The 144,179-nt window shown below is 38.5% G+C and overlaps 6 protein-coding genes and 2 pseudogenes across 6 annotated transcripts; 3 read left to right on the top strand and 5 right to left on the bottom strand.

The window, feature by feature from the left end:
• Window positions 1-30,657: 30,657 nt before the first annotated feature.
• LOC129411383 (5S ribosomal RNA) lies at window positions 30,658-30,775 on the bottom strand (annotated as a pseudogene).
• A 29,594-nt stretch (window positions 30,776-60,369) lies between these two features.
• Window positions 60,370-76,244, top strand: smarcad1a (SWI/SNF-related, matrix-associated actin-dependent regulator of chromatin, subfamily a, containing DEAD/H box 1 a). The gene is made up of 23 exons (XM_020917345.2): window positions 60,370-60,816; window positions 62,423-62,558; window positions 62,880-62,997; window positions 63,361-63,427; window positions 63,506-63,591; window positions 63,915-63,992; window positions 64,529-64,607; window positions 64,687-65,384; window positions 66,409-66,602; window positions 68,263-68,353; window positions 68,445-68,544; window positions 68,635-68,694; window positions 69,570-69,645; window positions 69,957-70,092; window positions 70,249-70,380; window positions 71,102-71,197; window positions 71,287-71,404; window positions 71,492-71,607; window positions 72,112-72,300; window positions 72,541-72,659; window positions 73,245-73,427; window positions 74,386-74,495; window positions 75,101-76,244. Exons 1-23 carry the CDS (start codon window positions 60,699-60,701, stop codon window positions 75,160-75,162), a joined length of 3,162 nt encoding a protein of 1,053 aa, XP_020773004.2. The 5' UTR covers window positions 60,370-60,698; the 3' UTR covers window positions 75,163-76,244.
• A 144-nt stretch (window positions 76,245-76,388) lies between these two features.
• prf1.5 (perforin 1.5) lies at window positions 76,389-83,817 on the bottom strand. Its single transcript, XM_020917344.2, has 5 exons — window positions 83,542-83,817; window positions 82,224-82,499; window positions 80,855-81,126; window positions 79,419-79,560; window positions 76,389-78,338 (listed from the first exon to the last, which is right to left on the bottom strand). The coding sequence occupies exons 2-5, from the start codon at window positions 82,491-82,493 to the stop codon at window positions 77,451-77,453; spliced, it is 1,572 nt and encodes a 523-aa protein (XP_020773003.2). The 5' UTR covers window positions 82,494-82,499; window positions 83,542-83,817; the 3' UTR covers window positions 76,389-77,450.
• A 2,044-nt stretch (window positions 83,818-85,861) lies between these two features.
• On the bottom strand, window positions 85,862-89,154 carry LOC110153444 (macrophage-expressed gene 1 protein-like). The gene is made up of 2 exons (XM_020917343.2): window positions 88,675-89,154; window positions 85,862-88,370 (listed from the first exon to the last, which is right to left on the bottom strand). The coding sequence occupies exons 1-2, from the start codon at window positions 89,122-89,124 to the stop codon at window positions 86,703-86,705; spliced, it is 2,118 nt and encodes a 705-aa protein (XP_020773002.2). The 5' UTR covers window positions 89,125-89,154; the 3' UTR covers window positions 85,862-86,702.
• A 931-nt stretch (window positions 89,155-90,085) lies between these two features.
• On the bottom strand, window positions 90,086-94,599 carry LOC110153451 (macrophage-expressed gene 1 protein-like). Its single transcript, XM_020917350.2, has 2 exons — window positions 94,046-94,599; window positions 90,086-92,311 (listed from the first exon to the last, which is right to left on the bottom strand). The coding sequence occupies exons 1-2, from the start codon at window positions 94,484-94,486 to the stop codon at window positions 90,647-90,649; spliced, it is 2,106 nt and encodes a 701-aa protein (XP_020773009.2). The 5' UTR covers window positions 94,487-94,599; the 3' UTR covers window positions 90,086-90,646.
• Window positions 94,600-95,733: 1,134 nt separating this feature from the next.
• LOC110153448 (protamine-like protein) lies at window positions 95,734-96,520 on the bottom strand. The gene has a single exon (XM_020917346.2). It carries the CDS (start codon window positions 96,464-96,466, stop codon window positions 95,969-95,971), a length of 498 nt encoding a protein of 165 aa, XP_020773005.1. The 5' UTR covers window positions 96,467-96,520; the 3' UTR covers window positions 95,734-95,968.
• A 5,082-nt stretch (window positions 96,521-101,602) lies between these two features.
• tspan36 (tetraspanin 36) lies at window positions 101,603-118,080 on the top strand. The gene is made up of 7 exons (XM_020917342.2): window positions 101,603-101,800; window positions 109,973-110,164; window positions 110,568-110,642; window positions 113,403-113,498; window positions 115,429-115,575; window positions 116,111-116,194; window positions 117,467-118,080. The coding sequence occupies exons 1-7, from the start codon at window positions 101,741-101,743 to the stop codon at window positions 117,545-117,547; spliced, it is 735 nt and encodes a 244-aa protein (XP_020773001.1). The 5' UTR covers window positions 101,603-101,740; the 3' UTR covers window positions 117,548-118,080.
• A 1,948-nt stretch (window positions 118,081-120,028) lies between these two features.
• Window positions 120,029-130,582, top strand: LOC110153442 (up-regulator of cell proliferation-like; annotated as a pseudogene).
• Window positions 130,583-144,179: the final 13,597 nt, after the last annotated feature.

The following is a 144,179-nucleotide window of genomic DNA, read 5'->3' as shown; positions in this document are numbered from 1 at the left end:
CCTGAGATGCAACGACGCACGAGCACACGACTGCTGTCGAAGAACCTCTATCAATGGCACTGATGTTACATTATGTTTACTCGAGTAACTTTTTGAAGAAATTGTACTTTTCAGAGTAGTTTTCTCACACAATATTCTATTTGAGTATTTCATTTGAAGTAACAATTGTCATACTTAAGTAAAAGTCATAAATCACATTTTATAAATACATTTTACATCCAAGCAATGCTCAAGTACTCTCTCCAAATACTTTTTAGACGTACTTGAGTCATTATTTAGCACATTATGTGAGTTAAACACTCGGTGATGAATCCATCCATCTCTGATCAGTTTCTTTTGTTTGATGGGTAGTTTTAAATTTTCATCAGATTTTTACAAGTTCTGTTAAACAAAGAATATAATGCATTCATTTTGTATCATATCTGTACAGTAACAGGCCTGGTCCTAATCAAATAAATGAATGAATATATATTTTAATTAAACTAAAGTAAGCAAAATGACTACAGAATATTGAAGTGCCCAAACATGACAACAAGTTTCAGTGACCAAGCTTCCATTGGTCTGCTGTTTATCTTATTTGGTATTTGGTATCTTTTGTTCCAGATGACATTTGATCCTTGAGTATATTTTTAGTGCATCTTTATACATCATATTAAACTCCTTGTGTTGTTATTAAATACATTTGTTGATTTTAACATTTTTACAGTAACTACAGTTTGTGCATCTAAGTAAACCGGCTCCTTCAGATAATTTTTTTCATGCATCTGAATGAATCCCACAGGCCTGTAGGTGATCTAATCCTCCAGCACCCATCCTTTTCTTTGGACTCTGTGTATTCAAAATAGTACATGCATTCCTGCGCTTCTTTCTTGTTAATGAAAAGAAAAGCCACTTGCATTTTGTATGAGATATGTGGAGCCGGCCTGTGCTCCTGCCCAAAAGCCACTGCTCTCTGGGGACCCGAACAAAAGGCAGAACTGGGCCATGGTCTCCATCTGCTGTCCCACAGAGACACACCAGCGCAGGGGGACGGGGAGGGCAGGGGGGCTCTGGAGGTGCACGGCCTTCTAGTACAAACTGTGTACTGAAGTCATGGATACTTTTACTATGTATATGTGATCTTAACTTTACAACAAATACAAGTGTAAAAATAAAGCATGTAACTTTTTTTTTCTGCCAAAAAATATACTAAAATACTAAATAATAATAATAATAATAGTAATGATGATAATAAGAATAAGAATAATATATTTATTTATTTGTAAATTTCTTTAGTGGATGTTTTTATAGCACTGAAAAATTGAAAAAAAAACATGTTTTCTGACTTGCATCTCCATAAACCTGACTCTTATTTGGCCTGGAGGTTGCCCTATTGTTTGTTTCCAAATGTTGTTTGTGTGGCTATAATATTTCACAGTATGGCATAAATCATGTCTATTTCCATGGAGCATGTTCTGAAATACAGTTTTAACTTTTTTTACATGGAATCATGCAGTCGACTTTCCGGACCCAGAATCACTTTAAAACCCTCACGCTCTCCTCGGGGTCACATTGACCTGAAGAATTTTTTTTTTTTCCTTCCTGCTCTCTTGGGGTGGGTCAATCAGACCCAAAAATTTATTTTCAAATAAATTCTCGCCAGGCAAGAAAATACATTTTTGGGTCTGATTGACCCGCCCCAAGAGAGTGGGAAGGAAAAAAAAAATATTATTCGGGTCAATGTGACCCCGAGGAGAGTGAAACTCTTCCACATTTGGGTAAAAGTTGTTGAGAGTTGCAAGTTTTAAGTCTGTAAGATATATTTTAAAGTGTGGTCAGCAGTATTCATTATGAAAATATAGCAAAATGATCCACAATAAATTTATGATAAACAAAATTTCTATAGATCATGTTGATTTTTCACTGAGCTGAAATGTACATCTCTTCTATCGGACAAATGTGAGTCCAGTTTGCCATTGATCACTGCTTTTATGTTATGTTTTGAATAGTTTTAGACTATTACTAGTTTTTAACAGAATTAAAATGTTCTAAGTTAATGAAATTCGTATACAGACTTTAGGGTAATAGCTGTTTAGTGTTGCAAGTTTAGGTCTGTATCTTGTCAGCTTTGGGCACAATATAGCATAATTATCCACAATAAATTAAAGGTAATCAAAATTTCTAACTTTAGTCATGTTTTTGTCTCCTCTATGATTGGGGGGTTGCAGTTATCCTTTGACAGCTACTTTAAAATGATGTTTTCAATTATGTTTTGTTAACCTGAGTGCCTGACCTCCAGTGTTACATCACTCATTAAAGATTGAGTAGGGGCTTGGTTGACCAGCAGCTTTGTTTTTGTTTGTAACATTACCAGAATATTACGTCTTCCCTTAATTGGGAACCCTGACCGTGAAATATTAATCGGATTTGTAATGATCCTGGACACAGATGACTCAGTGTTTATGATGTCATTGTTTGGGGGACAACAAAACACCTGTGAGTCACTTTGGACCAAAAGACCTCATGGGACATTTCTCCTCTTTATCTGGATTAAAAAGAGTTGTTTATGAGGCAGGAATAAGGAAGTTAGATATCAAACATTGCAAATTTGGAAAAAAAACAGGGATGTATTTGGTGATGGGAAACCATACATAGAACTTTGTTAGGAAATAGTTCCCTGTGTAGCAGTGTTTTGCTTCATTCACTAACTGTAGTGTTTAGTGGCAAAATTAGTCTAGTGCAAATGATCATTTAATTAACATTTCTTTCATACTTTACTTTGCATTCTACATACTGGACAGACTGCACCAAAACAGAAGCCTGATTCATGAACCGGTTTCACTTCACGTCTGACCTTGCAGCATTAGGATTCGTTCACTCGTCGGTAGGCGGGTACTTTTATAATTTAACCAATCGCTGCTATTTGGTTGTGACATATATAATGCACCAGAACTCTCCAAGTAATTGCCGGTACAACAGCAAATAAAGCTGAGAGTGAACATGTCTGTCAGTGATCATTATCGTTTCTGCGAGGTGAACTTGGAAATTAAACGTCCAGTAAAAAATGCAAAGTTTGTATCGTCTACATCCATCTCAACCATTTTGTTTACTGTTGTGCTGCACCACAAAAAGGACCCAGACAGGTGCTTGAGTTTGACGTCATGGCTTCTCAACTCTTCGCTGATTGGCCGGTGCGCGGTCTACAACTTCCGTGGTCCTTGCAAACTGTCTAGTGTATTCTGATTCCTGACCTAGTCACTTGAGAGAAATTAAATTGAGCGGAGGCACTAGGTGGCACCTGCCTGGCTAACAAAACAGCATAACCATAACAATTTTGCAAATACATTTAAACTTTATTTTATACAAAACCACAAAACCTAGAAAGTGAATGTTTATATCTGTACCAGGCAGTGTGGGAGGCTTTTCAAAACAAACTACTGCCCTATAGGGTATACGGTCCATATTTCCCAATCTTACATTTATTTAATTACAGGAGATTATTTTGCGAAGAAACAGGTTACTGAGTTCACTGCACCAAGCTTGATTCTAAAAAGAACAAATGCAATGCCATACTGTGGGACATTCTATGCAAAGCAAAACATATCTCCATGGAGACAAAAAGGTGACAGAACCTTCATTTGAAAACCTACATTGTGCATCTTTTATTTTCATCTACATCAGGTTACACACACATAAACATGATATCAGAGTTGGAGGAAGTGACTGTGAGTGTGTGTGGTTTGTCCCTGGAAGGCTCCCGTAGGTGAAGCGGGGTCTGCAGGTCTTTGTTGTGGGCAGGGCTGGGCTCTTTGTGTGCAGCACCTTCAAAGCACATGGACATGCTCAGGAACATGAGGAGTCTTGGGTGACGGCCATTGAGGATGTGACAATAGTGCAGCGATTATCCCTGTGGCTCAGTTACACTGTGTCTGTCTGATACATGCATGTCTGAGGACTGCAGCTTCTGCTCCTGTGGGTGTCACGACCAGTCAGGAGTACAGGACCCAACAGTGTGGGGAGTACACAGAGAGAGGGGGTCTGGGGGTTGTTCTCCAGACATTTTACAATACAATCTATAAATAATAAAAACAAAAAAGGATCACATTTGAATATATAATTGTTTAGACTAGTTGGAGTGTAGACACCCTACTCTGTGTATCCCTTGCCCTGCACACAGACACTCTTTTGTAAACAAACCCATCCATCCTCTTTGAGCAGAAAAGAGAAATGCATTTCATTTTAAAATCAGAATCCTCCATGATGAACAACACCGATGCTTCAGCCGTGCAGATTACAGCTGAATGTTGAAAATGTTTTCTTCCATAAATTTAGAGAACAATATTCATTTTCTTTATCACAGCAGCATGTCTTCTCCTCTGATCTTCCTGCACATTTCAGAAAGTGGTGCCATTATTCAAACCCACAGATGTGACTGTTGTCGGCTGAAAGGATTTTCAGCAATGAGATTATAAATGGAGTTTGTGGAGCCGTCATTTAACAAACAAGATAAGGTAAAATATTTGTGAAGCATACATTTTTATATTTTTCATTCAAAAACAGTCACTCAGTATTCATGTGTTTCAGCAGATTGTTTATAGGTGACATTTGATGACTTTTAACCATTCAGAATATATAATATATTATTTTTTAATTGATAATTGCTATAGCAGCCATGTTGTATTTGAGGGCCTGTTGACATGAGAACGCTTGCAGGTAAAAGCAACAAAATATTTTATCAGAAGTGTCTTTCGTTTAGATGGTGATGGCGTTTTTGGGGTTTAAAAACACAAAAATCTGAAACCACCCTCCAGAATAGAAAAGTTGCTCCGCCATAGCGTTTCCGTCTACACTGCCCAAGACACAAAACTCTGGTCAGATCTGCCCAAGTTGCGCACACATTTACGTCACATACATCACCACCGAGTCGCCTGGCATGCATACACAATCAAATTCCACACACTTTTATGTCACCGTATGCACACAAATTTCCTCCCAAAAACGCTCGTCTAAACGCAAAATAAAAAGTGAAGACGTGACACCACTTTTGCATCTTTTGTTCAGACCATCACCATATAAATGTAACCTAAAACTCACGTGTTTTCCCTGACCTCCCTCTGAAACTGTGACATTGTAAGATAACATAACACAGTAAGATTACATGCAACATCTTGGAAGCATTACTAAACCAATAAAGTGATAAACTACAATGCAAATAATTATGGAAATAAAGAAGAAAAATTTTGACTTTTGACTAGTATAGTGCATTTTGTATTAAAGAGTTTTTATATGGCTGAAAAGTAAATATCTTTGCATGTAGATTATCTTAAATGAAACCCAGGATGAGGCAGGATCCTATTAATAAACAAAACACTAGTAGTAATCATATGTTGCTGCTGCTGAAATTGAATCTATCTGTCTATAATCTGTGTATCATCTGTTCATTCGTTTTTCAAAATAAAACCAAAAAATAAGAAAACAAAAAAACAACAGTTTTCTTCATTATTTGTCTACAGATAACATTTTATTTATTTATTTTTTTTCCAGTTTTCAATTTTGTGTTTAAATGAATAATGAAAAACAAAAAAAACAAAAAAACAAAAAAACAGATAACGACCATTTCTCGTTTCTGTGACTTAAACTGTGATACCGGACTTTTGTGTCGCATACGGACTGAACCAGGACTTGAACCAGGATTGAACCAGGTCCGGGACCAGACCAGGACTGAGGCCAGGACTTAAACTGGGACCGGGACCAGGACCAGGACTGAGATGAGGACTGAGACCTTATTGAGACTGGGAACTGAACCAGGACTGAGATCTTGATTGAGACCGGGACTGAGACCGGGACTAAGACCGGGACTAAGATCGGGACTAAGATCGGGACTAAGATCAGGACCCAACTGGGACCAGACAGGGATTGAGACTGGGACTGAGACCGGGACCAGACCGGGACTGAGACCAAGGACTGAGACCAGGACTGAGATTGGGACCAGACTGAGACCAGAACTGAAAACAGTTCAGTCCAGTTTTAATTGTGGTTCAGTTTTCAAAAATCCGGTATCACAGTTTAAAGGTTGTATAGAGGATTTTCCAAGGAACGAGAAATCCAGCGACTGTTTGTCCTTTTTCAAATGTTGCGCATGCGTGAAACCACCCCCCCTCCCCTACAGCTCCTACGTAGAAACGCCTCCTCCCTCCTCCTCTTTACGCCAGAAACAGGTTTGTTTACAGCCGGTGCACTGCACATGACTTGTAAACAACTAACTACAGTGTTGGTTAGGCAAGACGGAGAAGTGAGGAGCGGGGGGAGCGGGTGTGCGGACATTTCGTTCGCGGACGAGAAGTGAGGAGCAGGGAGAGAGGAGAGAGGAGGAGAGGAGAGGGGAGAGGAGAGGGGAGGTGCGCGGAGATTCCGTGCCCGGAGAAGTGAGGAGCAGGGGGAAGAGCGGAACGGGCAGCGGGGACAGGAGCAGGAAAGGGGTGCAGAGAAGGTTGCGCGGAGATTCCGTGCGAATGAACTAGCTACAACACGCAGCAGCAAGCGGACTCTTTCTTTGCACTGAAAATTACGTTTTCAGACATAGGATATCGCTTTCGTGTGTCCTGAAAAACGTTTGACTAGCTCTTGGAAATAAAGTACGTTTTCATAATAAGCAGAAGTGACCTGTCCAGGAGTAATTTGGCGACCAGTGCGTCAGTCTTTAGACCCTGCGTCTGCTTCAGTCGCGCCATCGCTGGAATGAATCTATAAGAATCACCTTAGTTTGGGCTTTCGCTGCTTTTCCCCTTGTCTTCTTCTTTCAGCGACCTCAAAAACGGACTTTCTTTTGCGGCGAACTGCTCCTGGATTCTTGTCGCCATTGCAACAAACTTTGTGCGAACTGCGAGGAAGATATAGGTCAAAAAAAGCCGCTAAGAACTGTTGCGTTGGTGGAGTAAACAGCGTCTGTGCGTCTTGCGTCTGTGGACTGCGTGACAGGCGTACGTAAACCACGTACCGGCAGCGCGCAGGCAAGTCAGTTACGCTAGAAACGTAGGGAGATTGATTGACAGCCTGTCAGCTCACAGATAACAAGGCAGTGTCGTTATCTATTGGCAAATGTTTAGCCCCACCACGTCCAGAGTTGATGAATTTTTATTCTCTTTTTTTTGGTCATCATAATTACAAGGCTACTGCACCTCTATAATGCTATCATTGACAATTTGAAACAAAAAAAAAAACAAAAAAAATCCTCCATACAACCTTTAAGTCACTGAAATCTATCTATCTATCTATCTATCTCTCATATTAAAATGTGATATGATAAAAATTCTTAAACTTAGACAAACTTTATTGATGCACAAGGGAAATTATTTGGATGCAGTAGCTCACGCATCATAATAACAAAAATCAACAATATAAGTGGTAATAATAATTCAAACTAAGTAGCAAAAATAACAAGAGTTGGTGTAAAATAAGTCATAATTATGCAAATGTATATGTACAAGTAAAAGTAAAATATTCCTCTTCCTCTGTTTAGCCGGAACTAACTGCCTTGCTCGAGTATTTTGGTGTGTGTGTCCTGGAGAGAGGAGGTCCTGCAGAGTGAAAGATCTCGCTTCTGTGATTTCAAAGTGAGAATGTCTTTCAGAGTGTTGGGTGTGTGCTCGGGAGCATTGTGCACAGCTATACTTCCCAATAGGAAACACCTTAACTGCGAGGCTATTCACTCCCTTTGACACCCAATGACTGAGGACGGCTCGAGTTTCCGGAGCGTGCGGACCTCTTCTCTCCCTCTTTCTATTCTCTCGCTCCTCTTTCTCTTCTCCACTCTCTCCTGTCTCTCTCCTTCTCCTCATTCTCGCCTCTTTCTATGCCTGTTGCACTTTTACTTCCTTTTTGCTTTCCTCCCCTACTTCGTCTCGCTTTCTCTCCCCCGTCACCATTTCTTTTTTTTTAAACTCTTTCTCTTCCTTCTCTGTCTCTCTGTCTTTCCTATCTTTCTCCATCTCGCTCTCGTCTACCCTCTACTTCACTTTTTTCTCTCCTCCCTCTCCCTTTCTCTCCTTTGCGCCTGTCTTCCTTTTTTCCTTCTCTCATCTCTCAATCCCTCCTGTCTTCTCTCTCACCCCTCCTGTTTCCCCCCGTGCTCTCTCCATCTCCTCTCTCTCTCCTGCCCTTTCCTCTCTCTCTCTCTCACTTCCATATCCTCTTCCCTTCTGTCTGTCCTTCCCCCTCGTTCCTCTCCCTCCCATCTTTCACCCTCCCATTCTTTCTCACTGTCCCCCTCCCTCCCTCTTCTCTCCCCTCTTCCTGTCCTCCTCGCTCCTCTCTCTTTCTCCTTCCCTTCCTATCAATCTATCACTTTCTCTTCCTTCCTTGCTCTCCTCCACTTCCTTTGTCTCTCTTTCTCTCTCCCTACCTACCTCTACCCCATCTCTTCTTCCTTCTCTCCATCTCTTCCCTCCCTCTCCTCTCCCTTGCTGCTGCCTCTGCCTTCCTTTCCTTCTTTTCTCTCTCACCGTCTCCCACTTTTCTTCCAACTCTTCTCCTGTCTTCTCTCTCCCCTGTGCTCTCTCCATCTCTTCTCTCTCTCCTGCCCTTTCCTCTCTCTCTCTCTTTTTCTCTTCCTTCCCTGTCTCTTCACTTCCATATCCTCTCCTTTTCTGTCTGTCCTTCCCCCTTGTTCCTCTCCCTCCCATCTCTCATTCTTTATCGCTGTCCCCCTCCCTCTCTCTTTCTGCCCCCTCTTTTCCTGCCCCTCTTCTCTCCCCTCTTCCTCTCCTCTCTCTTTCTCCATCCCTCCCTCCCTATCCATTTATCGCTTTCTCTTCCTTCTTGCTCTCCTCCCCTAATTTGTCTCTCTTTCTCTCCCCCTACCCCATCTTTTTTTTCTACTCTTTCTCTCTGTCTTTCTCCATCTCGCTCTCGTCTACTCCCTACTTCGCTTTTTTCTCCCTTCCCTTCTTTTCTCTCTGCCATTGTCACCCACCACACTCTCTCCATCTCTTCCCTTCCCTTCCTCTCCTCTCCCATTCTCTCCCTTGCTCGTGTCTCCCCCTTTCCTTCCTTCTCTTCTCTCTCACCCTTCCTCTTTCACTTTCTCACCCTTTTCTTCCATCTCTCTCACCACTTCTCCTGTCTTCTCTCCATCTCGTGCCCTTTCCTTTCTCTTTCTCTCTCTCTTTCCCTTCCTTCCTTGTCTCTTCACTTCCATATCCTCTTCTCTTCTGTATGTCCTTCTCCCTCGTTTCTCTCCCTGCCATTTCTCCCTTCCCTCCCTCTCTCTTCTCTCCCTTCTTCCTGTTTCCTCTCTCTTTATCTCTCCCTGTCAATCTATCTCTTTCTCTCAACCCCCAGTCTCTTCATCTCCATATCCTCGTCCCTCTTTCACAAATCTACTTCCGTCTTTCTTTCTCTTTCTTTTCACTTCCAAATCCTCTCCCCTCTCTCATGTATCTACTACTGTCTCTCCTCTTTTCTGCCCCACTTGTCCTTCTTTCTCTCCCATCTCTCATTCTTTCTCTCCCTCTCTTCCCCTCCCCCTCTCTTCTGTATTGACTGACTACTGCCAACATGAAACGTTGGGAAGTGATTTGACCTGCGGGTGCGTTCAGCCTTGTTCACACCTAGAACATGAGAGCGCTGACAGAGGTGGGACAGGGGTTATGTCTATACAAAAGTCTGCCACACATCGGAGCGGCGGTTTCTGCGGCCCACCTAAACCTCACCCACGGGTGCACTCACCTGACACCCGACTGTTTCCGGGCTCACCTCAGTTCACACACAGATGAGTTTGTGGAAGCTATCGATCACTCGCCTCCAAACCAGGAAGTCTGGAGACAGGTGTAATTTTTGTCCCATTCATTCTCAAAAGGTCCTATTTAAATATAAAGCAGTGTTTTCCAAACTTTTTTCTCTGGGGACCCATATTTTCAAAGTCACAAACCTTCATAACCCAAGTTATTAGGTTCTTTTTTTCAATAGAGTGTTGTTTCATATCTGACAGTTTCGTAAGCGTCTTCCTCAGAGTCACGTGATGTTGCTGTGACGTGTCCAGTCAGCTGATTTAAACAGGTTTTGGCTGTCTTCCTACCGGTGGAGGCAGGACGACAGCGCCATCTGCAGTCCGATTCCTCGAAGGCGAAGGCGTGCACACGAGCAACAAAACACAAAGCAGAACAGGAACAACTCAAATCGGCCATTTCTGACCATTGCAAAAGAGAGAACCACGTTATGATTGGGAGGAGCAAACATATTGGGACAGAGGAAACAAACATCGCCGCTGGATTAAAGAAGCAATCGAAATGGAAACGTGCCCACAGGACTGAAACCGGGACGAGGGGGCTTTTTTACTCTCACACACCTGGGATGTGTCCTGAGGAAGTGGGACTGCAGGTGGCGCTGTCATCCTGCCTCCACCGGTAAAGACAGCGCCATTAAATCAGTACTGGACACGTACAGCAACATCACGTGACTCTGAGGAAGACGCTAGTGAGCAGTCGAAACTGTCAGGTATGAAACAACACTCTAGGTCTGAAAAAAAAAAACAATAACATAGAATATTGGAAGACAAATGAATCTCATTGGACTTCATAACCAAGTCAATAGACATTATTCGTAAATCACAAAATAAAGGTGGATTTGATCATTATTGAACATTAATGAGGATATGTTATTGTTGACTGAGTGATTGTGTCTCTCTAAACAATTAGTATTACTCAAGTTTTAAACAATGAAAAACAGTCAAACATTTATTTTTCTTTTCAACATTCAGTTGAACCTAGTGAGGCTGGTGCCACCTAGTGCCTTCGCTCAATTTCGTTTCGGTCAGGAATCAGAATACACTAAACGGTTTGCAAGAACCACAGAAGTTGTAGACTGCACACCAGCCAATCAGCAAAGAGCTGTGAAGCCATGACGTCAAACACAAGCGCCTGTCTGAGTGTCTTTTGTGGTACAGCACAACAGTAAACAAAGTGGTCGAGATGGATGCAGACGAAGACAGACATTCTGTGTTGGCAACGATTCCCGAGATCAAGGATGTAAAGTGAATGTTGTGGTGAATTTTATCAAGAGGAAAGACGTTATTGCCCTTCTTTCTCTGGTGCAGTACATACATCACGATCAAATAGCAGTGAGCTGGTTTCCACAAATTGAAACCAGCTGATGAACCAAGTTGAATCAGCACTACTGGAACAAAATGTCAATAAAATGATGACAAAAAGATTTGAAATTATACAAAACATGTCTTAACATATTAGTGTCAGAACTGTATATTGCAGACCTACATGGAGATCGTGACAAAGTGAGCCAAAATAAATCTCTTGTGACCCACCTGAAGGTCATGACCCAGCCTTTGGGAAACAATGATCTATTGTGTACAGATTTGTCAGCAGTACAAAGTACAAATATACCTTCTTTAAAGTGGGAAAAGACTTACAAATAAGTATACATTTCATTATTTTATGTTGATTCAAAGCAAATAATTACTATTTTAAGATTATGTATTAAAAATATGTACATGCATTTATTGGCTTAAAATATCAAATTGGAAAAAAGTAATAAAAGAGTTTAAGGGGGTTTCAGTCCAATCATGGAGGTCATTTCTGAAATTTAAAGTGAAAGTAAATGTATTATGTATAATGTATATAAAGTATTTAACTATTCTGATATCTGCTACTCGTATTACTCCTGCATTACTGTCACTTTACTCTACTGTGCATGTCTCCTGCAGAAAGACACTGTCCTGTCTGGGATCATGTCAGTCGATCGCACCATTACTTCTGTACCACTAAAAAAAAATTATTTAAGAGACTTCAGTGACAACCAAAACTATCCTGTCAGGATTCAGAATAATTCTAACTTTAACTGATGCTAAGTCTGGAGCTCCTTTTACCTCCAGAGGTTGTGGAGTTGCTCAGAAGAGACACCGAGCATGAAGAATTCAGTGGTGATTTGGAGTGAGATGGAGAGTTTGGTAAATTTGTTCTGTTGTTTATATTATATTCATCTGAAGAACTGTTCATATGTGACGTTAACAGCCTGTTGTTTTCTATTCTATTGTTATTACTATAATTTGCCTTTCAAGATGAAATGTTGGATCTTGGTCTCCGATTTGACCAAATTCATTTCCCCTTATTGTCCGGTGCGACGTATGTTTCTTCTCCGTTATGCATTTTTTGGCTGGTGCGACTTGCGGTATCGTCTGAAAAATATGGAACTTGCACTTTTTCTTGAGTAAGATTATTTTGAAGTAACAATGCTCTTACTTGAGAACAATTTACTGCAGCACGCTCTGCATTTGCAACTCCAGTCCTGTTTTTTTTCTGCACAAACAACATTAAAAGTTGCCTACACACTCCTGATATCAGTGCTTTAAGTCCTGTTCCTGTCCTCTCCTCTTGGTCCATTGTACAGTGCCCCTCAGATCCCCTTACAGCCGGCTGCCCTACTCACATACACTGCATACTGTAGACTCAGGGAGATTGGACCTGGATTCGATTCCTCTCTTTTCTCTGCGTTTGAAAGCCCCCACCTCCGCCCCTCCGCCCGCTCCCCCCGTCCCGTCCTGTCCTCTTCCCAGGGGACCCCCACTCTTTCGCGGGCCGGCCTGGGTGGAGCGGGCTGGTACCGGGGCAATAGGAACACACAAGGGTATCCGTTACAGCCACTGCAGCACTCAGTCCTCCCTCCCTCCTCCTCTCCCTCCCTTCCTCCTCTCTCCTTCCCTTTCTCTGCATCTCTCTTCCTCTCTGCCCTCTCCCTGGTCTTCTCACACATGGGGCTTAAGGCGAACTAAAGGATCATTAGGTTGGTTAAGCCGCTCATGGAGTTGTCAGTTTATCTCTGTTACATGCACCAGAGGAGGACAGGAGAGCACCACTGGACTCCACCAAGATTTTATATTTATGTTCACTGTCATTAGAAAACTAGAAAATTTAGTTTAGAGCTGGTATCTCCAACCGTTTTCCTCTGATGAGCTCCCTTTATAAAACGAAAATGCCAGAGAGCTACTCATTTTAGCAGCCGTAAGAAATTGAATAAATATCAGAGCCTTAGACGGGATACAGTCTATAAAATGTCTATAAAACATTTACACAACTATTATCCATTTATCAGTGCACAAAGACAGGCAATGATATGTTTACAATGGTAATAGGTGTTTAATCAAATCAAATTTTAGATATTCAGCACAATACAAAAAGTCGGCAAGGTTGTCTACAGATCTGACCTGTAACTGAGCTGGAATAATTTGATAGACAAGTTTAATTCTATAATAATTTAGATTGTGGTAAAAATCTTGGCCATTAGTAGATTGTGATTGTGTTATTGTTGGTGAATAAAATGTCACGAAATAGAGGAAATGTCAAGTTACCAACATGGTTTTATTCACGGGTTTCAGTTTCCTGCTAGAGGACTTTGACCTTTCAAACAATATAATATAAAGTTTAGAATTATCAGGGACATTGTGGCAATGATCTCAATATTTCATCTTTTATCCTTTACAGATGCACTGAGCTGGGAGTAATTTAAGCGCTAAACAGACAGGGTGGATTTCCACGGACACTCTGATATGTTTTTTGGTTCAGCTTGTAGATATATATATTTTTTTAATTTCCTTTTTTTAAATTATTGCCTTTATTGAATTTTTCAATAAATCAAGTGTATATATAGATTATACAATATAGCATAGACTATAAAATACAACAAATCCAAACCAGATGAAATCAAATTATGAAATAAATTAATGAAATCAATTTTAGATATTCAGCACAATACAAATGATTCAGAAATCCCTTGGTGAGCTGCCTGGAAGGGGATGGAGAGGTACTGCGAGCTCCCAAACTACAGGTTGGAGAACCCAGGTTTAGAGTGTTAAACGCTATAGAAAGATGCAAGACACCTGCTTGTCTCAGTGGAGTTTAGTTATTGTTTATTTATCAGGGATGGGACAAGATCTCTGTGGACAAGTGCTGGCGAGTTACATCTCTCGAGACGCTTTAGATCAGAGCTGGGCATTGGTTGACTCTCACCCGCCCATTTAAGATAATTTGGAATTGCAAAAAAAACATATTTTATTGACTAAAGCTGCATTGTTTTTATTTTAGAGATAGGGTGAGGAGCTCAGTCACACAGAGTAGAGCCGCTGCTCCTCCACGTCGAGAGGAGCCAGTTGAGGTGACCCGGGTATCTGTTCCAGATGCCTCCTGGACGCCTTCCTCGGGAGGTGTTCCGGGCATGTCCCACCGGGAGGAGGCCCTGGGGGAAGACCCAGGACAGGCTGGAGGGACTATGTCTCTCGGCTGGTGAAGGAAGTCTGGGAGTCCCTGCTTAGACTGCTGCCCCTGCAACCCGACCCCGGACAAGCGGAAGAAAATGGATGGGTGGATGTCTTAACATTTGAACATTTCTAATGAGATAGGTGGGCCTGTCTGTGTTTTAATAGCATGTTCCAGTCTGATGTGCAGAAGGAGAGAGCAACGTGCAGATCAATATCAGAACTGTATATTGCAGACCTACATGCAGATCGTGACAAGGCGACCCAAAAAAAAATCTTCTTACGACCCACCTGAGGGTCATGACCCAGTCTTTGGGAAACAATGGTCTAGAAGGAGGATCTAAGGACAGGGTGCGCTCTGGGACAGTTATACATTTGTTTGTTTCCTGCGAATGCTGCTTAATCTGCTTGGCTTTGCGATGACTGCTGTTGTAATTTAGGGCTATACAAAAATACACTGAATTAAACTGTGGAGTGGCGTTCTCTTTCCACAGATCTGACCTGTAAATGCCTGGTGGTGAGCTGAGTTTAATGCCATAGTGTGAAACCTTCTAGGCAAAGCAATAATATCTCCATGAAGATAAAACCCTGAGTAACACATATAAAAAGGCAATATAAATCACAAACTCTCTTCATTCTGGTGCAGTGCTTTACCACAGGGACCAGTGACCCTAAACAGCGTCAGCCTTAAGTGTTTGTTTGTGTGCACTGCTAAAACAAGCCCCAAAACACCGTCCCATTCACGGCTCACTTCCTCCACTTAACACCACTGCTGTAACTCTTCTAGTGGAGAGCTCATTTGAACACCGTAGCCCTGGGATGAAAGTGAAGAGAGGAGAAACAAGACCCCCTCCCGATCTCAGCATCAACGCCCCACGGCATGCTGGGAGGAAACCGCGACTTCCACAAAATCCACACATGCTTTTACTGTTCTTTTCTTTCTAGTAATGGAAGTAGCAAACTAAAGGTAGCCTACTGTGTTGTTTTAATTAAAGAGCGTGTATGCAACTTCTGAGCACTTGTTTCCATGGAGATGCTGTTACTTTGCATGAAATGTTACACAATAGGACTTTAAACCTATTTTACATTTGTTTAAGTGATTTTATTGCTTAAAAATATTGTGTAAAACCTGCATTCTTCCTCTGAGCGAGTCCCCTCTCCACAGACGTGACCTGTAACTTGGCCTGGTAGCATCATTTTGTCTCCATGAAGATAGAGAGAGAAGTTTAATGAGCGACAATCGTTGGAAATAATACCCAGAAATAAGGCTATGCAATTAAGTGAATTTAAATCGCAATTTCGATTTGTGTGTCAAATAATCTCCAAACTCATATAATCCAGTTGAAACGATAAAGTTTAACAGTTCATTTTGGGATTTTTTTTTTTTTTTTTTTATATAAGTAAGTATATTTATTTTATTTTTAAATATAGAGATTGCAGAACAGCTGGATATATTAGTTTATTTTGGATACATGTATGTTTTTCTATGCCTTATTTCATGTTCAAAGTGTATGTTATTAATTTTATGTTTTATACATCACAAAACTAGCCTGATTCATCATCTGGTTTCACTTCATAGAAACCGTCTGACCTCACAGCATTAGGATTCGTTCACTTGATTGGTAGGTGGGTACTTTTTTATTTAACCAATCGCTGCAATTTGGTCGTGACGTATGTAATGCACTAAATCCCGTAGGAAGAAGGGCAATAACGTCTTTCCCCCTGATAAAAATCACCAAGCATTTTCTTTGTTCCAGCTTTAAATCCTCGATCTCAGGAATCGTTGCCAACACAGAATGTATGGCTTCGTCTACATCCATCTCAACCACTTTGTTTACTGTTGTGCTGAACCACAAAAGGGACCCAGACAGACGCTTGAGTTTGACGTCATAGCTTCCCAGCTCTTTGCTGATTGTTTGGTACGTGGTCTACAACTTCTGGGTTCTTACAAACCGTCTAGTGTATTTTGATTCCTGACCTAATCGCTGGAGAGAAATGAAACTGAGCGGAGGCACTAGGTGACACCAGCCTGGCTATCACAAAACTGCTCTAAGGCACAGATTTGTAGCCTGTATTTATTTTCAATTTGAAAGTTTTTCCTAAATTATCAATAACAAAGTGTTTTTATTTTATTTTTTGAGAGAGAGAAATGCTGCATAAATGCATCATGTAACAAAAAATATATATATAATTTGAATAATCATGACTTCAATATTGACAATATATTATATTATATTCAAAAATATTCAAAATATAATTATTTTGCTTCAGGTGTTTTGTGGAGTGGGTAAGACTGTTTTTAGTGGCAGGATAACTATGACCATTGACATGCACTAGTCTAGCACCAGCGACCTCTGCAAATACAAGGACTGGATGGAATATTTTTAAAAAGTGTCTCCACACGTCTCCAACACTCTGGCTCACTAGGAAATGAGGTCCAATGTCCAAAATGGGGGGCTATAGTTGCCAGAAAAGTTAAAAGTTAGTCCCTGTCTCTTGAGTACAATTTTGTCTCCTCTGTCTCCTCTGTGCTCTCTGGGTGTATCTGTATCTGTATGTGTATGTGTGTGTGTATGTGTGTGTTTGTTTTCGTTGATGTCTGCAGATGTCTCCTCATAGGCAAGAGGAGGAGGAGGAGGAGGACAGAGTAATAAAGCTGTACATTTCCTGCTGTTGTAATGGATTAACCTTTTCTACAGAGACACAACACAAACACATCACTCTGCACCTGTTACTCCCACTGACCACTCACCACTCACTCTGCAGGAACAGTTTTCTTACACAAAGTGGAGTTGCTATCTTTTCTAGATGTAGATCTTTGATGATTGCTTGGAATGTTCAGCAATGTGGCATTAAACTAATCAATTTTGCGTGCATTCTATTACATGTGTTTGAGGCTCAGAAATACACTGAGGAACAAACATGCTGTCATCGGGATCACTTCTCCAGTGATCTGACCTGTACCCTGGCCTGATGGTGTCACCTGCTTGTCTCCATGGAGATAGATAAGTTAAATGTTGAAAAGTTGATTAATCATCTCTTCTAAGGCTGTGTTCAGACTGCAGCCTGAAGTGACCCCAATCAAATTTTTTCGCCCCAATGTGACCTGTATCTGATCTTTTAATAACACTGAATGACACAGATCCGATTTTTTCAAATGTGAGCCAGGCCACTTGGATATTTGCTCCTAAAACTGATACATATCCGATCTTTTGACATGCGACTTCAGTCTGAAGGGCCAGATCACATTCATCCCACCTACACTTCAGGCTCGGAGTTTAGTCAATGGAGGGAAAGCGAGGTTAGCGAGTTCATTAATATTTGGGGGGTCGCTGTATTTAGGCCAAATTGGAGGGCTCTTATTGGAACCGGGCGTTTTTTCTAATGATTGCCAAAGAAATGGCCGAGCTCAGCTACAGGCAGTCCTGACTCCAGTGGCAACAAAAAATAAAGAGCCTTGTGAGCGAAATACAAGGAGTCTAAAGACTCAAACAAACAAAGAGGCCGAGGACATATAACCTGTCCATTTTATGAAGAACTGGACCGTATTTTTGGAAACAAGCTCAGTGTTTAGGCGACTTCTGTAAACACTGAGCATGCTTGCTGCGTGTGACGTTGTTGTATCCTCCAATGCACATTCGGGACACTTTTGGGGTGTTTAAAGTTCACACCTGAGATCACATACAAGTTGCATTTAATTGGAAATGTGAACGACCTTGCAAAAAAATCCTAATTGAGCATCAAGCCCTGCAGTCTGAACATAGCCTAAGTCTGTTTATAAGAGAGCATGTAACTGCTATTGTGAATTTCTCCACTCTGAGATCAGTTAAGTTCAGTCTTATCTTTTATCTTATCTATGTCTGTGTTTATAGTACGTTGGTCAAAGAAGTCTGAAGTGTTTTTAAGCAGAGCAGTGGCTGTGATTACATGCACACTCAAAATCAGATTATCGATCAAATGTTTGGAGTTATAAGATTTATAAAATTGCATCTAAACCACAAAGTCAGCTGATTTCTTTCTGCGTTTGCATGTCATTTAAATAATCTTTAAGCTCCAGAAATCAGAAAATAATTAGATTTTGTGTACATGTGAACAAAGCCAGTGTGTTTCTGATGAATGGAACCATTTTAAAACATGGGGAAAGCTCAGAAAAACTAAAATAAAAGAAGAAATTGACTTGCTAAGGTGTTGTTTACATTTTTACACTGCTATGAATACGTCTAATGAATACTTTTAACTGGATGAGATAAGAGAGTCCCTGTTTTGAACTCTTTAAGCCGCCACGTTGAAAATCCTGTCACACTTTAAGGTTAACTTTTTTTTTTTTTTTAATCTAATGCGAAAAATTTCTAAGCTCTTGACTGAGTTTGTTTATTGTTTGTTTTGGGGTCTTTATCTTCCTCGCAGATTAGTAATGCTTTCACACTATTAGGGCCAATCCACATCCTCTCCGTGTGCACGCGTGTGTGTGTCTGTGTGAAATCTGTGTTTCATTCACTTCATGGGGTTAGGTTCACATGAGGTAAAGTTTTAAGTTAATATAGGGGTTTATTTAGGTTACAGTTAAGTGTTGGAGGGTGTGGTGGAGGGTCTGTCATCTAGCCAGGCGGTCGCCACCTAGTGCCACCGTTCAATTTCATTCTCTCCAGTGACTCGGAATCCAGGAATAGGAATACACTAGATGATTTGCAAGAACCCAGGAAGTTGTAGACGGCGCACTGGCCAATCAGTGAAGAGCTGTGAAGCTGTGACGTCAAACTCAAGCGCCTGTCTGTGTCCTTTTTGTGGCACAACAGTAAACAAAGTGCTCAAGATGGATAAAGACAAAGCCATACATTCTGTGTTGGCAACGATTCCCGAGATCAAGGATTTAAAGCCGGAATAAAGAGAATGTTTGATGAATTTTATCAGGGGGAAAAACGTTATTGCCCTTCTTCCTACTTGATTTGGCGCATTACATACATTACGATTAAATAGCAGTGATTGGTTAAATAAAAAAAGTACCCGCCTAACAAATCCTAATGCTGTGAGGTCAGACGGTTTCCACAAAATGAAACCAGCTGATGAATCAGGCTCTCTGTCACCTGCTTGTCTCTGTGGATTTGTTATAGTTATCTTGAATGTTCCACAGTATGGCATTAAGAAGTGGATAACACTAACAGGCCAAGTTCAGTCCAGGTCAGATCTGTAAAGAGGCGAGCCCACTCACAATTGCAGTGCTGTATCTGTTATCTGTAACTGAATTAATAAATGCAGTACAAGAGTAATGATGTATTGTGAAACATTCCAGGCTAAGCAAAAACATCTTCATGGAGACCAGCAGGTGGCAGTCCCTCCACCAGAAAACATTATGTAATGCATCTTTAAGGTTAGGCAAGAATAAATTATGGTTAACATTAAGAATCAGTCTCCAGGATATGAATATAAGTCAATGTAATGTCAACCTAGGCAGGAAATCTAACTTGTGAAGGAGGGGAAGGAGAGGAGTATAAAGGGGAAGGAGGGGAGCTCCTGGGGAGATCAGTGACGCCTCAGTGACCACATCAATCAATCATCCTCCAGGTCCCGCCTCTTTTGTGTCTCCGTACGAATGCATGTCTACATTTCATCCTCTTTCCCACACAGGACAGGAGCAGCGGCCATGTCCACATCATGCATAAGCTAGTTTTTAAGAGGTAATATAAGGTCAGATAGAATTGCGTTGGTCTCACAGTGGATAAATACTTTCCCCGTGACTGCTCACTTAATGCACAATTAAAGTGATGAATGTAATACAAGCTTTATAGGACCAAAGAGTAAACCAAAAAAACACTTTGCATTAATTTTTATTATTATACTATGTCAGGATAAGGTGTTGATTACAATTTAGAAACTATTTTGTATCAGTAAAAGCCGGATGTATTAATAAAAAAATATTACATTACGTTGCATTACATTAGATTCATACCATTCTGCATACAAATGTACAACAACTCACCTTTATGCAACAGATAATACTCCCTACAACTGCACAACAACTCACCTTTATGTAACAGATAATACTCCCTACAACTGTACAACAACTCACCTTTATGTAACAGATAATACTCCCTACAACTGTACAACAACTCACCTTTATCTAATAGATAATACTCCCTACAACTGTACAACAACTCACCTTTATCTAATAGACAATACTCCCAACAATTGTACAACAACTCACCTTTATGTAACAGATAATACTCCCTACAACTGTACAACAACTCAGCTTTGTCTAATAGATAATACTCCCTACAACTGTACAACAACCTTTATGTAACAGATAATACTCCCTACAACTGTACAACAACTCAGCTTTATCTAATAGATAATACTCCCTACAACTGTACAACAACCTTTATGTAACAGATAATACTCCCTACAACTGTACAACAACTCACCCTTATGTAATAGATAATACTCCCTACAACTGTACAACAACTCATCATTATGTAACAGATAATACTCCCTACAACTGTACAACAACTCACCTTTATGTAACAGATAATACTCCCTACAACTGTACAACAACTCACCTTTATGTAACAGATAATACTCCCTACAACTGCACAACAACTCACCCTTATGTAACAGATAATACTCCCTACAACTGCACAACAACTCACCCGTATGTAACTGATAATACTCCCTACAACTGTACAACAACTCACCTTTATGCAATATAATACTCCCGACAACTGTACAGCAACTCACCTTTATGCAATATACACTCCCGACAACTGTACAGCAACTCGCCTTTATGTAACAGATAATACTCCCTACAACTGTACAACAACTCACCCTTATGTAACAGATAATACTCCCTACAACTGTACAACAACTCTTTATGTAACAGATAATACTCCCTACAACTGTACAACAACTCACCTTTATGTAACAGATAATACTCCCTACAACTGTACATTAACTCACCTTTATGTAACAGATAATACTCCCTACAACTGCACAACAACTCACCCTTATGTAACAGATAATACTCCCTACAACTGCACAACAACTCACCCGTATGTAACTGATAATACTCCCTACAACTGTACAACAACTCACCTTTATGCAATATAATACTCCCGACAACTGTACAACAACTCACCTTTATGTAACAGATAATACTGCCAACAACTGTACAACAACTCAGCTTTGTCTAATAGATAATACTCCCTACAACTGTACAACAACTCACCCTTATGTAACAGATAATACTCCCTACAACTGTACAGCAACTCACCCTTATGTAACAGATAATACTCCCTACAACTGTACAACAACTCAGCTTTGTCTAATAGATAATACTCCCTACAACTGTACAACAACTCACCCTTATGTAACAGATAATACTCCCTACAACTGTACAACAACTTACCCTTCTGTAATGGATAACCCTATGTCCTGTCAATCATCATATCATTGTTGCACTTCCTATGAACTTTTGTATATAGCTAAGATTTTATATTTTATTTATTACTTCTATTTTCTATTTTATTTTCACTTGTACATTTACATTTATATAATTATGCCTTATTTGACTCCTTGATATCTTTTTTGCTACTTATTTTGAATGTATTATATTTTTTATACTCTTTGTTATTATATTATATTGTGATGTGTGAGCTACTGTGTCCAAATAATTTCCCTTGTGGATCAATAAAGGCTAAAAGAGACTCTCGAAGAGCTCCAGATCTTTCTGTGTGGAGTTTGGATGTTTTCCTGCATCTGAATCAACCTACATGTACAGAAATTATCCAGCTATTGATGCTTCTGACCAAGATCCTGGTACGGACTGGACACTGCTCTTTGGTCATCTACACGCTTGAGTTCCTTCGACTTCCTGTTTATCCACGGTTGTCAGAATGGTGAAAAATGACAGCTGCTGCCATAGCAATTAACAATTTAAAACAATATATCTTCCTGAGACCCAGCCCATTCATTTGTGTCCTTTATAGTGGACATTGAGTTATCCAGTTTATCTTTTAAGTGTTCTGAGATAGACTCTTAATGGGTGGACTAGGTTCCACTGCCTAAATGGGGCAAAGTGATTATAGTGTACTATCATGTCCGGCTGACCTGAGAACGTGTTGGGGTCCCCTCAGAGGAGCTGGAGGAAGTGTCCGGGGTGAGGGAAGTCTGGGAGTCCCTGCTTAGACCGCTGCCCCCACAACCTGGCCCCGGATAAGCGGAAGAAAATGGATGGATGGATCATGTCCACGATTTAAAAAAAAAAAAAAAAACTACATAAGAAATTAAAAGGGAGTCTAAAATGTTTTGAGGTGACTGTAGAAGCTTGTCAGAGATGTTTGTCATCAAAAAAGTAGTTTTGTTAGGTTGAAGTTGACACCAAAAAGTCCCTGACGTCCATTAGTGAGGATATGTTACAAAATCATAAATAAAAATAAAATGAACAAAATCTAAATGCTAAGGTGTTCATTTACCTCTAAATAGATAGAAAAATCACAAAAAGTATATATTGCAATACACTTTTTTTTCTTTGGGTCCCAGGAGGATCTTCTGAATGGTCAACCTTCCTCAAAATGGTACCATATAACAGGAAACTAAAACCTGCAATGGCAACAACAGTGTTAATACTTCATCACTCTGAAACCTGCGCACTGAATATAATAGATAAGACATTAGATGATGAGTTGGTAAAAGCACTGGCCTCCTCCTTTTCAACATCAAATCCATGTTCAGAGCAAAACAAGTGACAAACCTGCTAACGCTCTGATCTGCATACTCCACAGCAGGTCTGGCTCTGTCTGCTGCGGTCTGCTGGTTCGGGCAGTGAACTGTGGAGCCGGAGCAGGGGCTGTGTTTTCACCGGCGTAGATCTGTCGTTGGTTTGTTAGTGAGATACTCTGATAGTGATGGTTATGTGCTGGAAAGATTAGTATCACTTGTTGAAAGGTAATTTTATCGTTCTGAACAAGTACATAAAAAAAAAAGGGGGGGGACAACATGGAAACTACACAAAGATGGACAAAATGGACACGCTTTTGGTAAGAGAGCTAACAGTGGCATTCTGAGCTTCAGTTATGTCTCTTTTTCCTGCATGGGTGCCATTTTGAGGACTTTTGAGGACATGTGATGTAATGTTTTGAATTGTTTATTGTCATAGCAACAGTTCTTATTTTATTGTATCGCTTGAAATTCAAGAATACAAGAAGTTGAGACAGGTTATGTGTGTCAGGAAATGTTTTATCTCCTAAATAAATACAGTTAAAGGAACAGGTCTGAATTTTGGACATAGGACCTCATTTCTTAGTGAGCCAGAGTGTTGAAGACGTGTGGAGACAGTTTTTTAAATATTCCATTAAGTCCTTGTATTTGCAGAGGTCGCTGATGCTAGGCTAGTGCGTGTCAATGGTCATAGTTATCCTGCCACTAAAAACAGTCTTACCCACTCCACAAAACACCCAAAGCAAATCTATTATTACACCAGACTGTCGATGTGAATGTCTGTGTTGATAGAATAATTGTAAAAGTAAAACCAACCTTATATTTGAAGGATTTATGTCTGAGCAGCAGCAGTGAGTTGTACTTCCTGATAGAAAGCTTGGGAGCGGCGGACTGATATATGAGAAAATAGTCCCTCAACATGCGACGATTCATGTGATGCAAGGTTAGATTTATTTCAAATATTATTCTATCAACACAGACATTTACATCTACAGTCTGGCGTAATAATGGATTATCTTTGGGTGTTTTGTGGAGTGGGTAAGACTGTTTTTAGTGGCAGGATATTTATGGCCATTAACATGCACTAGTCTAGCACCAGTGACCTCTGCAAATACAAGGACTGGATGGAATATTTTAAAAAGTGTCTTCACACGTCTCCAACACTCTGGCTCACTAGGAAATGAGGCCCTATGTCCAAAAATCTGAATTTTCCCTTTAAATGTGTTGATTGATATCTCGCTAAAGGTTTGGACAAGAAGTATCCATTATTTTTCTCAAATAAAGTGCACTATGTAACTTTTCTGGTAAGTGGTCCACATTCTGCTTTTTGCTATACGAAGTTATGTTATTGTTTTGCGTTGAATGTGCCAGAGTATGGCATTACGTGTATATTAAACTTGCATTTGTTCAATTACATTAATTGCTTAATTGTTCCTTATTGTGAACAGGATCAGGATCGCCGCTCCACAGATCAGACCTGTAACTTTGGCTGGTAACATCTCCATGAAGATGTGTATTTAATGCCATACTGTGGAAAGTCTGTGCAATACCACAATTGTCCAGGTAAGACAATTTTATTCTGTTTCATCACTCATCAACACATTCCAGAACATTCCAGACAAAGCAGTATTTTGTATTTCTTATTTATTTATTTGTAAAGGGACAGCATCTCCATGGAGACAAATGGAAAAGTTACATTACGCATCTTTACAGTCTCTCCAAAGACTCTCATTTAAATGTCTCAACAAAAGACAATTGCTTTGAAACAGTATGGACGTCCCAAAATTATAATCGTAAAATTAATATTAGTATTTTTAAATCCATTTCTGTGCGGTGCCACGTGTCAGTTCAAAGCGTGCACACACCTGGAGGATACACCTGTAGCCTGCGTCCATATTAGCATACACTTGTCACCATAATGGGGTCAAATGCACTCCGTCTGTATAGAACCAAGGCTACAATAGATCCCCAAAGAGCAGAGGTCTTTTGTTGGTGCTCTGGCCTCATGGGAGGTCATGTACTGTCTGTCCTGTACACTGACACAGGGATACGGCTCGGGGCTGTTCCTCTGCAATCTTAGACCCTCCTGCCCAAGACCCTCACACAAAGCATCATAGAAACATGCGAGAGATGACTTATGACTGCTGACAGTGGGACAAGACACGCCAAGCCCGTACTGATCGATATCTGCACCACGCTTGTATGCAAATGGTACAACAAAGAGAGGAGGAAGGTGAGGTGTTAATGCTACTTCGTGAAACACAATATGTCAGGCTTTATTTAGGCTTTTTAGGAACCTTTGGAAACCGATCATTTTCACATTTGTAACTTTAAAAAAGTGTTATTTTTCAACGCCTGCAGTCTAAAGTTTGGAGTCCACTGCATAAGTTTTTTCACCATCTATGATTACTGGATGTCACACCCAAAGTGAGGAGTGCATGCACACAATGGTGCTCACGGTCAGTTGTGGCTATGACAAAAGTTTGTTTTAGTGAATATCAGGCTCTTGGCTCTGAATGGCAAAGACACTGGAGTTGTTTTGGTTCTAAATTCTAAGTCTCACTGTGAGACTGTATAAATGAGTGGACATGGCTAACACACTAGCCGCCGCATGCCAAATAGGAAGTTTGCAGGAGGCTCTTCCGGCTCCTTCTGACCCTGGCTCCAATTGACTTCCATTGGGATCTTGTCGTCCCTCTTTCTGTAACTGCTGCAGTGAGCCTTGTCATTTTGGTCTTAAAATGTTTGCATTAACCCTCACTATATGGTCCTGAATTTTTTTATTTTATTTTTTTTCGCTATTTTGTCCATCAAAAAAATCCATTATAAAATCCATAACATAGAGCCTGGCTCCAGATTCACTCCTGTAACCGAGCATCACGAGCTTCATTTGAGTGGCTCTGAACGCTATGGGTGACGTCACACTCGCTTAATCCATTTCTTTTATACAGTCTATGGTCTCACTGTGAGACCTACAACCCACAAACCTCAACTCACGGTTTTCCTATGACCAGAAATCTTTCACTGTTGCTAGTCAAAATCATGCAGTGGACGTCAGTTTTAGAGAGACCACTTGGGTTAGATGTCTGATGCCCTCCACTAGTGAAACAGGATCTTCACCCACTAACTTCACAAACCTTTACAGAGAAATTAATTCTTGTGATACTTGTGAGTTCACAAGCTCACGAGAATCCATTTGGTCAAGCTTCCACTGTTGTGATTTGGACCAGCCCACCATTGATTCAGACCAATCACAGAGCATCATTAAGGCTTGGGTGGGGCCAAAGGTGAAGCGCCCGAGCCAAAACAAATGTGACTTTGCTGATGGACATACAGACAGAGAAAAACCTGCAGAGGGAGCCTGTTTTAGTGCTTTTCTCTCAACTTGAATTGAAGTATTCGTCATGATACTCCACCTTCTCCCGATTGTGTAGAGCTCAGTTCAGAGTGCTACAAAGTTCAGTCTGGGGTTCGAAAGGTCAAAAATTGCACATTCACTGTTGTTTTTATGACACTTCCCCCACTTTATACTTGAACTAAAATTAGACTCAAAATTCTATGCAGGTGTCAAACCACACTTTCACTGTCTATTATCTGTCCACTATCGACATTCTGTTATAATCATGAAATCAAACAAGCTCATATTTTACACGCAGTTATGATGCCAGCTGTAATCTAAACTTGGTGGCACGTTTCGCCCATTCTTCCACTTCATCAAATCATAGAGAGAATCTGCGTGTGCGTAAGTGGAGCTGTGTCCTCGTGCTTATTCTTATTTGTGTTTTATCTGCTCTCCTTTCCGCAGATCTGTCTCCTGTCCCCCTGCTCCTGTCTGCCCCCCTCAGCCTGTGTGTCTGCCAACTGCAAAGGTCACAACTAAATGGGTCCAGGCTAAACAATGGCCCCGAGACGTCTCACTCCACTATCACCTATTCATTTCAACCAGGAAGCACTTTTAAAGAGGTAGGCTCATGGAAAATACGCTTTTTGGAGCTTTTAAAGAGTCTATATTCTGATCTATGTTATAATGTTATTTCCTCATAAAAAACATACCTGGGTTTTGTTTTATTCACACATGTTTAACGCACAAACCTGGAATCATTTGGATGATATCAGCCCTGGAGTGGCCAATCTCTACTGAACTAAAGGTAAAAGGAGCAGTGAACTTGAAAACGGACTAAATAATATAACTAAATAACTAATAGACTAAATCAAAATGAACAAATATGAGGTATGATAAGTCGGTTAATCACTTATTATGCTCCAGTACGGAAAACCAAAAGGTTTTCTAATTCTTTCGTGCCCAGTGCTATTAAATTATTAAATTCTAAGGGTACAGTTTTATGATAGTTTTATGAAAGTTTTACACTGCAATTTGTTTTTTATTTTGAGTTCCACTGGTGGACGACAATTGGACTGACACACTGTGTGTTTGTTTGTGTTTGTGTTTGCTCGGAGATGCTGCAAATGAATTGCCTTATGGGATCAATAAAGTTTTCTGAATCTGAATCTGAATCTATTTTCAAGATTATCTTCCATTTAAATCAAATTTGGGACTGAAGAAAGTAGATCCTATATCACTGTAAACCCAAATAAGTTACCTGAACTCAAAAGAATTTAGGCAATCAGTTCCTTAAATGATTTTAAGTTGATGAACTTAAAAGGCACAGTCTTCTGGAACTTAAAAGGTTGGATGGTTTGCTATTTGTACCTTTTGATAACAGCTGAATTACAAGTGCTCAATTAGCTCAACTCAAATATTGTCATTTATTATGACTTAAATTTGGGAGTTTGGAATAAGTTCAGTTATTTGTTGAAGAACTTTGAAATTGTATTGCATTTTAGCATGTACTATGTAAATGAAGTTTATTTTTGCATCATCCCTTTTTGAAACAATAGAAATAAACGGACATTATCATTTTCATTGTTTAATTACTTAAATCTACTAAGTTGTATCTCATCTATGTTTTTAAGGTTACATTTACACTGAAAAGAATCAATGTATCACTGTATCACAAACGATTTGCTTCCAAACATGTCGTTTCTGTGTTTGCAGTCAAAGCCTTCCTTATCCACACAGTAATGCAAAACCGCCAGAAACACTAGTCACATGACTAGGCTGGCGTCACAACATCATGGGCGGTAAAAACAAAGAAGTGGAGTGCCATGTCTGGAGTTGCAGCAGCAACTGTCTTTTCATTCACCAACGATGAGGTTCAGTTTGTCTAAACTGTTTTCCGCAGTAGCGTCACAAGACATGTCACGAATCCAGTGAATCAGGAAACGTTTTCAGGCGTCCACACGATGTCGGATCAGATCCGAACTCAAATGAATTCGAGGGAGCTGGTGGCACCAGATTCCGCCTCTGGAGCCGTTTCCATCGGATTAGTGTGGACAAATACTGCATCCGCAACGAAAACGATTTGAATATATACTAGTGTGGATGGGGCCTAAGTTACACTCATTTATACTCACAACCATACCTTTAATCAAAAATATTTGTTAAAATTACTCAAAAAGAAGAACATGTTACAGCAACTTGACATAATTAAGTTAGTATGACTATTTCTAAAACTCTGAGTATACACAATTACTTTAAATGTTCAGGTTTACAGTGTATAGTTCAGAGAAGGTTGGACAAAAGTAAAGGAAAGGAGAGGAGAGATGGTGCAATTATATGAATACTTGAATGGCAAATAAAAATTTCACTTTCTGTGACTGACAATTACAATCTATGGTTTTCTAAGTGATGAAAAATTCAAACCATTATTATAGCAACTAACAGTAAGTATTTTAGTATTTGAATGGTCAAAAAGTCCTCAAAATGGCTCCTATAAACTGGTATTTTAGTGTCAGCCTCTTGTTAAATGCAACATTTTGAGTATTTTTTCCCTGTATTCTGGTTTAAACTGCTACTTGCTCTGGTAACAGTCCTAATTTTTCATCACACAGGAACCCACGGACACTTCGTTTGACATTATTTTTACACACCTCTTTCTTTATTGTGTCTCCATGGGTGTCCATCGTTTTCCCTGCCCTCCTCTCTTCTCCTCCCCTCCAGTCCCCCATCAGAAGCAAGGAACCTAATAGGAAATCAAAGTTTGTGCCTGAAGAATGGGGTCGGGCTTTGCGTTACCGTCCCTGGGGTCCGGCGGGCTGAAAGAGGAGTGCAGAAAGGCCTTGGCACTGTGGAGGGTAGCTTAATGCAGGAGATACTCTTTCCCTATTCATCCCTCTCCTCCTCCGCACACACCGTCTTTCACTCTGTCACTTCTCAGTCGCGTTTTATCTCCTTTCCCCGAGCTTTCATCCCTTCTTCCACACACACTTTACCTCTTGTTTTGTTTCGTTGCTTTATTTTTTTTTCTTCACGGTGAACTCAGGTGGCCCTAAAGTTGCGTGGTTGGGTCTAGTGCGCCCCCCATCCTAAGGGAGGCGGTGTGCATTGCCAGGAGAGGATTGTGGGTAGTTTTGCACGCACCCCTGCCCTTCAAAGCGCTGTGTAGCAATTGACTCGGTGGCCCCCGGCTATGCTCAGGTAATGTGGGCCGGTCAAGCACGGACACACCGGAGACGTGCTCCCTTTGAGAGCTGCTTAAATGCACTCACTTAGGACACTTATAATTACTGCAGCTCAAGCCTATGCAAGTCTGTCAATATCCAGGACTTTCTCTTAAGGTTAAAAAGACACGTTTTGCAGAATAGAGCATTAAAAATATGCAGTTTCTTTATAAAAACACAAATTTTACTTCAACGTTTTAATATGTCATTTTCTGAAGGTGGCACATCCCCTGTTTTACTCCATGGAAATAGAAAGTTAAAACCATGATTTGGAACATTCTTCATGGAGATAGATGAGTTGTGGATGAGTTGAGTTGGAATATTATAGCTAAAGGAAAATTTCTGTAGATACAAGCAGAAAGCGGCCCTCCACGACCAAATAAGAGTCAGGTTTGTGGAGGTGCAAGCCCACTCACAATAAGGAAGCAAATTCTTCAGTGCAGTAAACCCAAACGAAATGAAAATAAAAAGCTATACATTTAGATTCTTTGACTTTATGTAGTATTTTGTTTCATTCACATATGATCCCATTTGTTGAGGTTGTCTATGTATTGACCAACTGAAACCCAGTGCTTAGGCATCACCAAACTCGTTTTGGTCATCTCAGTAAATTGCTTTTCCTACAAAAGAATGACAATAATGCTAGCAAGTCGCAAGTACACTTTTCTTTTTACAGTCATTAAAAAAATAAAATAATAAACCCTTAAAATTAACAAGTTTATCATATCACAGTTGCTGTTTCTTTTCCAATGAGGTTCATTTAGTCTTTCAATAATTTATGTTATTAGGTTCTTTTTTCAGACCAAGAGTTTGTTTTCATTGTTTTGGTCACGTGGTGTTGCTTTGACGTAAGTAAGTAAGTAAGTCTTTATTTTATATAGCGCTTTCCACAGACATATGTCACAAAGACACTTTACAGAGCATTTATAGATTCATTATTCTTTTTACTCCACACCCAGTGATGGTAAGCTACTATTGTAGCCACAGCTGCCCTGGGGCATACTGATGGAAGTACGGCTGCCATGCCAATCAGCACCATTGGTCCCTCCGACCACCACCATCACTCACGCACACACCACTTTCATACTAGGAAATGTGGGCGAAGTGTCTTGCCTAAGGACACAACGACAGTTTTTGCGCCTGTTGCCCCCCTGTGGCACCTGATTTTCCCAGTGGTCTCCCATCCAAGTACTAACCAGGCCCAGCCTTGCTTAGCTTCTGAGATCTGACGGAATCAGGCTTTGACAAACCGGTATGGCCACGGTATGGGGACGTGTCCGCTCAGCTGATTTATACAGATTTTGGCACTGTCTTCCTACCATTGGAGGCAGGATGACAGCGCCAGCTTCCTCAGGACAGTATCTCAGGTGTGTGAGAGTAAAAAAGCCCCCTCATCCCGGTTTATAGTCCTGTGAGCACGTTTCCGTATTTCAATTGCCTCTTTAATCCAGCGATGATATTTATTGTCCTCTGTCCCAGTGATGTTCGCTCCGTCCCAGTCCATAAAGTGGTTCTCTCTTTTACAGTTGTCAGAAATGGCCAATTTGAGTTGTTCCTGTTCTGCTTTGTGCTTTGTTGCTCGTGTGCACGCCTTTGCTGTTTCCTTCTCGCATTTTGTTCTGTGTTCTTTTTTCGTGTACTGAACGCCCTCCCTGTTTCTCCAATGTGTGTTTTATAGCCGGACATGCAGGGTATTTCGTATATGACATTATATTTATCCTCTGGTTCTATTTTGTCTTTGGGCGGGTGAGTAATTTTCTGTACGGTTTCACTGGTGTGTTCATATTGTGTTTTCTCATTGCCCTCTGCACTTGTTCTGTTATGCCCCTGATGCACAGTAGGAAGACAACACTAAAACCTGTAAAAATCAGCTTATCGGACATGCACAGCAACATCATGTGACCACTCTGAGGAAGAGCGCTAGTGAGCAGTCGAAACTGTCAGGTATGAAAACAAACTCTTGGTCTGAAAAAAGAACCTAATAACATATGTTTTGTTTAGTTTTTTTCTTTAAAGCTGTTCAAATAATTTTGTATAAATGCCTAAATATAGTTAGTCTGGTAGATTAGTCCATGGACCATTTTCCCAAGCCAAGCATGTAAACCTAACTAATGCTTCACAATTACAGCTCTAACAGCTCTATACTAATGTGTATATACTGTATTTATCACTCATTATTTAAGGAATCTTTTGAATACAGCCACATTCATGACAAACTTTTCAGATTTTCTGTGTGCAACATCAATAAAACCTACAAGGACTAAGGAGATCAGCAATTTAATGAAACCTAATGCAACATATTTTATTGTTTTTTTGTGAATTTGGATAATACATTTATTTTTAAACATTTCCTATTTTATTTTCTTTGTTATAGGTGATAAAGTCCCATTGAAAGTGCGAGCTAAGCTAACAGCATTAACCGTGTGTGATCAGTGTGTGTGTGTGTGGGCAGAGCCGTGTTAATCTGCTTAAACCTGTGGAGCGGCGCTGTGTAAAACGCCTGCAGACGTGAAGGTGCACAAGGGAGCGCCGGAGAGCCAGGCAGGGGTCCGACAGCTCCTCCGAGGGGGGCTAAGCTAAACACTAACGTTCGCACAAGCCCCAGGGTGAGCTCTAAAGACGGAGAAGTGTGGATAATTTCAATTTCCTGAAGATTCTTCGTCTACAGGCTGCGCGTCCTGGCTCTCCGGTCGCCCCCGCGCCTCCTACCTGCTCCGTCAACCCCCCAGCAAACCCCTGTCCTTATCCTTCTCTTACTCCTCTCCTCCTACTGCACCCTCTCTTGCTCTCTTCGTCATCCCATGCTCCTCTCTCATGCTCCTTCTCCCTTCCCCTTCCCTCCACCCTTACTCTCGCTTCCTCCAGCTTCCTCTCTATTTCCCTCTATCCTCTGTTTCTCTGCTTCGTTTCCTGCCCATCTTCGTGCTTTGTTTTCCTTACCCTCATTTTCCCTCCTCTCATCTTCCCCATTCCCTTCTCCATCCTTCTTTCTGTCGCTCCGTACCTCTCTCTGTGCCTTTCCTTATTTTTTTCACCCTTTTCCCCATACTCATCTCCTGCTTCCCCCTTGCTCCTTACCTTTCTCCTTCCTCTTACTCCTCTCCATCTCTCCATTTCACCCCATCCCTTCTTCTCTCCTCTCTCTTCTAACTTTTCTATCTCTCCATCCCTCTTTCACCACATCCCTGCTTCTCTCTTCCCTCTCTCTCTCCCTCTCTCCTTCTCCCTATCCCTTGCTCCTCTCCTTTCTCCCTTCCCCTTTTGCTACCCCCTTCTTCTCTATATCTATATCTCTCCTTCCCTCTCTCCCTCTCTCTTTTACTCTATCCATACTCGTCTCCTCCCTCTGTACTATCCTCTCTTCCTCCCTCTCTCCTCCCTCCATCTCCTGTTTCTTACTCTTCTCCCTCCCTCCTACCCCAACCTTGCTCCTTACCTCTCTCCTCTCTCCTTCCTCCCATCCTCTGCTCCTCCTCTCCTTTTTCCATTTACTATCCTCTTCTCCTCTCTCTCCCTCCCTCTCTCTCTCTTTCACCCCATCTCTGCTTCTCTCCTCCGTTTTCTACCTTCCTACTGTCCTCCTTCTCTCTCCCTCCCTCTCTCCTTCCTTATCCTCTTTAATATCCCCTTCTCCTCTCTATCTCTCCATCCCTCCCTCCCTCTCTCTTTTACCCTATCCATACTCCTCTCCTTCCTCTTCTCTCTCTGAACTATCCTCTCTTCCTTCCTCTGTCCTCCCTCCATCTCCTGTTTCTTACTCTTCTCCTTCCCTCCTACCTCAGCCTCACTCCTTACCTCTCTCCTTCTTTCTCCTTCTTCCTTTTTCCATTCGCTATCCTCTTCTCCTCTCCATCTCTCCCTCCCTCTCTCTTTTACCCCATCCCTGCTTCTCTCCTCCCTCTTCTCACATTGTACTATCCTCCTTCTCTCTCTCTCTCCCTCTCTCCTTTCCCATCCCCTGCTCCTCTCCTTCCTTTCTTATCTCTCCACCCTTCCCTTCCTCTCTCTTTCACCCTATCCATTCTCCTCTCCTCCCTCTTCTCTCTCTATACTATTCTCTCTCCTCCCTCCATCTCTTGTTTCTTACTCCTTCCTCCTATTCTCTGCTCCTCCTCTCTTTTTTCCATTTGCTGTCCTCTTCACCTCTCCCTCCCTCTTTCAACTCATCCCTGCTCCTCTCTTCCCTTTTCTCCCTTTGTACTATCCTCTCTTTCTCTCCCTCCCTTCTTTCCCCATCTCCTTCTCCTCCCCTCCCTGGTCCAATATATTATCCTCTCTCCTTCTTTCCCTATCTCCTACTCCTCGCCTCCTTTCTCTCCTCTTCTCCATCTTCTCTTTCACTCCATCCCTCCTCCTTTTTTCCCTTTTCTCTGTACTATCCTCTCTAGCTCTCCTTCCCTTCTTCCCTTAATCTCCTGCTCCTCTCCTCTCTTGTCCAATACGCTATCCTCTCCTCCTCTCCATCTCTCCCTCCCTCTCTCTTTCACTCCATCCCTGCTCCTCTCCACCTGAGTTCGGATTCTTGGAAGGTGTTGGGTGTCTACAGTGTCACAACTAAACAAAACAATTTGAAAACAAAGTGGGCCGGTGAATGTCCCGCCGTAACCCGATCTCGCCCTTTTGTGGAGCGCAGAAAGAGCTCCCTCTCAGAGCCAAGGAGAGGGGGCGGGGCCGGGGAGGCGCACATTTCAATCCACAGGTCGGACCCCTCCTCTCCTCCTCCTCCTCCCATCCCTCCATCTCTGCTTTTACGACTCCCGTTGGTCCCACACGCCCCCGTAGACTTCTAAATGCACTCTTCAAAGGTGAACATGCGATCTGCGCAGGGCTATCCATGTTACGGGCTTCAAACGTCCCTGTAATCTCGCAATCGTATCTCTCTGTTTTGTTTTGTTTTTTTGTTCTGAAAGTCAAATATAGAACACACAAGTTTTTAATGTGTCAAGCTGAAATTTTGTGTGTGTGTCATCGTTTGTCCACTCATCCTTTCGACATAAACATCATTGGTTGAGCAGTCAAAATTTGGAATTTGAATCTTTCTATTTACGTATTTTCTGTCTATTATTTAGTGTGTTTAAGATCATACGTATTGCAGAAAATCCTGGATATGTCTGGATTTTTGTTTACAACTTTTCACAGTCAAAAGGAAATTTCAGCATTTCTTGAATTCAAAACATCTCGTTGTATTTGTGGTTTGAGAACTTGCAACAAAATCAGAATTTCTATTAACTAAAAATAAAATAAACTTGGATTATATTATCATTTCTTGCCATATTATCTGACACACAATAACGATTATTGGGAAATCGTTGAGTAGTCAGACTGGCGCCACCTAGTGTCTCCGCTCAATTTCATTTCTCTCCAGCGACTAGGTCACGAATTGGAATACACTAGACGGTCTGCAGGAACCATGGAATTTGTAAACCGCGCACCGACCAATCAGAGAAGAGTTGAACCAACCCGAGTTGCGATAGCAGACTGCATATGCTATCCTCCTTTGGACTTCCTTTGTCAAATACAAACTTCAAATTTTTTATAGCATCTTTAATTTGCAAGTTCATCTCACAGAAACGTCAGTGATCGTTGACAGATATGTTCACTCTCTGCTTTGTTTGTTGTTGTGCTGGCAATTACTTGGACACCACTGAGCGTTCTAGACATACATATAGCAACGATTGGTTAAATTTAAAAAGGACCTCTGCAAATACAAGGACTGGATGGAATATTTTAAAAAGTGTCTCCACACGTCTCCAACACTCTGGCTCACTAGGAAATGAGGTACTATGTCCAAAATTCCGGACTGTCTCTTTAAATATACCTGCCGTCATGGAGACAAGCATGTCAGGAAACTTAAATCTGCTGACACTACAAATGCATATGTTTCAATAATGAATACAATACAAACAATAGTAAGAATTCATTTTATTGCATTAATGTCAGATTTAATTTTTCATTTCTATAACCTATACATTTTTCTCAATAATTACTTGATTCTTGTGAGCTTTATGCCATGTGATAATACTGTTACCTCTTCAGAAACATACCTGGAGTTGGGTTTTGTTTCATTCACAGCTAATCCTGAATTATTAAACTTTCTGCAACTCTAGAGCTCATAATGCTCTCTTTCATCATGTGATGTCATGTAGCGGTAGTTTTCAAGTTAACAGCCACCTTTTAGTTCAGTAGAGACTGGAAACTCCAGGGCTGAAATTATCCAAATGATTCTAGTGAAAATGCATGTCGTTTAAAAACACAGTGGAGCTCTTCCTGTATTACCACACGGCATCACAAGGTGCAACACAGTGTTTTCAGTTTGAGAGAAGAACAGTCTAAATATGCAGGATCTGTGTGTTAAACATGAATTAAACAGAACACAACTCCAGGTCTGTGTCCTGTTCTACCATTATGCCCTGACAAAGATTAACCTGATTCATCATCTGGTATCACTTCGTGGAAACCGTCTGACCTTGCAGCATTAGGAGTTCGTTCGCTCGATGGTAGGCAGATACTTTTTTTTTATTTAACCAATCGCTGCTATTTGGTTGTGATGTATGTAATGTGCCAAATCCCGTAGGAAGAAGGGCAATAACCTCTTTCTGCTTGATAAAATTCACCAAACATTCTCTTTGTTCCGGCTTTAAATTCTCGATCTTGGAAATCGTTGCCAACACAGAATGTATGACTTCGTCTACATCCATCTCAACCTCTTTGTTTACTGTTGTGCTGCACCACAAAAAGGACCCAGACAGGCGCTTGAGTTTGACGTCATGGCTTCACAGCTCTTCACTGATTGGCCAGTGCGCGGTCTACAACTTCCGGGGTTCTTACAAACCGTCTAGTGTATTCCGATTTCTGATCTAGTCGCTGGAGAGAAATTGAAATTGAGCGGACACACTAGGTGGTGCCAGCCTGACTAGACAAAGACCATCTTGCTGATTGAAACGAGTTGGCGTCACTTCATGTAATAAAGGACTTTTAAAGGTTGTATAGAGGATTTTCCAAGGAACGAGAAATCCAGCGACTGTTTGTCCTTTTTCAAATGTTGCGCATGCGTGAAACCACCCCCCCTCCCCTACAGCTCCCTACGTAGAAACGCCTTCTCCCGCCTCCTCACTACGCCAGAAAACAGGTTTGTTTACAGCCGGTGAGCTGCACATGACTTGTAAACAACTAACTACAGTGTTGGTTAGGCAAGGCGGAGAAGTGAGGAGCGGGGGGAGCGGGTGTGCGGACATTTCGTTCGCGGACGAGAAGTGAGGAGCAGGGAGAAGAGCGGAGCAGGGAGAGAGGAGAGAGGAGAGAGGAGAGGGGAGCGGTGCGCGGAGATTCCGTGCCCGTAGAAGTGAGGAGAAGGGGGAAGAGCGGAACGGGCAGCGGGGACAGGAGTAGGAAAGGGGAGCAGAGAAGGTTGCGCGGAGATTCAGTGCGAAATGAACTAGCTACAACACGCAGCAGCAAGCGGACTCTTTCTTTGCCTTGAAAATTACGTTTTCAGACATAGGATATCGCTTTCGTGTCCTGAAAAACGTTTGACTAGCTCTTGGAAATAAAGTACGTTTTCATAATAAGCAGAAGTTACCTGTCCAGGAGTAATTTGGCGACCAATGCGTCAGTCTTTAGACCCTGCGTCTGCTTCAGTCGCGCCATCGCTGGAATGAATCTACAAGAATCACCTTAGTTTGGCTTCGCTGCTTTTCCCCTTGTCTTCTTCTTTCAGCGACCTCAAAAACGGGACTTTCTTTTGCGGCTAACTGCTCCTGGATTCTTGTCTGCCATTGCAACAAACTTTGTGCTAACTGCGAGGAAGATATAGGTCAAAAAAAGCCGCTAAGAACTGTTGCGTTGGTGGAGTAAACAGCGTCTGTGCGTCTTGCGTCTGTGGACTGCGTGACAGGCGTACGTAAACCACGTACCGGCGGCGCGCAGGCAGGTCAGTTACGCTAGAAACGTAGGGAGTTTGATTGATAGCCTGTCAGCTAACAGATAACGAGGCCGTGTCGTTATCTATTGGCAAATGTTTAGCCCCACCACGTCCAGAGTTGATGAATTTTTATTCTCTTTTTTTTGGTCATCATAATTACAAGGCTACTGCACCTCTATAATGCTATCATTGACAACTTGAAACAAAAAAAACAAAAAAAAAAATCCTCCATACAACCTTTAATATATTCACCTTGCCCACTTTTACATGTTTCAGTAAGGGTAATTTTTTTGTTAAGATAACTAGTTTAACCCTCGAAGAGCACCTGTGCTGCTATTTTTAACTTTTTTATGACCCAGCTCTACTTCTTTTCTTCATCTGACAACTCCAAGTGTATTTGTTACTCGTAAACACTACAACAGACTAGAAAATAGTGTGTTATGGGCCCTTTAAAAACCTCTCTTTTCATGTATGTTGTGTGCAGCCGTGTTGACAGATAGTGAGTCAGGGTAAGATGATATAGTGCAGATATGAATAAGTCTCCTTTGGTTTGGAGCGGTGCGCGATGATGGATGTGTGAGTCACCCACACAAAAAACATGGGAGGGCTGAAGGAAAGGTCGAACTCAAGTGATTACTCAGACTCTAAACAATGCAATAGTGTGTGGGTGTGTAAATATATACAGCATTTTTCATATAGGACAACAACATGGCAGCTCAGGCATGTGTGTTTTTGTAATCGTCCTGGGAATATTTGAGGTATTTTAAATGACTTGGAAATGCATTAGTCTTATTCTAGTCAAGAGCGGCGTCAGCTTTAGGGTGGCACAAGTTACATGACATTGGACCAGAGGTGGATGAAGTACTCCGAAGTATTTTGTTACTTAGTAAAAGTACAGATACAAAGGTAAAAAGTTACTTGAGTAAAAGTAAAGGTATCACATGCAAAAAATCCACTTAAGTAAAAGTATTTTGCTGAGATTTTTAGAACATTCAAAGGATGAAATGTAGAGATTTTGAAAACTAATTGAGCTAATTTTAAGTGATTCAATTGATTTCTTAATTTTTCTAGCTGCGTTTGTGTTTTTGTGTATTTGGTTTGCTCAAAGTTGGGACGTTATCTCAAATTAAATGTGCTAAAAAAAAAATCTCAGTCATTTCAGCCGGTCTCATAGCATAAAGAAAAGTGCTTTTAACTTGTCAGTCCAGATCTAAAATGTAGTGAAGTAAAAGTAAAAAGTATTCACTGTGAAATGTATTTGTAATGTAGTAGTAGTATTGTACATTTACTTTTGTATTTCATTACCTTCCACCTTATTGTTTTAGAATAAACTGTAATAGTCCAAGAATTGAAGATGGCGCTAGAATCCTACTGCAGAGGAAGTTTATTTACCATCAGTACTGGACCCAGGTAGCCAGAGACATGAGCCCTCAAGATATGATAGTGTCTATTCCAGTCTAGTGCAGTCCAGTCTGGCTATGCCTGTGTTGTAGGGAGTATTATACCTCTGATGACGTAGGGCAAGATAACAAGGACTGAGACGCTGGAGTTCTGCTGTAGGGGACGTTTATTTACTGTCAGTAACAGGTAGCCAGGCTGGCGCCACCTTGTGCCTCCACTGAATTTCATTCCTCTCCAGCGACCTAGTCAGGAATCTAAATACGCTAGACGGTTTGCAAGAACCCTGAAAGTTGTAGACCGCACACAGAGCTGTGAAGCCATATCTACCAATGTAACAAGACTTTTTGTATTTAAAATATCAAAATATATCTTGCCACATGTAAGATAAGAAAAACAACAACTTTTTGCACTTAAAATGAGAAACAAAATCTAATATTGCTTGAATTAAGAAAAGCACACTTGAGTGGTAGATAATTTTAGTTGTCAAGTTGAATCTACTCAAACAAACTGAAGTATTCTTAATTGAAGTCATTTAAAGTTGCCTAGATGTTGTTTTTGCAGCATATTTAATCTTTTTTATGGATCACAACTGAGTAAACAGAAATAAACACTCAGTAATTAATGTATTTTTCATAAACTGGTAAAAATACTGGCAAGTTCCATATATCTTTTTGCAAATGCATACTAACAATAAAACCAGTGAACGTACAGGGTATTAATGCAGTATAAATCCGTACCTGCCTGTGAGTCTGGTGTTTGCGTGATTCTGCTGATGGGAAAACGCTGCCCTTCGTTTGTGTGTGTGCTTCTGACAGCCTGATGAACTGTCTGTCAATCACACTCACTCTTAATTATGTGCTCTCCCGCTGGGTGTGAGCGTGTGTCCTGACCCCTGACCTTCGGCTGGGCCCCCAGGTCACCCCCCCGCCCCACCTCCTCCCAAACACCGTATCCCCTCCTCACCCTCCTTCAGGCAGGACAGGGCAGGAGTGTCCAGACTGCACCATGTACCACCTGACTCTGCTGACCGCTGCTGACCGCTGCTGACCGCTGCTGACTGCGGTAATCACTGGGCACTTTTCGGCATCTCGGATTTGCACGGGCAGATTCTTTGTGTTCATTCTGTCAGCTTTTTTCAGACTGCAGCCTGAATTGACCCAAATCCTTTTCTTCACACCTATGTGACCTGTATCTGTTCTTTTAACTGATTTTTTTTTCAAATGCGACCGAGGCCACTTGGATATGTTCTCCTAAAACCGATACTTCAGTCTGAACGGCCAGGTCGCATTCATCCAACCTACACGTCAGGCTCGAAGTCTAGTCAATCGAGGGAAAGCGAGGTTAGCGAGTTAATTTGTATTTGGGGGAATCGCTGTATTCAGGCCAAAATGGAGGGGTCTTGGAGGGAACCGGGCTGTTTTTTTAATGATTGCCAAAGAAATGGTCGAGAGCGGTACAGTCGGTCCTGGCTCCAGTGTCAACGAAAAATAAAGAGCCTGTGACCCAAATACAAAGAGGCTAAAGACTCAAACAAGCGAATCGCCCGTGGATGTGTAACCTGTCCATTTTATGAAGAACTGGACTGTATTTTGGGAGACAAGCCCAGCGTTTAGGCGACTTCCTTAAACACTGAGCACACTCTCTTGCATTTGACGTCGTTGTGTCCTCCATTGCGCATGTGGGACACTTTTGGGGTGTTTAAAGTTCACACTGGAGATCACATACAAGTCGCATTTAATTGGAAATGTGAGCGATCTTGCAAAAAAATCCGATTTCACAAAAAATCCGAATTGAGCATTAAGCCCTGCAGTCTGAGTCTGAATGTAACTCCTTAGTTACAGACTAATACAGCTCTTTGTTTTTTTTTTTTTATACAGACTCATATCAGTTCAGTCCTCACTCCCACTGTCACGTCCCGAGCCAGAACCAAACACAACCGTGCAATCAAATATGTTTATTCATTTAAATGAAGCAGTTCATTGGTCACATATCATTAACAAACAAAGTCCAACTCCAGTTTCTCTCGCACCAGAGTAACAGTTTAGTGCTCATTGCTCTTTGATTCTTATTTTCTGTTTTCTGAATATTTACTGAATATTTTTCCTTTCTTTTTCCTTGTAACGAGCCATATTTGTTTTGATACAGACGGACCATGTGAGCCCCTGATTGGCTAATCCACCTGTCAATCACGCCTGTCTGCACTTGGGGGGATTCAACAGTGAAGGACAGAGTGCAGTGGTAAATTGAAAGAGAGAGAGAGTGATAGACCCAGAGAAAAAGGAGAGAGAGAGGACAGAGCAGTGCAGAGGTGGAGAGAGGGAGAGACAGTAGTGCAATGGTGTGTGTCCTGGAGCAGGACCCTGGGGAGCTGCCCTCAGAACAAAGCGTGGCCCCTGGAGCCTGAGTGAGACGGGGGACCTGCAGACGCCTGGGGCCCGTGTCCTGGAGCTGCTGAAGCCGTTTGTGAGTTTGTCCTTTGTGTCTCTGTGTGTCACTGTCCCATAAGACCGATGATCTCAGACAAACAAAGCTCAGCAAAAGACTCAAAACTGTGTCACAGAGCTGGTTAAGTCACGCACTTAAAGACACACTATGTAACCTTTCTAGTGAGGATCTGTCAGCTGCTTTGCCAAAATGTTACAAAGTATGGCATTATCCCTTTCTTTTGTAGAATTACAGGTGTTTGTTCACCTTGACTCTTAACAGTTTTGACCTGTAATATTATGAAACTGGTTGGTTGCTTTTCTCTAGTTGCTTTTTAGTTTTTTGTTTGTTTTTTTGTTTTTTTTGTTTTTGTTTTTGTTTAGTTTTTAGTTTATTTATTTATTTATTCATTTATTTTTATTTATTTATTTTTGAATAATTTTGTCTTTTTTTTTTTTTTTTTTTTTTTTTTGAGGGGAATGGATACCCGGCACATTAATAACAAAAGAGACATAACAAAATATAAGACTAACACACATACAAAAATAAACAAAACAAAACAAGAAAAGAATAATAAGAAAATAAGTAAATAAAAAGAAGAGAAGAAGAAAAGAAGGGGCATGGGGGAGTTGTGTGTAGTACGGAGTTTCTTAATGCAGTGTTTTCCAGGTGTGTATTTACATTTTAGGGCTGTCAAATTTGCATTTACCTCTATTCTGTCCCCTTTTTAAAATAATTTCATACATATTACATGATGCCGTGTGGTAATTACATCCTCCATGTTAATGCAGGTGGAAGACTTTCCACCAGAAAAGTTACATTATACACCTTTAAATTAATTATGGCATTTAATTTTTGCCTGTAATTCAAAGGGTGTAGACACACTTGTGATTTATGCACAGTTCAAGGCATCTCCAGATAGTACTCAAAAAACTGGTTATAGGGGAACACACACATCTGAAAACACACCATTGTATCAGGATGAGGAGATCAGTGTAGAGTCCCTGCTCCTCCACATCAACAGAGGTGCCAGATGAGGTTGTTCTTTATGAAGCCAGTGTCAAAACATGTGGCATTATACACTTATATGATTATTGCATGTTATACAAAAATACAGACCAGAAATTAGGACTGCAGGATTAAAGAATTATCAGAATTATCAAATTGCTATCGGATGTAAGGCTATATGTATGTATTTATTTATATACACTACCGGTCAAAAGTTTTAGAACACACTTTTGAAAATTATTCAGTTTATTGTGTCATTGTGTCACTCTGAAATCAAAGTCTAGAACAAATAAGCAATTTGAGTTGAAAAGTACACATGGAATCAATTTGTAGACCAAAATGTATTCTACACTTTTGATTCATGAAAGTGTCCACCTTTGACAGATTTAACAGCTGAACACACTCATGACTTGTTCTTTTTACATTAGAAATCAAATATTGTTATCTGTTGCAAAAGTTCCCATAAATGTGTGGCACTTGTAGGTTGCTTGACTTTCACTCTTCTGTCCATTTCATCCCAAACCTACGGAAGCTAAGAGGGTCACAACAAACGCAAATGCCGCAACAAATACAAATGTGACAACACAACAAAAAGCCACAACAAACCAAAAAAAGCCACAACACACCAAAAAAAGCCACAACGGAAATGACTGCGGGACTCTATTTTAATGCAAACGCCGCAACAAATACAAACACCACAACACAAATACAAAAGCCGCAACACATCAAAAAGCCACAACGGAAGTGACCGCGGGACTCTATTTTCTGATGGAACAATAAAGCGGCAAGTGAAGAAGAAGAACTACAACGTGAAACGAATAATGATAAAACAATAAATTACTTTTACTTACGTTTCCAACTTCTCCGCTCCTTTACTTTTCACGTTGTAGTTCTTCTTCTTCACTTGCCACTTAATCGGTCCGTCGGAAAATAGAGTCCCGTGATCACTTCTGTTGTGGCTTTTTGATGTGTTGTGGCTTTTTGTTGTGTTTTAGCATTTGTATTTGTTGCGATGTTTGCGTTTGTTGTGACCCCTCTCGGCTTCCGTACAAACCAGCTCGATGGGGTTTAAGTCCTGGAGACTGTGCTGGACACTCCATGTTTTCAAACTCACCATCTTCATTTTTTTTTTCCTGAGGTCATTTTGGGAGAGCTTGAACTTTGTTTTGGGTCATTATGGGGTTTTTTTTTAACCCCTGGCTGTTCAGTTCTTACCTTTGTACCATTTCAAGCTCTTCATTGGACTTGCACGACTTGAATTGCCATAAATAACTGGAAAAATTAGGGTGTTCTGAAACGTTTGACCATTAGTGTATTTTAAACATACTGTCCTCACACAAAATTTTAGATCTCCAGGACCTCTATAAACATGATCCCAAATGCAGTTGAAATTCATGAATCACAAGTTAAATTTTTATTTCTCCACTCGAGAAATCCTTGAAAACCAACACAAATATCTGACACCTCCATAGCATGAACCGTGTGATCCGAACTGCTCTTTTCTCCGGATATTCCTCTGTTTGATCAGTATTCGTGGTCTGACTTCTTCCCACTCTAATCCAATCCCCTCCTCCTCTGCACTCTCTCCACTCAGCTCCAATAGTCCGCTCTGGCCCCTAATCGAAACATTATTGCCCACAATCGTATTTACAGCACCGGGGCTAATCTACACAGATGCAATTGTAGCCCACGTTAATCCGATAACTCTCGTCCTCGTCTCTCTCTTCGCTGGTATTTTTCATCTCCAAAAACAAGGTGACAGTCTTTTAATTCTCATTGCTGGGTTACTCCGGATCAATTTGTGCGAAAGTGTTTCGGTGCAGTTATAAAAGCAGACACATGTAGGCGCCGAATTTGTCTCCCAGTGGGACGGTGACGAGCTGGGGTCTTATAACATTCAAGTAAGATTTTTCTGTTATTGTTTATTCACACTTCTTCTATTGAATCAGGCGGGGAGCTGCAGTTTTATAGCATTTCTTCCCTCTATGATTTGTGGTGGTCATCTGGGTTGAAGTAAGTGTTTTTAAAAGTCAAGGCTGATTCGATAAAATCAAAACTCTAGGGAGAAGTACTGCAGGAAATAGCACACGGTGTGAAAAATGTAGCAGGTTTTCACACCAGGCAAAAGAGACGAGGGTATGCTGTAAAAAAAGAAAAGAAAACCTCCACAGAAGTTAAAAATAGGGAGTACTTGACTATTTACTATCTTTGTGTCAAGGTATTAATTAACTTAAAGGTGCATTATGTAACTTTTCTGGTGGAGGGAGTGACTATCTTCATGGAGACCAAACCAGAAAAAGTTACAGGTCAAGATCCGGGGAGAGTGTTGAAAACTGCAAAACCTTTGTATCTGTACTTTACTTAAGTAAATTTTACAGTCAATACTTTTAACTTTTACTTCACTGCATTTGAGAACATGTATCTGTACTTTCTACTCCACTGCAATTTAGATCTGGACTGAAAATGAAAAAGTACTTCTTTACGGTTTGAGATCTGCTGAAATGACAGAGACTTTATTTTTTTTTAGATTTTTGAGTTCCAACTGAGCAAAGCAAATACACAAAAGCAGCTAGAAAAATGAGAAAAGAAATCAAATGAATCACTTAAAATCTGTTAAATTCATGTTTAAAATCATTACATTTCATCCTTTGTTCTAAAAATCTCTGCAAAATACTTTTTCTTAAGTAGATTTTTCACATCATACTTTTACTTTTACTTGAGTAACTTTTTGCCTTTATGTCTGTACTTTTACTTAAATAACAAAATTGAGTCTTTCATCCACCACTGGTCCTGACCAAGACGAGCTCAAAATCTGGAGATCTTGCACACTTGTTCTTGTTCTCTACCCGTGACAGATTAAAGCCCCGTTTACACTTACACGGGTATTATTAAAAACAGAGACATTTCCCTTTGTTTGTACAGATCTTTTACACACAAACAGCAAATTTGCCTCTGAAAACAAATCTTTCTAAAAAACTAAAAAAGCCAGAGTGGAGATTCTGGAAAACTCTGGTTTACGTGTAAAGTGAGATAAATGGAGTTTTAGGAGCTGACGCGCCAAAAGTGTGACCAATGTTTTCCTTTTGCTCTGATGATGATCATGAAGCATTCAGAGCAGCAGTTGCATTTCTTCTGGTGCAAACACTTTTCATGTGTTTGTATTTGCACACACAGCTGATGAATCATGACGAGAGATCAATGAGGCTCAGAGGTCAGCAATTTTGCCACTTCTTTAACAGATCTGTGGAGAGGCGAGCCCATTCAGTAATGCACGTTTTTCAAGGTATTTTTGAGTAACACTTACAACTGTAATTAAATAAATGCTACAGGTTTGAATCTAATCCAGGTGCCGCCCAGAGGCTTGGTGTAGCTATGATGGCGCTCAATGCCGTATTTATGTGGGCTGATGTGAACTAAAACTTAAAAAAAAAGATGCTGTGTGCACGATGTTATTTTGGAAAATGGAGGGAAGGAAATATTTGTTTGTTTTTTTCAGCATACCCGACTATTTGTAAACGTAGTCTGAACCAGCATTATTGAAGGAAGGGCCAAATGCAGAAGAATACCTTAACCTTAAGTTGAAATCGACTATACGTACAATTATCAATGAGTGTGGACAAAATTGGTTATGGGAACGTCATGGCACTTTGAAAAAAAAAACTACATAAATACAAAAGCAGTTTGCATTGAACTCCATGACCCAACCAGCATAGATCAGTTTGGTGGGGCCTGTTTGAGCTTTTTTTTTTTTCTCTCTCTCTAGAGATAAAGCGCTTTACAACATCTTATCCGATAAACACTGTGTCCAACATTTCCCCCATCAAAACATGCACCCTGCCTGGGCCTCTTTATACTTTATACCCCCCTTTTCCCCCTATTCTCCCTCAGTCTCCCCCAGTCCACAGCTCTCTGATTTCCACCGGACAAATTGTCTTATCAGCGCTGCAGCGATCGGCCGAGTGAAAACATGACCTCTGCAGACAGGGGCAGGCTCAGAGCTGGCTACACTGATGCTCACTGATAACGGCCAGGGCAGAGGATAGAGCACGGACACACTACAGTGATCAGGGCTGATACAGAGCGGGCAGAGGAGAAGGAGTGCACTGGAGTGGCAAACTAGCTCCATTAGATGTATTCTATTCATACGCAGGGAGCCGGCCTGTTAAGTGGATAACAAGACCCATTAGGAGCATTCAAAGGCTCAAAGTATAAGGCTTGGCTGGTTCTATGAGTGACAGCAGAGGACAGGAGTGGTCAACAAAGAGACACCAAGTACCGAAGACTTAACATGATCCAAGTTAGTGGACCAAGCCTTGGAAACAGCATTAGAAAAGACTTAAAGGTGCTCAATAGTATGGCATAGAACTGGCACCTCCTAGAGATTTTATTTATTTATTCATTTATTTGTTCATTTCATTCATAAAGTATAAAAAGACATGAACAGTTTCACATCAAACATGCAAGAAATGAATAAAGGAGCAGAAAAAAGTCATCTTATGTTGTCTGCCCACTTTTCCTTTTTCCAGACAATTCATCAACACTGATGGTTACTTTAAAACATTTCAAATCAATACATTTCAGTTCAGACACACTTAATCAATTGCAAACAGAAATCTTCACTAATATGCACAACAAATTAGTTTCCTTTTTCATACATAAACATTGCACTGGATTTTATGTGTTCTTTAAATGCCATTATTGTTTTTTGATTCTTTTATATCTTTGTCAAGACTATTCCATAAATTAACTCCTTTCACCGTGATGCTTCACTCCATAACTTTGGTTCTGGGTTTTTTAAACAGGTAGATTTCTCTTTCCCAAAGGTGTCATTTTCCTTGTTTTACTTTTGATCAGTGGTTCTATTACTATTTAACTATTTCACCCTTGCCTGGCAAATCCAGAATGATGTCTCTGCAATTTTTTTTATACTGGGGGGATAGCCGGTCCCTCACCCTCCATCGCCGCTTGTGCCAGAACCAAACATGATCGTGAAGTTTGATTTTCGTTGTTTGTTGTTGTTTTTTCCAATGATCCTTGTGAAACAAAGGAGCTCACTGATCACCCATCATTTAGGAAAAAAATCAAGTTATTCTCACCTCCTCTTAACAGAGTTTAGTGATTTACTCGTTCATTCTGCATAAGTATTAGGGCTGGGTATCATTAAGAAGTTGCCGATATGATCCTGACCTTGATACACTAGGCCATGATATGCTACACATCTGGATACAGTGAGCTTTTGATTTGATACGATATATTTCAAATCGATTCAATATAGTTATTTATTTATTTATTTTTAATGGCTAAATCGTGGCTGTGATAGTAAAAGTCTTCTTGGGGAAAGTTCATATGAAACACAAACATTTTAACCATCAAAACAGTGAAAATGTCAAATTTGTTGCATAAATGAGTTTTCTTAGTCTAAATAAGCAAAAAAAAAAAAAAAAAAAACTGTAGCTCTGTAACAAAATAATTGAGTAAAATATACCAAAAAATCCTCTTGGTGATAAATCGATACAGCAGCCCACGATATTAATACTGTATCATCATATTAAACGATGCACACCCCTAATAAATATGCATGTTTTGTGATATTTTTTATTCGTTTTTTCCTCGTAATTAGACATATTTGTTTGATACAGATGGACCATACGTGTCCCTGATGGGATAATCCACCAATCAGTCACATCTGAACTCATTCACCAGTGATCAGACTCACTCTTCATAAAGTATTCTGGATCAAAGACAAATTTAAGACTCCAAATGATCAACCGTTGTTACTCGGATCTTGGATAAATTTCCCCCATATCGTCTGGGGACCCCTGAAGTTGTTTCATGACCTCCCGGTTGAGAAGCACTGGTCTAGTGAACCTCAACTGAACCTTAGACTATAGTGATCTAACCAAAACCCTCAGTACTAGACTCCAAGAGGTCAAATGAGTCCTGGCCACTCTAAACCTTTGAGCAGCGCAACTGGTCCTCAGCAATAATGCAGACGGAGCAATGGCTGAGTGCACAGAGCAGGTAAAGAGATGCACATGAAGAGAAGGGAAGACAGAAGAAAGGAGATAAAGATAGAAACAGGGAGAGACGGTGAAAGAAAAGGAGAGAAACATATAGGAAGATAGAGGGAACAGGAAAGGAGAGGGGCTGTGAGAAGAGGCGAGAACGTGCAGAAATAAAGGATAAGAGGATGAGAGCTGGGGTGGAGAGAGCGATGGAGAAAGCAGGAGAAGAGCAGAAGAGAGTAGGAAGGAAGGAGGAGAAAATAATACAAACAAGGAGAGAGGGGAGTAGAGAGAGAAAGAGGAGAAGGGTGGAGGGGTAAGGTAGGGCAGTTGGGGGCACTCAGAGACCCCGTCCTGCTCACGCCTCACTGCTCCTGGGCCTGAGCAGCAGAAGAATAACAGGTCGCTCAGACAGAGGGGGCTTTGTGGCACTTATCAGGGACCACTGCCCTGGCATCAGACGCACGGGGGACACTGCAGAGAGGGAAGTTTGTGTTTATGGACAGAGGATAGAGATACAGAGAGGTGGGAAGAGATGGTTTAGAGAAAACCTTTACTATTTTGAAGGTATTAACAGCACGACTTATAGGTTGTATAGAGGATTTTTTAAGGGAAGAGAAATACAGCGATAGTCCTTTTTCAAATGTTGTGCATGCGTGACACCACCTTCCTCCTCCACAGCTCCCTCAGTAGAAACACTTCCTCCCACCTCCTTATTCGAGAAATCACACCTGTTTACAGCCAGTGTGTGTTCAGAATTACTGTTGAAGTGAATAGAAAGAATAGAAATAATTTAGCGACCGACACGTCAGTTTTTAGATCCTTTGTCTGCTTCATTCGCACAATCGCTGGAAGGAATCTCCAAGAATCACCTCAGTTTGGCTTCGCTCCTTTTCCCCTTCTCTTCTTCTTTCACCGACCTCAAAGACTGACTTTCTTTTGCGCCGAACTGGTCGTGGATTCTCGCCCATCATCGCAACAAACTTTGTGTGAACTGCGAGGAACCTAAAAAAGCCTCTAAGAACCACTGCATAAACCACGTAATCCCCACGCGCCGGCGAGTCAGTTACACTAGAAACGTAGGGAGTTTGATTGACAACCTAACAGCCAATAGAAAATGAGGTAGCCTTGTTTACTATTGGCTGATGTTTATCTGGTCTCACAACATCCATTTTCATTCTTTTTTTTTTTTTTTTTTTAACATCATAATTACAAGACTGCTGCATCTCTGTAATGGTATTTTAAACTTTCACTGACAATTTGAAACTAAAAAAATATCCTCCATACAACCTTTAAAGCTGTGCTACATTAAACTTTTTTGGTGGACGGTATCACCTGTTATTGCTGTATGGTTCCATAGTGTGGGATTATTATATGTCGTTATGGAAACAAGGAGGGCAGGATATACTTTATTTATTAGACTTTATTGATCCCTCATGAGGAAAAGTCATTCTGTGGATTCTGCTTGGATAGTACAGCTCACGGGACACTTCTCGATCTTGAACTAGGCTTGGTCAGGATTATTAGCTGAAAGATCAGGTCAAATCTGTGGAGAGGAGAGCAAGCCTTTCCTCTTAGCAATAAATGAATTAAATGCTTGATAGATAAACGTAATAAAATATTTGGGAACATTCATAGCAGGTTTAATTTTTATGACAACCTTAGATTGTGGGGATGCAGACAAATAGACAGACCTCATAGCACTTTGAGCTGAGAGCACCTTAAGGAGACGCAGGGGGAGGAGGAGGAGGAGGGGGGGCACGGGTCCATCACAAAGAGTGAGAAGGTCAGACAGAGGGATCTGATCTGCACAGGCCAGAGCGCAGCAGCAGGTAGAGTTACACCAGGAGAGGTGTCCTTAAGTCTGGAGGAGAGGGGCTTCGGCTGAGTTAACACTGCGGGAAAACCTCGAGTCATTAGACAGATCTGTTAAAAGAAAACTAAATAATATAATAATATAGGCAAAATTGTAATTGTCTGTGCTTTTATTAACGTGTTTTAGCATACTTTTCTGCAATTGCTGTGATTGAGAATTGCTTAATTACAGTCACACTGCTGAGTTTGATAGATTTGCATTATTATACAGTTAATTTGATTGCTTTTTTTAATAGAAACAATGCAGGTGGGAGTGTACAGTATGCACTTTTATTTGAGTAAATTACATCTTTTAGAAGAAGTTTGTTTACCATTAGTACAGGACCCAGCTAACCAGCCTGGCGCCACCTAGTGCCTCCACTCAGTTTCATTTCTCTCCAGTCACTAGGTCAGGAATCGGAATACACTAGACGGTTTGCAAGAACCTCGGAAGTGCGAGTTCGAGCACCAGCCCATCAGCGAAGAGCCATACATTCTGTGTTGGATCAGGGATTTAAAGCCACAACAAGAGAATGTTTGGTGAATTTTATCAAGGGGAAAGACATTATTGCTTTTCTTCCAACGGGATTTGGGAAAAGCTTAATATACCAGTTAGCCCTGTTAGCAGTGCATTACATACGTCACAACCAAATAGCAGCGATTGGTTAAATAAAAAAAAGTACCCGCCTACCGACAAGCGAATGAAATCTAATGGTGCGAGGTTTCAGACGGTTTCCACGAAGTGAAACCAGCTGATGAATCAGGCTAGGACCCAGTGCCCTGAAACATAAACCCTCAAGACACTGATAGTGTTGTCCTTTCCAGTCTAGTGCAATCAAGTCTGACTTTGCTTCCATTGTAGGGAGTATTATACCTCTGATGACATAGGCCAAGATAGCAAGGACTGAGCTGACAGAGTGCTCCCGGTACTGCAAACAATTTGAATTTCTCTGACACTGAACCAAAAAGCCAAAAAGATCACAGCTAGTTAAATGTTGTGTAAAGCAGTAAAGAGGTGTGAAAGTTTTTATACTTTACATGCCATTAATGGGTCTATTAATTTGAAACTTCTCTAAAAAAGGCTGAAAAAGTATCATCTCTTTTGTGACATGAAAAGTGCCTCCCAGGAGCAAGCCCCCCAAAGATTTGCAAGCAACCTTCCAAAATAAGAATCCCAAACTTATTAAGGAGACTTGGACACTCTGGTCTGGCCTTGTCTGCGTGTAACTTCCTCGCTGTTTTTCTCCCTGTGTCTCTCAAACAGTGGGTCAGAGCAGGCACCAGCTCCCACTGAGCGCCTGCAGAGAGGGTCGTGTCAGACATCAGCCCCCGCCGCGCCTCCCACTCCTCACCACAGAGGGGGCTGTAGGCTCCGGCTCCCTCCCCCACAGGACCAACACTGCATAGACATATACTTGTATACATGTTGGGTTTCCATGCTTTTAAGGACATTACATTGACTGCACACACACACACACACTGATGCTGCAATTGTGATTTTAATTGTGAGTTGTGATTCTAATTTTTGTAAAATAAATTGAAGAGTTGGAAGACGAGACATGAGGCTGAAGTCCTAACAGAGAAGGAGTTACCATCAGTAAAGGACTTGGAGACCTTAAAAGTCAAACTCTTGTGATAGTGTTGTCTATTCTACAAAAGAAAGATTTTTTTGCTCAACAACACTAATTAATAAGTAGTCAGACTGTTCACCGAGGTCCAAACTAAACCAGACAGGCTTAAAGGTCTATATTTTGAACAAAAAAAATACAGTTTTTGGTTGCTGCTTGTATAAATCTTCACTAAAACAAAACACTTTTCAGATCTGCTGATTGACTGTAGGTGGCGATATGGAGTAGACAAGTCAGTCGTCCAATCACAGAATGAGTGACGGTGCAGCTTCATCATGGCATCCATCAAAACGACTGATCCGCATTCCTCGGCATTGTTCTGCGCTGAGTAAACTCCAGCTTCTCTCCCGTCAAGTGAGTACAATGACGCAAGCTCAAATATGCCGAATGCAATACAACATGAGCATTTTAATTCATTTTAATTTGTGTTTATTGCACTTAAAAACATACAAAACTCTACCTACTGAGCTTGCATTTCCACAAACCTGACACTTATGTTTTTGCTTGGGGAAGGGCTTTCTCCTGCTTGTTCCCGTGGAAAAGCTGCTCATTTGGCTATAATATTCCACAGTATGGTGTAAAGCATATCTATCTCTATGGCGAATGCTCAGAAGTATAATTTTAACTTTCTGTTTTAATGGAATCAGGCAGGTGACGTGTGCCGAGGTCAGCCCTATGTTCCCTTATTTCTGAGATTTTTCTTATTTCTGAGAATTTTCTTAGGTCATATTTATTTTTATTCTGCATTTAAAGGGATGATTCATAGTAATTTCAACCTAGGATCCTTTGCACCATGACCTCTACATTACATCTGTAGTCAACTGCTACTGGATAAAAGGTCGGGTGTAATTGACAACCAGATTGGGAGAAATGGGGATAAAATTTGATGCAAATTGATGAAGATGAGAAAATGTGGGAATATAGGGCCTCAGTTTGGAAAGAAAAAAAAAAGACCTTAGAAATGAGGAAACATAGGGTTGAGGAAACATTGGCACACACCCGATGTGCCACCTCCACAAAGTTCCACATTGTTGCTTTAAGAATAGGATAAATGTTGTTGCCTGAGCAGCCATTCCCTTCTACCTTCTGTTTGAATCCAGAAGGGAATGAAACTGGACAATAATTGTATCACGTGTCTCTCAAATGTGGGAGACATGCTTGTTTTTGACTCGAAACGGACCATGTGTCTCTCTGATTGGTTATTCCGCCTGTCAATCACGCCTTCTGAAAAAAGGGAGACAGGATACGGCTACAGATCCACCCATCTTTGTAGTTTTGTGATTAGGGATGTCAAGAATAATCCATTTTTAAAGTCACAATCCCTTGATCGCACTGGTAGATCAATGCCTGGTCGTGCACATGAGCAGAAATCACATTATAGTTAAATTTTTTTTAAATCTGACTTCTCCCCTCTCTGTCTGATGCAGTGTTGGACCGGGGCGCCTCGTTACCGCAGTGTAATAATTAACACAGAGTTGACAGAGAGTGACAGAGGCCCCAGGAGCCCCTCCCCTCCTGTGTCTGCTCTGCGGGTCTTTACATTGTTCCTCCTGCTCTCATTGTATTAGCCCAATGATGCCGCTGATGTGCGTGTCATTTTGACGTTTAATCATCTCCACCATGATTAATTAACTTTAGCTATGTAAATATATTTTCACAACGTCAAGGAGGTGGTGCCATCTTAAAAAATTATCCGCTAAGCACAATGAGAGAGACGATATGATAAATTATATTGTTTTTGCTTTAGTCATAACAAAGTATTTTTATAGCATCGGTTACTCTAACGCAGACTAATGGAGATTTTATTGTTTTGTTTTGTTTTTTTCCCTCATTTTCCATTTGATTTATGATCTGAAAAGCTACACTACAAGACTCTTAACTTGGAATTAAAGGTGCACGATGTAACTTTTCTAGGGGAAAGTATTTATTTTGCATTTTGTTTGTTACAGTTGTGTTTTGGATAAACACAAAAGCAAAACAAAACCTTAGAAAACACATAGGCTCTCCTCTCCCCAGATCTCAGCTGTAACTCAGCTTGGTGGTGGCACTTTTTCTGCTTTTCTCCATAGCGATAGAAACATTTAAAGCCTTACTGTGGAACATTACAGGTGACACAATACCACCTATATAGAGACAAGCAGGTTGACCCTCCACCAGAAAAAGAAGCTTTTAAAATCCACTGTGGTGATGTGAGAGTGTAAGATCATTGGCCTTTTCACTTTTTTTTGTTTTGTTTTTAATACTGAGATATTTTTGCAAATTCTTAAAAATATTGATAATTGATTCACTAACTCGTAAAAGCTGAAATCCCCGGAGAACAGATACTCTTTTAACTTTAACAAGCCTGGACACTTTTTTGAAAACTTTGCAAATACTGACCTTAGAAGCCCCTCTTTTCCTCAAAGAGTTGTAGAGTTTTCTGAGAGCAAAGGAGACAAGGATGGAAAAGGGGAGAGGAAACTCGTTAGCTCTGCAGTGGAGAGTTGTCAGGCATTTAAGACGACCGCAACAGAGGAGTACATGTCCCCAGGCTGCTGTGAGCTGGCCTGGGGAGGTGACTGTGGACTGCCCCCCGCTGTGGCTCTCTGCGGGGGTCCGACTCCTGGAGGCAACATGCAGTCAAAAAATATGTGTGAGAAGGAGAAGAGGGTGTGCTTTTTGGGAGATGGGTCGCAAGGATGTGCATCAAACTGGCATTTTCTGTAATTTATTTAGATTAAAAAGTCAGTTCTTTAAAGAGCCCACATTACACAGTTTATGGTCTGTGATATAATGTTGTTTCCTCATCAAAAACAGACCTGAAACTGTGTTTTGCTTTGTTCACACATGTTTAACTCAGAAACCCTGCATATTTAGGCTCAAATTTTTCCTCTCAAACATACACTCTGTTCCACCTTGTGATGTCATGTGGTACGCAAAGTGCTCCACTGTTTTGTTTAAAGGGACAGTTCGGAATTTTGGACATAGGGCCTCATTTCCTAGTGAGCCAGAGTGTTGGAAACATGTGGAGACACTTTTTAAAATATTCCATCCAGTCCTTGTATTTGCAGAGGTCGCTGGTGCTAGGCTAGTGCATGTCAATGGCCATAGTTATCCTGCCACTAAAAACAGTCTTACCCACTCCACTAAACACCTGAAGCAAAACAATTATTATGCCAGACTGTCGATGTAAATGTCTGTGTCGATAGAATCATTTTAGAAGTAAAACCAACGTTGCATTTGTACTTCCTGAATGAAAGCTTGGCAGCGGCGGACTGATATGTGAGAAAATAGTCCCTCAACATGTGACGATTCATGCAATGCTAGGTTAGTTTTATTTCAAAGATTATTCTATCAAACTTGAAACTTGAAACTTGAAACTACTTGGCAGTTTTTGTTTCGTTTTGTTTTGTTTAATTGTTTCTTTTCATTTCATTCTCTCATTGTTTCGTTATTTTCATTGGAGGTAAGGTGGGTGAAGGACAGAATTTTGGTGACATATAGTGACAAAACTTTTCAAATTTGGTTTAGTCATTCTGAAAAGGAAGTCGTTTTAACAATTCTACAGGGCTATTTCATTTTTGCTGTGTGATTTGTCCGACTATGAGATAAATACACTACTGGTCAAAAATTTTAGAACACCACATTTTTTCCAGTTTTTTACTGTTTATTGTTGACCAAAACGCATTCTAAACTTTCGAGTCATGAAAGTATCCACCTTTGGCAAATCTAACAGCTGAACACACTCGTGGCTCATTCTTTTTACAATAGAAGTCAAATATTCTTCAGAAAGTTCTTCCCAAGTCTGTTGCAGAAGTTCCCATAAATGTGTCACACTTGGCTTTCAGTCTTCTGTCCAGTTCATCCCAAACCAGCTCGAGTTTAAGGGTTTAAGTCTGGAGACTGTGCTGGACACTCCATGTTTTCTAGCTCTCCATATTGTTCTTTTTTCCTGAGACAGTTTTGGCAGAGCTTGGACTTGTGTTTTGTTACCTTAGGCCGTTCAGTACTTACCTTTGCACCATTTCAAGCTCTTCATTGGACTTGCATGACTTGAACTGCAATAAATAACTGGAAAAATTAGGGTGCTCTAAAACTTTTGACTTGTAAGAGTATAGTATAATAAAAGTACAATAAGACCAGCTACAAAAACTGATTTAATGTATGTGATTACCCACCTCTGTTCAGGCTAACATGTAAAATGACTTCTCACATGGGCCTATAGGCAACGTGCGGAGGGAGGGGCTGACATCCCAGACAGGTTTCCACGGCAACAAGGTGCTCCTGCCGCCGTCGGGTCTCGGCCAAGTTGGGCGCCATGGCAACGGTGCGGGGACAAACTGTGGGACTTTCTCCTGCGAGGGACAAACTCACCACAACTTTAATGATGTGCTTTAAATTACACCCGCCTCAATTTGATCTTTAAAGTCGTTTATGGGTCGTTATGGCTCGACTAAACGCAATTTAACGTCGGCTCTGGCAAACGGGAAGTCCATTATTTACATTTTAAAATACTGGATGTCTTAGTGTTTTTGTGAATTGAAACCTTATTTAAAGTTATACACTGCAAAAAACAAAATCTAGCCAAGTTAAGATGACTTGAATTAAGAAAGTTTTATCATGATTTGAGTAAATTTCACCTGACGAATAAAATGATCTGCAAGTTGAATAAGACTTTTTGTACTTAAAATATGAAAATACATCTTGCTACACACAGCAATAACTTTTTGTGCTTAAAAATAAGAAACAAAATCAAATCTTGCTTGAATTAAGAAAAACACACTTATTCCATTGGTCGATCATTTTACTTGTCAAGTTGAATCTACTCAAATCAAGTAAAATGTTCTTAATTTAAGTCATTTTAACTTACCTAGATATTGTTTGTTTTTCTTCCAGTGTAGGTTATGATCATAATACAGGTGACCTATCTGTGTCCCTACATATGAGGTAGACATGTTTAAATCAAATATAACTTTTACTGTGATGGTAAAGTGGTTGATGTTTTCATTTGGCGATTTAGTTTTTGAAATGTTTATCCAATCAGAAAGCAGAAAGAGTCTCACATGATTATCTCATTTGGGTTGCCATTTTGAATGCTTAAATTCATTTGGCTTGAATCTAAAGGGGCTTTCTTTGATCGGAATAGTCTATCTGAACCCGAGCGCCATGCAGCCAGTGATTGATCGATGATAATGCAGCCTCCACAGCTCTTAAGGTTCTGCTTTCATGAGGCATCATTTTCAACAATGATCAAAACATGTGTCTTAGTGAGAACATTAGAGGGAACATTAGAGGGAACTCAGACTCAGTTGTGATTGTTTATTAATCCAGGAATAGTGCAGGTATACCGTAATTTAACATAGCAAAACGCCATTGTGGAAAAGTCCCCCTTGATGCCTTCTGCTGGTGCACTGTGACCTGAAGCCAGGAGTTCGTTACCTGTCATTAGCAAAGTACACAAGCTCTAAGGAAACAGCTTTTGGGTAATTCATGTCTCTTCACTTTAGTCATATTACTTCACTTAGACAATAGTAATTTGACATGGATGTATCTGATGACTTTGACACTTCATGAGAATAATCTTATTCTTATTCAGTCACCTCACATTAATGGTCCGATATTACAGAAAATGTATTTTTGTAAGCTCTATGCCATTTTGTAGAGTTGTCACCTCATCAAAAACAAACCAGGAGTTGTTGTTGTTGTTGTTGTTGTTGTTGTTGTTGTTGGTTGTTGGTGGTGGTGGTGGTGGTGGTGTTTTTTTCTGGATTATTAAGAGGTCTGCATCACCAAAGATCAAAATGACGTGCTCCACCTTGTGATGTCATGCAGCAGTAGTTTTCAAGTTAACACTTTCTGTTTACCTTTAGCTCAGTAAAGATAGGCAGTTCCAGAGCAGAAATTACCCAAATGATTCTAGTGAATGAAACAAAACAAAACTCCAACTTTTGATGAGGAAACAACATTATAACATAGATTAGTAAATAGTGTAATATGCAATCTTTAAGCGTGCATTTCACTGAACATAAGCAGTGCTGTTTTAAGAGTTCAAAAATCAAGTTTACCTCCAGAGACTTTGGTGACATGTAAACTGCAGAGGACAGGAGAGACAGGAGCCAGAGTCGGGGCGTCCTGCAGAGAGAGGTCACGACCCCTATCAGACTGTGTGTCAGTCTGACTATTGTGTCCCCGTACACACACACGCGCGCACACACGCACGCACGCACACACACTTACACACACATACACACAGAGCTGTAACTTACACCGCCGTCTCCACAGCAACAGGGCAGACCACTTTTTCACTCTCAAATCAAACTGCACTGTAAATACAGGGACAATTTGTATAAATGTATTGTTCTATATTTGGTACAGCAGACCTAATAAATAAATATAGCCTACTCAAAAATCGAGTTTTCTGTTTCTTAGGGAATTACTCACACTAAAACGATTTGATGTAAAGTAAGGACATTTTGTGTCAATATAAGCCTGCTAAAAAGGGTAAAACATTATAGCAGTAAGATAATGGCTGTAGACTCACCCTCACCTGTGCTTGCATTTTCCTCACTGCAGAAGTCTCATAAGCTATGGCGTGTGAAAGGGGTGATCTGAAGAATTTGGTGTAGAAAACAATCCATTAGAATTAATTAACCAACTTGGAGGGAGAAATGAGTCAAGAGGAACAAGCAAAACTAGTAGCTGGGCAAGGTTAGTATCTGCTGCCATCGTGTGGTCAGTCTGGAAATAACCAGTCACAGTTTGATTTGCTTAAACTTTCATTCACAGCTTTATTTGGAAATTACTTGTATCTCATCTAACAGTCTTTTTTAGTTAAAGGGAAATATTTCATGTGTACCATCTATTAATGAATATAGACAACGTGTGTTGTATTCAGAAAGTTTAAATGTTTTAGCCTGTTTTAGTGCAAACTAAGAGCGTGTGAACCATTAAAACAGTGTTTCCCAAACGGTTTTTCTGGGGACCCATATTTAAAAAGTCACAAACCTTCGCGATCCAAGTCAATAGACATTATTCATAAATCACAAAATAAAGGTGGATTTGACCAATATTGAACATTAATGAGGATATTTTATTGTTGACTGAGTGATCGTGTCTCTCTGAACAATTAGTATTACTCAAGGTTTAAACAATGAAAAACAGTCATTGAACCAGCAAAAAACTGATCCATATGTCGCCTATTTGGACATTAAATTTAGTCCATTTGTTTTTTCTTTTCAACATTCAATTGAACCAGCAATATTGGAACAAAACAGTCAATAAAATAATTACAAAAACATTAGAAATTATACAAAATATGTCTTAACATTTCAATATTTTTAATGAGATAGCTGGGCCTGTCTGCATTTTTGTAGTGTGTTCCAGTTTGGGGTGCAGAAGGAGAGCACAACACACAGATAAGGCGTGGCATTCAGTCTGTTTCTGTGCTTTGACTTCGTTTTGGTGAGCACAGATGTCTCATGTGTCAGAACTATATATTTCAGACCTACATGCAGAGCGTGACAAGGCGACCCAAAAATAATTTGTTGCGACCCTCCTGAGGGCCACGACCCAGTCTTTGGGAAACAGTGAGTTAAAGAATGTGTGTCTGCTGCCACCATGTGGTCATTAGACAAACTTCCAAAGTAACTTGCACATTATTTTGTGATTTATTTGATTAAGCGATTGACATTATTTGAGAGTGCAACGAGATTGTCTTTGGGCTATAGGGAGTAATAATGGATCCATGATAACTAATGCAGGTTAAGATCTAGATTCATGGCTTTAGCATCTGTTAGGACAGGGGTGTCAAACTCATTTTGGTCCGGGGGCCGTATCCAACCTACTTTGATCCCAAAGGGGCCGGATCAGAAAACTCATGACATATAAAGTTCAAATATTTGTGCTGAGAAACGCAAATCTATTACAGAAATCTGTTTTAAATATTATAATAATAATAATAATAATATAATACTTTTTACAAAATATTATAATATTATGAAAAACCTGAAACTTTAAGAAAAATACAATTTCAACACAATGTTTTAACATGAACTTGTATGGAAACAGGAATAAGTCCAATTTTTCTTGGAAAATCCTGCACTCGGCTCCACTTTTGTCATGTTGGACATTTTTCTGATAAGGGTGTTTAAGAGCGTTTGGAAAGAGACAAATCTTCATTTGTGCTGCTCTGGTGGGAGGGGCCACGTACAGAGGTGCTGGAGACGCTGCTTTGATAAACACCACAGAAAATTGCCAAGATTTTAATAGGAAATATGATTTAAATATTTTAGTAGAAAATCAGCCGAGGGCCAGATTAAAGGTCTTGGAGGGCCGGATCTGGCCCCCGGGCCGTATGTTTGACACCTGTTTGTTAGGAGCTTGCAAAGTTTATAAAGTATTTTTTCATGTTGAGAAGAATCTTCCAAGTAAAGAGATGTCTTTTTTTTCTGAACTTGATTTGATAATAGCTAAAGTGTTTGCCAAATAACAGTCCTAGATTACAGTAGATAGTATTGTCATGCAGTAAAGAAGAAGCTGTAATAGATCTATGATTATTTAATTCTTTTCTGTTGCGGCGGAAGCGGCGGAAGTGTCCCCCCGGTGCCCGCCCTCGTGGTCCGCCCCCGGAGCTCCTCTGGCCCAATGAGCGGCGCTCTGCGCATCGGTGCGGGCCCAGTGTTCGCGGGAAACAGAGGATCTTCGGGCTTCTATCGACACAAGGCTTGATTTTACACTAAAATATACTTGCTAAACGATATATCAGGAAAACCAGGTGTATTTTACATTGAACAAACCCGCTGCCACTCGATAAATCTCTGTTATTTCTTTAATACCGCCAGAGACGCTAACAATGCTAGTTAGCTAACCGTGCGGGGCTGGACGTTGAACGGTGATGCTACTTGACAAAAAAAAGCCTCAAGAGGAACACGAAGCTTTGACTTTCTGCTGAAAATACACGTACAGACAAAATGAGCATGTTCAATTTAGATCGTTTTCGGTTTGACAAGAATGAAAAGGCCCCCAAGAAAGAAGCTGAGACTAAAGAAGAGCCCAAAAGCCCCGATTCTGAGAAGGAAAACAAGCCAGGTAAAGCACAAGGCTAATGCTGCTAAACGTGTGGCTACTGGCAAGTGATTATGTCACGTTTGGAGCATTATTAAATATGGTCTGATCAACATTTACAATTGACTAATGGTGTTTTAACATTTCTTCTGAACGAATTGAAAACATAACCTGCTTGCCACCAATTCAATGTAAAGGAATCCATGTTAATTAATACGATATATTATGAATTCTAGACCAGAATACACACTTTTGTTTATTTTAATTAATATATAACACTATTTTCTGATCTGATATAATATTGTTTCTTCATCACAAACATACCTGGACTTGTGTTTTGTTTCATTCACACACAAACCCTGCACATTTAGGCTGAGTTTTTCTCCCAGACGAAAAGAAAACGCTCAGTTCCACCTTGTGATGTCATGTGGTAATACATGAAGTGCTCCTCTGTGTTTTTAAACTCAATACACTTTCACTAGACTCATTAGCAGTTGCTGGGATGAAATTATCCACCTCTCTGTTGAACAAAAGGTAAAATTGGCTTTTAACTTGAAAACTAGGGGTGTGCAAAACTATCATATATTGATATAAATATTGATTTTATGTGATGATACAGTATCGATATCATGGGCTGCTGTATCGATATATCACCAAAAGTATTCTTTGGTGTATTTTAGTCAATTATTTAGTTACGTCGCTATAGTTTTGTTGCTTGTTTAGAGGAAGGAAACACATTTATGCAACACATTTGACAAGTTAATTGTTTTGATGATTAAAATGTTTGTGTTTCATATGAACTTTGCACAAGAAATGGTTTAACAAAGACTTTTAGTGTCACAGCCATGATTTAGGCAGTTTTATTGAACTGTATCGAATAGATTTGAAATGTATTGTATCAAATCTGAATTGCACTGTATGTAGATATGTATCATACTGGCAACTTCTTATACCAACCCTTATTCATGAGATCACAAGGTGGAATAGAGCATTTTGAGCTTTGGAGATGTAGACAGAGGATTACTGTATGAATGAAACAAAAAACAACTCCAGGTATGTTTTTAATGTGGTAATAATGTTATAACATGGCTTAAAGATCATGAAAGTACATGTTGTGTAATATAGGACCTTTAAAGATAGGAAGTCAAGAGATATAGTGATCTTGTTCTTCATAACTGTCAACAAAGTACCATATCTGCTATTGTCTTTAATAAGAACTAACATTTTGTAGGGCAGTAATATTTGACGCATGTTCTAACACGTGAGTTCTTGTAATAGAAATGATCAGGTTCAACATTTGTGAATTTCCGCTTTGGGTAAGTGCAATGTAATGTGTGACCATGACTCACCCCCCCCCCACACACACACTTTTTCCACCTTCAAGGGGTGTAAAGTGTCCTGCCCAAGAATACTTTTTTATGCTTAAGATTATATAATGATCTGAATAATTTCAAATAATGTAAATAATCTTGATATCCCGAGTTTAGGTCTGTGCTTTGAGAAACTTGTCAAACTTTTCAAATACATTCTATGCATAAAAGTTGTTATCTTGCTGGAATGTGTTGAGCAAAAGTGCTGTCTTGTATGTATTGTTGCCAGTTCACAAATTAACTCCTTGTATTTTACTCAGCCAAAACAACCCCATCCAAGCCCGTGTCGACAGGAGTGGTTTTTCTGGATTCAGACAGCGATGAAAATGATGACATCGTGTTCGTGTCAGAAGTGGCATCACCAAATTCCAAAAAATCTGTAACAACAAAATCTGCGTATGTAATTTTAAATGTGTTCTATTTGACTTTCTGGGGTCCACCACCTTCTTATCGAGCATTTATTTTAAAATTACAGCTGTTTTTATTGTTTTAAACTCTCTTGGCAATATATGCTCATGGTCCATGTCACATCTCCACAGATCTGACCTGGTAGGGTCACATGCTTGTCTTCTTGAAAATAGTTACGTTTAGTGCTACACTGTGTGCCATTACAAGCTAAAAAAAAAAAAAAACATCTCCATGAAAAAGTAACAGAATGCACCTTTTTAATGCAAAACACAGTTTATATTTCATCATCATTTTTATTTGTGATTTTAGGGACTCTTCTAAACCAACCACAAAGGGTTCAAAGGGCTCTACTTCTTCTCATCTCGAAGAGAAAATCAAAAAGTTGCTGGCAATGTTTCCTCAGTTAAACAGAGAACAAGTTACAGAGGTGAGAACTTCAGATTATAGTAACTGCTTGAGAAAATCAGAAAGTACTGCGAAAGACTGGAGATTAGGGCTGCACAGGTTTGGACATCTAATTGAGATTTTTCTGATGAAGGTTGCAGTTGCGATTAGATATGCAGTATATGTTAAAATGTCACAATGTTACATTCCTTTTTTTGTAATGATGTTGTCTTTGTGATTTGATAACTTTCCCAACTCAAAATGTGACTAATTGTGGAGCCCTGTTGGAGATGGGTCTTGAGTTGATTCCTTTTGCGTTCTCACTCAACAGTTGAGAATGAAAACTAAGTAAAAGTATGAAACTGTACCCTGGTACACTCTTAATTAATTAGTAATTTTGTTGCAGGTGATTGGAAGCACAAGCACTCTGGATGGAGCCATCGCTACATGTTTACTAAAATATGGTGACAAAGGTACAATGTGTTCACGTTGTGTCAGGTGGATTGTGTTATCAGGGTAGTTGTTATACATGATCCTCTGACCTGTTTCAGACCGGGGTGCGAAGAGGAAGGCGGACGGGTCCTCAAGTTCTCAAGACAGTGATAATCAACCAGCAAAAAAGAAGAAGTCATCAGAGGTGAGTTAAATTATAAATTGCTAAACAAATTTATTTTGGCATGGAATCTACTTAAAGATGCACTGTGTAACTTTTCTGGTGGAATATCTGCACCTGCCTCTTGTTGCTTTGTCTGTAAAGTTCCACAATGTGGCACTGAACCTGTCAATCTTGAATTCATTCATTTAGTTTCATTGCTCAAGGATAGCTTGATTAACTTGCTTTCTTACTGTGAACGTCTTGTCTCCATGGAGATGGGGATGGCGGTCTCCCCACCAGAAAAGTTCCACAGTGCACCTGTGTTTTATCAAGGCCCTAACCTTCTTTTGTTTATGTTCCTAAAGGTTGATCTTGAAGATTGGAATAATCAAGAGGCTATGGTCAGACGACTGCAGAAGAAGTTTCCTGACCAAGATAAAGAAGTAAGCCATGAAATACAAAAAATACATTGAGCTGATATGAGGATTTTCATACTGCATCTACCGGTGCAATAGTAATCTATAGTATCTAGCCGTGTAGTGTGTACTGAATCGGACTGCAATTAATGATGATTTAGTAGATGACTTTAGTAGATGATTTTTTTTTTTTTTTTTTATTGATTACGTTTATTTAAAGACATTTTAACTAAAAAATGTTGAAACAAGCTCACTGACAGCTGGACAGAATGATGGATACATCGATGTATAGAGTGATGGATAGATTTATATAGAGATAGAGAGATAGGTAGAATATTTACAAATAAAATATATCATTGATGCAAACACGATTTTTTTTTTTTCCATTTGATTTAATGATGCTGCTTTCTTTAATATAAAAGGCTATTTGCATGTGTTTTAGAGTCTGTGTTGTCCAGATAAAAATAACAATTATTAAATAAAATGTTTATGATTATTTTAAAAGTAAACAGTATTTCCAAATAATTGTTGAAACCCTAATAATTATTCTGTTATTTTTAAAGGAGCTCCGGTCAGTGCTTGAAGAACATGATTGGAAATATTCAGATGCTCTTCAAGTACTGCAGATGTTCGCCGACCCAGGTTTGATAAATCTTAAATCTAAATTATATTATATAATATTTTAGTTTAAATTTCACTTTCTCATTCTTTATTTCCACAGAAAATACCAGCAGCAGTTCACAGGAGTCCAGTAAAGCTAAAAAATCCACAGTTAAAGAGGAGAGTGACAGTGACAGTGATAGCAACATTACAGTGAACAGTGAGGACGATGAAGTTTCTTTTGTTTCAGAAACCAAAATGGCTCCAATTTTCAATTCAAAGCTCCAATCTAAAAGCAAAGTAAGTCATAAAAATAATTCCACAGCCATAGATTCCCGTAAAGCCAAAACTGATGAAGGCAATACGGATGGTGAAAATTCAGATGAACCCACTTCAGATGCCACAAAAGACAGTTCGGATTCAGAATTGGATGAGAGACGAGTGGGGGAAAAAAGGCAAAAAAACACAAAACTGTCCCAAGAAACGAAACCAAAACAATCTGTAGTGACCAGACTAACTAGTGCCATCAGTGTAGCCAAGAAAGCTGCAGAGGAGCGGAAGAAGCGTGTCCAGGCCAAAGCCAAAGAAGTCAGCTCTGAGGTGGAAGAAGATTACGATGAAGAGGATGAGGACGATAGCGAGTTTGACGATTCTGACGAAGAACTTGACACCAAAAAGGGCCCGACCGACGTGAAGACGGAAATACTCAACTTCTTCAACGAGGCTACTGTAGATGAGTTGACTCTGATCTCCGGCTGCTCTGTGAAGAAAGCACAAAAGATCACGGACCTGAGGCCCTTTGACAGCTGGGACAGTCTGGTGAGTAAAAGAAGGAAATGGAGGTACAAAGCAATACAGAAATGTCAAACTCAAACCAATTTTGATCAACCAACTTTATGCACTTGTACTAATTCTAATACACCTCCAACATCATTCTAAAACAGATTTGTAAAGGCCAAATTTTGTCATGTTTATGTGACAGTTTTGATACTTTTGACAACCCTAGTTTGCGCTACGGTTTAAATAAATAAATACGTAGTGAAAATAGTGAAATTTTTAAAAAGCTCAATTAAGCCCTGTATTTTAGACGTTTTTGCCACTGGAAATTAGTAATGGGGCTAGTTTAATTTTGCAGTGGAGGTACTATATTGGTTATTGTTATGGGGAGAATATGGTTGATAAGAACTGACTCCATACCCAGGTGAATAGTTATGTGAAAAGTTTTATAATATCAAGACACTCCATGTTACATCTCTGCAAGTGGCCCCTGAGCTGCAGAGCAAAGAGACTATCAGCATTTATAGTTTGAGATAATGAGTAGAATAGATGTATACATGTGAACTCTTGGTACAGAGTACACATACAAATACAGGAGGCAACTGCACGTGTTCAAATAGAACAGGGAGTACAGAAATGTTAGTTAGGCCTGAAAAGTTTTACACTGAAAATATTGTGTTCAGTGATCATACTTAAACCACTGGCCATTGGGGTAAATAATTTTATGAAAATTAGTGATGTCAAATTAAAAGTTGATCCTGCGTGTTTAATGCAATAGTTTATTTAAAAGTGTTGCCTTGTGCTAAACTTTGGTCCCTGTGACTCTAGTGAGCAGCCTGGAATTTCCATTGCAGCAAAGTGGTGAAAATAAAGATCGATTGAACTTTAAATCTGATTAATCAATTTAATCAACTTTTCATAAATTGACAGTTCCATTATTACAAACTTGATAGTCAAATTACACAATAATTTAAATTGTACATCACCCACCACACTCTCATTAAAAAAAATAAAATTCAAAAATTTACAATTTCTTCTCATTTTGAATCCTCTTTTTCTTCCTCAGGGGGACCTCATTCATAAAGACAATGGACTTTCAGAAGACTTACTGTTGGGTTGTAAAATTGTCCTCAAAGAGCGGAAGGTGGTGCTCGGTCTCATGTCTAAATGTGAGACGATTTCTTCAAAGCTGATCAAACAAGTCTCAGTGGTGATAAAGAGTGACACTCCCCCCGAACAGCCTCAGCTTCTCGGCCCGCAGTACGTATTTAATTTCACGGGAGGCATACACAACGTTACCTCATTTGGTGTCATAAATTCAAATGGATGATTCACTATTTTTGACAGAAATATCCAAACTGACAATCCACAAATTATTCTCTCTACTTCAAAGGCAACATTCTCACGGGTTTTGACGTTCAGTTACATTTTTTTTTTTTTCCAAATATGATTTTTTTTGGAGTGGTGGTTCACATCTGATTGGAGCTGTTCACACTGACATAAAAAAATCTAACTCAAGCAAAGAATCTTGCAGAGTTACATGCACACTGTAATTATGTAGCAGTTACATAATGTGCCTTTAAAGGTGCGCTCTGTAACTTTTTGGTTGGGGGTCCGTCAGCTGCTTGTTTCTATGGATATGCTCTGCCTGAAATGTTCCACAATGTGACATTAAATAACTCTACCTTACATTTATTCAATTACAGATGGTTTTATAGCTATAGGATCTGACCTGTAACTTGGCTTGGTTTGGTTTCCATGAAGATAAAAAGGTTTAATACCATACTTGAAGAAAAGCATTTGACAGACCCTCCACCAAAAAGTTACACAATGCACCCTTAAATGTTTAATGGCCACGAATCACACCTTTGTGACTAAACACCACCACCATTTATTAAGTTATCGCAATAACAGTTAAAGTCTAGACAACCAATTCATGTTTGCGGATGGGCTAAAAAATTAAATTTTGACCTGGTTAATTGTCGATATTTCCAATTCAATGAATTTTTTTTTGCAATACAATTAGTTCTTTAGTTTAGACTAGGCCATAATTAGTATATCAACTTATTGTTTATTACATGTCTGGGGTCAATATTTATCTTGAGTATTTTTGGTTATTTTTTGGCCGTATGATCAGATTTAAGCCATAAAAGTTTGAATGAATAACTTCTTTTACTCATTACAGATGCAAACTGAGTACTAAAGTGTTGCATTATGCTCCTTATTTATTGCAGCTCATGTTTTTTAACATCATTGTTCATTTTTGTGGTTTAAATCTGCTATTGTGTCAGTGGCATAAATTAGTTTAAACATTTCTTTTGTTTATCATCTATATTTACTTCAGCAATACATCACACTTCAAATTCGTGACAGGCCTAGTCTAGTCACTTATCACGTTCAACTATACACTGTAAATGGGCTCAGCTAACCTGTTATTTATCTGTCACATTCCAAATAGCAAGTGCTCATGGAGGCACTTGTAGTTCATTTACTGTTTCCCATTGACTTTACATTGAGAAATTTCGCCCCTCTCTCTGTAACTGTTGAAGTGAGCCTCGTCATTTTGGTCTTAAAATGTTCGTACCAACCCCAGTTTACATGATTTTGGTGTTTGTATTTCCCTATTTTGTCCCTTAATAAATGCCTATTCCTAATCTGGAGCTTCATTTGTCTGGAGCCGAACGCTATGGGTGACGTTACACTCTCTTTGTACAGTCTATGGGTTCATCATTTGTGCATTTACCTTTTTAGATATTTCATGGCAGAGTACAATGTTATCCATAGGAAAAATAGTCTCTTACCCCCATCTGAGAGTATGACATCACATTCTCAAATCTGTAAAAAACACCAATTACTTAACAGAAAAATGGTCCATTTTTAACATCTGAAAATTTAACTTGTTTGTTTTGTTTTTTTTTAGTCTCAGTTTGAAACCCTATCAGCTCATCGGTCTGAAGTGGCTGATGCTTTTGAACGAACACAAACTGAGCTGTATCCTGGCAGATGAAATGGTGAGAAATCATAATAATGGACAAACATAACTTGATAAAAAAGAAAACACTTCAGATTAAACTCTATTGATGATTTTTCTGTTTCTTTCAGGGTTTGGGGAAAACTATTCAGGCCATAGCATTTCTGGCTCAGCTTTATGAAAATGGAGATACAGGGCCACACCTCATCGTTGTCCCATCCTCTACACTGGGTAATGACATCTTTTCTATTGTATATATTTACAAGTTGAACTTCTGTGACACTTTTGTAACATTGTGGGCCTTGCTTTTTGTCTTTTTAGATAACTGGGACAGAGAACTGAAAATGTGGTGCCCAACACTCAATGTTACAGTTTATTATGGTAAGAATTTCTTTCCTTCACACTGACACAGTAATACTTTAACAGGGTAGCCGCGGGGTCTTAAAAGTCTTAAAAAGGGCTTAAATTTCATGTTCCTAAATTAAGGTCTTATAAAGTCTTAAATTCTGTTGTCCAAGTCTTATTTTTGTCACAAAGGTCTTAAATTTCATAGCCTTTTTTTTGGTTTACTCAACCAGGCTGCAGTGTAATGAGTAAACAATCAGTAGAGTGAAGGAAGACTTTGGATGGACCATGGGGAAGTGTAGGTTTAATCCCCAGTGGCTTTTAGGTTCTAGATATAGTACCATAGTTGGTTGGTCTTTATTAGAACTGGATCTGGTGCTTTTCGCCTGCATAATGGGTGCGATGTTGGTCTTAATTTTCATTGAAATTGTCTTAAATAGGTCTTTAAAAAGTCTTAAATTTGGGGTAGTCAAACCTGGGGATACCCTGTTTAAGGGCCTGTACCTGATTTTAATTCGTTCTTGTCAAGGTAAATGTTCTTTACAGCATGCATTGTACAGTAAAAGCTGCTAAATATGGGGGGAAATGGCCCTTTAAAGGTGCATGGCATAACTTTTCTAGTGGAGGGTCGATTTTATTACTTTATCTAGAATGTTCTATGGTAGAGATTAAACCTATCTATCACTTCACAGAGAGAATTATTGTATTTTTGAGCAATAGAAACATTTGTGATGACTAAATGCTAGATAGATGCGTTAAATTGCCATGGAACATTCCATGCAAGCAATAACATCTCCATAGAGACAACTAGATGATGGACCCCCCCACCAGAAAAGTTGCACAGTGCACCTTTAATCAAAAAAGAAGAAGCTTGTTTGATATAAATGTTAATCATATACACTCTTGTACAGGTTCTGCAGAGGACCGACGTTACCTCAAATATGACATATTGAACGGTGAAATCGAGTTTGACGTCATATTGACAACGTGAGTAAACACACTCAAAAAATTACATCCATTCATATCGCAGCCCAAGTTCTTTTCAAAGTATCATCATTTCCTCCGCAAATAATAAAATATCCTCTTATTCTGTATAAAACTGCCAACCATGTAGTTTAGATCAGCTCATGTTTCAGTCTTTTGTCAATTCTTTTGGACATGTTTAAAATGTGAAATTTAAAGAGAATCTTATTATCAAAACATTAAGTTGTAAATCTAATCTCTTTGCATTTAGATATTTTTCACATCGTTCAGCCTTTCTCTGAAGAATAATGGTTTGTAACAATTCTATTTTACAGATATAATGTTGCCATTGGAAACGACAGTGACCGGAGTCTTTTCCGCAAACTGCGCCTCGTCTATGCCATATTTGATGAAGGTCATATGCTGAAGAACATGAACTCTCTGCGATATCGTCATCTCATGGCTATTAATGTATGTACAGGTTTAGTAAGGTATTTAATAAGGCTGCAACTATACTTATTAGTCAGCTAGTCACACTATTGTTTCTATTGTATACTAAGACTTTAAATGAAGGTTGAAGTATAGTGACTAAATTTGTCATTGATCACTAACCTGTGTTTTGTGCAGGCTCAACATCGTGTGCTGCTCACTGGGACCCCTGTACAGAACAACCTCCTGGAGCTCATGTCTCTGCTTAACTTCATCATGCCCTCAATGTTCTCAGACTCCACCTCGCAGCTCTCAAAGATGTTCTCCCTGGTTAGTGTTTGTCTAAAGTGGAATGGGAAACTTTCTGGTGACTTTTACAGGGTTAATTGTGTGTGAGATCATCTAGGCTTTATTTATAATTGCAGCATATGATACAGACACTTAAATTACCCATATTACACTATTTTCTGATCTGTTATAATCACAAACATACCAGGACTTGTGTTTTGTTTCACACATTTAACACACAAACCCTGAGTTCTTTGAAACAGAAAACATCCTGTTTCACCTTGTGATGTCTTGGTAATACAGCTGTGAACTTGAACACTACTGCTTTAATGCTCTTTGAGATGTAGAAAAATAACAAAATGTCACTCAAACATGTGTGAATGAAGCAAAACACAGCTCCAGGTTTGTTTTTGAGGAGGTAACAGCATTATAACTTTAAGTAGCAAGGCAAGTTTATTTTATAGAGCACAATTTGTTTGCAAAGTGCTTTACAGAACAAGACATTAAAATCACTAGACAAAAAACACATATAATCAAAATAATTTATTTAACTCTAAGATCGAAAGGATTAAATTACGAAAAGAGTGAATAATAAAATTCTCTCAGGCTTTATGCACAGCTAAACAGAAATTTGAACAGTGTTACTTGAATGAACAGAGCCTACCAAGCTCTTGAAATAAAACATCTTCTAAATTCTCTTACACTCTGACGCATACTGTGCTAAAATTTTCCTGACAAAACAATTCTAAATATCACTTTTTAGAAATCCTCAGAGGGAGAGAGTAAATTTGAAAGACAACGCATTTCTCAAGCCAAACGAATCATGAAACCGTTTATCCTCCGCAGAGTTAAAGCTGAGGTAAGATCATCACAGCTCTTTGGTTTAGGAAAGTACAGGTTTGTTGTTGTTGTGATGAGATAATTCTTTGTTTTGTGGCATTTCTCCAGGTCCTCAAACAGCTCCCTGCCAAAGAGGAAAGAGTTGACTACTGTGCCATGAGTGAGAAACAGGAAGAACTGTACAAAGACCTTTTCAGAAAACTCAAACAAGCAGATCCAACTGAGAGTAAGTGGCATTTTTGTTGTATTGTTGTATATCTATTATTACATGCATTCAGTTTTATGCTAATTCATTTGTGCTTTTTATTTTAAGAGCGTGAGATGTGTAATGCAATGATGCAGCTCAGGAAAATGGCCAATCACCCGCTTCTTCATCGTCAGTATTACACCACAGCGAAACTCAAAGCCATGAGTAAACTAATGCTGAAGGTAACGACGTCGAAACTTATAAAATTTAATAAAAAATGTACTTTAAAATGGTAGAACTATTTTTAAAGGTGCACTGTGTAACTTTTGTGTCCACTACCAACACTTGTAATTTGACCTGATGCTGTTGCCTGCTTTTTTGATCGTGACAAGCAGGTGGCAGACTGACCCTACACCAGAAGAGTTGCATGTAGCACCTTAAATTTTTACTCAGTGTATGAATCAGATAACAATTAAACCTGTTGTAATCTGTCATGGAAATTCTGCTCACAAGACAATATCAATTTTTAGAGACACCAATTGCAAAGTAGTGATTATTATTAAATCACAAAGAACAAACTCATCACATATGGTTGCCAAATCCTAAAACTAAAACCCATGTGCAATATTTAAATGATGTGTGTTCTCACTGTCTGCTAATGCTAAATTCAGTTGTGATTGTATTGCCTTATTCAAACAGGAGGAGTAAATGTAAGTTAATGTCTAACTGTACTTCTATGCTCACAGGAGCCCACACATTTTGATGCTGACGCTGCTTTGATTCAAGAAGACATGGAGGTGATGTCGGACTTTGAGTTGCATAATCTGTGCAAACGGTACAGCTCCATCAGCTCCTACCAGCTAGAGACAGATATTGTACTGGACTCAGGGAAGTTTAAACACCTCGCCGGACTGCTGAGTGAAATGAAAGAAAAGGTGGGTGTATTAAGAATTGACTTCGAACTGTCTCTAAAATTTAAATGATCAGATTCTGTTCTATTGGCATTGTCACTGAACAAAATTCACAAATTAGGTACTTGCTTCTGTTATGGAGCAACAAAAACATATTCTTAAACAAAGAATAAAACATAAACTATTATAAAATAAAAGTATAAAAATAAGGTAAAAACAGACTTTGGTGTACAAGAATTAACCAAGCAATGTGTCTTCTTCCAGGGCGACCGTGTGGTGTTGTTCAGTCAGTTCACGATGATGTTGGACATTGTGGAGGTTTTTCTAAAGCACCATAAACACGGATACGTTCGCCTGGATGGATCCACGCCTATTGCAGACAGGTCAGATATTGCTTTGTTTAATTGCTGGGTTTCAGATGAAATCACAACTTTCTATAGGTGAATATTTATTAGTACAGAGGGCGCAGCTAATTAATATTAAAATATTAAGTTTTGTTGTAATGAGTGAGATCTTGTGTCTAGTCCCATTTGTCATGAACTGGCTCAGGGTTTGGACAAGGTGGAGTCCACACATGTTTAAAAAGAGTACAAAAATAGAAATTTAAAAACAAGATACAAAGTTGTGGCTGCATGGTGGAGAGGAGAGAAGAGCCAGCAGCAGCACAAACACGCACCCACATAACCTCAGATGGAGCGGTGCCTGTCTGTAGGGGATTAGCTACTGTATGTGTAAAGGAATTCCCAAATCATCCCAAACCAGTCTCCAAATCATACACATTGATTTGGTTCTTTCAAATTACTATAATCATACTTTTGCAACAAAGATACAAAAAAAACAAAACAAAACAAAAAAAATGTTAAACTTTGTGCCACGTTTTGTTTGAGAATAGACATGGTGCATTTGGCATATTTACATACATTTTTCTTTTTTTTTATTTGCAAATGTAATCTTTGTCATTTTTGCAGGATTGTGTTGATTGACAAGTACAACACCGACAAAGATGTATTTGTGTTCCTGTTGTCAACCCGAGCCGGAGGTCTGGGCATTAACCTCACCTCCGCCAATGTGGTGATCCTTCACGACATCGACTGTAACCCCTACAACGACAAACAGGCAGAGGATCGCTGTCATCGGGTGGGACAGACCAAGTAAGACACACAAGCACAAATTTTTATGAGGACGCAAGAAAAGTAATGCCCAGTTTAGCACTGAAAGTTATTGGATATTAACTTGGGCTGTAGACCTTTAGTCGTTTGGTCAATTATTCTGTTGATGATGTCTTAGTCGACCAAAACTTGTATTAGTTGACCATTTATTTTATTATATTTACAATTTAAAGATTTATATGGGACAATAACAGAAAGAAGAAGGTATGTTGTGTTAGCTGATAATTGGAGAACTTCCATTTTATACATAAATACAGTTTCCTTGTACATTTCTATTTTAAGTAGTGGAGTGTGAGTGCAGTATGGATCAGATTGTATGGTCAGATCATGAAGGCGTTTAGAGCTTTTGCAATGCCCCTTTTGAGTAAATTCATCGGTTGATGGGACATCTTTTATTCAACTATAGCCCTAATTGGCATAATTGTTATTTAATAATTGTTACTGCACTGAGAAAGACAGGAGTGCAGTACTTGCATCAAAATTATCATACTCATGTACATTTTGTGTTTTGATGCCTATAAGCATATGTTATTGTCCAACCCTATCCTATCATTTTGACACTGACATTTGTTTGAAAAGTGTGAGCCCAGTGTACATGGTATTTACAACAAAAAAGGAGCTTTAGCCAAAGAAGAAGCCTTGAGTCCAGCCTTGAATCCAGAGAGGGTGAGACAGTTTCAAATACAATGACACTTTTTGCTACATGTTGAGTTATGAGTTCAGATGTGAGTAGTTATTTTATGACACTGGTTTAATTCTCATCATATTTAGCTTTTAATTTTATGGTTAATATTACTCATCACTCTCTGGAACATCCATAGTCAAACAGCTCGTCAAATAATTAGATGTTGCCGAGTTTACTAACTATTGTACATGCATGGCAGTGCATCATGTTCTAGTTTCTCTCTCCGTGATGTGTGTCTCCTGTCTTCTTTGGTAGGACTGTGCAGGTGATCAAACTCATCAGTAAAGACACTATAGAAGCTTGCATTCTTCAGCTGGGTCTGAGGAAACTCAAACTGGAGCAGGACATGACTGCAGCAGACACAAGTAAGATGAACTCTGATTGTAATTTTTTTTTTTTTAAGTTAAATATTAGACAAATTAAGCTACATGAAAATGTCGCTAGAATGTTGAAATGGAGGTGACTGTAAACAAAAGTGAACAACATACCACATAATTATCTGACATTAGATATAAATTCTGATGATTCTCTGTATTTTTAAACACAAATACACAAAGTGTTTTGAATTTCTGGGGTAAAACGGTCAGTTAGTTTGCTCCTTTTTTTGTAACTTTTAAAAATATTATTATATTATCAAAACAATCAGACGTATTCGTAGTATAGTAAGTAAGAAATCCTTGGAAACACTGAAACACTTATAAAATATGAGCCATTCTTTGTGCAAGTGTGTTTTAACCAGTAAAAGAAAATATAAAACAATCCAAAAGTCAGTGCGTATCAGATGTCGCTACAATCTTCTCAAAGCCCGGAACCCATTTTGTAATCTACTGTGGCTAAACCTTTTCCACTGAAATTGCATTCTGTTTCACCTCACTCCAATTGCCTCTAGTCCGTAAAATAAAATGTAAGAGTTCTTTTCAAATTTATTCTGTGCACTGTAGTTCACAAATGACCCATTGTATTGTTGCAGCTGTGGAGGGGACCATCCCAGAAGACATGGCCTCACTGCTCAAAGCTACACTGGGACTGTGACACAGAACATTACTTGAGAAAGGAAGTGACTTTCCTGTAAATGAATTTGTTACACTGGAACAAACCTAAAGACCAAATGCTGCAGTTCCTTGTACCATTCAAACTGTGCCTGAACTGAAAACTGCAACTAAAAACACTACCAACCTTTTTCCAGTGAATAGTTTACACATCCTTTCAGTGACTTACACTCTATGGTTTGTGCATTTATTTGTTTGTATAGTAATGCTGAAAACGGTTACAAACAAGCAATGACACTAGGAACATTTTGGTTTAATTTTGAAACCACAGGATGTAACTTTCTAGCCAACAAATAGACTAAAATAAAAGCATCCAGTTTTATTGCACTTAACATAGAAAAACATGTGTTCTTTCCATGAGCAGGCTTTTGTCTTCACAAACCTGACTCTTATTTGGCCTGAAGGAGGGCCGTCTCCTGCTTGTCTCCATTAAACATATTTATCTCCATGGAGGATGTTGCAAAGTATGATTTTAACTTTCTGTTTCTATGGAATTAAGCTGGTGACGTCCCATTACTGGAAAGTTAGACTAAATTAGGGATTTGCTGCAGTCTACACTTTGTTGCGGTCTACACTTTGCTAACCCAAGTGTAAATAAGTCTAAAAGAGTAATGATATCATACCACCACTTGAGAATTGTGAAAGACTTGTTAGGGCAATATACAATATAATTTAGGCTCAGATGCTTTGCCAGCAAATTTTGTTTGTTTTTGGTGGTTTGAAAACCACTAAATTTTTATGTATGTGTACGATATTCAGCCATATTTACTCATGTCTAGTATGTTTTTTCCATGTAGTTTCCGTTATGTACAATATGAAGTTTTCTAAAATATGTCGTAAAAAAAAAAAAACTTGAAACATCAACTCTGGATACCTCGTGTTTGACAAGTACCTTTTTATACAAGCAGAATGTGCTCTGATACAGTGCTTAGTATTTTTACATGTCAAGAAAGCGTCTCTGACAGAAAGACTGCTGTTGCCCTCAGTGGCTTTGTAATGTCGAACTGTTTCCTGTTTTTTATGTATGTTAAACTGAAGTAATAAACATTTCACTGTTTTTCTTTATTTAGGCTTGTTTCTAAATGTGTATCATGAGGTTGACAGCAGATGTATGATGACACCCAATGTACTTTACATACATTTTGCATTATTCTTTTATTCCATACTCAGTTGTGGTAAGACGCTGCTGAAGTTACAGCTGCCCTCGGGTCGACTGATGGAAGCAAGGTCCCCAGTCTGCATCACCACTCTCACTCATGCACTCAGGTTCCTGACATAATGGATGGAAATGATGAGTAATAAAACTCTCTCTGCCATTTTATCAAAAGTATTTAATTAGGTACATTTGGTTTTACTGCTTAAATTTAAACCGTTCACTTTCATTTACAATCTTAAAATGACAATCTCTAATCATCATTAATATAAGAAACACACACAAAACAACTATTCTCTACAAATGAGTTATGTCTTTTATTCCGCAATACTTTAACAGCTACTGTAAATATTACAAAATGGGCTAAAATGCAAATACTTGTCCAAAATCCATTGTTCGCTAATAAATGTGTTAAGTTGAATCTGTGTATCGTTCGTTCATTAATTTTTTCAAAATAAAACCAAAGATAAGAAAATGCAAAAAAAAAAAAAAAAAAAAAGCATAAAACAAAATGAAAAAACAGATGATTTGTTTTTTCAGTTAGAGATTTTCTGTTTAAATTAATAATGGGGAAAAGAAAAAAAAAAACGATAACAGCCGTTGCCGTGACTTAAACAGCCGGACTTTTCCGCCGCATACGGATTGAACCAGGACTGGACCAGGACTAAACCAGGACCTGAGTGTCGGGACAGGCCCGAAAGTGTGATCAGGACTGAGACCGGTACCAGGACCAGCCCAGGACTGATCAGTTTAGTCCTGGGTTAGACCTGGTTCAGTCCTGATTTAAGTCTAGTGTTCTAGTGTAGTCCTGGGATCAGTCCTGTTTCAGTCTCTGTCTGGTCTTGGTCTCAGTCCTGATCACCCGATAGTCCTGGTTCAGTCCAATGATTTTCCATTATTAATTTAAACACAAAATCAAAAACTGAAAAACCAAATAGTTACCAGGTTTTTTTTTTCATTTTGGTTTTGGAGACAAAAACTGAAGAAAATTGTAGATTTTTCGTTTATCTTTGGTTTTATTTTGAAAAATGAATGGACGAATACATGGATTAAGTTGCCTTCTAAAATTACCTCAACATACATAATACACAATTTTAATTTCACAGTAAAACAATGATCTACTCTGCACTGGGAGAGTACCGCCCGCACCTGAACCCCGTGAGGTGAGCGTCACATTTAATAGTGTAACTAAAATACAGAACTCCTTTCTTGAGTCGGCAGCTGAGCCCATGAGTTCCTCTCTCGGGGAACACCAGGCACCTCCCGACCATGTCATTGTACAGCACGTCCCGGTCCCACACCTCAAACCACATCTCCTGACCCAGCTCCACCGATCCAAACGCATAACTGGCATTCCAAACTGGATTGTTGTCGTCCATAACTGTTGCCGTCTCCTCGTACATACCATTGTAGAATATTTTTACATACGCATCTGTTTTCGTGAAAGTATCTGCTCTTAGTCCAGATGCTCTGTGGATTTCTAAAGTTAACGTCCCCCTTCCTGCTCTTAAAGGACAGCAGTTGTGGTCAAGATTGGGTTTTGGTGAGCACTTTTTCATGCCCAGCTGATCTTCTTGCAGCTGGTTCTCCTTGATGTACTCCGTGACCGAATTCCTCAAGTTCGCGCTGATTTGTGGGTCGTCTACCAGATGGTGCAAAGGGAAAATTGCATAGGAAACCACATCTGGATTGTCCTGGAGGCTGTTCATCCAGCTATGGTAGGACTCAGATGGGTCTTGGTGGTATAAAATATCTGGGAAGTACCTCTCACCTCCAAAAACTTCAATTTTATGGGTCATGAAGCCTTGGTAGAACCCCATACTCATGTTACCCTTTAGGAAGTTGTCACACTTGTTGGAAACCGTTGCATTTGCAGGTAGAATGCCAAGAGCCATACGGAGCTCGATATTTAGACAGTTCTTGATCTGTGCCTCCGAGAACCCCTTTAGAGTCGCCAAGCAGGTCCTGAAAGCTGTTATTCTTCTCACTTTGCCTCCAAGTTGGACCTACAATAATAAAAATATGTATATTTAGTGCTTGCTTGCTATAAAAGCGTGTACTGAACTGTAGGAATGTGCAGTTAATTGAATTTTAATCGATCAATTTCCAGTTACTTCTAATTGTCATGTGAAATAAAGCAATTTTCTGGCACTGTAAGTAGTTCTTGTTTATAGTCAAGAAGTCATTATTAGATTTTAATAACAAAATTGAAGTAAAATATGAAATAATTCAATATGGAAATCAAGATTGCTTGTCATCTTTGCTGCAAAAATATGAACTGTACTGTAAAATTTTAAGATATTTAAATTGGTATGAATAATTTGGGGTGATACTTTACTAAAATAAGTTTGCAGCACCTTTTATTACCGTATTTTTTGCACCATAGGGCGCACTTATAAGCCTCCAACCCCATCAAAAAACTACTGCACGCCCTGCAATCCACAGCGCCCTATACACGAATCCACTCGGGTGTCCCAACACGACTTCAGTACACTACAAAGCTGCAACATCTGCTCCGTGCATGTTTCGTGCACTACACCCGCAGCGCACGAAACACGCACAGAGCAGACAGCGACCGCGCCGCAAAAAACACCCACAGCCACACTCATCACTCCACGCGGACGAGGAATGGAAAGGAGGAATGAACCAAAAAAGCGAGCGCAATGTACCGCTTCTAGACACGACTGAACAACTGAGTAACTGCGAACACGCCGACAATCCAGCGGTCCCAGACAGCACCCTCCCTACACATCACAACTGAACAAAGCCCAGAGTCACCGTGAACGCCACAAACAAAGTCCCACTGACCCATCCAACTGTTGTGTTTAATGCGGCTTACAGTCCGGTGCGGTTTATATGTGAAAAAAGTTACCAAAATAGACCATTCAGTGACAGTGCACCTTATAATTCAGAGCCCCCTATAGTGTGGAAAATACAGCACTTGAAAAAGGGTGTCTTGTTTATGTAGTACAGCTGAAGCATTATCTGCATCGTGAGGGGCCACCTTATACCTAAAGCTATACCTAACTTGCCAGTAATGCAGTAATCATTATTTGTCTGTATTACAAAATCTTTATTTTGCTGACCTGGTGAATGTAGTGTGTTCCGTAAGTGTCAATGAGGCGTCTATAGAGAGCTTTGTCCTGACTGGTGGTCAGGCTCTGTGGGAGTCTCTTCAGATGTTTGGTGAACTCTGCGCTCAGCTGTGGATGGTCAGCCAGTCTGTAGCTGCAATAACAAAAACACACACATTGTTTAGCATTAAAGAAACATTTTTCAGTAACCATGATCTTTAAGCGGACTTGCATTGCAGATATCTGTGACTCTTAAAAGGTCCACTATGTAACTTGCTGTCTCTATATGTCTCTGAGATATTTACTGTGGTAAAGCAATCACAATTCAACCTCTATTTTCTTTGTGTTTTAAAGAGACAGTCTGGACATAGGACCTCATTTCCTCGTGAGCCAGAGTGTTGGAGATGTGTGGAGACACTTCTTTAAATATTCCATCCAGTCCTTGTATTTGCAGAGGTCACTGGTTCTAGGCTAGTGCATGTCAATGGCCATAGTTATCCTGCCACTAAAAATAGTCTTACCCACTCCACAAAACACCTGAAACAAATCTATTATAACACCAGACTGTCGATGTAAATGTCTGTGTTGATAGAATAAATTTAGAAGTAAAACCGACCTTGCATTTGAAGGATTTATGTCTGAGCAGCAGCAGCGAGTTGTACTTTCTGATAGAAAGCTTGGCAGCGGCGGATTGATATATGAGAAAATAGTCCCTCAGTGCAACAATTCATGCAATGCAAGGTTAATTTTATTTCAAATATTATTCTGTCAACACAAACTTTTACATTGACAGTCTGGTGTAATAATAGATTTGCTTCGGGTGTTTTGTGGAGTGGGAAAGATTTTTAGTTTATGTTTTTAGTGGCAGGATAACTATGGTCATTGACATGCACTAGCCTAGCACCAGCGACCTCTGCAAATACAAGAACTGGATGGAATTTTTTTTTTTTTTTAAAGTGTCTGGCTCACTAGCAAATGAGGTCCTCTGTCTAAAATTCCTGACTGTCCCTTTAATGCCATACTTGGGAACATTTCAGGTAAAACACACAACCAGATGGTGAACCTTTCTCCAGAAAAGTTATATTCCACCTTAAACCTAAAGCTATACCTAAGTTGACAGTAATGCAGTGATCATTATTTGTCTGTATCCATAAAACCTGGTTGTTATTTTGTGTGTGTGTGTGTGCGTGTGTGCGTGTGTGTGCGTGTGTGTGTGTGTGTGTGTGTGTGTTTTTTAGTTTTCTACAGATTACTAAATCAGCAGGCACACTTTTGCGAGTAATAGGACTTTAGGCGTCTGCTCAGCTCAAAAGTGAATGATGTTTTACTTTTACTTTCTTTTCTTCTTTTGACTTACACTATTTCCACAAACAGAACAGGAAGCTATTTTAAACTTGTTTTACTTCCATTATTTAACAAAATTATGAATGAAATAAAAAATGTGTTACCTGTAGTAAGTGCAGCTGATTTCATGGGTGGCGAAAGTGGCTCTGTCCACACTGTGCTGTGAGCGGGCAAATTTGGCCAAATCAGAGCGACTCCCTCCGAGCACAGCCTTCCCGATCTCATCCAGACTTAAGCCTAGACCCCAGTTGTTGCTGACCAGAGAGCTGGAGCTGCGTAACAGTGAGTCCACAGAATGGTGAAGAGCACTGGACAGCTGTTTACTGCAGCGGCTGAAAGGACGCCAGTCTAGTACGGCCGCTGGAAGCTTCTGAACCTGGAAAACATCATGCACGATTTGAAAAAGTAGTTGAGTAAAAATAGCAAGGTTTTCCATTAACAGAGCATACAAAACAAGATGAACAACTTTTATGCTCATTATTTTTTCTTGCATTCGTATACATATAGAAGTAATACAGTTCTTGTTATTAGATTATCATATATTTTGTTATTTTTGTTATATATTATTATATTCAGACCAAGAGTTTGTTTTCAGTGAGTAGTTGAAAATGTCAGGTATGAAAACAAACTTGGTCTGAAAAAAGAATCTAATAACATAAATTATCAGAAGACCAAATTAACCTCATTGGACTAATAACATTTTTATTAAATATTGTTAATACATTGAAGGGTTTCCAAATAGAGTAGACTAAACTGTAATCTGTGTGTGTTTAAATCAATAGAGGCAATGAGTGACATTTACACTCCAATTATGTTATTAAATAAAATGATTCAAATCTCAATTGCTTGTGGCAGTATAGTGTAAGTAGAAATTTGTAGGAAACCCTGAAAGAGTAAATCATAATAAATTTAGTTTGTGCCTTTTATGAGAGGCAAGAACATCTTCTAATTAGTCTATCTTCTAATAGACTAAACGAAAAGCAAACAGAAAGTCTGGCCAGTGTGAGAGTTTAAATGACAAAGATCAATCTCAATCTGTCTTGTGTAAATTAATGTGATTTCTACCTGAAACCCAGACCAGTTATTAACATGTGTAAAGGTTCATCAGGCACAACTGTCTCCGCCTTCAGGAAGCCTTTTGTTATCATCAACTGTATGTTAATTTAGCACCAGCCTCTGAAACCAAAGTCACTCTGCATTGATATGTATGCAACTTGTATTTCTGTATCAATACTGAGAGCTTTAATGCTCTAAAAGGGACATGGGGAGAAACGGTGGGAGATGTAGTAGGAACATACTGCTGGTGGGGAGAGGCTGTTGGGTTTTGGCCAGAACAGGCTTAGGCCCTGTCCATATCAGCTGTAACAATAATAAACCTTGGTCTATATTCCAAAAACTCCTCGGGCTTCGCAAATGTATTCATTATTTATCATCAAGAGATATATAATTTTTTCCACAACACACTCATTGTACCTGGTCTTGTTGGAAGCGGTTGGGGCACAGTGTACAGGTGTGGTTGTTGGACAGGTGGGCTTTGACGTTTATCACGTAGGCTCCAGTTCGCCTCATCCGGACCACATCGAAGCCTTCTCCAGCCAGGTTATGACCGGGAACAAAAGAGGCTTTTTCACACTCTGACGCAGAGCCGGTGTAACAGCCCTGGATGTGCTGCACCTCAAACACCATCGATAACGCCACAATCAACAAGAGGAAGCGGCTCATGTGCAGCTGGTCTCCTGGCATTGTTACCTGAAGATATGAGAATGGACTTATAAGTGAGGAGAACTTGCAATGTAGTACTACTTTTCTACCTCATCATGCACCTCACACAGTGTTTATTAGTACTGTAGTGTACCCAGCTTGTTTGTATTGCATTGGAAAAACATAACTGTGACAAAAATCAGATGAGCAGACACTTTTCATCTAATTAGAAAACTATTCATTGCAAACTTGAGCCATCAAAAGAAACAGAAAACGCACACCAAAATTCTTGTGCAAATGCAAGGAGCAGCAAGACAAAAGTGAAATAATGCATAGCACACTCAGATGGCCGATGTCCAAAAGCTTTTTTACTTTTAAATAACGTTTCGGCAAAAGCAAGAAAAATATCTGACGAAGGCTTTTTTCGCTGAAACATTATTTGAAAATAAAAAAGCTTTTGGACCATCTGAGTGTGCTATGCATTTTTTCACTTTTGTTTTAAACTTGAGGCATGTGAGGCACTATAATATGATGCTTTGGGATGAGAGCTGATTGGCTGCAAGGGTAATCCTCCCTGCTTCACCTTTCTTTCTGAAAAACCTGATCTAAAGCTTCACTAGTGTTTCTTACATTTGAATACTAGTGATGCACCAAGAGGCTTGTGAGAGCTACAGACTACTGTTTTCAGGTTCTCAATCTTTAAGTAACAGGCTTCAAATGATGTAATGAATGTGTGCACTTCTTTTTGAATGTGTTTACACTTTTAGACACACTTTTAGATGCTTTTACTTGAACCCCTGACAGTCCTGCACAAGAATTCCACTGGGTTCCGACTTTTGAATGTGCACAAATGGTAAACATTAAGTCATGAATCAGCTGCAGTGAAGAGAAAACAAAGTACACAAGCATCTGCATACAGTCTCATTTTAACATGTTGACCAGAGAATAAAGATCAACAGTAAGAATTATATTTTAATAGTAACTCGATGCATTGCTAAGCCGCTTTGAAAACTGTAGAGCATAATCCAGCTGTACAGATGTTGACTCAACCCGAAACGTGCAGAGACTTATAAAAGCTTTTTTCCCTTACCTTGCACTTGAATGGGTCTTTTGTGTTGCTTTGCAGTGTCTTTTCTTCCTCCTGTGCAATATTTTGCTTATGTCTCAGCAAAAAGGAACCATGGTTTTATCCACTTCTTAAAACTGACAATCTTAACAAACTCCTTAAATTCTTTATAATACACTTATAATGAGTTTCTGTGCAGCCCTGAGTACTTTATGTCCTCTCTGTTTAGGAATTCCCCCACTTTATGCACTCTTTATCTGCTTCCCCTCTGCCTCTGTGTCTGAAGCACTCAGACAATTTCCTCAGCATGACTGGGTTTGTTTTCATGAACATGACCTAGCTCCACACATCCCTCAGACCTGTGTATGCGCATGTGCACGTGTGGGGGAGGGATCATCTTTACAGTCACGAGAGAACAGACACATGCCACTCTGAGCCCTCTTTACTGGAAATGGATCTGTAATGTCTGACTTGTCACAACAACCACACATTTTGAAGGGTAATACTGCTATAAATTACGGATACAAATACTACTAATGTACTTTTAAATGTACAGTATAGTTAAAAAAAAAAAAAAAAAAAAAAAAAAAAGAGAGAGAGCCTATGTCTTCAATAGGGTTGTGAAATCTAATGAAACTACTGATACTAACAGTATTAATTGGTACTAAAACTAGTATCAAAACTAGAAAAAGAAATGTATTTTTTCTGAATAGCTTTAGAATGATCTTGATCAGATCATGATCAGAACCAAAAGTGGGGACTTGCAAGTTGTAACTTGGACTCGAGTCAGACTTGAGTCACTATTTTTAGGACTTTAGACCTGACGTGATAAAATGGACTAAGACTTGGGACTTGACTTGGACTTGAGGCCTGTGACTTGAGAAGACTCAAGAAACACTTTCAAATCTGAATCCATAAGTCACCTATTTGGATATTAAATGTGGCCAATTTGTTTTTCTTTTCAACATTCAATTGAACCAGCAATACTGGAACAAAAGAGTCAATAGAATAATTACAAAAACTAGAAATTATACAAAACATGGTTAACATTTCAACATTTCTAATGAGATAGGTGGGCCTGTCTGTGTTTTTGTAGCACGTTCCAGTCCAGGGTTCAGGAGGAGAGAGCAACACACAGATCAGGCAACCCCCCAAAAAATCTCAGCCCCAGTCTTTGGGAAACAATGACATAGACTATACGCCCCAGGCACCACTATGGAATTATTGGGACCACTCAGAGATTACACAGATATAAGACCACATAGTAACATGAAAAAAGAAAGTACTACGATTTTATGTTGAAAATAGAGTTCTATTGTCTAAATAAAGAGTGTTTATTATTATCATTGTGGTATTGGAATTGGCATTGAGTATAGAGTCTATTCCTTAGTATCGAAATTAAGTATCATAACCACACTTCAATATACCAAATTCTTTTTAAAAAGGAAAAGACAACTTTTGTGCAAGAAACTGTTTCAACATTTACTTGCATCACATTAACAGAATAAAGCTGTCTGTATTTATTTTATGGTAGCTAAGGAACAGTTATTAAATTACATCTATGCGTGTCATTTTTGCTGCCCAACTAGGAAGTAAAATGACAAACTATACAAAATTTGTCAAACTACAGAAACTGTCATATGCACTCTTATTAGACATAATGAGTCATAGAGATTACGTATTTGACCATATACAGATCAAATGTACTACAAAGAAAATGTGAACAGTTTTAGTGCAAATAAATAAATATTGACCCCCAAAATATATTATTGTAATAGTTATGACTGGCCTAATGCATGACTGTATCTGTTATGTTTAGTTATTTATTCATAGGGACAGTGCATATGAATGTATCTGTAATTATAGTGTACTGTGTGTATGCCCATGTCCATCTTTTGTCCCTAGTCAGATAACACAGAAAACAATTACACCATTTTACAAACAAAAAGACATAACAGCAGTAAAAGAGGAGAGTTATAGTCTACAGCCAGCCTGTCTGAGCACTGATAACCTAACCAAACCTATGAGTCATCTCTGTCTTTGTCTGATTTTAGATTTTAGAGTCAAAGTCAGGAAGTCGAAGTGTTTGAGGCCTGGACGGAACAACTGTATATCTGTATCTATATACCCAGTGCAAATCCCTATACTATTTAGGAATGGTAAGAAGATTGTTTTTTTTTTTTGTTTGTTTGTTTGTTTTTTGTTTTTTAATGGAATCTGAATTAACATTACAATTCTTTCAGTGTAAAGTGTGGTATTGTGTCTGGTCCTTTGTGATTTTGTTCTTACATACCTTACATAAATTAATACTACATAATATTAATAATAACATAATACACAATGATTAAGTTAAAGAGAGACATTTTATTATTCAAGTATAAACAGATCAGTGCAAACGATTTCAAAGACTCTTTGTTGTAGACAGTTTAAAGGTCAGCTATTAAACAATTGTTATTTATTTAAAACTAAACTGAGTATTATTTACAGCATATATTTTAATAAAATACACATTAGACTATATAAAAAACCTATACAACAATAACCACTTTTTAGTCTCAAAATAGGACAGATGGGGGCACTGTTGGTTCACATTTGTTTTCCAGAGTTCGAGTGTGTGCTGGTAAAGGCTTTCCGGTGCCTTTTACACTAATTTAGCCCATTTAGAATGTAGACAATTTAAAAACAAAATGATAAAAACATACAACTTTGTATAATCAAGCTTATTCAAGTGACAATATAGTTGCGATAACAAAAACAACTATAATCTTGACCATTTTAAAAGCAAAATTAATCATTTCTTTCTCATAACTTTTTCATTCAGAAAGTGTGATTTCGTAAAACTGGTCTCATGTTATTGATGAAAGTAAATTAAAAATGTCACTGTTGTTATGGTGTCAATAATCGGAAATACTGTAAAATTATAATGTTTCTTTTTCGAATAATCGTACCACCAAAATTTGACATTGTGACTTCCTACATACAACAAATATATTGTTGCATGTAGGAATTTGTTGCCTCATGAGAGTGTGGTTTTCTCATCATTGATCATTCTGTAAGATTAATCATCTGAAGCACAACATAGTCAGAAAATGACAGATTTGCTTGTATGTATACAGTGCAAAAATATATATGTTTATAGAAAAAATATTGGCCCCTGCCAGTTTAATTCTCTGCAATGTATTTGTTTAAGCTTCTGGTGTTAATCTGTCTGTTTCTTCAGCATCTCCTTGTATTTCCTCATAGCTTTTGGACATTTGAAATCTTGGCAGCCTTCGTCTTTTCTTGATTATTACCACTGTCACCACAACCACCAGGGCAACCAAAGCCAGTACCCCAAAAGCTATCCCAGTCTTTTCCCCACTGGACAGCTTGTTATACTCAGGGTCCATCTGCTTCACCATTTCCCGGATCTCTTCTGGTTTGGCCAGTTTCCACAGTTTGGTTTTCCCCACTCGGACCCAGTTCTTATCTCCCTCAGTCATGACCATCACCGTGTTGGTGGCCTGCATGCTGACGAGAGGGGCTTTGGTGAATGGCGGCAGTCGGATAGGTTTCAGTTCTCCTCCAGTGAATAATCCTGACTGGACGCAGTAAAGGATCTCGCACCCATCGCTCACAATAGCAAGGTGTTGGCTGAATTTAGGAGGGCAGCGGCGTTGGTTGTTTGCTAGGGGATTGGCAGACTGACAGCTGAAGAGGCCACCAAAAGCCACAGAGTATCTTGTGCCTCTTTCATAGTCACGACTTACACACAGCATCAATCCATCAGAGAGGAATTTTTCTGCAATAAAATTTAGAGGACAACCTTTGGAATTAGTGATGGGATTGAGCATGGATGGGCTGTAGAAACCTCCAAAGAGATACCCAGAGTTATCTGGAGCTTTCCCATTCACTGAACACCAGTATGTGTCAATACGAGCAGAACGCACATAGTAATTGTCCTGGCAAATCCTTTGGTGGCAATCAGACCAGCCAAGAAACCCACAGCTGTATGTATGGTCATAGCATTCATATAAAGTATATCCTTCCTGTCTCACCTCAGATCTAAGTAAAGTGGGTGTGTAAGGAGAACGACAGGAGAAGTCACCTGTGTCTGGGTTTTTTTGGGCCAGTTTCTCACAAAGTGGTCCTGCATCTCGGCTCAGCTGATTACACTGTTGATAGACACCCCCGAAGCTGAGGTTAGTGGCTGGGCCCTCACACGATGCATCATCAACATTTGCCTGAAAGTTGAAGTTCTGGGAGCTGACATCTACACAGCCTGGACGAGTGTTGACCACATAATATCTCTGTATGGCTTTTTGAAGAGAATCAGCGACCTTTTCTACAGTGGGCGCTGGTATATCAGGGACTGTGTTGTGGTTGATAATATGGTGCAGGGGGACTCCTGCGCGATCAATAGCCACCAGATTGTTTTTTATGCTTTCCTGCCACTTCTGCAGAGTGATTCCAGGATAGAAAGGCACACCTCCGTGACTCTGTGTAAGGGAGTATTGGATATTGGACTGGTATGTTTGAAGGTCTGAGCTTTGTTGGGAACTTCCTCCACCTATGTCAAATTTAAGCTTGTCAAAAAAATTGAATCCTGCCTGTGCTTTTACACTAGAACTCTGTGAAACAGAATCTGAGATATATTTTGAGTTGAGGTAGTCCTCCTCCACTAAAGAGGCTCCGGCATCGACACTGGTGATCACGTGGGTTCCATAGTCCACCACCATCTTCTCAGACAGATACGCAGCATTCTTTGTCTGGTTGTTTTCGATGGCATCTGCTATGTCTTTGACTTGCTGAGCAAAACGCATGTCCAGTGTGAAGTCTGGATATGCCTTCACAGAGTAGATGAAGTTACGCACCTTTAACAAAGACAGTAATTGTTGGTTAATAATGAAATATCCTAATTCTGATTAAAATTCACTTTTATATGATATGCATTTGAAGAATTTTATTTGATGATTTAATTTTATAATTTGTATTTATTTTTTATTTGTACAATGTTCAAAGTCTGAACTCAGTTCTATGTCATTTTCACATTTTTTATCATTTCCTTTACAAACTGCAAATTATTTATAGTGGTACTATCCCATTAGTAATAATGAAAGAAAAATGCATTAAGCATTTTGATAATTTTTTTTATATAACTGTTCATAAAAAACATACCTGCACTCTGGTTGTTGTGGAAGACTCTTTGACCTGGTGCGTTTTCATTCTTTGGTTTTCTGTAGAAAATTTCCCATTCACCATAGAGAGGAAGGAGACATCTGCATTTATGGAACTAGAAGTGACACTCTTCTGGTCTGTCCACGAGCTGATGATTTCTGAGCTGGTCTCTACACCGGTCTCCTTTTGATGGATCACAAACACCTCATCAGGGATGAGGTAGATCCCGTCCTCTGTGGTCTGACACTGGGAGTAGCTGAAGTTCATCACTCGACCCATGTCTATGTTCCTGAGGTTGTCCCAGCCGCCACCAGGCAAGACCCCCAGAGATGTGATGGAGAGGTTTGTGGATGCGCGGCATTGTCTGAGCCAGTTGGTAGGGCGGCTTGTGGAAAAACAGGGTCCACTCTGAAGGAGGACTACAGCCAGGCACAAAACCAGTGTCTCCATGCTGACTAGCACTGAGTCAGACCTGCGAGAGGCTCTTAAGTTCAAGGCGACTTCCTCTTTGTGGCAGAGAATGTATCACGAGATGGGAATGTTGGAGGAGGAGCCTCAACTGGTATTAAGTTTACCTGAAGTAATGATAACTGCTCAAAACCTTACATAACAGTTATCTTCACAAAACACTAAAATATCCTTTAATTAAGCACACACACATTTTATTATTATTACATTATTATTAAAATGTACAAACTAATACAGTATTGTATACAATGGTTAAAGAGTGAGCTAAATATTTAAATTTTGAATATGAACTTGAAGACCTTTTCTCCGCAGGCCAAGGGGAAAGGGGAAGAGAACTTTTGTTGTCTCCCCATCCACTATAGACAACAGAGCAAAATATATTCTAAACAGATACATCTAAACACTCCCTATTGTGGGCCAAAGAAAACCCTTTGTTTGGCCCACAGGTAAACAGAAAGCACCTGACTGCCTCTTGCACAGGTGTGCTTGTCATAATATTATATGAACACTGGACAAGCATGTCTGTTCTTGCACTCGGAAACTCCAGGTTGAGCCTCCACCCCTCGATACAAGGTGCAGCCAAGAGGTAAAAACAACAAACAAGTCTCATGTTTTCTCTCAGGATTAGTACTAGACCACAGTGACACTAATCATTGTCATAAAATGAATTGATTATTTGGATGGTGGTGCCTCTGATAAGACATAAAGTACACAACAGTAACCAACTGTTATACCACTTACTGTTCCCTTTTGTAAAAGAGAACTCAAAGTTGATTTTAAGCAAACCCTAAAAGGGAAGTGATATTAATAAATCAGAGAACACGTCAATGGAAATTACCCAACATTTTCAGATCCTTATCAGGTTAAAGTTACCAGTTACACACTTTCATTTTGCCATTGTTTGCAACAGACTTTCCCAATAAAATACAAAGTGTCAACAAAGCTGTTTATACCATTGTGTTTTATTGATCAATAACATCAAAACCCTTTACAGCAAACTGACTGTGCAAAATATGAACCTCTGCCATTAAATTCTACATAATGAAAACAAAACAAAATGTGCAATTGTTTTAATCATTAACATTTCCCTGTAATGTTCAAAGCATAAAACATGTAATTTGAATAAGAAAAGAAGAAAAAACACTGTTATAAGACAATGAGACAGTGCTATATTACCCAGTGTCCCCAGTTGTAGAAGATTTGTCATAAGTTATAATGTTTTTATTTAGGTTATTAGTGTTATTATATTTTTTTTTTTCCAGATAAGATGTGTATTCACAAGTAATTATTTACAAACAGGACCAGATGCCCAGAAGAATATACATGCACAATTACATACAAAATTTCACAGAGCAAAAATTTTCCATTAGAAACTACTTTTTCTCCACTATTTCCACCATTTCTCTCTGACCCAGTATCACAAGGTCTACTCCAGTGTTTGCACACCTGGAGATCTGCTTATATTGAGGGTTCATCTTCAAAAATGAGATCTGATTCAAATCGTTTATGTTAAAGAACCATGCAAAACTGCCTTCTCGTTCTCGTTCTCAAATGTCACATAACTACTTTGCCCCTTCGGTTTTCTCACGATTATCACCACCCCTGCCACTATAACCACCACAGCAACTAAAGCCAGAACTATCACAAGAACTATCAAAATTGTTTCCCTACTAGACAGCTTGTTGGATTCAAGGTCCATCTTCTTCACCATTTCCTGGATCTCTTCAGGTTTGGCCAGCTTCCATTGCTTGTCTTTACCCACTCTGACCCAGTTCTTCTCTCCCTCGGTCATGATCATCACATTACCATTCGCTTCCATTTTGATTTGTGGAAGTTTGGCGAAGGGAGGCAGCTGGACAGTTTGCAGCTCTCCTCCAGTAAAAGACATTGACTGGACACAGTAGTGGATCTCACAGTCATTGCTCGATGTAACAAGGTGTTGGCTGAATTTAAGAGGGCAGTGGTGTTGATTGTTTGCTAGAGGGTTGTTTGACTCACAGCTGAGGAAGCCTCCAAAGGGCACTGCATATCTTGAGCCTGTTTCGTAGTCATGGCTCAGACACAGCATTATTTCTTCTGAGAGAAATTTTACTGCAATAAAGTTTGGGGGACAGTCTTTGGAGTTGGTGATCGGATTAGGAACCTCTTTGCTATAGAGCCCTCCGAAGAGATACCCAGAGTTGACCAAGGCCATTTCATTATTTGAGCACCAGTATGTGTCAATAAGGGCGGAGCGGACAAGGGATTTATCCTGACAAATCTTTTTGGTGCAATGTGTTAAGTATAAAAATCCACATCTGTATGTTTCATCATGGCATTCCTTCTGAGTATATTCTTCCTGTCTCACTTCAGATCTCAGTAAAGTGGGTGTGTAAGGAGAACGACAGGAGAAGTCACCTGTGTCTGGGTTTTTTTGGGCCAGTTTCTCACAAAGTGGTCCTGCATCTTCGTCCGTCTGATTACACTGTTGATAGACACCCCCAAAGCTGAGGTTAGTGCCTGGGCCCTCACATGATCCATCATCAACATTTGCCTGAAAGTTGAAGTTCCTGGAGTTGACATCTACACAGCCTGGACGAGTGTTGACTGCATAATATCGATCTATGGCATTTTTAATAGAATCAGACACCATTTCTACAGTGGGTTCTGGTATATCAGGGACTGTGTTGTGATTGATAATATAGTGTAGGGGGACTCCTGAGCGATCAATAGCCACCAAATTGTTCTTTGTACTTTCTTGCCACTGTTGCAGAGTGAGTCCAAAATAGAAAGGCACACCTCCGTGACTCTCAATATTAGAGTGTTTTATGTTTGACTCGTAAGTCTCATGGGATGAACTTCCATCAAGATTCTTCACACCAACGTCAAACTTAAATTTGAGTAAATTAAAAAAGTGAAAACCTGCCTCTGCTTCTATATTGGAGAGCTGCTGTGCATTATCTGAGACATACTTTGAGTTGAGGTAGTCCTCTTCCACTAAAGAGGCTCCGGCATCAACACTGGTGATCACGTGGGTTCCATAGTCCACCACCAACTTCTCAGACAGATACGCGGCATTCTTTGTCTGGTTGTTTTCAATGGCATCTGCTATGTCTTTGACTTGCTGAAGAAAACGTGAGTCCAGTGTGAAGTCTGGGTTTGCCTTCACTGTGTAGATGAAGTCACGCACCTTTCAGGAGAAATAAGACAGTTAGGTAAAGTGAAAACTTTCAAATTTGAGTTTCAAACACTAAAATTATTGTTTCATTTGATCAAAAATGTCTAAACTAGCTAAACAAATTTTGTTTATTAATACATATTTTTAATTCATGTTACTTATAGGCAGTGTTGGGAGTAACACGTAATAAAAGTAACGAATTACAGTAATGCATTACTTTTTGCTGTAACGCAGTAATGTAAGGCATTACAGGGGAAAAAATAGTAATATTTTACTCAGTACAAATGTGAGTAACGCGCGTTACAGTGTTTTTTAACCTGGATTGAAGTGGTGGGTTTTTCTTCATACAAATTCGCTAAAATCACCTCGATATCAGCAGCGGTGAAACGCCGGAGATGCGCCCTCATAGACCTTCAGGTAACCGCGGGCGAAAGGACTGACAAAGAACTCCACGCTGTTTAGACCTGGTTTAGACCTGGGTCAGTTCTGGTTTAGACCTGGTTTACACTCGTCCCTCCCTCTATCGCAGTTCACTTTTCGCGGTCTAGCAGATTTTTTTTTTTTTTTTTTTTTTTTTTTTTTTTTGTGCAATTTTGCATGCCATGTTTTTTTTTTTTTTTTTACATTGTATGAATGCGTATTGCGTTCCTCCCGCTGCGTCCTGACTGGCCAAGGGACTCCTGTCTCCTGTACAGTACAGTACAGAATGTGTTCAGCTGCCAAATTTAAATACATGTTCAATCTGTATCAGTGTGATTCTGAAGTGCTGTACGGTTGCAAGTTTTCTCCCCGACGAAACCCACACAACGTCGACGAAACGTTCTGCACCGACAAAGGCTCCTGCACTCGCACCCAAAAGGCAGAGGAAGATGCAAACCATCACACAAAAAGTTGGACTTCTGGACACGCTGAAGGAAGGTAGAAGTTACGCGCTGTAACAGACTCTTGCACCGGCTCGGGTACCTGCAAATAGTTGCTGAAATCAGGGCCGCGAGCCCGAACAGCAGGGTGACAGCCGCTCTTACCTCCGTGAGGTGCGGAGCAGAGCCGCTCCTTTCTCCTGCGGTCACCTTCGAGCCCGTCCCTACAGTGAGTCCTGTTTTAGTCCTAGTTCAGTTCTAGTTTAGTCCTAGTTCACTTCTGGTTTAGTCCTGGTTCAGCTCTGGTTTAGTCCTGGTTTAGACCTGGTTTAGTCCTGGTTCAGTCCATATACAGCGCAAAAGTTATTTTGGTGAGAGTAACTTAAAGTAATGCAATAGTAATGTAATGCCTTACATTTTAAATGCAGTAATATTGTAATGTAACGAATTACTTTGAAATGACAGTAATAGGTAATAAATAACGCATTACAGTTTCAAAGTAACTTGCCCAACAGTGCTTATAGGCTATAAGATATAAAATGGTGTCACTAAACTGAACTACCTAATATGCAAACTGGCTTTTGACTACATTGTTATTGTGATATTTAGGTAAGCAGACAGTATAGTGTTATGTTGATGTATAAAATTGATGCACAGAGATGGTAGATCAAAATGTATCCTTTTCCCTATACAAAAATAGAGTTTTAATATTTGAATCATGAATCACTGCTCCTCCTGACCCTGTCTGTACCTCGAGCTGCAGTGAACTACAACAATGATTTTTAATTATGTTTTTTTCCCCACGTTCTGCTTTCAAATACCTACACGGCACTGCGTCAAGGGCAGTGAGTTAAAAGTTGTAATACTATGTTAACGTAAAACATACCTGTACTCTTGCTGTTTGAGATGAATTTTTGATCTGTGCCGTTTTCATCCTCTGGTTTTCTATTGAAAATTTGCCATTCAAGACCATAAGAAAGGATGGTTCTGCATTTATGGATTTACAGGTGACACTCTTCTGGTCTGTCCATGAGCTGATGATCTCTGAGCTGGTCTTTACATCCGTCTCCTTTTGGGGGATCACAAACACCTCGTCAGGGATGAGGTAGTCCCCGTCCTCTGTGGTCTGACACTGGGAGTAGTTGAAGTTCATCACTCGACCCATGTCTATGTTCCTCAGGTTGTCCCAGCCGCCACCCGGTAGGACCTCCAGCGCAGTGAGGTTTTTAAATGTCCGACAATGAGTAAAGCTGCTGTATTGATCAATGGCCAGAGTAAAGACGGTATTAAAAAGGGCGACCAAAAGAAAAAATAGTAGCCTCTTCATGGTGGCAGCCGGCGTCAGGGCAAAAAAGACTCCAACAACTGAAGTTACCTTAAATTATTCGGAATACTGGCAGCCACTCACTGCACCAGAACTGTACGTATTAGTGGTGTAGTGTGGGGTTAGTCCGGGCCAGTAGATGCCTTTATAGTTGTTACTCGGTTTCATTTTACCTGGGAAAATTGTCTGCTGTTTCCTTTTACTGATAATGACCTATCCAAATACAGACTGGTAAACAAATACCTATCTAATAATAGTTACTATCACATACTGGGCTGGTTTAAATGAGAATAACAATTTTCATTATATTTATCTATGAACAGCACATTACACTGTTAGTTGTAAAAACTGTTCTTGTTGTTGAGTTAGTAACATTCATTCTAATACAATATGAATGCAATAAAAACAACACAATTAATAGAAAATAAAAGTATGTCATAGATGTTATGTTGCTTAACCAGTTTTTTAGTTGTTTAGTAGAGCAGTGACTCAACAAGACAAAACATTTGACACTTGTGTGGCTTGTCTGTTTGTCATACTTTTTATGCATTACAACTAAGTGGATAAATAAATATTCATAATTATATACAATTATATATAATTACACCTGGGTGATTATCATTCGAATCAAGTGATTTTAAACTGAGCATATCGACATTTGAGAGACTCATACAGTGTAAAAAAATGGATAAGCTGGACTTGTGTGCTTTCTCCAGTGTTCTACAGATGTTGTTTGTTTCTGTTAGAGATAAAGAAAAGCCTTAACCCACCCCGCCTCCTGCAGCTGGAGATATCAAGTGCATCAGATGCTTTTGATGTTGTTTGGACAAACCGTGTATTAAGTTTATTTCAGAAGTAGCAGAGATGATTGAAAATTGGCTTTATTTTGTTACCTATATTTGTATATGGTCAATTATTAACCTAAGGAACAGTTTCACTTACTTTCAGTTAATATTTCCCACTTCCTGCATACTGTGCGTCACATTGATCCTATCAGCATTCAAAGTAGAGCGCCAAACAGATGCATGGGAGAAGCATGTACACTAAAGTCTACGGGCAGAAGGCTGGAAACACTGTCAGGTTTTACAGTGTAGACCTGGATTCTGGCATTTGATGATAAACCCACACATGAACTTTGCCTTCTTGTCAAACTTCTTGTTTTTATGTTATCTTTTACTTCCACCTGTGCAGTGTTTTTATTTTTACATTTTTCTTTAATGTTAATTTTAAAATTAACAAACAAGACCCGGTACAAGTATCAAGATGCATTTATTACATTTTCAGCAAGTAAAAATAATGACCATATTTACTGGTCGAAAACGAGGTTAAGACAAAAGTTCACTAGACATCCATGGAGTTTGGACAAGAATAGATCGAAAAATGGCAAAGCAAAAGAGATGTTCAAGTTAAGTCATTGCAGTCTACACACAGTCTTTCATAGGTGCCATCACAGAAGCTCTCCTGAAGTAGGTTCTTTGGAGAACTTTACTTCTTGGCAGCAGCTTTTGGTGCCTTGGCCTTCTTGGGAGCCCGAGCCTTCTTGGGAGACTTGGGTTTCTTCGCTTTAGGCTTCTTTGGGCTCTTAGCTTTCTTAGGCTTCTTGGCCTTTTTAGGACTCTTTGCCTTCTTTTTAGGTGACTTCTTCGCTGCTGGTTTCTTGGCTTTCTTGGCTTTCTTGGCTGCTGGCTTCTTCTTCTTTGCCACCTTCTTTGGCTTGGTGTTGATCTTCAGACTCCCTTTGACTTTGGTCAGCTTTTTCTTGGCCACTAAACGCTTGACTGCCAGAAGAATCCTGCTGTTATTCTTCTTGATGTCGTAGCCTCCATCCTTCAGGACCTTCTTGACAGCGGTCAGAGAGAGACCGCCAGTAGCTCCAGCCCCAGCAACAGCCCTCACGATCAGGACCTGGAGGGTAGGACCCCTTTTCTTCTTGGGGGCTTTTGGCGCCGGAGCAGAAGGCGCGGCTGCATCTGGAGAGGACATGTTGGTGGAGAAAGTTGGGGACACTCAGAGTAGTGTGTAGTTTTGTGTCTGGGCCTCAAGGTTTATCAAGCCTACATGAGAACCGTGAAGAGTCAACCCCACCCCTCATGCGACTCTTCATCTGGCGCCCAAAATCTTCAGCTCTTTGTGTTTTCTCCTGCTGCATTATTCTGTACAAATCAAGAGTGAAGAATGGAATAATCAACAGGTAAGTACATCATTGGGAAGCCCGGGTTCAAAACTATATTCTTATCTTTTTTCTCAGAGGTCTGACCTAATTTGAGATTGTTTGTGTTGAATCCGGTTGCTCTCATGGTCTCATTGACATTTGTGTTTTGAACATTTCACAACTTTATATTAATTAACTTACCTAAATACATACTGTTTTTCATAAATATGATTTACTTGCATCTTGGCTAACATTAGAACCAAAAATTGTATTTGAAAATAGTATTTTACAGAAAATATTTAAACCTAAAGTTGGTCAAAGAAACACAGCTGTTTCAAATCCAACCTCAAAAAAGTGTTAAAAGATAAGAAAACAACATAATCAGTTATAAAACATGTCTTAAATGTGCAGAATTGTTGGTTGCATTTATTTTAAACTGTAAATTTGACAGATAATTAAGTGTTATTTGAGAATCGTTGCAGTGTGTGTGGTGGACAGACTGTGGCCAGACCATTTCTTATCAACACCCAGAAGTGTGTGTGTGAAGACAAGATAAGTCTGACCGTCTGGACTTTATTATTAACATTTACCTTTTTTAAACACTGCACAAAGAACGATACAAGATCTTATTGTCTCAAGCACTCATCCCTTATTATATTATATTGTTTTCCTGGATAACTCTTGAGTTTACACAGTGTTATGACAGCTGTATACAATTGTTCTACAAGATTTATTAAAAGGTGGGCAGAATAAATACAGCTGTGAATATGCTTTTAAAAACAGACCTTGAAACAAATTATAATGATCATTTTTTACACCTTTCTGTGTGGATGCTTTTTGCTCTTGCTTGAAAGAATTAAACACAATTCTTTCAGGCTACTTTCTAAAGAATCTGAAGAATAAAAGTGTAAATCTGTATTAATGTGTTAACTTGTAGATTCTTAAATCCGAGTCTTTGGTTCCCTGGAGTCAGAGGTGGGGAGTGTCGTATGTATTGTGCAGTGTAACTGTACTGTTGCTTGGAGTCCAACTTTTGTTTACTCTTTCCACTGTGAGTCAAGTGACAAAAGCTTCATGCTGACATTGAATTATTAAAATATTTGCTTTCTTTGTACTGTTCCTTCAGATATGTAGTTTCTCATTTTTGCAGTCTATTCTTTGAAAATACGTTATTATTATTTTCTTTAAGCCATTGCCATTTTAGTCATTCCATTTCCTCAAATTAAACAGGGTATTTGACTACTCTTATGTAATACTTTTCCCATACTACTACATACATAGACTGCATACTTTGTACCTCTACCATTTAGGCTATTAGTGCTTGAAGTAGCGGTAACTCGTACTTGAGGAACTCTAAAATATTTGCATGTTCAAAATACCTCATACCATATATAGTTATACTTCCTGTACAGCAGTGACCTTTAACCCACAATCAAGGGACAGCTACAGCACCCCAGCTCAGATTATCATGCCTTAAATTATCATTAGACAGCCATCAGGTTAGGTAGCACTTTCATAAGATAATATTAATATGGTTACGCAAAGGAACAACTGATATTATAATGAGTTTGTGTGGGAGTAAAACAGAAGTGTGCTGCACATGACTTATTTATGAGGAAGAGAAACTTGTGTTCAATTTGTTAAAACGGGAAGAGCACACCACATGCACCTTGTAATAAAGAGAAGTTCTGCAATCTGAAATGTAACACAAGTGCAGTGACACCAAGAATCCTTTAGAGGGCACACTGACATCAAGTTCACTCCCACATCCTACACAGAGTTTAGTGCATGTTTATTTTGTTATATTCCTTATTTATTTTTTAGTAGTAGTAGTAAAGTAGCCTTTTTATGTATGTATTATAATATATTGGATTGTTTTTTGTATATTCTTTGCTGCTTCTACAGCACTTTGTAAACCTTGTTTGCTTTATAAATAATGATTTACTCTTATTCTATTATGATTATTAAATAGAACTGTGAATTTTGTTTAGCATAAATAATGTTGATTAATTAGTCTAAAAAAAAAGCAAACTATGAATATTTGCCTGTCGTTAAACACACTAAAACCTACACTCTAGCGCAGTAGTTTTTTGCATCTGTATACTTTTTCTTTCAGTTCTGTTACATGTATTTTTGTTTAGCCCAGAGTCACAACACGGGACTTAAAGGTGCTATTTCTAACTTTTCTGGTTTTTGTTTTGCCTAGAAACTTCCACATAAGGGATTTTTGGTACTAAAACAAAACAAAAAGTGTATTGTTCAAAAGAGCGTTCTCCTCTCAAACTGTCTGACTCACCTGTTTGCCTACATGGCGATGGATAAATGTAATGCCATACTGTGGAAATTTCATGACAAAGCAAACCTCAGAAAAGTTACATAGTGCACCTTTAAAGTGTGTAAAGTTCAAAACAGTTTTCTGATTGTCATAAATAAAATAAAATACATGTGTTAACTTTAAGTTGACTGTATATATTTTTCAACCAAGACATGTGTTGTTGTTTTTTTTCTTCACTAGCTATTGTATAAACCTGCTGTGCCACAGGGTTGTTGATAGAAGATACATGTGTTCATACGAGATAACAAGCTCCATCCATCTGGCTGTTAGAGGATGAGATGATCTATGTTATAATGTTTTTCCCACTCTGTTTTTAAACTCCATACTCCTTCACTAGAATAATTTTTGATGATTTCAGCCCTGAATTTGAACTTGGAAGTTGCAGCTATTGTTTTAGCCTCATTGAAACTGCTTCACTCCTCGGTGCAACTGCAGATATTAGATTCATTTCTATTGACACTGACTGTACAAAAGGCTAAACTAAAATATTCAAAACTAAAAGCAACAACTTATAAAAGCAGCCTATTCAAATACTGAAAGTAACTAGGCTACTTTCACTCTTGAACAATTTTCACTGTTTCCCAGAAGCACCTGACCTTATCTACTGCAGTGTGATAAAGGCTAAAAATTTTACCTTTGGGAGCTTATGAGGAAATAAAACCCACTAGTCATCTCAAAAGGCTGACTTACATTAAAACTAGACTAAAATACATGTATTTTAACGCAATAGCAAATTGAGGTGTAGGCCTAATTGGAATAAAGTAGCCTATATATTGTTCCAGAGGTGGGGACTTGAGTCACTATTTTTAGGATTTGAGACTTGACTTGATAAAATGGACCAAGGCTTGGGACTCAACTTGGACTTGAAGATCTGTGACCTGAGAAGACGAGAAGCACTTTTAAATCTGAATTATTTATTCTGACCATAATAATTTACACCAAGATCTTGTCAAGACATTTAAAAAGGAAAAAATAATTAAATGAATGTCTACAACACTTATCTACTCTATAAATACTCATATATTTGGATACTGTTACATCATGAGCCTCCCCACCATATTGTGAGCTTTCCAATCATATCGCAATAAATATCGTACCGTGAGGTTTATACCGTGACGACATCGTATCATGAGACTTGGATATCGTTACACCCCTACTTCATAATCATCCTGGGTATATATCACAAGACAGTAATTATTTAAAAAAATAAATTAATTAAATTAAAAATTGCTCACTGACCATTGTTGATTTTTCTTTCCTTACCAGAGGGGTACTAACAATTTTGTCCACAATCTGTACATCACAAGTTAAAGTGCTGAATTCACAAATATGCACTAAATCAGCTCATAGTATGATTTTTATTTATTTTTTATTTTTTAATAATTACTGTCTTTTGATATATATATGATTTAAAATATATTTCCAAAAAGAGTGTCGTCATGATTGCCAGGACTAAGGAAGATCAAAAGTTAAGCTTCCGCTCTTTTTATTTAAATGAGAATCAGCTGACTAATGTAACAAAAACAACATACTTGGGCCATATAGAAATGACTCCTGTGATGATGATGACATCCAGTGTCAGTGCTGCAAACTGTATTCACAAGCAAATATGCTGGCACGCAAATTCCACATGTGTACAAACGATGTTAAAGCGACTCTTTTTGGATCGTACTGTACCCCACTGTACACAGATCATCTATGGTGTAATTACAGCAAAGCAAAGATGAATAAGATGAAGGTGGCATATAATGATGCTCTCAGAATACTGCTAAAGACTCCAAGGTGGAAAGTGCTAGAGCTTTGTTTGTCACTGCAAATATTCCCACGTTCCTGGCTCTAATCAGGAACCTCATGTATAATTTTATGTGTAGGTTAAACGAAGCAAGAAATGAAATTATAACGTGCTTGACTGATATTAAGGAAAGTGACACCCAATATTACTCTGATTTCTGGAAATGCTGAAAGAGCCAGGTGTATGTATTTTAACTCCACCGGACCTTACGTAACAGCTTTTTTTTTTTTTTTTTTTTTTTTTTTTTTTTATGTGTGTGGGTATGTGTAGGTGTATGTGTGTGTGCTGGTGGGTTTATATATGATTGTGGGTGTGTGTCCTTCTGTGTACGCTTTGGACCCTGAGTCTGTAAATAAAGTTAAATACATATACCCTGGATGATTATGAAGATGTCAGACGTTGTTTGGAAAAAATATATATAAATAAATAAATCAGTGATATGTATTACAAGTTAAATGTCTTTGAATGTGTCGAATATCTAAGATCCGATATCAAACCAGTTCAACCGCGGTTTGACTTGTCAAGTTGGATACAGTCATTTTAAATTAGGTAGATGTTTGTTTTGTTTTTCCCCCCAGTCTATACGATAATTCATCCCCTGTGCACAATTTAACATCTTCCGTGTGATTAGATTAGGTCTACAAAAACATTCCTCTCTGGCGCTTGACGAAACCACGTGCCTAAGGTCGTTACGCACGGTGCGTGACGAGGGGCCGTAAACGCCGCTGCTCTGAGTCTGAGACCTGCTTTATCACGTCGCTGCTGCAGTTTTTTTTTTTTTTTTTTTTTTTTTTTTTTTTGCGCATGGATCATGTGACTGTGTGATCACCACAGACTGACTGACGGTGCGAACTTGTGACCGGCGCTCGCAGCTGCACAGGCGGACGCTGAACTGCTCAAAGACATAAAGATCCAGAAGTGAAGCTTCCTCACTGACACAGCATCTCCTCCATCTCCTCTGCTGCTCAAACCGACAAGATGGACTGCGGAATTATCACCTCCAAAACCGTTCTCCTCTTCCTCAGCTTGATATTTTGGGTAAATAGACCTTTACCTTATATATATATATGTCATTTCCTTATATGTTATGTAGGCCAAAGTTTAGTTCAAAGTTGAAGGCTTTAGCGTTCTAAAAACTGAAAACAGACTGAATATCCTGCTCTTATCTGACATAACAAGCAATTTAACAACGTATACTGATCAAATCTAGTTTTAGTCTATTCTTTAATTGTAAATAAGAAAGAAAAAAATGAGGTTAACAAATGGTCAGCCAATCTTTGATGATTCAATGTGGCAGCTTCTGAGAAACAGTAGACTCTATCAAATCATGTTAAGTAAAGTAAATAATTCCTATTGAATAAACTAAACTCAGCTGATAAGTTTCATAACACAGTGTTGTTGTTCGTGATTGCTTTTCTAAACTTTGGTTAGAAGCTACTTGGATATTAATTGCGTTATATTTTCCGTTTGTAAGCAAATTAACCACACACAGAAATCATTGTTTAAATTTAAATATCACATGTCATGCCTCTTGCTTCCTCTTTTTGTATAATGTATTTAAGAAACATTTACAGTAAGCCTACGCCTCACAGCTAGTCAGAATTCAGACGAATACTGACTCATAAAATGCAACAGAAATAACTGATTCAGAACTACCCCTGACACTATGCGGATGTGTGTGGAGAGAGAAGATACTTGGCATTTTATCAAGAACTTTTCTCAAGTAAATCATCGTGTCGGTTTCTGTTTGACTCAGTTTGCTAACAGTGATTTTCCCTGTTTACGTGACAAAATTGGCTTCAGTAAGGAGCCCACTGTCACGGCCGGTTTGGTAATTGTATTAAAAAATGAGAGAGGAGCAAGTCTGCCTCTGCTTATTTGCAAGGAAAAACTGTAAGAGCGAAAACACACACGGGTGTTTCTCTGTAGTCAAATATCTACTTTATTTTATACCCCTCCGTGATCTCGTCTCTCCGTCTGTTTTATTGACTTTTATTGACCAATAATCATGAAGCGATAAGAACAATCGGGTCACGAGGATAAAAGATGAGAGCTGTGTAAAAAATAAAACATTGCATCAGTAAATGTTTTAATCTTGAACTATGAGACTGTCCACTTTGGCAAATTTCAAGAACAGAATTTGGTCCTATTACACAAAATGGACAAAATGAACTATTGTTACCTCCTTGAAAACAGACCTGGAGTTGTGTTTTGCTTCATTCACATGTTTGAGTAATTATGACATATCAAAAGCTCAAAATGCTCTGTTCCACTTTGTGATGTCAATAAGGAAGTGGTAGTTTTCAAGTTAACTTAGCTACCTTTTACTTTTCTTCCATAGAGATGGGTAATAATCAGGACAGAAATCATCCAGATGATTCAAGTGAAGGTGTATGGAGTTTAAAAACACAGTGGGCACTTAGTTTGACATCACAAGGTGGAACAGAGTGAGAAGAACTCTGTGTGTTTAACCTACAGTATGTGAATGAAAAAAAAAAACACAACTTCAGGTCTGTTTTTAATGATGAAACAACATTATAACAAATCAGAAAATTGTGTAAAACGGTCCCTTTAAGAATAATATGTACTACTCTATTTGATGGCAAAGGAGAAGTTCAATTTGTCAACTGGACAAAAGTTGATTTATTCGACCAAATAAACTTTTGTCCACTTGACAAATTGAATTTCTCCTTTGTCATGGATTCTACCTGGATGACTCAGGGATTTTTTCACATAATCTACTTGATGCCACAGTTTCTGATAATGATACCATAATAATAATTAAGTTTAGAAATAAGACAAACATACATTTTATTTAGGGTTGTTAAACAATCTTACCCCATAATAGACTTACACTTAGACCTAGACAAACGTCATTGATCCACAAGGGAAATGATTTGGACACAGTAGCTCGCACATCACAATATAATATAATAAAAAAGCCAAAATATAAATAGTAATAATAAATTCTAAATCAGTACCAAAAAAGAGCAAGAGACTGGAGTCAAATAGGACATAATCAACAACTATAATAAACAACTAGATGCCACTAAACTAGTCTAGATTTTCAGAAGTAATATGATCACACAGATATTTTTTTTTCCTTTATACTGTATAAATTATGGCTTTGTAAATGGTAAAGGATTCAATAGTTTACTGTGTTTTACTATTCACTTTAAGAGTGTAGCTTTTGTGTTATCAAAGTTGGTATTGAGTATTAAGCTTTTGAAATGTAGTTGTGTTTATTTATCTCATCACAATCACGTCTAATAACAGTGATGTGATGTGATGTATGTAATAAAAGTACTTAACATTTACGTTTTTAACCTCTTATACAATATCTTATCAAAATATACCAACGGTCAAATTGTTAGTATGTTATTGATGGCTTTTACACTAAACTAAAAGCTAAAGTTGGTAAAGTTTAGTGTGTTTTCCTCTGAGAACGACACATTACTCCACACTGCATCGCCTGATCTGTTCTAGTATATCTGAAATAGTTGTGGTTTTCTTCATTGAGTTGATAGCGATGTGACCCTGCTGATGTGAGGGCACCTGTTTGTAGTGTGCCTTATGACTCACTCCCTGAATCACTCCACAGTCACGGGATCCCTCTAGTCCAGTCCCCGCCCCCCTCTCCACCACTCACCCCCTAATCTCTCCAAAAATCTCATATTATCCCAAGAAACAGAACAAAGAACCTTACACAGCCTATAGTAGCTCACGGACTGTGCTGCTATGAAGAAAATTAAGAATGACTTGCTAAAAGGAAATATAGAGCAAACTTATGGCAAAGAAAGGGCCCATATTACGCTATTTTCTGATCTATGTTATAATGTTTCCTCATCACAAACAGACCCAGAGTTGTGGTTTGTTTCATTCACACATGTTCAAAGGGACAGTTTCAAATTTCGGACATAGGGCCTCCTTTCCTAGTCTGATTCATCAGCCGGTTTCACTTCATAGAAACTGTCTGACCTCACACTTTTAAAATTTGTTTGCTCAACGGTAGGCAGGTATTTTTATCATTTAACCAACCATTAACCATAACCATTTAACCATTTGGTCGTGACGTATGTAATGCACCGCTAACGGGGCTAACTGGTATATGAAGCTTTTCTCAAATCCCGTAGGAAGAAGGGCAATAACGTCTTTCATCTTGATGAGAGACACCAAACATTCACTTTATTCCGACTTTAAATCCTCGATCTTGGGAATCGTTGATAACACTGAATATATGACTTTTCACTGATTGATTGGTGCCCGAACTTGCACTTCCGGGGTTTTTGCGAACCGTCTAGTGTGTTTTGATTCCTGATCTAATTGCTGTAGAGAAATGAAATTGAGCGGAGGCACTAGGTGGCGCCAGCCTGGCTAGTAGCGAGTTGTACTTCCCGATAGAAAGCTTGGAAGCAGCGGACTGATATATGAGAAAATAGTCCCTCAACATGCAACAAATCATGCGACGCAAGGTTAGTTTTATTTCAAACATTATTCTGTTAACAGAGACATTCACATCGACAGTCTTGTGTAATAATGGATTATCTTTGGGTGTTTTGTGGAGTGGGTAAGACTGTTTTTAGTGGCAGGATAACTATGGCCATTAACATGCACTAGTCTAGCACCAGTGACCTCTGCAAATACAAGGACTGGATGGAATATTTTAAAAAGTGTCTCCAACACTGTGGCTCACTAGGAAATGAGGCCCTATGTCCAAAACTCCAAACTGTCTCTTTAACACATAAACCCTGCATATTAAGGCTGTGTTCTTCTCTCAAACAGAAAACACCTTGTCATGTGGTAATACAGGAAATGCTTCATTGTTTTTTTAAGCTCCATACACCTTCACTAGAATCATTTGGATAATTTCAGTCCTGGAATTGCTAATCTCTAATAAGATAAAGGTAAAAGATAGTTGATAACTTAAAAAAATACCACTTCATGACATCACAAAGTGGAACAGAGACTAATAATTACAGGTTACTCAAATGTGTGAATAAAATAAATCCAGGTATTTTAACTTCTTGGGTTCTTGGGAAGTTAAAGTATATAAGAAGACAAAATGAACATCTTTGGCTCAACTCCAGCTATGTTCGTGATGAGGTAACATTACAACATGACTTAAGGCTTACACAAGTCAGTTTATACATTTTGACAATGCACCGTTAACCATTGTATTTAAGATTTTACTAAAACCTTGCTTAGTTTGTTCTAGTTTAAAAATTTTTATTTTGGAGAAGTTTTTAATTTTACTTCCTCTTTGGACATGGACAACAAATATGACCACTGTTACCTAGAAACCATAACGTTAATAAGGGCCAAAACTTGTCTCAATTGCACAATAGTTATCTTAAGACTTAATAAAAGAAATGTCAACTTTTATTTTTGTTAAATGAAGGTTCAAAGTGTCAGAAAAATGCCTTCCTTGTGCATAAATACTCCCTGTATCTTGGATGGGATTTTTGTTTTGAGAGATAGAGGTAGGATTTGTATTCTGTTTAACTGAACACACCACAACTTCCTGTGTTGCTGGGTTTCAGGTTACAGCAAGGCCAGTAATATTTCATACAGATGGGGGTAGCTAAGTAGTGCCTTTGCTCAATTTCATTTCTTTCCAGTGACTAGGTCAGGAATCAGAATACATTAGAGAGTTTGCAAGAACCCCGGAAGTTGTAGATCGAGCACCGGCCAATCAGCGAAGAGCTGTGAAGCCATGACGTCAAACTCAAGTGCCTGTCTGGGTCCCTTTTGTGGTACAGCACAACAGTAAACAAAGCAATCGAGATGGATGTAGACGAAGACATTCTGTGTTGGCAACGATTCCCGAGATTGAGGATTTAAAGCCGGAACAAAGAGAATGTTTGGTGAATTTTATCAAGGGGAAAGACGTTATTGCCCTTCTTCCTACGGGATTTTCCGCATTACATACATATTGACCAAACAGCAGCGATTGGTTAAATAAAAAAAGTACCCACCTACTGTCGAGCGAACGAATCCTAATGCTGCAAGGTCAGACGGTTTCCACAAAGTGAAACCAGCTGATGAATCAGGCTAGAAGCTGAGGTGAATATGGTTGAAATGCTGATTTTTTTTTTTTTTGTTATATAGTGAGCTCTTTGGTCAAGTCAGTAATAAACCTTTTCTAATTTAACATTTGTGCATTTATCTTTTGGATATTTCATGGCAAAGCACAATATAATCAACATGAAAATCTGTCTATTATCATATTTGAGAATCTGAAAACCACCAATTGTTGTATTTTCCTTTTTTTTTTCCCAACTGCTATAAAACTGTAAGTATTTACCACAGCTACTATCACATCAAACAAAGTACAGCAGTAATTGAACAACATGAAAACCTGTCATACAGTTTATCGCAGTTGAGTGATTCATTGTCTATGGTTGGATAAACACCAACAATGACGTATCTCATCATGTGCCTTTCCCCCAGAATTTCCTCGTGTATTTTTAGTCTTCTGTATTTGGGTTTTAGGTAAAATAATTACTTAAATAATAATGGCTCAAACATAAATTATAATCAATACTTGAAAACAAACTCCTGCTTTCCATTCTCAGCATTAAACAATCTCAAAATAAAGTGCAATCATTAGGTACACTATGTAATTTCTGGTGCATGGTTCTGCATTTTGCTTGTCTCTGTGGATTTGTTTTTACTTTTTCTAGAATGTTCCACAGTATGACATTAAACTCAGCTTACAGTTATTCAATTACAGGTGTTACAATGCTCAAAGACCCTGACAAACATACATTCTTAAGAGGGGTCACCTGTCCTTGGCCTATTAACGTTATTTGCTTGTTTCTAGATAAATGTTTAATACTAAATACTTTGGGATATTCCAGACAAAGCAATAACATCTCTATGGAGAAAAGCAAGTGCACTAGTTAAGTCATTATTGGGAATGATTGAAAACAAAATCTGAAAAGTAAGTAGGAATAGCAACACTCTGTTTTTACTCTTAAAAATCCAACTCGACCGCGTTCCGTTCTAGTAGCGCTTGTTTAAATAGCTGGTTGCGTGTCACCCTGCACGAGTGACAGGTCAACAACAGAGCACAGACAAAGCCGAGCATGTGACAGCGGTTAGCGAATCGGAACTGAACTTGAAAGGGAGGCTCCTGCTTATTCTGCGAACGCTCAGTCGATTCTCCGATAACAGACACATCCAAGCCAATGTAGTCTTCAAGCTTAACAGTAAAAAAGTAGCTCTCAGCTGTTTTTTGGTGTAAGAAACCTGAGTAACTATAGGATTTGTGAGCTAATAACCAAGTCCCAAACAAACAAATACATTTAAAGATGGGATATTACGCAAAATGTACTTTTCTGAGCTTTCTACCATAACCAGAACTGAAGAAGGAGCTTGGATGATTTGACCAAATAAACTTTTGTCCAGTTGACAGATTGAATTTCTCCTTTGCCATTCCCTCATCAAAAACAATCCTGAAGAGGTTTTAAATGTCATCTGTGCTTGCATGAGTAATTTAGTGATCTCTCTCAGGCCTGAACTTCCCTTACAGTTTTTACCCTCCTTAAGGTTCTTATAGTTAAAAGGTCAGTAGTGCGATGCAAGACTATAAGTGCTCTGCAAAGGGAACAGGTACTCAGGTACTTATTTAACATGTTAATATGTTGTTTTCAGAAAATTGCATTTTCAAAACAATATAGTATGTAACTGTGTTAACAGTTAATACTCCATAGAGGTCTAATTCTAGGCAGGCTGGTGCCACCTAGTCAATTTCATTTCTCTCCAGCAACTAGGTCAGGAATCAGAATACAGTAGACTGTTTGCAAGAACCCTGGAAGTGCAAGTCCAGGCACCGGCCAATCAGCGAAGAGCCATACATTCTGTGTTGGCAACAATTCCCGAGATCGAGGATTTAAAACCAGAACAAAGAGAATGTTTGGCGAATTTTATCAAGGGGAAAGACGTTATTGTCCTTCTTCCTTCAGGATTTGGGAAAAGCTTAATATACCAGTTAGCCCGTTAGTGGCATATTACATACGTCACTACCAAATAGCAGCGATTGGTTAAATTAAAAAAGTACCTGCCTACCGTTGAGCGAACTAATCTTAATGCTGCAAGGTCAGACAATTTCCATGAAGTGAAACCAGCTGATGAATCAGGCTAGTGTAATGCCTTCTCTTTAATGATTTTCTTTTTTTCTCACTAGTCAGCCATATTATCTAAAATGTTTACAGATTGTGTTCAATATGTTCATTAAGTTTCTGCACAGACAGAAAACTCATCTATGTTGGAAATGTAAAAAGCCTTTGGGGAACTGCCTGATATAATCTAAGATGCTTTTCCTAAGAGCTCATTCAGAAATGTTATTGTATTAGCCTAAAACTGGCCCAGGAGAATTGAAATAAACGACTTAAAGTATTCAAAGTTGTTTAGCTTCAAATCCTTGCTGTTGACATGGGTTTTTCACTGACTGTAGCAGCAGTACATAACAAATATTATTTAGACAGAATTGTAATTATCAGAATACAAAATACATACACTATGATTCAATAGGTCATAATATCTGTTCCTTCTTTCATAAAGCTTTTTAAGACTATTGCTGTGGAACCAGTTGAGTGAAAGTGTAAAGTTCCTTGTCTGTCTTTCAGGTGTTGCCACAACAAATATCTTCCCCGATAATCATCTTTGACATTATAAACTAAATATGTTAGTAAAGCAGTATCACAGGACAAATGGTTATGATGATTTATACACTTTATGTTCAGATCATTGCCCTTCCAATCTATTTTAACTTAAAGCCATAGTATGTAAGCTTTGCCTTTTTTTATTTTTTTCATTGTAGATGTTTTATTGGACTAAAAAAACATAGAAAAACATGTGTCCTTCTCTGAGCGGGCCTTCATCTTCACAAAACCATCCCTTATTTGGCTTCTTCTGTTATTAGTAGTAGTAGTGCCTTTGCCTTTCCACAATATGGCATAAAACATATCTGTCCCCATTGAGAATGTTCCTGAAGTATGGTTTTAACTTTCTGTTTCCATGGAATCATGCAGACGATACCGAAAGTTACATACTATCACTTTAAAGTTAAACATAGAGTTAAGGTAATTTTATTTTAGGTTAATTATGTAGACTATACGTAGTTGTTGATGCGGTGAAATGCAAAATACATTTAGTTTTCTCGTGTTTTACGTATTTGTGCTAAGAATGTAATGTTTTGTTTTCCAGGCTGCAGGAGCGTTTATGGCCTATGTTGGATCTTACGTGTTCAAAACGTATGACAACTTTGACAGTTTCATCAACGACCGTTACACCCTGATCCCAGCGGTCATCATCATCGGCATCAGCATCGTCATGTTCATCTTTGGCATTTTGGGATGCTGCGCCACAGTCCGGGAATCCAAATTCGGCCTTAGCTGTGTAAGTATAATAACAGTACAACATAAAATATAGATTATTATTCATTAATTTATCAGAACGTCAGAGTTTATTCACGTGTTTCAACTTAACATAAGGACCAGTGCTGCAGCAACAATCAAAACAAAAAGGGTCCTCAAAATGGCTTCTATAAAAAGGAAATGTCATGTGACTAATACCAATGAATAATTTGTGTTCATATCAGTACATTTGAAAAGAACATAGTTTATTTAACGTTAAAATCGCCCCCAAAAAGCATAGGTAATATGGTCATAGTTTGTGTAAGTGGCATGAAATTGACATGAAACAAAAACACAATGAGTTCATGTACAAATAATAATTGGAAATAATTATAAATATTCTACTCAAGCTGTACTTTTTAAACATGTTTTTCCTTTCCTTTCAGTTCTTCCTGATCATCATGGTGATCTTTGCAGCTGAAGTGGCTGCGTTGGTGTGCGCCTTTATTTTCAGAGGCATGGTGAGTGTGGGTTTATGTTGAGCTATGTTCCTGCTCGTCTGGTTTGAGGAGTTTGACGTTGAGAGCCCTGTCCTCATTTTACAGTTGTTTGTGTTTGTTTTACAGTTGCACAATAGCAAAAAAGCATGTGATGTGCAGTTGATCTGGTGACTAATGTAATGACTGTTTGAGATATTTCAATGATGGTCTAATGTGTGCCAACTGGATAAGCCCTAACCTTAGTACCAGGATTTGCGACATAAAAAGACGCCGCTCTAATTATAACCATTCTGAGCACATCTAAACGTAAACTTACTTCTATGTTTGAAAAAGTTTATATTTATCAAAGGCAATATTCAAAAAAATGACTCATAACTTCGAAACACAGACAACACAGTGATAAAAAAGGACATATTTTCTAATTTCCATCCTTTCTATTTCTTTATATAAACACATTAAAGCTTAGGTACCAGACTTTTTTTTTTTTTTTTTATGATTATATCGTTAAGTTTAAGGTAAGAATATGCTAACTTAAGCCTTATTAGAACATATTAGTATTGTTTAGTGATGCTTTAAAATAAGGTTTCTTGGTAAACTTTAAGGCATTACTAAAACGTGGTTATTTGTAGATGGTATAACGCTATTTACTGAGTTTCAAAAGTTTGTCTTTCATAACTTACCTCAAATATAAATGCGTATTGGTTAGTAGGTCACTGATTATAGAACCATTGTGTGGAAAAACATTCTTTTTCAGAGGCTGTAACAATTGTGTTAGTGCGAGTTAAACAGATTAGACTCTGGCTCTGGTCTGGTCCTGACTATGTGTCCTCTCCTGAACCGTAAAGAGAACTAAGAGGAAATGGATGAACGAATGAATGATGCACTGTTTCGTAAACCAATTTTAGAGTTTAATTAGTCTCGTTATTTTAAATGTACATACACGACGGGTCAAAAGTTTTAGAACATCCTAATTTTTCCAGTTATTTATTGCAATTCAAGTCCAGTGAAGAGCTTGAAATGGTACAAAGGTAAGAACTGAACAGCCAGAGGATATAAAAAAGGTCAAAGATACAAAACACAAGTCCGAGCTCTGCCAAAACTACCTCAAGAAAAAAGAAAAAGATGGTAAACTTGAAAACATGAAGTGTCCAGCACAGTCTCCAGACTTAAACCCCATCCAGCTGGTTTGGGATGAACTGGACAGAAGAGTGAAACAACCTACAAGCGCCACACATTTATGGGAACTTCTGCAACAGACTTGGGAAGAACTTTCTGAAGAATTTTTGATTTTCTGTTCAGCTGTTACATCTGCCAAAGGTGGTTACTTTCATGAATCAAAAGTTTAGAATATGTTTTGGTCAACAGTAAACAGTGAAAAACTGGAAAAAGTGTGGTGTTCTAAAACTTTGAAATTCTAAAAAAAAAAAAAAAATGCTACCACTTAAACATTTTATTAACAGAATCATATGTCCTTCTAAAATATAGCGGTGGATAATGTTATGTGTATGTTGTAGTCATGTGAAATTCTCAAACATAAAACACAGACCTGTAAAAAATAATTTGTTAAACACACCAGGATATAACAGTAATAGCAGTACAAATACAATACAGATAGTCAGATTTATTGGTGGAATGTATGGATAGATGTAGTGCCTATGGTTAGAATAGACCAGTATATAGTATAATATATATATATATAGTATAAAGGGCTCCTGGGTAAGAAGAGGTGTGTGCTTGAGGGAGAGGTGGGACCAAATCTTTGTTTTGTAAGTCTCAAGTAAGTCTCAAGTCTTTGACCTCATGTCCGAGTCAAGTCCCAAGTCAAATACAAGCAAGTCCAAGTTGAGTCTCGAGTCACTGGCACGAAAGTCCAAGTCAAGTCCAAATCATCTGCTTTGAGCTTCAAGTCTTTTCAAGTCTTTAAACCAAAGTACTAAATATAGCTTAGATTTTTGCACTTTATATGAATTTTAAACTAAATTGTACTTAAAACTAGTATTTATAGAGTATACAAGAGTTATAGAAATTAATTTAGTTATTTTTTTCTTTTTAAATGTCTTGACAAGATCTTAGTGTGAATCATTACGGTCAGAACAGAAAGAATTCAGATTTAAAAGTGCTTCCCAAGTCTTCTCAAGTCACAGACCCCAAGTCCCAAGTCACTGACCTTCAAGTCCAAGTTGAGTCCCAAGTCTTAGTCCATTTTACCAAGTCAAGTCTCAAGTCTGACTCGAGTCCAAGTCACGACTTGCAAGTCCCCACCTCTGGGTTGAGGTGAGCTGTGATTCCCTGGAGAGGAGCAGGAGGAGGTCGAGGTCCCGCTCCAGAGTCTGGGTCAAACGTTTATATTATGAATGGTACAGGGCTGCAAGATTGAACACAATCGAATAAGAATCAGAATCGCAATTTGAACAAACACAATTAGGAAATCGCAAAAGCTGCAGGTTTTGAAACGCAATAATTTCCTCCATAAACAAAATATCCTGTCTTATTCTGCATAAAAACTGCAAACACTATAGTTTAGATCTGTACAAACATGTGATTCATATGTATAAGTTTGTATTTCAGTCATTTTTCTCAATTCTAAATGTGAAGTTTGAAGTTATTAAAACATAAATCTAACTACAGTGGCAATGCCTGTCAGAAAATTCACAATTATTAATATATTTTATTCAAAAATTGTTCAGCCCTAGAATATAAAGCTGGTTACTTTTATACTTCTTTTCTATAGTCTATAAAAAAGATAACAGGTTTCTTCTTTTTGTGTGGTTTTCATATCAGATCAACAAGGATCTGGATCGTTCTATGAGTTCTGTTTTTGCGAAGTACAATGGAGAGGATGCAGACTCTAAAGCGGTGGATTACCTTCAGTCACAGGTATGTACAGTCACATGATCACACCCTCTCACCCATTTCCTCCTCCACATTTCCTTTTTACAATGTTGGTTGTTAAACCTTTCACAACAAGCACCACTTAAGAAAATATATGGCTATCTGAGTTCTGAGTATCACCAGATATAGAACAGGACGAATCTAAGTCTAAACTCATAAAAAAAAAAAACAGGTTTAAAATAGGATAACTATTGCTGTACTAGTTCTGAACAAGGACTGGCCTAAAGGAGGACAAAAATATCAATTAAATAAACTTTCAATTGAGAAAATATATTTGAACAGGAGCTTAATCCACATACCACCTGAAGGAGCTTGCAAACTACCAGAGGTGTATGAGCCAACATTTGAAAAACACCACCGTTTATCCTTATTTCACTGAGGGTTATTCTGTCTGTTCATTGTTTAGAGCTGCTGAAGGTTTAAATCAATCATCAAGTAATCAAGATAAGATAGGAAAAATGTTTCTAAGGACCTACTGTATATTCAGCTATTTTCTAATGTTGTTTCTTCCTCAGACACCCACCTTGAGTGTTGTTTTTTTTTCATTCACACATCTTTAACACACAAACTCTGCATATGTAGGCCGAGTTCTTCTCTCAGACAGAAAACATCACTTTGTGGTGTGATAATACATGAAGTGCTGCACTGTGTTTTTAAACTCCGTACACCTTCACTAGAATCATTTGGATCACTTATAGCGTCATAGCTGTTAAAGAACTACCACATGACATTAAAAAGCTTTAGAGATGAACTGAAATATGTGAAAATGAAACAAAACACAACTCCTGGTGTGGTTTTGAGGAGGCAACAGCATTATAACGTGGATTAAAGCTCACAGGAATCCATTTTGTGTAGTGCAGGACCTTGAAGTAAAGCTGTTCACATTATCAATAAGTAACAAATGAATTTCAAGTCACGATCTATCATACAGCTTTTTCCACTCTTGTAGGTAGTGTCTGAAAAACTATAGCTTCATGAACCATTGAGGCCTGCACAAAGCACAAAACTTCAAGTTCAGGAAGCTTCGAAATACTGCCATCTGCTGTGGATTTTAATGTATTACAAAGAATATAAGATTTATTTTAAGCTTTAGTGTATGAACTTTTGAATATAAATTGAGTGTTTCTAAAACTCAATTTTAATACCAACAATTAAATTCAATACTCAATACTAGGGGTGTAACGATATCCAAGTCTCACGATACGATATTGTCATGGTATGAACCTCACGATACGATATTTATTGCGATATCATAGGAAAGCTCATGATATGGTGGGCAGGCTCACGATTAGGGATGGTACGATATCCAAATCACATATTTTCACGATATACATCTCACGGTACGATGTTTGTTGCGATATTTTGTGGAGACTAAACAGCTAAAACTGTTAATATGCTACTTTTTCCTCTTAAAATGCCTTGACAAGACTTAACCCAAAGAACTAAGACTTAAAAGTGCTTAGAACTGTTATTTCTTCTTGTAGTCTGCACTGAAATGGAGAAAAGGATCATGGTCTATGTAGTTTCCTCTGTCTTTTAATTTTTTTTTGCTGTTGCTGCACCATAACTCTTAATTTAAGCAAAGAGACTTGTAATTCGAATATATTGTGATGGTCCACGATATTATTGACATGATATCACAACATTTCGGTTATTGTTACATCCCTACTCAATACAGATCTTGATACCTCAATGATAACACAATACAATTAAAATTTTAACATGAAATAATTGCATTTTCTTTATGTGACCAAGTAGTCTTATGAAGCTTAAGAGCTTTCTAAGACAATTCAGGAAAGGTTAGATTTTTCCCTGTTTATCCACGATACTTTTGACAACCCTACATTTTTAACATTCTACAGCAGTTTTGTGCCATTCCCTCTTTGACATCTATTCCTGTCTTTTGTCATTACAGTTGCAGTGCTGCGGAGTGAAGAACTACACCAGTTGGACCAACACCACCTGGTTCAGCAAAAATAACACAGTGCCTCTGTCCTGCTGTAAGCAAAACTCCACCTCGTGCTCTGGGAGACTGGACCAACTGGACCTGCTCAACACAGAGGTATGTGAAGGACTGAATCATTTTGAGAATATATTACATACATACATTTTTATATTAACTGATAAAATAATACAAGAATCCATGCATTTCAGATAGTGTTCAGATAGTCACGATACTAAAATTTCAAACTCAATTTCGATACTAGAGAAGAGATACTCAATACCAATTCTCATGATAATAAAAAGCACTCTTTTCTTTCAACATTAATAAGTAATTAAAACAATAGTACTTTCTTTTATCTTACCATGTGGTCTTATATCTGTGTAATCCCTCAGGTAGGTTCCACAGTGGTCCATGGGTGTGTAATAGTCTATGTGCTCTTATACGTGTTCTGATACAGCTCAAGATCATCCTAAAACAGGAAAGGTTCATTTCTGTCCTGTGAATGACTTTTTAGTATTTCTACTTTCTGAGATGAGTATCTAGTATTGATACTTTTGGACAACCCCAATTTACAAACATATACATTATGTAGCGGTAACTTCCTGTATATATTTTGTTAAGTGTTAAATGAATGTGTGCACTGTGTTTTCAGGGCTGTGAAGTGAAGCTGGTCACTCTCCTCCATGAGTCCTTGAGCTATGCCATGCTGGTTATTCTGGGATTTGCAATCATCAAGGTACTGGTGCTTCTAACCATTCACAACCACGCTGAGTCACCCTTTATTTTTAGTCTGTCTACATCTCTAAAGCTTGAAATGCTTTGTTCCACATTGTGATGTCATCAAGCGGTAGTTTTCAAGTTAACAACCAACTTTTACCTTTTGTTCAGTAGAGATTGCCACTTCCAGACCTGAAAGTATCCAAATGATTCTAGTGAAGGTGTATGGAGTTTAAAAACACGGTGGACCACTTCCTGTACTACAAAATGACATCACAAAGACGAACAGAGTGTTTTCTGTTTGAGAGAAAAACTCAGCTTAAACATGCAGGTTTTGTGTGTTAAACTTGTGATGAGAAAATAACATTATAACATCAGAAAATATGGGCCTGTCTTTTACATTACTATGTGGCCTAATAATTGTGTAATCAATCAGTCTCCAGGTAAATCTGGGCTTATACTAGTTCTGATTTTAGATCATTCTAATGCTATTCAGGAAAGGTTCATTTTTGTCTTGTGTGTGATTTTTAAAGTTTCAATACTAGTGTAGTTTTTAGTTTTTACTCACACACTTTAGTACAATCTTACCTCTATTTGGTTAAAAAATCACATAAGTCACATGTTTTATGTTGTGCGTGAGCTTTTGGTCTCATTTCCCAATTTAAACATCCACAAATTGTAGCACTTCCTTATACATGTTCGTCACCACAGTCTAATATTTAAATGTCACTTATTACATGTATTAATGAAAAAGACTGATTAAAGATTTAAAAAAGTTACTTCTATATATTTACAATAAAACAACAAACAAAATGCATTATTTTAAGAACAATATACTGCTCAGCAATAATTATTGTTCAGCAAAAATTACACTATAGGGCGTCACCATAGTCTCTTGCTGAGTTTCAGATAATATCACATTTTATTTCCCCCATCAACCCAAAACATGCACATCAGGTAAAATCATCCAACTAAGATCGTCTTGACTAAGCCTAGTGACAAGATCATGAACATGGCTCCTGCTCCTGAGGGGATGCATTGATGGATGGGTCAAATGTAGAGGACAAATGCCGCTACAGGGACAACAAAGTCTCCTTAACCTTAACCCATACACAAATAATATTTAATTCAGTTGTAATCATTAAGGAAATCTGTCTCTTGCCCTCATCTGCGAGTACGGCATCATCACATTATAGAATCTGAAAACTACCAATTAACAGGAGACACATGTTTATTCTGAACACAAATGTTATTGGTGTTGTTTATTTCTATTCTCTGTTTGTCACTGCAGTTCTTTGGAATGCTGAGCGTGTGTGTGATCACCTGCAGATCCAACAACAGAAGAAATGGCTACGAGGCTCTCTATGCTTAAAGAACTCACTTCCTCTTGTCTGCACAAGGTTTATGTAAATAAGATGTGCATTTTTAGTGACGTGTAATTAGAGTATCTTACAATCAAGACACCTATGACAGATTTTTGTACACAGTTCTATGCAGTCTGTTTTGTTTGTCAGTTTCCCAAAGTAATTTTGTTTAATACATGTTAATTTAATAATTGCATCTGATGTGTCATTGTTGTGTGTAATACAATAAATACTTCTTCAAAAAGTTGCTTAAATATTTATAACTGTGAAATGATAAATACAAAGTCAGTTATAATACAATACAATAAGTCTATTGGTGTCTGTGTTTTGTAAATGTTAGATTAAGAAGAAGACTTCTTTTGATTCAACATTTATTCATTAATGAGGCCATTTTAGGATTGTAGTACATTTTTTATCATTCTGTATTTAGCCACACCTACCAATGCTATTTTAGTTGCTGAACATTTTAAATGGCTACAACTTGTAATCTTTGAACCAAATACCTTTCTATAACTGTAAAAATAAATAAAATAGAACCATACACTTATTTCTCAATTATTAAAAAGTTGTGACAGACAGACCTCATCATGAGAAATTACTTGCTCTGCTTTCAACATTTACCTGTAGTAACATCAATTGCACCCCTTTGTGGCTAGACAGGGTTAATGCAGAGAGCTATTTTTGTCTGGAAAAAAAAAAAACATGAGATAAAACCTGACACTACAAGGTAAGCTTTTTACATAATATTACTTCTAACTAAGCAGATTTTTCCCTCAGTTTTTAAGCATTTTTAGCCCCTCCTCCAAAGGCTCTTTACAAACATTTGTTTACATTTAGTTTACTTTTTGTTTTTTTCCCAAATGTGCAGTTATAATACACTTTATATCTGCTGTCTTCTCTGAGGTTTGAACCTGTAAGCCACTAAAAATGGGGCATAAAACACCACCAGACAGACCGGGTGGGGTTTGTTTCTCTTTCTTTCTATTTTCTAAAAACAACAACAACAAAAAATTAAACAATAGCTAAAATGAATCTGCACATTTATGCATACATGGAGGGTCAGAAGCATTGCTGTGTAATTTTCATTCAGGAGAGGCAGAGGCAAAAACTGCAGGGTAGAGACTGTACACCACATAGTTATCAGTGAACACAACTTGTGTCAGCTGTTTCCTACAGTAAAGCGACTCACTTTGACCCTCTAAAATTTTCAAAATGTCAGAGCATTGCACTTACACTTTAGATTCAAGTCAAGACTGTTATTACCATATCTGTGAAATGTGGTGCAATAGTTCAGATGTTAAAAGATTGTTTCTGAGCACAGAAGGCTTGTGGTAAATGACACAGGATGTGGCAAATTTGCAGCAGCCCAATGCTCACTGCCTGAATGTAAACAAACAAGTGAAGAACTACTCTCACCTTCTTAGACCTTTTGCAATTAGACAATATGTCCTGCAGTGTGTAGAGGGCTTTGGTTTATTGTGCTTAAAAATGTCCTTAATGTTAGGGGGCTTGTATTAAACCTCACTCTTACTTGTCCATGGAAATGTTGTTCTATCAGAGTTTTAGGACAGTTTTGAGGTTTGTTGCATTTTTTAGCAGCTTTTGAGCAACTTCCCCTACAGTTTTACCATGAGTTTTACCACAGTATCATCTGCTTTTATCATTATTTTAGCATTACACATAGGGAGGTCATTCATATACAGTGTGAACAGCAGGGAGACAAGAATAGAGTCTTGAGGTCCAACCATGCAGCAAGGCCTTAAGGGAGATTTTACATTTAAGCTTGTTTTCATCCTTTGATGCACACTTTGGGATGGACAAGATAAGATGAACCTAATTGGGAGTAAAAATTGTGTCTATAGCACTAGCATATTTGTTGCTGTCACGCCATCTCTAATATTTTGTCTTTCATTTTGTGTTCCCAAAGTTCCCATGTTAACATTAGTTTTACATATCTTTTAACGCATATTCGTAATACTAATTGTACTAGTGGTGTTATATTTTCTGTTTGTCATGGCACTTCTTAAGAAAGCAGAGCGTGTGTGTAATCATCTGCAGATCAAACAACACTAGGAGTGGCTACAAGTCTCTCTGTGCTTAAAGAACTAATTTTGTCTCACAAACTTAATGTAAATGAGATGTGTGTTTTAAGTACAGTGTAATATTACCAGAGAAAAATAAAATATAAGATCAAATAAAATATGTTTATACATGATTCTGCATTGGTGTCGGATTTGTTGGTCTCCTTAAATGAAAAAAATGCCAAGAATGAACATACATAACCAGTATTTTGCTATTTTAGCATTTCTAAATTCTTGGTTTGAGGAACTATATAGCAACGTCATATTTTAGCCCTTGACTGTCTAGTCCTAATTTACACCTGAAAGAGTTCTGTTATAGACCTAGATTAGATCTGGTCAGAAAGTTGTTTGTTTTTTTTTCCTTTGGAAGTATTTGGTGATAAAACATTAAGAGCACTAAACCAATAATTCAATAAAGAGCAATGGTTATTTTACTTGCATGTCACCGAAACATAACCAACATTGTCACCAACTTATTCTGAAACAGAAACCAAAACTAAACTAAATCTTTCAAACACGTCACTCACACATCCTGGACTTTATAAAGGCAGAAGCTGTGTTGTGGAATGTTTGTTTAAAGGCGTGATGTTTCATGTAACGTCTTGTGCGTCTGGAGAAAATAACATTGAACCTGATGCGTTTTTACACGTTGGTCAGAGAATTATTTAAAGGTAAGAAAACAAATGAAGTCTTATAAAAAATGATGACATTCATATATTTGTGTTTTACATCCTATTTGCTGAGGTTCCTTTCACTGTTTGCAGTTTCCTACTGTTTATTGTAAAATTCATGTCATGACAACATCTGCATAATGACTGGTTGGTGTGAACGTGATATATTAGAATATGAAGTCACAACATTAAGATATGACTATAGAGATGTGTGTAATCGATTGTATTTTTGTTTTCACAGGATTTTCATGATGCAACTATCCCATTTTAATCTGATAAAAGTAAGAAAATATATTTTGATTCCTTGCAAGACTATTATGCTACTAATTTATCATTGTTTTACTGTTGTAATACAAGACACCAAACTTAAATGTCTGTTTATTTACAGTTATTGCTCCCACCAGACTCTGACACAGCACCACTTTCCTTAGAATCTGATCATTTTCCAGACACACATGTAATGGAGGTAAAAACAATACAAAATGAATTAATATTCTCAGTATAAGCTGTTAACTTCTAGAACATCAGAGCCACTGGATATTAGATATAGTTTAGATCAGGGGTGTCAAACATACGGCCCAGGGGCCTGATCCGGCCCTCCAAGACCTTTAATCTGGCCGTCAGCTGATTTTCTACTAAAATATTTTAATTATATTTTCTATTAAAATATTAGTAATTTTCTGTAGTGCTTAGCATAGCAGCATCTCCAATGCCTCTGTGCGTGGCCCCTCCCATCATAGCTGCACAAATGAAGACTTGCCTCTTTCCAAACGCTCTTAAAGGACGATCGTTTTGACTGTTGACTGTGACACCCTCATCAGCAAAATGGCCAAAATGAGAAAAGTGGAGGCTGAGTGCAGGATTTTCCAAGAAAAATTTACTTTTTCCTATTTGCATACAAGTTAATGTTGTGTTGTTCAACATTGTGTTGAAATAGCATTTTTCTTAAAGTTTCAGTTTTTTCATGATATTATAATATTTTGTAAAAGTTTCATCAAAAAAGTTCATCAATTAAAAAAGATTTCTGTAATAGATTTGTGTTTCTCTGCACAAATATTTGAACTTATTGTTATTTTTGGAGTATATATGCCATGAGTTTTCTGATCCGGCCCGTTTGGGATCAAAGTAGGTTGGATAAAGCCCCTGGACCAAAATGAGTTTGACAACCCTGGTTTAGATAAATGGTAGATACAGGTTGCATATAACTCTATGGGAGACTAATAGTTTTTGAAATATGAAAATGAAAATTTTGAATTTTATTTGATGTTTATAGCTTAATGTCCTTTCAACAAATAAAACAACTATTGTGATTTTTTTTGGTTGAATAATAGCACAATTTCCTGAAAATATTGTCAAAACACAATTAACCTTTGTGTTTTTTTTTTTGTTTGTTTTGTTTTTTTGTTTTGTTTAGTTTGTTTGTTGTTGTTTTTTTTTTTTATGCTGACAGAGAAGGCATTGAACTTTGTCTCAGTTTCTCTTTTATGTGGATAAGACACCCTAAAGAGTCCTATTATTATTATTTATTGACCTAGTTTAGATCTGGAGGGACTCAGAAAGCTAAATCTTCTCTATTTGTTATTTGGTGTTAAACCTTCAAAAGCACTAAACCAATAATTTAATAAATAGCACTGGTTATTTTATTTGCATGACAACTGAACCATCAGCATAACCAACTTCATTATCAACTTGTTTTGAAATAGAAACCGAAACAAAACTAAATCTTTCAAACATGTCACTCTGCTTACAGGACTGTATAAAAGACAGAAGCTTTGTTGTGTAATTTTTGCAGGTTTGTTGTTTCATGTAATGTCTTGTGCATCTGGAGAAATCAACGCTAAAGCCTGATGCATTTTTTCACATTGGTCAGAGAATTATTTAAAGGTGAGGAAATTAATTTGTTTTGTTTTAATAGTGTACTGTACAACTGAAGTATTATAAAAAATGACAAACGATGTTCATATATTCATGTTCTACATCCTATTTATAGGATTTCATTTCTACTGTTTGCAGTTTTCTACTGTTTATTGTAACATTCATGTCATGACAACATCTGCATAATGGCTGGTTGCTGTGACAGTATATTAGAATCTGAAGAAGAGGTAGACATCATACACCAAGTCACAGTATTAAGATATTGCTATGAAGATGTGTATAATCATTTGTATTTTTGTTTTCACAGGATTTTTATGCAAGTCAACTTGATGAAAGTGAGGAGATATATTTTGATTCCAACCAAAACTGTTCTGTTACTAGTTCTTCAGTGTTTTATTGCTATAGGACACCAGACTTACATATCTTTTTAATTACAGTCAGGCCCTCATTGCTCCCACCAGACTCTGATACAGAACCAGTTTCCTTGAAATCTGATAATTTTTCAGACACACGCGACCTTGTGTGTAATGCAGGTAAAGACACTACAAAATTATCATCAGAAATATTCAATATACTCAAAATAAATTGATAATTTCTAGAATATCATAGCTACTAGATATTTGTAGATATAGATTGCAATCACATTCTGTCATTTATAACTGTCACTTTTTGAAAAATGAAAATGAAAATCCGCAGAAGCTTATAATTATTTGCGGTTAATGAAGTCCTTTCAACAAACAACTATGGGTGTTTTGGGTTGAATAATGGCACCACTTTCCGAAAATATTATCATAACATAACATAACAACATAACAACAACAGTGTTTGTTGTGTTTCACATGGGTAGGTCCAGTATTTACATTATTAACCATAAACAAACAACAAACACAAATGCAGTTGTACCATAGAATTTTTATTTTTCCTTCAGATCAGTTTTAAACTTTTCGCAAATATTGTGATATCACATGAACTTAAACTATTAAAATGGGGCAGTTAAACCTTTGACATTTAATAACATTATTTGCACATAAGACTTTTAGCAGAATAATCAAATCAGTCCATTGAATAGTTGACCACTGAAGTTTCCTATTTTATAATCTTACTTATGTCCAAAGCAAGTGATAAACTTGTTGTGGACAGGATTAGCCAGTATTATGTGTAGTATTTAATATATGCAGGTGCAAGAATAAACTGGATTGAGGCTGGAATTAAGTTTACCAAATTTACTAACAATTATGTAAATACTTAATACTACTTTAATACTTTTTTAAAAACATCTAATAAAAAGGCAATAGGCAATTTTGGAAATGTAGGTAAAATGTCCATTGGTATTTAAACATTAAAGGCACACAAATCAATGCAAAACACATCAAATCAAAATGAAACTTCGGCTACATTCAGACTGCAGGGCTTAATGCGCAATTTGGAATTTTTTGTGAAATCAGATTTTTGAGCGAGGTCGTTCACATTTCCAATTAAATGCAACTTGCTCTTCTGGCTCCTTTTGATCCCATCTCCCACTGATTTTCATTCTAATGTTGAGAACCCTCTCTCTGTAACTGCTGCAGTGAGCCTCATCATTTTGGTCTTGAAATGTTCATATTAACTCGCTCTACACTATCCTTGTGGGGGTTTTTTTGTTTGTTTTTTTGTTTGTTTTTTCCGCTATTTTGTCAGTCAAAAAAATCCTATTCATTATATAGAGCCTGGCTCCAAATTCGCTCCTATAACCTAAGCAGTATGACCTTCATTTGAACACTAAGGGTTGTCACACTCACTTAGTCCACTTCATACATCCTATGGGCTAAACAGCCAGTGTACAGTAATTAATTAAATAAAACAATGTAGAGGGATAAAACATGGTAACAGGTATAAAAATTAGCTCAAGATCCTATAAAACACACAATTAATTATCATAAATTAAACTAACAATACCTTTGCCAAAGGTTGAGTTCAAAATGCTATAAAATACTCCTTTTCCTTTGGCAAAACACAATTAAAATAATAATAAAACAACAAATTAGTATCAGTGTTTCCTACTGAAAATTGGTTAGGCAAGGTGGTGCTGCCGAAAAAGTAAGGAACGGTAGCGGGTTTTTGAAGATTTGCGACTGTAGTTTTGCTAGTATTCACGTGGTTCGGAGGGACGTAGTCAAGGCAGGCAGCCACTTGTTGTCAACGCAGCCACCTTAACTATAAAGTGCTGCAGGAAACACTGAGTATTTTAAATAAACACAGTGGCAATACAGGACTCACATCATAAAGTGCTTAGTGCTACTTCTGCACTTTGTGGATGGCTGAAGGAAGTCTGTTAAGACAGATGAATTCTGATAAGGTGGAATATTGAATGAATGTGCAAATTGCAAGATTAGCAGGCTGCAAACAATCACATTACACTGCTTTAATTTAAGTAATGCAATTATAATTATTAATTATACTGAACAAGAGAACGTCACTTAAGGACATTCACACCCATTCCCGTTACAGCTCATCCCATTACATATTTGTAAATACATACTTCATGTATTTACCGACCCAGTCACTCTGGGTCAGCCAGGAAAGGCTCGAGGCATGCTTTAAGTAACATTGTGCCGAACTTAAAAAGGATCTACGTTTCGTTACCAAATTTTCAATAGTAGCGCATTTCACTATTTTTACCCGAAAACAGTAGTATGTTACTACACGTTACACCCAACACTAGCTGGGAGCATGAATGACATAACTTTGTGTCTAATCATTGCCCAGAACCTTACTGATAACTATAAGGATAATTGAAATAGCTAGGGCCCGGGGAGAAATTGCAAAATTATTTCAAACATGCATGGATGACATCTAAAACCTCTTCAAGCATATTTTTGATGAGGGAACAACATTTGTTTAATGTGAGTCTTTAAATAAACACTAAGGTACCTTAGCATGTAAAAGCGATGAACAACCAGAGCACCCAACTATGTAGAGCATGGGGACAAAGGGAGAAAGGGTGGACTTTTTTTTTTAGACTACACAGTAAAGCCTTCTGCTGACACTAATTGTGGTGAAGTACACCTTACATCATCCTACACTGTCAGAAGACTGTAGTCAGCTGGTTTTCCACTATAGTGATGCTATTCTGAAATAGATTTTAACCGTATTTACCATTACAATTTACCAGATCTGAAATGTATAATTTGGCTGGCAGTATTTCTCTCTGTACCATAAGATGCAATCCTTGAACACACTGTCCTGCATGAGTACTGTTTCAGTCCTCTGATGAAGTTTATCTAATAATTTTCCTCTACACACACAAAATGTAATACATGTTATTTTGTTATTACAGAAGCACTTCTGCAAAGCCTGCTGGAGGATTTGGGGCTGGAGCAGCAATATAAAGACAAGCTGACCCTGAGCACATTCCTACAGATTGATGAGAAGAGCATTACAGAAACAGCCGAGGTCTGTTAGAAACATAGCATGGAATTTTCTGAAGAAATTAATGATGGTGAATGTAACGGCTAGAAATGTCAAAGGCAAAGAGTCACATAGCTGTGGAGTGGCACTGGAAGAGACTGGGTTTAATCCGGACTTTCTACTGGCTGGTCAGACTTCAGGTGCTATGTTCAACGCTCTAGACATCATCACTGCACTCTTCCTTTGCTCTGATGGATTTGTGCAGCAGGAACTCGCACTGAAAATGTCAATGTGTCAGTTTGCGGTGCCTCTGCTGCTTCCGAACCCTGACACCAAACAGTGCACAATGATGCTCTGGGCCCTGAGGGACATTGTCAAACAATGTAGGCCTCAGTCACTGTTGGAATCTAAGGGTTTCATTGAAGAACACATTGTTCATTCTGAAATTCCAATGGTTTCCTTTGTGAGACTCGGAGAATGTTCTTTGTCTAAGTCAGAGATTCTCAATAAAATTCTAAGCAATTCTCAGCAATATCAAGACATATTTGTACATCACAATATGGAGGGTGGGGACTGTCCGAGAAAGATTTCTGATGGAATAGTTGAAATAGCTTGGTACCTTCCATGTGGAAACAAGAACATTGACATTTTCAGTGAGCCTGTAACAGTAGCTAACCTCCGTGGAGACATTTTCTCCTCTATACCACAGTTCTCTTTTTTATGTGAGACGTCATGTGCAGTGTTTGTCTTCTGTGACAAACTAGATTTGGCCTGTGACATGCTTCATAAAAGCAAGGCCGAAGTTTTCTTGGTTAGTAACTCTCAAAGCAAAAACTTTGAAATAGAAGATTTTATTAGGTTAGCTACAGATTTGAAACTGACAGACAGCAAAATCACTCTAAAAAGTCAAACAATGAATGATGCAGACTTTGTGACAAGACTCCAGGGGAAAATTAGGAGTGTTGTTGAGAAGGCAAAATCTAAGATGCCAATAGAGCGCATGGCAGATGTTGCATATGAGTTTGGAATAAAAGTTGATGAAGACTGTCCCGAGTGTCAGAAAGCCAAAAAAAATGCAGATGCTATTACATCTAAGATCCATGACACACTTGAGTACAAAGAAACCCAGCTTCCTTTGCAAGGTCAGATCTGGAAGGAATTGACCTCTCTGGAGAAAGAGGAGTGTAGACTTAGAGATGCTGGCTCTGAAAACACTGACAATTATAAAACCATGCTTCAGAATAAAAAATTTATACTAAGGAAAAAACAAAACTCTTATGATATGTCAATACCCATGTCATGCTTCATTAAAGCAATATCAAGCTCTGGAATTGAAAGGTGCTATTTTCTGAAATGGATGCGACTTAATCTTTATCGACAAAAGTTATCAGGCCTTCGAGAGAAGTACAAAGAGAAATCAAAAGAATCAAAGAACAAAGAGGTGACTCAAAATCTTGATCATCAACTTTCAGGCAGTTCTCTGGGGGTAGAGCATTTCTTTCGTGAAATGGGTCAGATATACGAAGCCTCAGTGTCTCTTCCTGAAGACCACCCTTCTCGTCTGCAGGTGCAGCACTTCCCCAGGCTCTGTGCAGAGCTGCTGCTGGAGGGACTCCCTCTGGAGCTGGTGGATGGAGATGCCTCCAACATCCCTCTCAGATGGGTGAGCGATGTTCTGTTTGATCTCCATCAGTTGGTGTCCTGCCAGAGTAAAATCTTAGTGATCACAGTTCTGGGAGTACAGAGCACAGGAAAGTCCACTCTCCTCAACACAATGTTTGGAGTGCAGTTTGCAGTGAGCAGTGGGCGCTGCACTAGAGGAGCCTTTATGCTCCTCATAAGAGTCAGTGAAGAAGTAAAAAATATCCTCAACTGTGACTTCTTAATGATCATTGACACTGAGGGTCTGAAGTCTCCAGAGCTCGCAAAACTGGACAATAGTTATGAACATGACAATGAGCTGGCAACCCTCGTTGTGGGGTTAAGTGACATCACTTTAATAAATATTGCAATGGAGAACTCCACTGAAATGAAGGACATCCTGCAGATAGTTGTTCATGCATTTCTCAGAATGAAAGAAGTTGGAAAAAGGCCCAAATGTCTGTTTGTTCACCAGAATGTGTCGGATATTTCAGCGCATGAGAAGAATTTTCAAGATAGGAAACTGCTTTTGGAGCAGTTAGATGAGATGACGCAGGCAGCAGCCAAAATGGAAAAGAAGGACAAGAACAAGTGTTTCACTGATGTGATGGAGTACAGCACAGAAACAGGAAACTGGTACATCCCAGGACTGTGGAATGGAACCCCTCCAATGGCTCCAGTCAATGCAGGTTACAGTGAAGCTGTGTATGAACTCAAGAAAAACATCATCCAAATTCTGAGCAAAAGTAAATCATCTGCCAAATAATGCCCTGGAGTTTCAAGAGTGGATAAAGAGTCTCTGGACCGCTGTGAAGTATGAAAACTTCATCTTCAGCTTTAGAAACAGCTTGGTGGCCGATGCATACATGAGACTATGCACAGAATACAATAAATGGGAATGGAACTTCAGAAAAGACATGTACACATGGGTCACAAATGCTCAAACAAGAATTTCAAATTATGGCAAAGTTGCTGTTGAAAATGATACAGGAGACATTGGAAAACTTCTAAGTGACTTGAAAACTGCTGCAAGCACAGAACTGTCCAAAGGAGAAACTAAACTCCTCGAGAATCTCACACAGTACTTCAAACAGACAGATGGCCACGTGAATCTGGTGGAAAGGTATAAAGAGGAGTTCATCACTGGTGCAAAAGTTACTCGGAGGGAGCTGGAAAAGTCAATAATAAATCAGCTTACTGCAACTGTTGAAATCCGACAAGGAATGAGGGAGTTGGAAAAAATCAAGGAGAACCATACACAAGAAATAGAAGAGAGGGTGCTTGAATTGATTCAGCATTGCCGCAATAACAAAGCCAACATGACTGATACAGAGTTAGACAGTGAATTTGACAACATGTGGGCTGTAAGTGTTGAGAAATTAGCACGTTTCCGTCCAGAAAACATTGACGTACAGTCCAAGGTTTTTCACCATCTGCGGACAAACGTTTCACCCAAAGGAAGTTATGCAAGTGAGCTTCTAAATCAAACTACTCTATCTGAATATGGAGAAAAAGCCTTTGTGTACAACCCTAAAGGATGGCTAAAACAACTAAAACACAAAAACAAAACAAAACTAAACAAAATTAATGATGATCATGTAAAAGCTGTGCAGAGGTTGGCTGACAGTATCATAGATGCTTGCCAACAATCAGTGAACACTCAAGTACAAAGAAAAACCAACTACCATGACACCTACATTGTAGAGATCCTACACATGATTGATGAGAAACTGCAACAGAATGAAGAGCTCAAATTGGATATACAGTTTGAAGTTTTACTGAAGATGCACATATGTGCCAGAGCAGCAAAAGACTTTGAAAAGATGCATGAAAACTTTCTACATGAAAATGATCCTTACAGGTGTTTACAGGAAAACAAGGAAAAATTCTGTGCTGATTTCAAAGATGTGTTCCACGAGCGAGACCAGTGCCAAAAGAAAGCAGAGGAGTTTACAGATCAGTTTTTGAGACCTGCAGTTGAAGACTTTGTCAATCGCTCCCTGGGTCATGACATTATTGGTGAAATGTTGACATGTCAACAGTTCAGCACCAGAATGTTTTTCCAGTATTCAATTCTACTGGATTTGATCTCAGTGAACCAGTTTGGACTCTTCCATTCTTACATTAAAGACTATGAGAATTATGTGAAAGAGTGGATATATAACCAAATAATCTCACACTTTTCATCCCAGGCTTCAGCGAGTGAGTTTGAGAACCTGCATCTCCAGGCATGTATCAACAGGATAAATGCTGCTGTCAAAAAGGCTAAAACTGAGAAGAAGAAGTCCTTGAAATGTTTTATTGGGAAAATCTGTGAGGAACTAAGTGACACATTAGTTATTTCCCAAGATGCACTTGGAACTTTTATGATTTTAAACACTGCAGACCAGGACCAGTTTGCCCATTACCTTTTAAACTGTGTAAAACAAATGGAAACAAAATGTCAACAGAAGTTCCAAGACACAGATATCTATTCCAAACTCAAGAAGTGTTCTGTTAATGTTCAGCAGGAGCTTTTTGTCAGAGTGATCGGATGTGGTAAACAGTGCCCATTTTGCAAAACTCCGTGTGAAGCAGGAGGAGCAGCCCACACAGAGCACTGGACATCACTTCATCAGTCACATGGTCTGGGAGGATGGAGATTTGAAAAGTCAAAAAAACTTGTTTCAGACATATGCACCTCCTGTGTAACCTCTGACAATAAATTCAAACAATATGATGACAATGGTCAGAAGTATTATCACCCATTCAAGAGATACCAAGAAATTTTTCCAGACTGGAAGATTCCTCCTGATGATAGTCTGGAAGCATCAGACTATTGGAAATATGTCATGGCAAATTTCAACAAAAACTTAGCAAAAGCATACCGTGCCAAACCTGCAGACATTCCTGAGGCATGGAAAAACATTTCTAAGGATCAGGCTGAAAAAAGCCTCCAACATGCATTCAATATGCACTGAGACAAATAATTTCTATTGAAAATCATTAAGTTTATCTCAGACTCTTAAGTGATGCTTTCAGCTTCTCACTTGATATGTTTATGTTGCATCTTATTGGTGCATATTTAGTAATGTAGTCTTTCAAATTGAACTACATCTTTTCTTATGTTAATGTTAATGTTTTAGTTACTTATTTGATGATAACATTTGCCTTGTTGTCATTAATGCAATGCTTGAAATCCAGTGAACAGATCTTAGAAAGATATTTTCTTATCAAAAATGTATATTCTTGTTAAACTCTTTCTCAGTCGGCCCAGCTGTTAAGTCTGTGTAATGGGCTGGTTGTCACTTGTATTTTTCTCACTAGACAGCAAAGACTTTTATTTACTGAACAGGAATATTTTTTGTATTGTCGGCAAAGTTGACATAAAGATATATTCATGTCAGAATTCAGACCGTTCTTTCCCTGATTTGGATAAAATGTAAGATCTGTGGCTTCAGAACATGATCTGGCTGATAGGCCTATTGTAAATTGTTGTTGTTTTTTCTCAGTTTAATTTAGTTTAGTTTAGTCTGGTTCATTCATTTTTTTTTTTTTTATTGTTTTGTGCTGGATTTTAAAATGTTATGGTTTCGATTTGTGTACTTTTGTTACCTCATACAATGCAATGACATGAAACTGGCCTTTAATCTTCTATGCACATGCAGGTTTAGAACTATATTCATACTTTCCAGTGACATCTCACTGGGGGTGTTCTATATGCATTTCTATAGATACATCAAGAATCTGTTGAGAAAATGTTTGTCTGGTTACAAGGTAAAATGTTATTGTTTCACTTAAAGGTGAACTATTTAACTTAAGAAAAAAATGGGTTATTTCTAAGTAATAAGTTGGTTTCTCCAGGTATTCAATATGTTTAGAAAAGGTAATTTTATACTACAAAAGTGATAATAATTAAATAATAGGTAAACATTGTATGCAAGGGACACTGTTTTTGGAATAAGAGTGGGAACAAAAAAATAAAAAATTAAACACTTCTTTTTTTTATTAAGCAGGGGAGGGTGTGACACCCTGGAGATATTCATTATAAAAAAAGCACCCTCAATAACACTTTTAATTTTGTAATGTTTTAAGTATATTTGGATTCATTTATGTGTGTGGCAATCACATTGAATTATTCAGACACAGCTGCAATACCAAATCCCTCCAGTAGGTGTCGGTAATGGCACAGTTAAACTCAGCTCTTCACCAGAAGCAGCGCAGTTAAACTGTTAACATAAGTCCCATGGATCTATTAAAATCACTTTTAAATTATTATTATTATTATTATTATTATTATTATTATTATTTATTATTATTATTATTATTATATAAAATTAAATAATCTATCTCATCAATCTAAATTATAATAATCGGGTAAATTCCGATTACTAAGAAGAGCTGAGTTTTTCTGTGTTTGCAGATGGGTACAAGGATATTTTATGTTTATGTAAGAATATGTTTCATTAAACCAAGTTTTATTTTGCAGTTAATCTGTTGTTATCAATGATCTGTTAACTGTTGCAGTGAGCACGTCCAGTGTATGACTCTGTAAGTGTCTATGAGACATGTCGTAGTAACTCGGTGTCGGCGGCCCCCCCCCCCCCTAGCGGCCACTGGTGCCCCACCCCCCAACAGGCCGTTATTATTACTATTTAAAAATGATTTTGATTGGCGCATTTCACTTCGGGCTGAGGGCACAAACTTTACGATATCACAGTCTGTGTGGAGTGTGATTGGACAACTGTCCTGTCACTCACCTCACGTCACGTCAATCTGCTGCGTCAACTCGTAGCTGCTTCACGATCCCAATGAGATGTCTGGAAGACCTAATTTGTTTCTAAATAATATTGATTCTCAACCAATTCAACCTTCTGACCGTGATATTTGTGACTCCCCTGTTTCTGTTAATGAAATAATCACCTCAATAAGCAAATTGAAAAACAATAAATCGCCCGGCTCAGATGGATTAACAGGGGAGTTGTATAAAAAATTTTGTGACCAAATTGCTCCCTTTTTATCAAAAGTATTTTCAGAAAGTCTTGACCAGGGCACACTTCCTCCGACATTAAACCAAGGGGTAATCACCTTGATACCAAAACCTAAAAAAGACATTCTTAACATTGATAATTGGCGTCCTATTTGTCTACTGAATAATGATTACAAAATCTTTGCCTCAGTTTTTGCTCGACGATTAAAATCTGTATTGGACTCTATCATAGCAGAGACACAGTCTGGGTTCATGCAAAATAGACACATCTCAAATAATATTAGGCTTGTTCTTGATATCTTAGATTATTCTCATTTAATACCTGATGAAAGTTTTATCCTCTTCTTAGACTTCTACAAGGCCTTTGATTCTGTTAGTCATGATTTTATCTTCAGCTGCCTTCGTAAATTTGGTTTTGGACCCTTCTTCTGCAATACAATAAAATTATTATACAACAATGCCAACTGTTCAGTAAAATTAAAATGTGGTACTTCTCCTTGTTTCAGCATTAACAGAGGTATACGACAGGGCTGTCCTATGTCGCCATATCTGTTCCTGTTAGCTACCCAAACCCTCGCCGACTACATAAACTATGAACCAATTAAAAGGCATTTTTTCAGTTTTTGGCAAAGAAAATGTTGATAAGTCAGTTAGCCGATGATACCACTCTGTTTTTGAGAGACAGCAGCCAAATTTCTTGTGCTTTAAACCTATTACAAACTTTCTCTAATGTTTCAGGGCTTCATCTTAATATTAAGAAATGTGAGCTTCTCCCAGTAAAAAAATGCGCTTTAGGATCCATCTGTCAAATTCCAGTCAAAAACTGTGTAACATACTTAGGCATTATTATTTCTAAAAATGAAACAGAGAGAACTTTAATGAATTTCAATCCATTAATTGATAAGGCCAAAAAACGTTTTAATTTATGGCTCCAAAGAGACTTAAGTTTGAAAGGTAGAATATATATTATCTAAGGCAGAGGGGATTTCTCGACTCACTTATGCTGCACTATCCCTGTATGTGGGCAATCAGACACTCAAATCAATAGACCAAATTTTATATAATTTCATATGGAAAAATCGCATACATTATCTAAGAAAATCTGTTTTAATGAACTCCTATGAAAATGGAGGACTGATTTTTCTTGATTTTACAACTCTAAATAATACGTTTAAAATAAATTGGATTAAATCTTACCTAAAAAAATCCAACCTCCATTTGGAATATATTTCCTCACTACATCTTCTCAAATATGGGTGGTCTTAATTTTCTTCTCCTTTGTAATTATAATCCTGACAAAATTCCTGTAAAACTATCAGCATTCCACAGGCAGACTCTATTAGCATGGGCACTTATATACAAACATAACTTTTCTCCTCATAATTGTTTTATATGGAATAATAAGTACATACTATACAAAAACAAATCATTATTTTATCCTCACTGGTTTGACAAAAACATCCTTTTGGTGGGTCAGCTTTTTGACAGTAATGGACATTTACTGAGGTACAATGAATTCAATTTTAAATACAATCTTTCTGTAACTCCTCGGGAATATGCCATTGTCTTTGATGCGGTGACCAAAGAAATATGTGAACTATTTAAAAATGTTGTTTTTGATAAAAATGTGTGCTCACTCTCTGTATCTGACACCACCATAGGAAAAGTTAGTTTTAGGCATGTTCGTAGGAACAATCAGAAAATACGTGCTCTGTTCCAACAAGAGATTACCTCTGTGCCCTCTGCCAGATTTTACTGGAGAAATTTTGTCCCTGACTCTATATGGAAGAAAGGATGGACTGTTAATCAAAAATTTATGATAAATAATAAGATGAGGGATGTCTCCTTTAAACTTATGCACAAAATTTACCCTACAAACCAATTTATGTTAAAATATATTAAAACAATTAATCCTAACTGCACATTTTGTAGAGAATATCCCGAAACAATCAGTCATCTTTTTTTGGAAAATGCACTATTACTAAAACATTTTGGAAAGACTGCTTAAAATTTATTAAAGATCATATAGACCCTAATTTTTCATTAAAATTTGAACATATTATTTTTGGTGTACATGAAAAGAATTTAGACTCAAATAAAAGAATGGTAATTAATTTAATTGTTATATTTGGCAAATTTTATATTCACAAATGTAAATTCTCACACACTTCTTTAATTTTTCCTGTTTTAATTAAGCAATTAGAATTATACTTATCCTCTGTCTCTAAAAGTGTAAACAAAAAAGCTGTATTGATTTATGAGAGTTGTAGGTCTATGAATATTTTTTTACAATGTAACAGTGGCGATTAAGGTTTTCTTACATGTATGCCTCCCCCTGGCATTCTAATTGTTATCATATGTGTATATTGTTATGTTATTTTCTGTATTGCGATTTGTCATTTAATAAATACATTTTTTGGAAAAAAAAAAAAAAAAAGTAGCTGCTTCACGATTAGCGGCAGCTGCTACTTTAGCCTAAAGATCCACACAGGAAATGGCGACAACAGAGTCAAAGACCCGACCTGACAGACCCGCCGCCGGGACCCGGGACTGTCGCTACCGCTGCTGGGGCCGGGACATTCTTTGCCGGGAAAGTTTGACCTGAGCGTAGCGCGCAGAGGCATAATTCTACCTGGTGTCCTGGTGCTGATATGGACTGACCGTAACTTTCAGATTTAAGTGGGAAGTGGGATTAAGACTAATTTTACAACCATCTTGTGCTCTCGGCTCCCGGACCTTGTGTCACGGACCAGTTTCATCTTTTAATATTGGACAATAGACTTTTGGAAACAGAACCAGTGGGACAGTGGATAGAGGAAACACTCTGCTTCAGTCTCTGGAGAAGGTAAGAGGCTTGTTTTTATTAGTTTGCGCAAATCTGAACATGAAGCCTCACAGGTAAAGAGTGTTATAGTGTTAATAGTTAAATAGTATTATAGTGTTAATATAGAGTGACCATATTTCCGTTTGTGAAAACCAGGACTACTCTTGGATTTAAGAGAGAAAACGCCGAGCAGTTTGTCTGCCGCGTTTAACTCCGTGAGGTGCGGAGCTGAGCTGGTCCTTTCTCCTGTGGTCACCTCCGAAGCCCGTCCTGGTGGTGAGTCCTGTGTCAGTTCTGGTTTAGTCCTAGTTCAGTCGTGGATTAGTCCTCCTCTTCAGTCCTGGGTTGGTCCTGTGTTAGTCCTGGTTTAGTCTTGGTTCAGTCCGTGTCGTAGGCAGCGCAAAAGTTTGATATAATCTCGGGTTAACGGGCAGGTGCGGTCCTGTACTTCGCGGGTGCGTTGTTGTACTGGGGGTCTCCAAAAATGGAGCCGTGCGGGACTCTGCGCTGTTGGGCTCCATTATGGAATAAATTAATCTTCAGTTTGTTACATAAAGAAGGAGGAAAATAACACAAGGACGACAGCAGCAATAAGTTTTAAGAAGGAAGTAAAAAGGGTTGCGCCTGTCCTGTCTGAGAAAAGTGTATAAAGTTTGTGCTGAGGGGTTTTACAGCCATAACACAGACAGAATAATTGTAAAATATAAAGTTGACTACTTCGCGGATTTCACCTATCGCGGGTTATTTTTAGAACGTAACCCCCACGATAAACGAGGGACCACTGTACTCTCACCTGGCAACCTGTGCGCATGACCTCCCACTTGTCCCGACCGGGACGGAAAACGGAGAATTTCTTGTACAAATCACATTGTTAAATGGGCATTTGTGCTTCGGTATGTTGCAGACTGACCGACTGTTTGTGTTTGCTCGCTCCTTCTGAGTCACAGACGCTACGAGAGACGCTCAGTTTAATGAGCGGTAATGAAAACCCGGACATTTGCATCACTTTATAAAAAAAAAAAACCCGGACGCCCCGGACATGACGCAAAATACGGACATGTCCGGGGAAAAACGGACGTTTGGTCACCCTAGTTAACAGTTAACTAGTGCGTAAATGAGCTCGCGGGTGCGATGGCGCTGCTCTGGTTGTTCTGTCGTGTGCTGTAGGAGCGGCATCTGTGTTCATGTCTCTTATTGTAGTTTTGTTGACGTTGTTGGGTCTGGGTGGGTGTTAGGTTTATCTAAACATTGTAAACAAGAAGAAAGACAAGAGATTAATTCAGTTTTACTCGCGAGGAGAACGGGCAGAGAGTGGGCATCAAAACCAACAGTCTCCACACGTTCTGATGACTCAAGGCCGCTCTCCTCTTTTTATTTCATTAGGAGGCCCTAGTTACAGAATGATAATTCTCAAGGGGAAGGGGAAACAGCCAAGACATAATATGAAACTGGTGCAGCTATGCATAGTCCAAACACATAAAACATGATTAAGGAGGTGCCTTAGGTATGGTCAGACACCATCATAACTCTTGCATGTGTGACAGTGGAAGTTGGCTTCATGTGAGGAATCATCTCGAGGTTCACAAGAGCGATAGGACACTGCACACAGTTGTCAAACACAAAGAGGTTATTTATTTTTATACAAGTGATTGGTACATTATAAATCAAAGAATTGTAGTTACATAAATGGTTAACTCATAGGCATAGAATATCACACAAGTATTTAGCAAACATGGGATAATAAAATTATTCTGACAGTGGGAGCCGCATGTTACGTTGTGTTGTTGCGTAAAGTTTGCGCTTGGCTGTTCATTGTGCTCTGATCGATATTGTTCAGCCAATAGTAACCAAAATGTCTGTTTCTGGTATTTGTTATAATACTATAGACTAGATATGTAATACATATATTATTCATAATATATATTTATAATTTTGGCATTGGTGCCCATCCCAAAAATTATACCACCAGCTGCCACTGGTCCTGTTTTAGTCCTGGTTTAGTCCCGGTCCCTCAAGTCTCAGGTCTCTATAAGACAATACTGGACGGCGTACCCTCTGGTACCACGCCCACTACAGCCCTGGTGCTGCCCGATGCGTGGCTATTTCTTGCCCGATTGCTTCTTTCAGCGATGTTGTTTAGGGGTGTTTTTGACGAGAGGCTGTTGTTTAATGTTTACAACCAGTGTCAGGCCTTATTGTTCTTTAATAAACCTCAACCTTACAGCCTCAACAACTATTGCAGCTAATAATAATAATTTTATTAAAATAAAATAATGATAAAAATAACAACAACACATAATTAGCCAAATACTGTTAAAGAAAAACGTGTTTGATAGCATTTCTGCTTTGTATGACTCCACCGCGTTAAAATATTTCTCAAATGGCAGTGCCCCCCCTGCTGGTGACCCACGCCCCTCCAGTAGATGTGCTCTGACGCCGACTCTGCTGCCAATATAGTCAGATTTAGTTAAGAGGATGCAGGAGCTCTACACTCCATACAGATTACAATACCACAATGCAAAAGATAAAAAAAATGCCCTTTTTAGTAATAAAATGTGATTTTTATATACAAAAAAATAGTACTGTCTTTACCTTAGCACGTTACTTGCTCAAATTATTATTAGAAATTAGTTTTAGAATCAATTAGTATTTCATTTTCCGTAATATGACAATCTAATACTTTTCTGTATAAATAGTTGTTTTTGCATGAACTCACATGTAGTTGTAGTATTTTGAATGCAATTACATGGACAGGTCATGGAGATAATGAATTGTTTGAGAGCTTTTGCCACGCCCCCTTTCAATCGACTACTCAATCAACAGGGCACGTTTCTAGTTGACCAAGAATTTCAGTCCTACAATGCTGAATGACATAATGAGAAAACATATTGAATTCAATGTTTAATTCAAAGATTCACACATGTCTGGGTTGCTGTTAGCTGTCATATTCTGAGGACTCATCTCACTCAAAGTAAGCGTATTTGGGTTTATTTCCAACTGGATTTTATTCAAAAGGACCTGGCAGCGCAGAGTGAGAAGAAGCTGAGACAATTAGCTATCTGATTTGCAAAAACATATTTTTTGTAATTCATGTAATACATCAGAATACATTTTTACCAATAAAATGTAATGAATATTTGATTTCAACACTTTTACTTCAGGAAAATTGCAACTGTTTATTTGAGCTATGAATTGAAATCTAATCAATTTAAGGTCACCATTTGAATTATATAAAAAAATAATAAATAAATTAATATAAATAAATATAATATATATATATATATATAGAGAGAGAGAGAGAATTTAAAAATAAACAAACCTAAAATCACTCACAATTTGCATATTGACGCTCATTTGCATATAGAATCTGTCACTAGGCAACTTTATGATGTAATTGGCGTCGGAGTTCTGGAGTTCTGATCCATAAGTCACTTTGTCCTGTAAGTGATAGCAGCACATTACATTTGTCCTGACCATTTCAGACAGTGTCACGCTCTTTTGAGGAAAAACTTTAACCAAATCTTTATCTACACAAGATATGATCATGTGGCAACAAATACTGCCCCCACTGAGGGAGTACAAGGTAAGACCAGCCCACTGTGCACTATCAACTCTCACTTTGTATCTGTACTACACCTGGGCCGAGTGTCCAAAGTTGTACATATCTTTTCAGTGTGTTGTTAATACATAAATATTGCATCAATGAGAATATGAACATCATGTTTATTCATCTATCATTGGCATCTATTTTCTTCCAACAGCCAGTGCGTCTGATCAGGTCTGGACCCTTCACTGTGACCACCCAGCTCCAACTGAAAGAGTACAAGGTAAGACCAGCCCACAGTACAGTCAACTCTCATTTTATATATGTAGTAGTATAGGGCCTAGTTGTAATATGTGTGTATTTTCTCACTAATACAACACTGACATCTACTCTCTTCCAACAGCCAGTGTATCTGGTCCGCTCTGGGCCTTTCACTGAGGCCTTCAGGACAACTGTCCCCAACTGTGGCTCTCCATCCACAAATCAGGGTCAAAGAAGAGGCACCAAACGTGAGAGTGAGCGGGATGAGAAAAGAAACAGACCCTCTGCTCTGGACAGAGTCCTTCCGGAGACCAAGAGGAGGAGAGGTCATGTCCAGGAAGTACTGGACACAAACACAACAGTAGAAGCACAGCTCCTGAACAGTCAGACAAAAAAGCAAGTTCTGAAAAGAGTCAAAGTAATCGAGACACTGGTCACAAGAAGAGCAGCAGCAACTCACAACTCACTGCTCAGGTATGTTCTGCTGAAACAACTAAAGCAGAAAGTCCAAGACCAGAACCGGAACCATGTCCAGGAGCTGTTCATGGAAATTCTCCAGGACCAGACCCAGGAGAAAGTCCACCCCTTCAGTCCCTAATAAATAGTCACGCTATTCAAGTCTAATTCATTACAGTTACACTAAACATCACTACACCTCCTGATTCACTCCCCCACCACATTCAATCATTGTCTGCACTTTGTCACTTATCTTCATCTTGGGCAAGCTCAGTATCATTTCCACTCCTACTCCACTAATCCTTTTTATCACTTTCACCAATCCTCTCAAACTAACAGCTTTAAAACTTAAGTTCAAACAATATGGCTGCTTACGAGGAAAAGAAAGGGAAAAATATCACAAGGGAGTGAAAGATTTTGGAAATCTTTGTTTAATTCTGTGTTTAATTCAGTGGTTTAGCTGAAACGTAGTTACAGCATCTGCACATTAGTCACATTAGAGCACATTGTATGTTTGCCATTTTATCAGTTTCACATCATTTATCAGTTTCACATCATTTATTTGTCAGTGTCAGTAACTGTTATACTTATATACTATATTAAAGCCCGGTACATATCTTTTTCACAAACACCTCCAGGAACCCTTTTTGATAAGGAGGTGAATAGTAAACCAACCAGCTATTTCAGAGTTAAGACAAAATCTACCTGACTTACAGTATATATACACTACACCTGTGCCAGGTTGGGGGTCACTCATGTTTCATCTGATTAGTTTTCAAATAAATCACTGTCCACAATTTCATTTCACAACAAAAAAAACTCCAAATGTAGACTGTGCCATTCATTTCCACTAATTCACCACTGCCAACATAGTCAGATTTAGTTGAGGATGCAGGAGCTCTACACTCCATACAGATTACGATACCACAATGCAAAAGATAAAAAAATGCCCTTTTTAGTAATAGAATGTAGAGCCCGACCGATGTATCGGCTGGCCGATATTATCGGCCAATATGGGCACCTGGAGACATATCGGCTATCGGCCGATATGCTTGCTGATATGGGCCGATATTTCATGTGGGCATGTTATACCTCGTTATAAAGCTTAGACTCTCTACATTATGTTCATTTAATCCAATTTATAGACAGATAAATGTCCTAATATGTGGCTCCACATCAGTATTTATCTATGGTGTAATTTTTCTGTGTCCGTACTGTCCCTGAACACACCCCCAGAGTGACGTCACTTCACTCACACGCTATTGTTTACACCCGCAGCCGTGCAACACTGAGATTATTTTCTTTTTATGGACAATCGGTTTGAGTCTGGATTAAAAGGACATTTATTAGTGCAGACTTGTGATGTGAGGAGGAGCCTGTATGAGCGGTGAGTGTTTCAAATACATCGACTTTGAAGCTAGTTTAGGTTATCTGTTAGCGATTAGCTGCTGTAGCTCCCGCACATAAACAGGCTGTTTCCTATTGGATCAGAAGTGATTTGATGAAGCTGACCAGAAGAACCGTGTTTCCAGAAGATGAAGAACAGGAGCTGATCAGAAGTGATAATGATGAAGTTGACGAATAGAACCATGACTCCAGAAGATGAAGAACAAGATGGAGCTGATCAGAAAGCATCCTCAAGGAGCGTCCGGAAATCTGTCAATAAATGGAAGGATGATTTGGAATTCTTTTTTTTTTTTTTTTCAAAATTATACAAAGTAAATACTTAGTGCAGTTAGTGCATTATATAACTTTTTGGGTACACTTATTAACATTTAACTACCTACTAATTAGCATAGTTGTAGATGGTTAATTTGCCATTATTAGTATTTATTCAGCCCTTATTAATGTCTAATTCCCCATAAGCTTATTCTGCTATTAGAGAGACATTTACAAACACTTTCCTATTAATACATTCCTTATTACTGCTTAGTAGTATATTACTAAGCCATTTTTGTCCATGAATAATGATTCTAATAATCTTTTGGTAATAACCATGTTGTTAAGGACTAGTAGCACAAGAAATGTAGTTTTTACTTATTTGCACCTAATAAATTCAGCTTACTCATATGTAATAAAACACTCTTCATTAGGTGTTACTAGAGTCCAACTAACCATGAATTAAGTCATTAATCTCTGAATATCTTCCCCATTCTAAAGTGATGTTTTTATTGTAGATAATAAATTATTAGTTTGATACAAGTTGAAATGATTATAGTCCCTTTTCTCAAGTGGTCTCTTCCCACTGAATTCATGTATTGTGACATGCATATTAATAGTTCATACATGAATAGGTAGTTATAAATAAAATAAATAAGAACAATTACATTGTTGTCAAGTATATTCTTGTCTAGGTCACCTTTACCTGTATCAAATATATTATAATATGCTTATTTGAATATATTTATTTGCTGTGAATAAAATAAATGCTTTAACTAAAATTAATTATACTTTAATAAAAGCATAAACATGCAATGTAGCACTCAGTGTATCTGAACAGTTTTAAACATTGTACACTTTGCAGTACAATCAAACTTACATAACTGCTTTAACGAGCTTCAATATTCTGATTCTCTTTAATCAGTATGTTTAAGGCATATTGTCAAATGACATTCTTTACAAAAAAAACAGAACAAAAAACTTTTGTACAGAAACTCACCTATTCTGTTAACAGGCACTTATAATGAGCTTAAAATTTAATCAGCAAAGGAAGTAGCTTTCCTTTTGACTTAAAGTCTTCAGTCTTGGCTTTTTCTTCTTGTGTCATATTGGACGCACACCTTTTGGCCAATGAGAACAAGGTCTCATTTGCATTGTCAAATTTAAGGCTATTAAAAGTCTCTGGGTTGCCAATGCTAAGTTCTGCGATAGGCGCAGTCATTTTGATGGTGCCCCAATCAACTTGGCTCAGTCGGAAAGCCTCTGTCATCGTGTGGACCCTTTTGAAGATCTTCAGGACCCTCTGATAGCTTTTTGTTGCCTCATCTGGCCCCTTCATTGGGAAGAAACAAAACACAGATGTTAAAATACTGAAGACACTTTGATTGCTGACTTAATTCAACTAAAATTATATACACAGTGGCTTCTAGAGCCCGACCGATATATCGGCCAATATGGGCACCTGGAGACATATCGGCTATCGGCCGATATGCTTGCTGATATGGGCTGATATTTCACGTGGGCATGTTATACCTCGTTATAAAGCTTAGACTCTCTACATTATGTTCATTTAATCCAATTTATAGACAGATAAATGTCCTAATATGTGGCTCCACATCAGTATTTATCTATGGTGTAATTCGTCTGTGTCCGTACTGTCCCTGAACACACCCCCAGAGTGACGTCACTTCACTCACACGCTATTGTTTACACCCGCAGCCGTGCAACACTGAGATTATTTTCTTTTTATGGACAATCGGTTTGAGTCTGGATTAAAAGGACATTTATTAGTGCAGACTTGTGATGTGAGGAGGAGCCTGTATGAGCGGTGAGTGTTTCAAATACATCGACTTTGAAGCTAGTTTAGGTTATTTGTTAGCGATTAGCTGCTGTAGCTCCCGCACATAAACAGGCTGTTTCCTATTGGCCTATTGTAAAGTGACTATATTTGTCCGTACATTTGTTACTGGACCAGCATTGATATGTAAATGAGCTGTGAATAGACGTGTGAATGATCCACATTTATGCATATAATTAATACCGCGGTGCGCACGTTTTTACGGCTAAAGGCTAATAGCGGTAGTTTATTTACTAGCTAGGAGTTATGGGTCGGTCGCGATCGAAGCGGCTCTTAGAGTGAACAACGGGAGCATGCTTCTTATTGGGAGCTGTGTTTTCTCTTTTTCTCTTCAAGCTGCATGTAGACCCGTAGTTTGACAGCAGCAGCGGCTGAAAACGAAACTTTCAGAAATATGCGTGTGCATAGGATAAAAAAAAAAAGGGCATATTTGGCTGCAGTTCAGCATAAAATGAATAAAGCAGGACTAATCTTGGGCTTGAGAGAGAGATAGAGACCGAGTCCCGACACTCAGTCCTGGTTCAGTTCTGGTTTAGTCCTGTTTTACACATGGTTTAAATCTGTTTTAGTCCTGGTTTAGTCCTTTTTCAGTCCTGGTTCAGTTCTGGTTTAGTCCTGCTTGCAACAAAACAATCTCAAGAGTCGCTTGGGAGCCGAAAGAGCCAGCTGCTTTAGTGAGCCGAGCCAAAAGAGCCGGTTCTCCAAAAAAAAAAAAAAAAACTGGAATACCCATCACTAATAGCTAGAAAAAGATGCAAAAAATGCCATTAGGCCAATCTACTGTATGTAAATATGATGTAAAGAGTCAGAATAACAATAAATGTTGCCTAAATAAACCCAATTTAGAATCCACTAGAGCCAAACCTAAGTTTTTTAAACAATTCAAGATTTACAGTGAATTTTTACATCACTAAATATATCGGCGATTATATCGGCTATCGGCAGCTCCAACTCCCATTATATCAGTTTCATATCGGCCACAACAAAATCCATATCGGTCGGGCTCTAATAGAATGTGATTTTTATATACAAAAAAAATAGTACTGTCTTTACCGTAGCACGTTAGTTGCTCAAATTATTATTAGAAATTAGTTTTAGAATCAATTAGTATCTCATTTTCCGTAATATGACAATCTAATACTTTTCTGTATAAATAGTTGTTTTTGCATGAACTCACATGTAGTTGTAGTATTTTGAATGCAATTACATGGACAGGTCATGGAGATAATGAATTGTTTGAGAGCTTTTGCCACGCCCCCTTTCAATCGACTACTCAATCAACAGGGCACGTTTCTAGTTGACCAAGAATTTCAGTCCTACAATGCTGAATGACATAATGAGAAAACATATTGAATTCAATGTTTAATTCAAAGATTCACACATGTCTGGGTTGCTGTTAGCTGTCATATTCTGA

The sequence above is a fragment of the Boleophthalmus pectinirostris genome, unplaced genomic scaffold, assembly GCF_026225935.1.
Source record: "Boleophthalmus pectinirostris isolate CB_2022bp ecotype Guang Dong unplaced genomic scaffold, ASM2622593v1 HiC_scaffold_4, whole genome shotgun sequence".
NCBI classification, from domain to species: Eukaryota; Metazoa; Chordata; class Actinopteri; order Gobiiformes; family Gobiidae; genus Boleophthalmus; species Boleophthalmus pectinirostris.
Note: the sequence above shows the minus strand (reverse complement) of the source record. Positions and strands in the feature narration are given on the sequence as shown.

Bases quoted from the DNA above. Each gene is read 5' to 3' on its own strand.
- smarcad1a (XM_020917345.2), top strand. From the start codon at position 60,699: ATGAGCATGTTCAATTTAGATCGTTTTCGGTTTGACAAGAATGAAAAG. The intron at 63,993-64,528 runs GTAAGCCATGAA...TTATTTTTAAAG, and splicing joins TTCCTGACCAAGATAAAGAA to GAGCTCCGGTCAGTGCTTGA. The intron at 66,603-68,262 runs GTACGTATTTAA...GTTTTTTTTTAG, and splicing joins CCTCAGCTTCTCGGCCCGCA to TCTCAGTTTGAAACCCTATC.
- prf1.5 (XM_020917344.2), bottom strand. From the start codon at position 82,493: ATGCCAGGAGACCAGCTGCACATGAGCCGCTTCCTCTTGTTGATTGTG. The intron at 81,127-82,223 runs GTACAATGAGTG...GATGTTTTCCAG, and splicing joins ACCGCTTCCAACAAGACCAG to GTTCAGAAGCTTCCAGCGGC. The intron at 79,561-80,854 runs GTAACACATTTT...TTGTTATTGCAG, and splicing joins ATCAGCTGCACTTACTACAG to CTACAGACTGGCTGACCATC.
- LOC110153444 (XM_020917343.2), bottom strand. From the start codon at position 89,124: ATGGAGACACTGGTTTTGTGCCTGGCTGTAGTCCTCCTTCAGAGTGGA. The intron at 88,371-88,674 runs GTATGTTTTTTA...TCTTTGTTAAAG, and splicing joins CCACAACAACCAGAGTGCAG to GTGCGTAACTTCATCTACTC.
- LOC110153451 (XM_020917350.2), bottom strand. From the start codon at position 94,486: ATGAAGAGGCTACTATTTTTTCTTTTGGTCGCCCTTTTTAATACCGTC. The intron at 92,312-94,045 runs GTATGTTTTACG...TTCTCCTGAAAG, and splicing joins CTCAAACAGCAAGAGTACAG to GTGCGTGACTTCATCTACAC.
- LOC110153448 (XM_020917346.2), bottom strand. From the start codon at position 96,466: ATGTCCTCTCCAGATGCAGCCGCGCCTTCTGCTCCGGCGCCAAAAGCC.
- tspan36 (XM_020917342.2), top strand. From the start codon at position 101,741: ATGGACTGCGGAATTATCACCTCCAAAACCGTTCTCCTCTTCCTCAGC. The intron at 101,801-109,972 runs GTAAATAGACCT...TTTGTTTTCCAG, and splicing joins TCCTCAGCTTGATATTTTGG to GCTGCAGGAGCGTTTATGGC. The intron at 110,165-110,567 runs GTAAGTATAATA...CTTTCCTTTCAG, and splicing joins CCAAATTCGGCCTTAGCTGT to TTCTTCCTGATCATCATGGT.